We start from the raw sequence: 144,179 nt of genomic DNA on the forward strand, positions 1-144,179 counted from the left end.
GCAGCAGCCGGCCGCGATCACCGGCCCACCGCTTGGCACACCACTCAGTCTCGATTTTTTTCCCGACCAGAGTGGTCACCCACCGGACCGCGATCCACCGCGATAATCGAATTTTACCATTTAGAAAAGACCAACGATATGTTTTGTATGTATTCGGACATGTGTAATAATTATTACACTTTCTCAATAAACTTCTTAGTGATTTATACTATATAAAACTGTTTACCAAGAAAAGTTTTCTAGTGTTTTATCATAAAATTGTTTTTAACATTTATATTTATTTTATTTCAATGAAAATTTCTACGCATTTTAACACATATATACTGGTTTTTATGCAATCATTATAAAGGGATTAAAATAAACAAACGTCAATATAGTGAATAAGCGATTTGAAAACCGGGGATCCCCTTTTGACAACTTAACACTTGTACTTGTCACTACTGCACGTAGCTGTATATAAACACGTGACATGCCATGTTTACAAATTTTATTAGTAAAAAAAAATCAACGGTTATAATAGTTTAAGAAGGGTTGGATACTGAAAGAAACCGGCGGATGTTGTAAAGTTCTAGTTTATTTATCTTATTACAATGGAAGTTAATTGTTTCAAAACATTTTTTTATCCAACACTTTTATCATCCTTTATTTGGTTTAATCAAATTATAACATATTTTTTAAATTTAAACCAGCGTGATAGTTTTATCTTTGTTTTTTTTTATAAATTATAAATAAATAGTTTTTTTAGTGGTCTAATTTTAAGTACCTACTAACTTACCTAGTTGATGTCGGAAATGAAAATCTAATCTAACTGACATGATCAAAATCTGACACATCTATCTCCCGTTAGTAATCAGTAAAGGCAATCGACAACGTGGGGTCTAGTATAAGTCCATACGGGATTGGGAAGCCAATTCATTTGACAGTAAACCGCGTATGCGTTCGCACGCACCGTATAAACAATCCGCCTGGATCGATGCGTAAACTTTAAAGCAATAACAGTTAGCATGGGTATTCTCTCACGCGATATAATACACTCTGTTTACTACGCGGTGATAAATTAAGCTCTAGTTAAAAGCTTCTGGATTAGGCGCAGACACGAGTTTGAAAGCTCTTCATTGTTTTGCAGTCGCTTAAGTCCGCCGATAGACAACTTTGCTATCACTTCGTGGATTTCAAACTAAATTTGTGTGCTCTGACAGGATTTACACCGTCGATGTGATATTGGGGAATTGTGATGCACCTATAAGACGGGAGTCAGTCAGCTGTGTTGCGAGAGAGCTTTTAAGGATTACAGAACACGTATTTAAGATAAATACCGTGACTTTTCTGAAATTTTAGTGATATTGGAGCTTTCTTAAAATAATATACATAAATATTTCTTACTCTTTTCTTTGTTAAAAATACCCGTTTATCAATGTGACAATATTATATAATATGCCAAATAAGAGTAATTTATTATATTATGATGTTCCTTCAATGACGTGGTAATATTTTCATTAAATATTAATTTAAAATGTCTGTATTATCAACAAACATACTTAATCGGTATTATTTGAAAGTAGAACATTGTTATGCTATTATGTTTTCTTAAAGCTTTAATAACATTAACTCTATATTAATGATAAGAAAATAAATAAATAGCTTTAAGCTTATAGATATAAAAATGCAAATACATTAGTTAAGTGATGAACTATGGAAATAAGATATAATTGAACATTTAAAAAATTACATGTAGGTACATGATGAAATAGCTATTAGAAACGGATTTATCCACATAGGATGAATTGAAAACTTACTATATTAATATTATTCGTAGGTAGTACCTATTGTAGAAGCAAACCAACACACGCATAAAATCAACTATTACAAAAATGTGAGTTTAGTTTCTACAAAGGTAGTGAGTGTTTGTGTGTAGTAACTAATCTCAAACATTGCTCATTCAAAACGACACTAGAGTAATCAAATAATAAATCGAAAAGCTTTCCAATTTTTATTAAAAAAGGGGCGTTACAGGCCAAGGCAACCAGAAAACGCAAACTCAATTAAAAGTTATCGCGCCGTTTCCGGCAGGAAAATATTGCGAGGAAAAAACTGTCATCGAACTAGCGAAAAAGTTTCGCGTCAGTCGACGGGGGAAAGGGGGTGCTTCGTTTCCGCCGTCCCCCGCGTCGCTTTCCATTTAAAAATTGTATCCCCACCCCTTCGACGGGGAAAAAACTTTTCATTCACTGAAAAAAAGTGTGGCAAGGCCACGGGGTACATTTTTACGTGACGGCGTGTCAAGTGGCGGTCTCCTAGCAACGGACCGCCGCGCGTCGCGATGCCGCACCGAGAGGCGTCCATACGTGCGTGGACACTTTTCCGACGTGCTCGGACAATAATATTATTGCAGCGCGTGCACGGTTGACGGTCAGTCGTGCTTGCATTATTGCATTAAGGTGGTGGCTCGGGAAGAAGTCACGAACGCTTGACCTTCTCGTACAGTTAGGTACAATACTTAAGGAGATTATTTTGTAAACCAATAGTAAGTTGTTAAAAAACATTTTGAGATTTTAGGAGTGATTGTACAAAAAGAATTTTGTTATCCGTATAAATCTGATAAAAAAAACTTGTTTAAATACGTTCATCAGAATATAGTGTTAAATTTGAAAATATCTTAACATTAATCATTATGAATTCTTTTTTTTACAGTGAAATCAAAGTAATAAAAATATAATAAAGATATTTATTACACATAATAATTAATACCTAATTCAACCATAAAAATGACACTAATAGAACATATTATTCTTAAAAAATAATCAGTGAAGTAGATACGTTATGTCTTACAATGTGATGATTATTTTGTGAATAATTAATATACAAATTTTAATACCTACATAAAAAACAAAACAAAAATGATAGTTACAAATTTATTTTAAACGGATGTGATTAAACATATATTTTAAGACTTATAAGAAAACAAGTGACGGAGCAACATCCGCGAGATTTGTAATGATAATCAGGATATATTGGAAGACCGAAGAGTGAAGTAAAGGTTGCTTTATGTGCACCACGCAGAGGTCGAAGTCGGGTGGGAAGATGCATCTCACGACTAATAACAATTCGACGGGGAGCGGCGCCGCAGGAGCCGGCTCTCCCGACGGGGCCACAACCCTCCTTCAAGAAACCTACACTAAAATGACGTCAGATATACTGGCGGAAAGAACACTGGGGGACTTCCTATCCGAGCATCCCGGAGAACTTGTGAGGACGGGAAGTCCCCATTTCGTCTGCACAGTGCTTCCGCCGCATTGGCGGTCAAATAAGACGCTTCCGGTGGCGTTTAAAGTGGTCGCACTCGGTGACGTTGGTGATGGAACTGTTGTGACGGTACGAGCTGGTAATGATGAGAATTACTGTGCTGAGCTGAGAAATTCTACCGCCGTTATGAAGAATCAGGTCGCCAAGTTTAACGACTTGCGATTTGTGGGGAGGAGTGGAAGAGGTGAGTACCTACAGAATTCACCCTTTATTATAATATAGAGTATATTAATATTTTGAATACTGATTCACAAAAGCGTACTAAAATTTGAAGCAACAATTTAACAAAATATTGGGTATTTTAGTTTATGTAGGTATATATTATCGAATCACATACTAAAAGTAGGAAATAAAATATTTAAAAAAATATGGTTATTTTCTTAATTACTATATTTTTACTATTGGATTATATTCGTTATCAATTTTATAATTATTTAGTTAAGTATTATAAAATGAAACACTCAGTAATTTTAAGTACAAAATATACTCACACATATCCTACTAAGTAAAACAGTCTTTTAAATTAATTTAAAACATATTTTAAATATTTTTAAAAACTAATTCACGAAATACCTATTAAATATATATAATACTTGTATTGGTAATTCAATATTAGACCGGATAAAATTCAATAGATCCAAATTTAAAAAAAAAATGCCACTACCTATATTATAATGAATCAGGTTTGTATTTTTAATAAAAAATAATTACCTACTTAGTATTTATTCCATATTATAATTGAATCTACGGAAAGACTCGGATGTACTTATAATTAAGTTAGTAATGACACTTCGTAAAAAATTGTATATGAATAAAATTAAAAAAAAGGTTTCAAACAAAAATCATGCATAAAAGAGGTACCTACTTCACAATTTTTTTTTTTAATTAATGTTAATCACATAAGACAATTATATTTTTAACCGTAGTTTTATACCTATTAGGTCGATATCAGGATTATTTTGTAGTTATATAGGACACAAACTAAGTTCAATTTTATTATTGTTCCTTTTTTCAAAAATATTTACCTATTATCAGCTTAACACTTATGATATTGTATGTAGGTATATAAATTAAAATTAGGTATTAAATTAATTTCAATTATTACATTTTTCAGGTAAAATGAATATAGGTGTATTATCCTTTTTTTTGCGGAAATTAGGTGGTGTATGTAGCAAAAGATTTCGAATTAGACATTGAAGGAGATTAGCGGAAGTATAATGAGAATGACGTTGGTAACTAGAAATGATCAGGGTCCACTGAGGGCTATATAAATTATGCTATGAACGATAATGATGGTAAAAATGATACCATTCATTTGAGAATTATATTGTCAATAGAGTGATTTTAATAAGAACTGAATACAGAAGTAGGTATATATTATTATTAGGTAATACAACAATTAATTTCATTTCTTATAAACATATTGACAGATACATATAATAATATTATAAAGGTAAAGGAAAAAAATATATAGCATATACGGATATTAGATCACATTATTTAAAATATACCTAGCTACCAAAGCATAATATCAGTATGAAAAATATATGTATAATATTTATCAAATTTTGGTTGCGATATACTTATAAATTTTACCTGGTACTTACTACCACTAGGTTAAAACTAGGTGGAAAGCCTATTCCCTTGGATTTACGAAAAACATGTACCTATAGTATTGTTAATTATTAGAAATTTTATACGCTAACATCTACAATTCAGAAATATATGCCTCATATAAAAAAAAAAATGGCCTTAAGTCCTTCTATAATCATTTAATATTTACTACTGCCAAGCAAAATTTCTTGCATATGTGAAAGTATTATTTTCATAATTAATAATTAACAAAATCGTCCAAATGGTCTTGCGAAACATTTTAATACATTTTTTCTCGCTTTGCAAAACATTTGCTATTATTTTAAGCAACCACCATAAAATATAACATTCGCGTATAATTGAATTAATAAATAGTTTTTCAGTAAGTAAGTAAATGCGAATGATAGCAAATAAATTAATCTTTGTTTTGTTCATCTATAGTTTGACTTCAAAATATTATTTTTGAAATTGAAACTGCACAGACGATCTGTAGGTATGTATTAGGATTCAAAACTATTATTAATAATCTATGTAACGTAACTGCTCTATCAATTCGCTTTTGTCTAAAATAAAATGTTTTATATTAAGAGTTCAAAATAATGTAAATTCTTTTCTTTTTTCATTTGTATGAAAATTTGAACTCGTTATTACTATTTATAGAATAATATGTAAACAATATTGTAAATCCCTATAGGTAGGTATATGGTATTGGCTTAGTTTCAGAGTCGGGTGTCCTTATGACGTTTACTACAAGGTTATTTTAGAGCAAATCCAGAAGAAATTTCTTCGATGTCTGTTAATGCAAGATATGGTTTCCAATCCTAGTGTCTTAAAGAATTTGAATTTACATGCACCAGTCAATTACCTATGTGGTCGCAGCCATGATCTATTCTAGGTCAGAACCATTTCCTCGTGTCAAGCCTTCGGGCACCATTAGCGAGGGGTAAAGGACTAGTCAATACGCTCCCCAAAGACATTGACATTTTCAGTGACGTGCTATGTATTTTGTTTTCGAAATTTTATTTTTCTGTACTTATATTTTTTATATGTATTATGTATTTCTTCTTCTCTCTTGTGAGGGTAATATTTATTATAATGTAAATCTCATGTTGTGAACGCCTTGAATTTAGATTTACTATGTTCACAATGTTTTGTTTTCTTAAATAGATGATTAGATAAATATTATAGTTAAAGAGATATTCATTGTAGTAGGTATGGCATCATTTATGATTGACCTATCCAAAGTATGACATACATACTTACGCCAATGAGTTAACCATTATTGTATTAAAAGTTTAGTTTATTTCAATATCTCTATCACTAAAAATGTTTTAATTTTTAAATTATTTTCTACTTACAATTTCTTTTCAGAAAATTTAGAGACGATAAATTAATAGAATCAATAAATATTCAAAAGGTCATACAATCCTATACGCAGTAATTATGACAATAACGTTTTATTTTGGAATTGTGATTAAAACTTCAAATATTACATTGTAATGTGAAAATTATTTGTATTTGCCAATAATATTAATTTAGATAAATAATAGTAAATTTTATTAAAATCATAGATTGCATAGAGAATTACACGAGAAATTAATATATTTTTTAAACCATGTCCGATCTTAAGAAAATCATAATATGTACCTCCACTTAATTAATATATAGATACACAATAATAACAACAGCAGAGTAAAACAAAACAGTGAGAAAATGTGTAGAATTAAATGGTATAAGTACATGTACTTAAACAGATATTTATAAAACTTTTGATATCCTAGGTTTTCCCTAGTATTATTTAAGTTTATTAAAATATTTTCTTCAGTCCCCTGGATACCTCAAAAGTACCCAAAACAGCGACTACATTACCGCTTTGGATTTCTATGCTTATTCGCCATATCACTTAGTCAGTCAATGACACAGTCAAACAATAACCGATCCCAGCCACCGTCTTCATAGCAAAGAATCGTCAGGCTCCAAATATCTCGAAACCCAGGGAACACACAAAATAATTTGGTGAAAGACAGTCGGCCTTGTACTCAGCTAAAAGAGCTGCTGAACTTGGTGATTTAATTATTTTTTTCAGATGTGATGCCGCACGTGTATTCACCACAGTAGCATCCCAAACCATACATTTCCCTTCTCTCAATGGGACCATAGTAATACCATCAAGCCGCTTGCAATCTTGTCGACAGACACCAAGAGGCTCCTCATGGTGGAACGTCTGACGAAGCCAAAGATCGACAGATCATATCATTGATGCCAGAATGGCGACTAAGTCTCCCGCCACTTCTCTGGCATTAGATTGAAATAATTGTTTAAATGAAGCTATTTTTAATACTGGTGAGAATCTTGCACTTTGGATATATTTATTTTTTTAATGTATTTTCAGAGCCATTTGTATCAAAATGATTTCTACATGTTTAACCAAATTGTACATGAGTAGTTATATGGTTACTTTATATTGATAATGATATCGCATATTATATTAAACACAGTTTTACAGTAGCAGGTAAATTCCAGAGTATAGCCTCTTCCAGTCACCATTCCAGTATATTCTCTGCTAACCTCAAATCTGTAGTAGATAACATAATTTATTATAAAAGGTATATAAAGCTAAATGCATGATTTTTTAAGAACGAGAAAAAGGCAGTTATGTTTAATGATTAAAAAAATATCTATACGTGTATATCACAACTCAAATCAACACTAACTTTACATTAGGCGCTATTAATTCATGTTTGGAAAGTGTGCCCACATGATTTATTACGGAAATTGCAGGTTATGTTTTGACCTGCGTACAGGATATTATGTCGAATCGATATCATAATAATGACCCAAAAGACAAAACAGACGAAAGTAAACAAAACCCCCGGAAAATGTAACGCGGCCGGTTGCGGCAGGGGCAATTTCGGTTTTAGGGTCCCGAGGCGGTCCGCCGATAGTTAGAGGTTTCGGTCACCTCTCGGCCGCCAGACCCGGACTAGCATAGGTACAAGTCGGGTCAGTAGTTTCAGCCGGGTCGGTCATATCGCCGGGGCCATCTGCGGGCGGACAATGGGGCGGGGTAGGGACTCCAGCCGCACCGCCACGGTTAACCGAGCAAGCCGTCCGGCCGCATGCGGCTAGCGGCTGGACCTCGACGGTGTTTACCGCCGCCACTGAACTCGAGGGTTACCTGTGCCCTTCGCGTCTCAATAGCCTTCGCGGAGGTCTCTGCATGAGGAAAAACTTAAAGACTTTTCATCAAAAGCTGAATTGATTTTATAATTGTTTCTACTTATTAAGTGAGATGTAAACACAAATTTTAAATTTCTTCAACCGAGTTTATTTTTGACTACTGACTGAAAGATATATTGAAATAATTAATACATTTTTTTTACAGATAAATATGCATTTTATATTTTATTATATTAATGCATCAGTCCAGGCTGTATATATTTTAAAATTATTATGTATGTATCAAAGATTATTTAAAATCACATACCTATTTGGTACTTAAAATTATTGTGTCACTTAGCAAAATGTTATATAATTAATAATATAAACATTCTGTTCTCGATTGAAAATGCCTTAAGGTTGCTTCTCTGATTTTATATTTTTGCATAGCGTTATTATATTAAAATGTGTCATAAATCAATTTACTTCAAAGTTATATTAAAATGGTCTCTTTTATTTTCTTTCTTTAAAATTTCTTTTACAATATACTTATCTATATAATTATTGCCAATGGGATCTTCTAAACTTACCCATATCACTTTACTGCTGTTACTACAGTAAAAACAATTTTCCAGCGTTTTAATAATAATATGTGGACTCTTTTTATTCATCTATTTTACTAAATTGATTCCCCTAAGTTGTATCTTAGTCAGTTAGACAGCATTTAACACAGGTTGGCAACATTAGCACTTTGCTTCCCTTTTCAAGAAACTCAAAACTTTTTAGTGCCCTCCTTTCTTCCACTGTAAAACTTTTAGAAGTACGTAGTTGTCACTTTAAGTGCTCGTGTGAAATGACTATGACAACTTTCGGCAGAAGCACTTCATTTTTCTTTAATGAAGAGTATAGAGTTAATTATTTTTTTCCTTTTAAATTAATCACAATAAAAAATATACTATACTTAATTAAACTGTTTTTAGCATTCGTTATTGAATATGTATATTTAATTTTGAAAACCTCATTCTGCTTACATATTAGAGAAATAAAATAAGATGAAAAACAGAGCAGAATTTGAGTGCATCTATCAGATTACAGCCAATGTGATTTAACAATTAAGCAACAGCTATAATAATACTAATCATGCCAAAATAACAGCTATGCATCCCTGAAACATTGAATTTGGGATGGAATTAAATTAAGTGGAATATGTACTTTATTCCTAAACAATAATTGTGTTCCTTTCCATTTACGTAGTTAAGTTAAACGACAATAGTAATATAATGTCATATATAACTAGGAACGAATTAAAACTCTGTAGAATCCAGGGGTAATGAGAGTCTTTTTTCTAAATGGAAAGGGTTTTAAAAATAAATATTTTTTAATAAATAAATTCAGTGACGCTCCTAGGCAAAGTGCCGCCGTTAAGCAGGTTTAGAACTGCTACTGCTCTCAAAAGTTGTAATATTTATATTTGTTCTTTCATTCACCGCCCTTAATAATGTGCCGCCCATATGCAACAGATGATCTGTCTACCCCCACAGGACATCACTGAGTATATTGTATGTGAGTTCTTGATAATAAGTATCTGCTTAGATTTACACGGAACGGCGTCTGTTCAGTGATTCTTATGATACATCTTTATAAATTATTAACCGGTTCAAATTTGACAAATTTTTCTCTTTAGTCGGATTAATTATCACTGGACAAGTAAATCCGTAGTGCTACTTCCTTACCAAGAATTTTAAAATATTTAATTCTATGGAATTTATTAACTAATATGGCGTGAGAAATTGTTATTAAAAGCATCGTATACGTTGCTAAAATGAAATAAGTGCTGTCCAAAAACAATTTTATTTCCTGAGAAAAGGCATTAAAGGTTACTAACCGATACAAGTAGGAATTGCAATACCGGTATTCCAGTATTTATCAATACCGAAATATCGGTTTTAAAAATTTTAAATACCGGAATTTTCGGTATTAAGAAAGCACACTCGTTTACGTTTTTGAAAATGAATTATAAGTTATGTGCTGCTAAAATGCAAATATATTGAGTGAATCCAACAGAGGTGAAAAGATAATAAAACAAAATTCATCAAATATATTTATATAAGTAAGTAATAATTGTCGCGATGAATTATCATAATATTATTTCGAAATAGAAAATATCCGTGACAAAAATATCTATACATCTATAATAATAATTATTGAAGTCTACAAACGTTGAATTTAAGAAGCTTTTCCCCGCAGCCGGATTTATTTGCACTTGATGAACTTTTGCAGGCTTTAGTTAAAATTATCAATATATTCAAATTATTTGTAAAAAATTCACTAGTTCTACAATTATGATCAATACATATTTTTAAGTGTCAACATAATAAATGTAGGTATGTAGGTTTTTGCTACAAAATAATATTTTAATAGCTATATTTATTGATAAACACCAACTTCTGTTTTGTTAGTGTTTAAGAAATACCGGTATTAATACCGGTATCCAATAAGAAATACCGAACAACCGGTATTGGCATTTTCATTCGGTATTGTAATCCCTAGATACAAGGGTAGAATATATCATTACGAACAAGCATTAGCGTGCTGTATTATGATTGTTTGGAATTATTATATTTTCCAAAAAGCTTGTTGTACCCCTAGATCAGGGGAGGGCAAACTGCGGAAAAAAATTTTTTGCGGCCCGCCATCATTAATAAAATTGTACTTCTGATTACGAATAACTTTTTTTATATATTTTTTTAAAAAATATTGACACTGGATTAAAATTTGAAGAATTTGTTGTTTCGTTAATGTATTATCTCAGTACGTCTTCCTTGCGTCTCGTCTCACACTATGTAACCACTATTTTCTATGTTGAACATCGTGACACATTTAAATACTTTTAACTCTGCATTGCAAGGAAAAAAATATATGCCCACGATATGGTGAAGAGTTTGAATGGATTTCAATTAAAACTCAAGATGTTCCTTCGACAAATATCGAATAAGAACGTGGACCACTTTCCAACTTTGAAGTTGCTGAATATACCAGAATATAAATTTGAAGAATATGGTAAAATTATTAAAGCTCTGAATGACGATTTTTTACAAAGATTTGGTGACTTCCGAAAAATTGAGACAAGTTTAGCAACAGTACGCGATCCATTTTCAATAGATATTGATAGTGTACTGACAGAGCTACTACAACTTGAGATTATTGGTCTGCAGTGTGACACTGATTTAAGAGAATTGCATCGTCGTGAAGATATATCCAAATTTTACAATGCCCTTAATTCAGACAAATTCGAACAACTTAAAGATTATGCAAGAAAAATGTTCGTTGTCTTTGGATCAATCTATATATGTGAACAAACATTTTCGATCATGAACCTCAATAAAAATTCTTTACGATCAAATATCTCCGATGCCCATTTACAAGCAGTTTTGAAAATATCAACCACAAAATTAACATCTGAATTTGAAAAAATGTACAACACTTTCATTCTTCTCATAAATTTTTTTGTAATGTTTATTTTTCGTGATAATAAATAGTGTATATCTAAAAATGGTATTTTACTTGCGGCCCGCCGCTCATTTTGAATTCTTGAATTTGGCCCTCCATCCAAAAAGTTTGCCCGCCCCTGCCCTAGATCCTAGGACACTAAATACCACTACAATATTATATATTGAATTTCAGATATTTTAAGTATGAATATAAACCTACATTGAACATTATAGAATTTATTATATCACAATATTTAATTTTTGACTAATGTGAGTATATTTATTATTGGATGAAGTAAGTATCTACAAGATTACTATAATATCGTAGAGGCGTAGAGGTCAACTCGTAGGCAATCAGTGTCCTTTCGCCGTCGTAGGCCTGTCGTAGTAACACAGCGGGCGTGCATCTGACAGCTGTCAACATAATTATATACCACCGTACAGTTCACCTATCAAAGCCCAACTGATATCTGTGAGTAGGTACCTACTCAATTACTCCATCGATTACAACGTCGCCGTGCGGTCGCCAAGTCGAGATTTTGACAGGTGCTCGGATATTTCTGCAACTGGCGTATTATTAACCTGCAAGAAGGTGACAATGTCTTTGCCAAAAAGAAAATATCGACAAATTAAACTGAAATTGTTTGTCAACGATACAAGTATATTTTCATGCAACTCTGATTTTTAAAGCTTCGACAGAGCTAATATAAAAAAGATACACTGTTTATCTTAAGTAATAGTCATTACATAACCTCCAACTTATGAATATTCTTCTTTTTCGGTACTTCATGACTAAAGACCGTGACATGAATGATTTGGCCGTCTGATAGCCTACTCCACAGCTTGACTTCATCCCTCTCGGTATTTTCGGCACGCTAGTGCTGGGTTGGAGTTAACAGCATTCTTGATTTAATTATTATTCAAATTATATAATATGTAGTAGTCAAAAATATCGTAGACGCTCGCATATTTTAGTAGATATTGTCGTAGCAACCAAATTTCAATATACTGGAGTTGTTTTGTTTCTCTTTTATCCACATTTGTCTGATAAAGTCGATAACACAATTTAAAGCCAACTTATTTATCTGTTTTGTGCAGAAATGGTTTCAATGTATAACTCCTTTATAGTGTAGAAAAGTATTGGCCATGGTTGATAACCAACAAACAGTAAAGTTATATACTGGGCGGTTTAGTAACATCTGTAATGGGCAAATCTTGGTGATATCGATCAATAATTGCCACTCTACGATTTTCGATCCAAGTCTGACCATATTTAGATACCAAGGTAATGTAGAATATACATATATTTTGAAAACACTTTTGAGAAACTATATTAAAATTAATAGAAAAAATCTTTTTGAAAAAAGTTAGACAAAATAATAATCTTTAAATCGATAGCAGTTGTACATTACTATTATCTGTCATCACGTGTTTCTGAGGTTTTCCCAAGTTAGGTATGTTCAATGAAGAATATTAAATATAATGCGACACGACAGAATAGCTATGCACAAATAATATTATAAAATAAACTAAATTATTTCTTCAAATATATATTAGATGGATAGTTAATATTGCCAATATTAAGATACTAATTAGTGAGTTTTTGTAAGAATTTTAAACATCTCGTATTAGATAGTGAGAAGATTTATAATATATTAATTTTTATATTGTAATATATTTTTTAAATTATGTTTAGTTCGAACGTTATAGAGAACAAAAAAAAAATTGTAATAACTCAATATCATAAAATTTTGACATATCTTAGTTCACCTCTTAGTTACCTACTTATAAGAACCCGAATGACAATAAATGGCAAAAAAATTCCTATATAATTCATTTATTAAAGTGTCTTTATACTTGTAGACTTGTCAATAAAAAATCAATTTGAATATAACAAAGTTTATGTTAAGATTTAAAAAAAAAAATAAAGCTCTCCGTGTTTCGCGCTTCCTTGTGCGTAAAATTCCTTTCAAATGCCTACGCCTTCTCCTCAATAAATATAGAAGCATGTTTGTAGAATTCTTACGCAGAAGTACGCAGGCCCAAAGAAATTCTGAATACATTCTTCCATTTGAAGACAAAGCTTATACCAACCTAATATTAGTTATGTATATAGATGTAGACATTTAAACTATTTCGGTTCAGAATAAAAGTTTACATTTAAATCACGTAGGTTAGAAACTTACTATTTTCATGGCATACGAGATAACTATTGATATTTTAACATCATATTGTATCTTTTTCCTCGGTGTAGCATATGGGTAATCTGCGTTGTTTTTTTGTCTAAAAAATATCTGTATAATATAAACTATTAAGTAGATACATAATAATTAATTTATTATTCCTATCTAAGACGTAGTGCTACTAGCAACAGTTAGTAATGAAAATGATGAAACAAGTAATTAAAGAAAAAGGTACCCTAAAGAGTATTTTATTTAATCAATATCTAAAAACCACAGAGTTTCTTAATAATATAGAAATATGAAAGCTAGTCCCCATAGGGCATATACCAATACTTTGAAGTCATTTTTGCTCTAAGACTTAATGACAGTCAAATCATAAAACGCAACAAATACAAAGCCCGCCTGAATATTACCAATATTGAATGGGCGCTTTGTTTATGTGATAACTTTTAATGCACATTTTGATGCAGATGTAACTATTGAAAACAACATAATATAATATTAGGTACTCAACAGGTGTTTAAGTTTATCTCATATGTTTCCACACAAAAATTAAACTTCACTCAGAAGGCAACCCACTTCCCATTATTTTTGCGTTCCTTGCTAAAAACAAGAAAAATAAAAATAAAAATATGCTGCAGGTATTTAAAAAAAAATAACCTTTCAATAAAAAAAAACTTTTATAACGTGAGCATCCATTGAATGGTTTCAGTTAATTATTACTTATTTTTAATGGTTATTTTGTAGTGATGTACGTATGGAGGAATTTTGAGAAAATCATAGTATTTTTATTTGATTTAAAAATGTTGATTTTTCTATAAATTAAAAATGTGTTAAATTAAAAACAATTTTAGTTCCTAGCTTCACAAGTATATTAATAAACCAACCACGTATTACGATGTTTAAGGAAAATATTACCTACTTACTTATATTATTATATAACAATAATAAATTGTGCATTAATTCACTGCTCCTCTGAAAACTATCCTAATCTATTCAGGCGACTTGACTGAGAGAACAATAGAATCGCCTTTAACAGCAAATACCTTAGTCACCAGCGCATTTGCGACATTGTTGTCTTTGCGAATGATCCAGAACACCTGCTTACAGGAACTTACAAATGAAAGCCGCAAAGTAGGTTTAAAGATAAATGTCTCCAAGACAAAAATAATGATGAACTGCTTTGCAACTCTTTGCTCCTCATCAATGGCACTGAAATCAAGGACATCGAGTAAATAACTACGCCTATCTTGGACAACAAAGGTTAATTAGCGGTGAAACATATACGAGACGTGACGAGATTGCTTGAATAATTAAACTGGCATGCAGTGCATTTGGGCGTCTGAATATTATCTTCAAAATTGACCTTCCATTGTGTCTTAAGCGTACAGTGTTCAACCAATATGTGATGTGTGAAACATAGATTCTTAATGTAAAAGAAATTCAAAAATCGCGAGTAGAGCAACATGGCATAGAAAGCAGACAAGATTACGCGATGTGATAGAGGTCCATAAGCATATGACATGAAAATGATCTGGACAAATTTCGTTATAAAGTGGTAGGTACCCACGGTGCACTAAGCGATCACAAGGACGTATGTACTAAAACCCGTTGAATAAACGAAATTTCGGTGAATGTATCTGGCAGTGAAGAACTAGGAACCGAGAAGAATGGAAGGAGCTAAGTGAGGCCTCTAATCAGTATTAGATCGATCGATGATGATAATGCATTAAGTATTACACACAAATAACGTTATTTCTGAGTTCCCTGATTTAATAATACGGATATCAGTATATTTTTTACAATAATTACAACAATTAAATGAGTAATTTCAATGGGCTTTTTAAGTGGCAAAAAACATCGAGTACCAATAATATGAGTTTGGTTTTTATTGTCGGTCAATTATCCGCGGTAGTCAATTTACCATGAACCATATTATCTTTGGATCTTAGGTGTGGGTATTCACAACATTTTCTTACATCTTCCAAAATAATGTTTAAACAACTAGGGTTTAAAACTAATACTGTTTCTTGCTTGTTGAATTATGAAAATTTAAAAAGTATATTTTTATATAAAAATAAATTTCGCTTAATAATGTTTTTTTTAATAATTAAAAAATTATTATATAATTTTGCACTCGTTCATTAAGTATTCCGATATAAATTTATACGTTCAATGGTCTATCAGCAAACATTCCCTTCATTTGAATAATCCTTCCAAAAGCTCACCTTTTCTTTATTTGATAATCTCTCAAGGAAATAGTACTAGCTCGTTCAGTTTCAGTATAATTTATAGACGAGCTTAAGTGATCACTAGTTTAGCTGCTAATCGCATTGAGAAAGCATTAATAATATTAACTGGGTAGTCGTTATATTATATAAGAGTATCCAACAAATTAAACGTAAGTTTGTATAATCTGTATCGGTCTTAAGACTTTGTTAATATGAAGATACGTATTTATATTACACAATAATATAATATAATGCTCTATCAAACTGTATTTTCACTTGGTAATAAATAGTATTAATATTATCATTGCTCTTATTTACATACTTCATCTAATTATGCTCCAGCATCAGAGCATCTCATGCATCTTTCCATGTGATACATGCAGCGCGTATATTGTTTTTCAGCATCGTTGTAAGTTGAACTTGTTTGAAGGTAGTAGCGAAAGATAGAGGTAGGCTGTTAAGATCCACCATAAATAGTGAACATTAAACTTTGTTTGTCATAAGTATTTGTTTTACTGAACTAAGACTGCAATTTAGAGATGGTGTTGGTTAGTTTTTAAAAATTAATTTAACCCTGCCTAAACCAAACCATAATATTTTTGGTGTACTTTGGGCGATACGATAAAACAATGCAAATTTTTTCATTCATATCTAATTATTTGTTTTCCTTGGATTAAGAATATTTATTACACATATTGTTGGTTATTTTTTTTAATCCATTAAGCCCGGCCTAAACCAAACTATAATGGATAAAAAATATTCTATCTATAAAATATTCAAAGTTATGTACAATTTAATTGCATAATTTTAGATATTTTATAGATAGACGAGTATTTTTTTGACTATTCTTTATTATGGCATAGTTTTCGCAAGGTTTAATTGAATTAAAAAAAAACAAACCAACACCATCTGTAAATTGTAGTCGTATTTCAATGAAAATAAATACATATGACTGACAAATTTTAGTGTGTACCATTTATGGCGGATCTTCATAGCCTACCTCTACCCTTCGCTACTGATTGAAGGAGTAGGTATTGGTGATACATATTATGGTTATGTTGTGGTGCACAAAGATGCGGAGTGCCTTGAAAAAGTGATCTACTCACGCGAAAAGGTTCATTGAGGTCACATCTATCACCAAGGACTCACATGTCAGTTGACGACCTCTAGTGTTTGTTCGCAATCGTACTAGCGTATCTACTCTCAATATCCAGAGAGATGTCTATTTTCAAATTTTAAAATTCAACAACCCATGCCGTGTTAAAATGTCAGATCTCATAGTCACTCTATGCCATAAAAAAAATTGAAAGCAGTTTATACCTTAGTTTCCATGTCGTGACCTCAATACTACAACTAGATAAAATGATTTTCACTATTTTTGAGATAGCTTTTGAATATAATTCTACATTTCCTTCTCTACAAAATGATATACATAGGTAAGTCAAAAGTTAATGAGAACTGTATTAATTTTGTGTTAGATAATTTTAAAACCATAAATGAATTAAATAAATAAAATAATATATCTACACTATATTTTCATACAATTGAACATTATTTAATTGTTCCCAATTAATCCTTTCTATGCCGCAATTAGTTAATTGATAGTAATTAACATAAGAATTGATGTAATTAGGGCGTCCAAAGACGCTTTGGGCACTTAACTGGTTAAGCAAGCACAATTTTCCAATTTTATTTTAAATAATATATATGGCTTAGATTCATTTTAATCAAGTAAAGTTTAAATTTCAGTTTCCCAACAATGACCAAATCAGAGTTGTAGTATTGAGGTGACGATATATAAAGATTACTTTACGACACGTGTTTTGCTCACTTGGTGAACTTTACCAAGTATTTGTGATGTTATTTACGGTTGCGTTTACATAGTGATAATAATTGTTGTCTTCTGTATATGGTAAAAGTAGAAAAATACCTATATATGATATGTGGGAAATAGAGTACTTGACAATGTTTACTAAGTAAGCGAAACATGTGTGTATACCGAATGATAAACTCATTTTATAAATTATCCTGAATTACTACCAAGTAAACTTTGAATCTCTTGAAAAGATCGAATTTCCCATGTCACAAGTGTTACAGTGTTTTTAAGTCAATGTTTCTTGATATTTCGTCACTAAGAGCAGACATACGCCATAATGATTTTTTACATTTTAAATTTTCTATTATAAATCTAAAAAGTTCAATATATCAACCTCTATGGGAATATTGGCATCTTGTTTATTAAAAAGGGTATAATGTAATAACTAATTTCACTGAATGCTTTCTAAGTTCGCCAAATCATATTCAACTATGTACCTATTCATTTTTAAAAGTTTTTGATAAACTTAACATTGTTAAGGGGAAAGTCATTGGTATAAAAATGTAAATTTTCTTTTGACAGAGGTTCGATTCAATTGAATCAACGTGCAGTATGATGTCAGCAAATCTATTAAGAATTCACACACTCCTTTCTCATCTTATAATGAATTTAAATATGTAGGCTGTTTCCAATGGGTATTCGCCAGTAGTGGATAGAATCGTATGCCATGCATAATAATATTATCAGCTGGAGAAATGTTCCCAATTGAATACTACCTTTCGACACCCCTTTCTTCATCCAACTCTCACTATAAATTCCAACTGACATTTGTGCGTCGGCACATAAATGAAATATTTAACACTGAGCTTAACGGGAATATCGAAGTTTTGAGCTATGCGCCAATTTCATTGAACATTCATTTTCATTCAATTGACTTGTTTTGTAGGTAATTTATCAATGAACATATAGTTTTAAAAAAAATGATTTTACTGTATTTTATTTAATAACACAGACTATTAGTACAAGTAAATCGTAGATTTCTAAGTAAGTTACATGAGATATTATTTAGCAGTATTATTGGATAAAAATCTACTCACCATTTTGTTCAAATAGCGAACAGATATCAAGTTTTTTTAAAATACTTATGTACTCGTAAAATAAATTCGTTAATCATAATATTTTATTTTATCAAAAAGAAGCCAGCCACATTGATCAACGACAGTAGTTAGCTACAGTATCTACTATGCAAATGTGCACTATCGTGGTATAATTTGAAAAAAATTATCAACAATTTACATTTTAAAGTGTTTTAATAAATCAATACGTACCTACCTATCTAAAAAAATTATAAAGAAAAATATTTTTTTAAATTCAAAGTCAAAAGTATATTTACAATTATAAAAATTGTTTATGAATTTGTTAAAGACGCCTATTTTATTATTACATTTTTTATGGTTATATTGTGCATAATTATTTTTTTTTAATTTAGTATATTACGTTTTCTCTAATGTAGCGAAAACATTTTTGAATTATTTACAGTTATAATTTTTTTTTAAATTTGAACTGAAAAATAAGCATGTGTATAATTTGAAATCATCTTAACCTATATCGAATCTAATTTCGGTATGGTCACAATATTGAAGCTTGATTGGATGAAAATCAAAACATTGGTGATATCGTTTATTAAAAATGGTACAGTGGACATCATATCGTTGGATTAGATGTGACCAACTAAAATTAATTTTAAATATAATAAATAATGAAATCTTACTTGAATTAGTATGGTTTTCTTTTTCGTTTACCAACTCCACTTTACCCTAGTAATCTGGTAAAGTACACATTTACCACCAAAAACATAGCGCTGCAAAAAAAACACGAAAGTCACAAGCAATTTAATAGTCGTATATTATATTATGCAATTATTAATTTAATTTGATAAAACGCAAATTTGTATAGTAATTCTTCCACTTTTATTAATTGTGTCTGGACAGGTTTTCCACCGAAACCGGTAGCTGCTAACTAGTATAATTTAATGCACATAGAAGAGGGTATAATATATATTATTACTATGTTTTATCGATACCGAATACACACGAGATTTAAGAATGTTTCATTGTATAGGTATTGAAGATACACCATTTTCAAAAACATTATAAAACAGACCTATTAAAAATATTCTAGAATACGCGGTATTTTAATTACACCAGTATTCCGTGGAAACCCTGGCTAAGAGGATAATTAATAGTACTCACGTTTGACGTAAAAGATATAAAAGTTATGCCGTATTTTTCTAGAATTTTTTCAGGTATGTTTTCTAATATTTTAAAGATTTTATTTATATTTTAATATATTAATTAGAATCTGAAAGTTATTAGCTAATATAAACGTTTGAAAGTCTTCATATTATTCGACGCACATGCCATTCAAGAAGAGACACTTGGAGTTGATACATCCTTGTTTAGCGAGGAAATGCCTCGCACCGTTGCCGATTTCTCAATTGATACCCTTCCCCGCCCCCACATCGCAAACAGAATCCCTTCTTAGGAAGACATATCAACTGACTTGTATCTCAAGTAAAACAGGTCGCAGTGGGCTCAAGAACCTTTGTAGTGGGTCGAAGGGGTGGTTTAAGTAGGATATACTACAAGGAGGAGGATAGATTCGTCCAAAATGATCACTCGAGCAAGTACATGATAAATTAGCCCAAAGGCTTTACGTGTCTGACGGTACAGTAATTATTATAAGTTTTTAAAATTATAATTCATGTATTTGATTACAGAAATACTTGGTCATACACTATCTTTCTGATTATAACTTTAAGTTGAGTTCTTACCGTGAAGTTTTGTGTTTATTAAAAATTGTTTACTGCTCATAGAGTATAATATTATGCTTCATAATTTTGCACTCCAGCTTTAGGATGAAAATGATGTAATGTATTCTAAAAATTTTTTTTTTACATTTATTATTTATTTATTTTCTTAATTATTTGAATACAATTGAATATCATTTTATCCGAGAGAAAGAGGCGTATCAGTGTAGTAAAAATATGGGTAAATATAGTAGTTTACATATTATCACACCATGTCAAATAAATTTAATTATATTTAATTTAAAAATATGTTGAATTATAAAGGTTTATATAAAAAAATAAAAGTACGTTTAATTAAAAATGATGCTATATTGAATTTGTAGAAGAACCAATGGTGTAGTGCCGGCTCCCAATTTTTAAACATCTTAATCTCTCTCCTACTTCTACCGCCACTTTTTCTAAAGTACCTACATGTTTTATAAACATCAATTATAACAATTATTGATAGATGAAAAAATAGAAGTAACAGGATACATTTTCTTATAATCACTTGGAATTTGAACTGAATAATCACTTCCTTAGCATTTTTACGTCCAGTTTAGGTACTGGTTTTCGATAGTTTCCATGTTAAAAATGACAGTAAAATTATATTTTTCGTTCACATGATTCAAAACTATTGCGTGTAATATAATATTGATGACAACTGTCTAGCTAGATGCCAGAGTGCCGCCCCAATTAGCTCTGCTCCACTACACCATTTTTCAAAATACATATCTGTACACCAAGCAGAAGCGGAGCAATTGCTAATTCTGGAGAAGAAACTAATATTGTCAGTAGACGTGAAAAAAGAAATCTTGCCGTTATGTCGTCATTATTTTATTAGTAAATTTATACTTACTTCTATATTATAATAATGAATAACTCAATCACATTTTGAAGATATCAATATTGTCGATTTAGAAGAATTTTTATTTTATTTTTCGGGTGATAGTTTTAAGCAATTAAATTTTAAATAAAAACAACAATCGTTTATTTGGCTATAATTATTTATCAAGCCTACTTGATAATGCTAACGATTTGAGCAAAACACGTATGTATTACATATTAAGTGAAATATGAATTTTATTTTGTCTATGTAGGTACAGGAAATCAAAATATGCTGAATTTATTAGTTTTATTAATTTTCAATAATATAATATTTTTAATAGTAACTAAAAATTACAGAAAATTATTTAAATTTATTATTAATGGGAAACTAAAATAAAATCGTGATAAGGTAGTCTAATGGATCTGACACTGTGATTAAAAATGACACGAGTTTTGATAACCATGATTTTGTGGTCAATGTAAAAAATATTTTGTTTATTTTCGTGAAATAATAAAATAATAACAATAGTAGTTTTCAAGAATATAACATGCGTGGTTCGCTATTTTGGTTATATGCAATGTACCATGCAAATGACTGAAAACAAACAAATTTCGTTATTTCGTGCTGAATACATCATTAATTAAACATGAAATAAATATATGAATGACATATTTAATTAATGCAAAATGTTCGGAAAGCGAAGCAACTCCGCGAAACGATTGAGCGATTTTATTCAACAATAAAGTTGCTTTGACGATTTCTACCATGCGAATTGTGTATTTTAAAATCATTATCGAAATTGAAAATTCTATTCAAAAATAATTGAGGGCTAAAAACATGACGAGAATAACCACAGTGAAGTCCGTTATAAGTGTGCGAATTGACGTGAAAATATGTTTTTATAATTTAAAATTGCATGATCGTTTGAAAATAGGAAAACATTTTAGAGTTTTCGATTTTACAAAATATAAATAATTGGCATGAATAATAGTAATAATAGAACGGTTGCTTAAAAGTGAAAGGTGACAGTTCGAGTCCTACTTAGTTAATTAAAATAATCTATTTAAACCATTGGGAAGACGATTAAACAAATTTATTAATATAGTAATTGATATGAATCAGTGTTAGTGACACGGGTTTCATCTTTTGTCATTTTCAACCCCTAATATGATTCAATTGCAATAGTATAAAACTGTCAAAAAATAACGCCAACAGCATTAATTTTCTAACATTTTATGTATAAATGACAACATAAATCAACAAGTAAATCAATCGTCATTGCTCGATAAACCTCGCCAAGAGATGCAATTTTAGTACAGTCTTTATGGGGGCGGAAAGATCACGTGTTATATCAAAATCTAGAGGCTGCGTTGGATTGGACACGTGCATAGAATGCTGAAAGAGTTACCAGCAAAGCAGGCTATGTATGCATTCCTTGAAGTCAAGAGAAGACCTGGTGATACAGAAAATTTACGAATCCTCGGCGAAAGCAATTGGAGATTGTCGACACTGGATCGTACCGGAAGGAGAAATTGTTATAAAGAGGCCATGTCCGCCAAGGGTTATAGTGTCATATAATATGATGATAATATAAATTTCCTACTCAAAAAATCTAATAAAAATGTGTGGCTTTGTTTTATATTAAGACAATGTTTGATTATTTCCCATTTAGGTATTCTAAATTAGAAACTATATTACATATTAATACGTAAATTAAAATATTGTAAGTAAATTATGATATTGCTAATAATGATCCCATAAATAATAACTATAATATGTTATCAATTAATAGTTCGTTAGTCGCAACCCAGATTAAATTAAACATTTGAAATTCGAATGATTTGCGTTTGAATTTTGAAATAAGATTTTTATACGAGTTACCGAAACGGCCCGTCAAATTTTGATTGATGGAAAAGAGCGCGCAAAAACGTTGCGTATTTTTTTCCCGTTGATCGGAAGTGAGTTAGTTGAATAAAAGGGGGTTTCCCATTCCTCGTCCGCGTTTGTTCGCGCTGTTCGGGACTTTTTGGGGCAGCCACCGTTTTTCGGCTTTGGTGGGCTCTTTATTTTCATTTCTGGTTTTTTCGGTTAGCATTTTCATGCGGTGGCTGGCGGCGGTGTAATTATACCACCAGGGTTGTCAAAGGTGGCATAGATATCTCGTTTTTTTTCAATAAATAAAAACCTATTTTTAACATGTTTCACGTGTATAAATAATATGGAGATGTATACCAATAGTATGCTTTAATATGACCTCATCAATAAAATCTATCCGATTATTGAAAAAAAATCTTTTAAATTAAAATTTTTAAAAATTAGACCCGATTCTTCGGTATGAATTAGAAACGAATATTATTATTATATTACAATAATTAATGAGAATAAAATACAAGTTTATATACCACATAATTTAGTAACGATTATTACCAGTTTCATCCGCTTCAACAAGACATTCTCAGCTGAACGACTTCAGATGAAAGTATCGTATTGAAACGGGTGAAAGCGATTCTGATCGTTACAATATGATGTTGAATGATAAAGTATCATGAATTACTACTAAATAAACGTTGAATTTCTTAAAAAGACTGTAAATTATATTTATTTTAATTAATACAATTCACCAAGAATCAACTGCTAACACAATTATTGAAGTACTTACATTATTCATAACATTCAATAGTTAGAAACTCATCATTCATTTTGAATAACATATTTATATTTTAGTATATTATAAACTTTTTAAAATACAATATAAAAGCAATCTTGAAATTGATTTTCTTCTACATGTTATGTGCATAGAGCTTAAATTTTGAGACAATGCCAGGATTTGTAGTTAGAAATGTAGTTTTTAGGTAAATAATGTTGTAAAATAAATTATATACCAATTAAAACGAAGAATTATTGTTGAAATAAGTATAAAAATGGTCATATATTTATATTGCTACATTTTGAAATCCAGCTATGGGGTCGACCCCGGCTAATGATGATGGTATTTATATTGTTTTAATATCCATTTTATTCATTAATATTGAGTAATTGATTTTTTAAATAGTTGATTCGTTATAATATATACTTACAAAAATTTATATGTATATATACCTACATATTATATTGTTGGGTTTTTAAAAATGTTTCTAAAATCAGGATCTGTTGTTTAACCACCCATTTACGGTAGAGAGGGAATGAGTATTGGGACCCTGAATGGTAGATTTAATTGTGTTTGTGTACCCTTTTATGTCTCGTAAAGGTATGCTTATCAATATAAAATGGTGGGTTGTTTGGCGGCAAGTGGAACTGGGTTCGAATTCGGATTGTTTGAAATAGAAATGGTTCCCAGCGGGAATCGCTCGATGTTCATTTTTGCCATCAACCGATTTTCTGTGCATATATGATTATTAATAGTCACGCAAACGATTCATATATTAATAAAATATGGCATTAGGTGGATATATCTATATATATTTGGTTTTTTTTACATATTCGTTAGTAAAAGAGTTGTCTAATTATGTATTTGGTACTATAATAATTATTAGTTCAACGTAAAATAAATAAAAGTAACAACTGCCAAAATATATTTTATTGTATTGAGTATTGACTACTGTGTTTCACCTCAAATAACATCTAATACTCTAATAATACAGATTAGTGTATAAAATATAATGTAATTTTAAATAATACTTGTTTACAGCCAATTTAACGATTTAAACCTATGAATTTTTATTCTCATTCAAAAGAAACGGTAAAAATATAATGGAATTATAATACTATATTAATTATAGTTTGCAGTTAATTGTCAGAACGACTACTATGTTATTAAACCTTATGTGAATGTTTATACTTAAAGCAATGCGACTGCTTAATTTTCAAACCGGCTAACTCCACTTGAGCAAATAATTGTTCAGGAAGGAGAAAAAACTTAATAATTTAACTATCGAGCAGAATTTAACAATTCAAAAAATACACTAGGAAATATTTTTTTTTACAAATAAGCTTCATTATGAATTAATAAACCCTTTTAGCTTCCCTTTTATACATAAAGAAAAATAAAATAAAGAGCGGAGTTGTTCCATTTATGATATTGGAAATTTGGCACCTGCAGTTGGCTATTTTGTGTGAAGAACGATAACACTTTCATTTATAGGTTTAGTAATTTGAAATTTTTTATGAGCATAGAAAACATGATTTACAACAAAATGACATCAAAATCTCATTTTGGTCAAAAATGCAGTTGGCTGGTTTGCAGATCAATTAAGCAGTCGAATGGTAGGTACTTACCTAATTTCTTTTCGTTGGATTAAGAAAATACGTCACGTGTACGAAAATATTTTCACTAGTTTTTATAAGTAAAGTTAGCATAACTCACTATAATATAGTCATATAGTGTATGTATTTGAAATTAATGTAGAATTTATATTTAAATCGGGTTTTATTACTCGTACATTGTATGGAAATTTGTGGTAGTATGATGATATATAAATTTAAACCTAACCTTCCGTTAGGTACCTAGAAATAAATACAAACTAAATATGTTGGTGGATATTTATTTGTTTTTAAATGAAATGAAAATGATTGCATAAAGTAACAGAAAATTAGTTTAGGTGTCAGTATAATGTATAAGTCAGTTTCCTACTTTATATTATACAATAAAGTCTTTATATTATGTTTTATATTTTATTATAAAAAATTACATTTTCACAATTTATGCTTGGATGTGATAGTTAATGAATAAATCAATGGATAGTTCATGAATACACAGTCTGTAATGAAAATACCTGCCATCGTTCATCAACGGCACAAAACAATCAGATATCTCCGGCAGAGGCGGATGACTGATCCCCCGTGTAACTGGTCTTTTTAAAATTGAAAATAAAACCACTCGCCCAATGAAATGAAATGGACATGGAGATTTGTGGCGCTTTGTCCGTTTGCTAATTGAAATGTCTCCTGCTGTGGCATGTATTTTATACGCGAATGCATTTTCACAGATATCAAATATAAAACCGCTTTTTACATTTTTAATAGTGTCACTCGCAGATAACTGAAATCACGATACACTTTTTGCTATTACAACATAAATAGATAACGTGTCCGAATGATTATAATATTTTGAAATAACATACATATTGAATCAATATGTAATCAATATTATTGATATATTTAACTTATTAGATATCATAGTATATAATACCAGTGTAGTAGTAGGATAGTGTTATACACATTCATGAATATTGCGGTGTAGTAATTCCATAGGATTTTTACACACATCTAAAATATTTAGATCGGTGTGGACACCTGCTTTCGTTACATGGTTGCTGATAAAAATTTTCTATTATTGGACGTTAAAGACGCGCCCACCGCGTAAAGATTACGTGGCCATTCGATATAATTAGCATGCTATTTAAATATGGTAATTAAAAAGTAATTATCTAGTCAGCAGTCTATGTGTCATATGTCACATATCAATATTAGTATTATCTACTTATTATCATCAAACAATACATTGAGTATCAATTACTTTTTTATACTGTCAAATAATTATAATTGAGGTGGCGAAACAGTCTTGTCAACCGTATTGAAATTATAATATTGGAATGTAATTTTGTGGTTATATTTTTTAGGAATACTTTTTTTGATATATCGTAGCAATGTTAATATAAGAAATTAACATTCTGGCGGCAGTAATTCTTATCATCTACTAGCTGAAGTACCCGGCTTCGCACAGGGTCGCTTCGTGGTTATATTTATCTTAGATATTTAAAAAATAATAATAGGTAATTTTTTTTTAATATTAAAATATCTGTGTTATACAATATTGCAATATGAAAATAATTCTAATAGGAGTATAGGTCAAACAAAAGACCACTAAATTAAAATCGAATCCAAAGTATGCAAACCAAGGCCTGAACAAAAACAATGCATGAGTGCGAGTGAGAAAGTATTCGGCACCCTTATAATCTCTGCGACACGCGCTAGAGTAAGATAAAAGGTCTACATATGTTTTCGTTAGTTTCCAAAAGTATCGCCAACAAATCGTGGAGAATCGCTTCACGTAGCATCGTAGCTCGTGTTGCTAAATTGCTATTTTTTGTGTTAGACATAAAGTCAATGGTAAATATTTTTTGTTAATTAAGTAGGAAAGATGGTTCTGTGTGTTGTATTAAAATATGGTAGCCGTACTGATAAGCAAGAATATGGTATTACGTTTCATAGGTAAGTTGATACATGTTCATGATAATTTATTTGTATATTATTATATATATTATCAGTGACCTAGTGTTTCTTTAAACTTAAATTATGGATATCTTTACCTAATGGTTGCATTTTGACCGCTTAAAAATACTATATAACGTAAAAAAATTGAAAATTATATTTTAATTCTGAGCGTCTAGTGCGAGCACTTTGGGCGAGCACTACCGAAATGGTCTATGGTCTCGAACATTTGTAGACGAATGCGTTCGCTCGCTCACAAACCAAACGCATGGCACGCAGCTTCATTTAGCAATGCAACGGGTGGTGTCTAGATGTATCTATAGTCTATGATACAAACGATATTAATATGTAGTAAAAAAAAACCAAATTGCATGGAACAAACAAACAATAAACGTTGTATTTTATATAATACTAATTTAGAAACCTTCGCAGGTGTACGCACAACAACTCACAAAAGTTTCATCGCAATCGGTTGAATGTTATAGGAACGCATCCGAATAGAAGAAGTAGATGATTTTCTAATTCAGAAATCTTCGTGGGCATGCGCACGACAACTCACCAAAGTTTCATTGCGAATAGAAGAAGAAGGAGATGGTTATTCTAATTCAGAAACCTTTGCAGGTTTTGGCACAATAATTGACGAAAGTTTTATTGCAATCGGATGAATGGAAGAATATAAAATAAAAGAAGAAGATGGTTGTATTAATTCAGAAACCTTTGCAGGTGTTACCACAACAACTGACGAAGGTTTCATCGCAATTGGATGATTAGTGTAGGAACCATACGAATAAAAGAAGATATAATGAAGAAGAAGAAAAAGATGGTTGTACTAATTCAGAAACCTTTGCAGGTGTTGGCACAACCACTAACGAAAGTTTCATCGCAATCGAAAGAATGGTATAGGGAACATACAAATAAAAGAAGATAGAATGATGAAGAAGAAGAAGAAGAAGGAAATGGTTGTACTTATTCAGAAACCTTTGCGGGTGTTACCACAACAACTGACGAAGGTTTCATCGCAATCGGATGAATGGTATAGGAACCATACGAATAATGTATAAAGTATAAAGAATAATGTATAAAGTATAGGAACCATAAGATATAATGAAGAAGAAGAAGAAGATGTTTGTACTTATTCAGAAACCTTTGCGGATGTTACCACAACAACTGACGAAGGTTTCATTGCAATCGGATGAATGGTATAGGAACCATAAGATATAATGAAGAAGAAGAAGAAGATGGTTGTACTAATTCAGAAACCTTTGCAGGTGTTGGCACAACCACTAACGAAAGTTTCATCGCAATCGGATGAATGGTATAGGGACCATACAAATAAAAGAAGATAGAATGATGAAGAAGAAGAAGATAGTTGTACTTATTGAGAAACCTTTGCAGGCGTTACCACAACAACTGACGAAGGTTTCATCGCAATCAGATGAATGGTACAGGAACCATACGAATAAAAGAAGTTATAATGAAGAAGAAGTAGAAGAAGATGGTTTTTCTAATTTAGAAACCTTTGCGAGTGTGTGTACAATAACTGACGAAAGTTTCGTTGCAATCGGATGAATGGTATAGGAACCATACGAATAAAAAAAAATAGAATGATGAAGAAGAAGAAGATGATGATTTTTCTAATTCAGAAACCTTTGCGGGTGTACATAGAACCACTTATCAAAATTTCATCGTAATCCGATGAATGGTATAGGAACGCATACGGGACAGACAGAAAGACAGACAGACAAACAGGCATATAGACAGACAGACATTCATTTTTATATATAAGATATAGCCTATACTCTTCACGAAAGTGCAAGCAAAAAGTTAACAAAGTTTTATCGCAATCGGATGAACGGTATGGCAGTGCATTCAATACGAACAAACAAACAAACAAACAAACACACATACAAATATTATTTTTTATATATTAGATTATAATTATCATGAATTCGTAATAATATCAATATAGTCGATATATTTTTGGTTCTTTAGATATTTTTTTTTTATTTAATCTTATTCGTGTTAATAAAAATATTATATTTTCCTATAAGTATATATTTCTGCATCGTTAAAGACTGATAAACAATTAAAATTAAAGCATATAATCAATATAATAGCATCGTTCACAGGATTTTTTTTTATTTATTTGCTTTATATCTAATAAGAGTATTATGTAGTACCTATAACGTATTAAATTATTCCAATGCACAAACAGAAACTTTGAAAAATTTAAAGCATGAAACTTTTAGGTTTTTGAAACTTTATCAAAATATCCGAGAAAGTTTTTGAAACTATTTCTACTACCGTTAAATAGTTCTCATAAATTTCTGTTTAAAATATTGTTTTGCAATAATTCTCGGCGTTGCTAAATTTTTTTATAATATTTATTGAATACAAATATTTTTTTATATTCTTTAGGATTGTAATATTTTTCTATCGTTAAATAATTTAAATTTAATTATAGAATTAAAAAATTTGGATGCTGACGATTGAACTAATATCTACAAATGTATCAAAGACCAAGTTCAGTAAATCGATCTAGAGTCTAAGAAAATATGCGATTATACATTCTGTGAATAAGGCCTCGTTCTCAAATGATTTAACTTCTAACTGTATACTATTCCATTTAAAAAAAACGTTGATATATCCTAAAGTTTATCAATTTTTTAGTATTCAAATAAGGACAGGTTGATCGAAAACTTTCAAATTATATTTATGGTAGCTATAAAAATAATAATGAGATTTTATACACCATGCCCATGGGAATAACTCCAATGTTGAGAGTGATCGTTTATCTTTTTTAGACAAAGTAGATGTTTGAATCATGTTTCACGTGTATGTTGATGTGATGTTTATATATGATTTTTTAATTGTATGTCACTGGCGTTCGTTTAATCCCCATCGCTTCAATTATTTTCTGTTTATTGGATGGAATAATACTTTCGTGTAAAAGTTAAAGCAAATACTCACTATATTGTTGACGACATTATAATAAATTTCATATGTGAGTCGCCTAGAGTCATAGCTCACATTTTGCAATTTTGTCATTTTTGAGTCATCATCAGCCGGGGTCAATCCACTGCTGGATGAAGGCCTCCCCAAGATTTCTCCAACTCTCTCAGTCCTGTGTCGTTCGCTGCCACGTATTTCCGCCGAACTTTACCAGTTCGTCAATCCAGCGGCTTTTAGGGCGACCCTGTGGCCGTTTCGTACCCCTTGGGTACCACTGGATGACGGCATTTATCCAGCGGCCGTCCTTTCGGCGAGCAATGTGCCCCGCCCATCTCCATTTCAGCTGTTTGGCAACGTCTATTACATCGCGTACTCTTGTCTGCTTCCTAACCCATTCGTTCCTCACCTCTCCATGCCTCGCTGTGTGACTCTTAGCCTTTGGACATCACTCGTGTTGAGGGTCTACGTCTCACAGCCATACGTGAGCACGGGTAGCACACATTGGTTGAACACCCTACGCTTAAGACATAATGGTAGGTCACTCTTGAAGATAATATTCAGACGTCCGAAAGCACTCCATCCCAGCTTTGTTCTTCGAGCAATTTCATCGTGCATGCTTCCGTCTATGGACACCTGCTGTCCGAGATAGACGTAGCTGCTGACTTGCTCGAGTTGGGTGCCAGAAATACAGATAATCGCAGGGTCCGAAAAACAGTTTTGAGTAAATATACCAATTGATTCTAAAAGCATTAATCTATATAAATCAAAATAGTTGGGAATCAAAAGGCACTTTAAACTTTAAGCCATGTGAAAATTGTTGACAAAGTTGACTGTTGGTGTCATAGCTCACATTTTTCAATAAATAATGTAAGTTCTGTCACCAAGGGCTTTCCAACCAATCAGGGAATTCTATTTTTCGTAGAGTACTGCAAGTATGTCTGCAGCCTTAGGAGTATTATATATTTAAAAAAAAATGTAAATCCACTCACTCATTCATTAATCTTAAAGGGAGTTCAATACTTGTCTTATAATTACAAAAAACAGTACTCTGGTGATTTTTTGCGATTATCTCAAAACTCGATTTTATGAATATGTGAGTTATGACTCTAGGCAACTCATGTATATAATAAGATAAAATATATGTGTACCAATATTGTTATTGAATATTATATATTATATACTATGTTTAATAACTCATTAAGTGCTAACACTGCGACTGGCGCGTTTGGAGTACTTAGCCATTAGATATAATTAGCGTGTTATTTAAATGTGGCAAAAGGTCAACAGTGATTGTGATAACACAATCACTGCTGACCTTAATTATACTAATATGAATGAATGCAATAATTGCTATGCTATTTTTTAGCATTTTGTGACTTTGATTGAGGAATGAATGTATTTTTTACACGAAGCTAATACTACTCATTTAGTGCTAACACCGCGACTGGCGCGTTTGGAGTACTTGGTCATTAGATATAATTAACGTGTTATTTAAATGTGGTAATTAAAAGGTCATTAAAAGGTCAGCAGTGATTGTGTTGTATATAATGTTCATATTTACTGAAAATATGACATTGTTATTTTATTTTGTTAAACAAATAAAACATATATAAATATATACCTACCAATCGTTTGAGTTCATAAACGTAAGTAACATTTACCCAATTATGAAATCTCTAAACAATACAAGTCAACCGTAATATATAGTTGATTACATATAATGAGAAACACATCACTGGTTGAAGTTACCTTTGACTGGGATAGGTAGGTATCTAATCAATGATAGGGAGAGAAATTACATCGCGTAAACCTGTACCAGTTACAAACGAAGGGGGAAATATTCAGCTTCGAAATCTATAAGTACCTTCTATTTTTTGTTTTATTTGAATTAAACAAAACTTGTTTTCAGTAGTATTTATTATACATTGCAATAATAACTTAGGTAATTCTATAGCAACTAATAAATATTAAAAATAATAACAAAACATTAAAATAACAATACCAATTATTTTAATAAAATATGTACGTCGAGGAATGAGAGATTATTCTGGCATTGCGGTCACGACGAAATCACTTTGGAACGGTATTATTGTCATTTAAAAGTAATGATACCAACTCGCCTGCACTACCATAAGGATTTGATATAATGTACATAAAATGTGTTCTTTTTAGATTTGAAGATAATTCATACAATTAGGTGTAATGTACGATGAAATAAAAATCCCCTTTTAGCGGTCAATATGACGTATGTATTTCAAATAATTACTTTGTTGTATCAATTATTTGTGAATTAATGTGGATATTTTTTTTTATTAAAATTAAACGGACCCGGAAAATTGTAATTATCCACCATAAAACACAAATCTAATATGTTAGACATTTTGTTATATTCTGTGTAGGTAGTCGTTGTCCAGTACAATTATTAAAACAATTTTATAAAAGATAATACGCTTAATTATGCATTTGTACATGTCAAAATTTAACGATACTATTATAGAATAAAAGATTTAAATGAGACACATAATTAATTATTGAGAAGTTTTAAGCAATAAGCTATTCCTTTATAAACTAATAAATAATCATGAACGTCTTATAAAGAAGATATATTTTACTCATATAACTCATGACAGCTCACCGTTATCGTCTCAGATAATCTTTAAATAAATCGACAGGGTGTTTATGACATTAATTACTTACGTAGAACAATAACAATACGCGTAGTATACAAAACTTTTAATAATAATTACGTGCGAATGACACATTTTCCAGAATTATGAAGTTTTCATCGCAAATATCTTCTACGACACGCGTTTCGTCCCTTAAAATCCGACAGACACGAACCAACATTTTTATTGTCTTTCAAAATGATAGCACCTTGGAGCCTCCTCCCCTTGCGTGCTATCTCACCCTCGCGTTTACCGAAACACTTAAAAAATATAAGAGAAATCGCGGGAAAAACTTGGGCATTTCGTGTGAAAGTAGCTTGGGGTAAACTTTGGGTAGCCACATATTTAAGATGTACTTATTTTTACCTGGGGGCATAGAAAGCAATCCCGGATTATTTATTAGCTTATAAATAGATACAATTTAATAGTAGCAATGTTTTCAAATAGCTATCTACTAACAATATTTTTATAAAGTTTTTATTATATAACAAAATTCATTATTTATTATTATCATGTCAGAAGGAATTTCAATATTTCATTGTTTGGGAATTATTGTCAAATTTTTCTAAAGTTGGAAAGAATTGCAAACGATTTGACTGCTGACTAGATAATTTTTTTTGGCACAATTAAATAGCATGCTAATTAAATCGATTGGCCACCTGATCGTTACGCGCCAGGCGCGTCTTTAGCGTCCAATGTATTAAATAAACACATTTATAGCTGAATTATTGTTTTTGAAGTGATTTTTATATTAATATTAAAATTTATTTATGTTACATAAATAATGAACATGACACATTATAAATTCAAAGCGTTCACGAGATGACATAAAGTAGGTATTAACAATTTTCAAATAAAAATACAGGTTAATACGAGTAAATAATAAAATAATAAGAAGAAAAGTACACAGAATGAACTATGTTGATAGACCCTATCTTTAAAACTTATAAAACAACGTCCAACTAAATTCACCCTTGTAGTACCTATATATCAATATCCGAAGCGATTTGATTAGACATGGTTATTGCCCTCCCAATTGGCATTACGAATTGCAAGTTAGCTCTGCATTGTACCTACCTATATAGCAATTCAGTCTTGAACCACCAATATTTCGTCTGATACCTGTGTGTGGTACATACGAAATGCAGCTTTGAGGCTATGGTAAATGTTTAAAAAAATGATAACCTTTAGTAGGTAGATCCTTGACTAGGTAGAATATGTTAATTTTTAGCCGGTAGGCTAACCGCGTAAATTGTTCCAGTGTCAAGAAAATAATTTTTTCTACGTTTAAGTTATTTTTGCGTACACATGTAACATAAATTAAACGCAACATTGTATGATAATGTAGATTTCCCTAATGTTATTAATGTTTAAGTAAAATACCAATAAAGGTCAGAGAAATATCACTAATTATTCGTGCAAATAATATGACTACATGATATTTTCGTTCATTGTTTTCAGGAAAGTCATTCACGTTGACGATAACTGTTTCAACGACACCTCCGCAGGTCACCACTTATAATAAAGCAATCAAAGTAACCGTGGATGGCCCACGGGAACCGAGATCGAAAACAAGTAAGTGTATTAAATATTAACACTAGATTAATAATCAAAGATCTCCAACCTTTTGGATTCCCTAAGCCTCATTGAGTGAAAATGAAATGTCTTTGGCCGCACATATAATCTATAAAATAAGTAATAATACAATTTTGCTGAATTTATTTTATATATTTTTATAATAAAATTAAAAGAGGAGATGGAAACATAAAACTGGTTGAATGTTCAACGAAATGGTTGCATAACTTTGTTTTTACCAGAAACGCTTTTCGTGTATTTCATACTTGAAAATAGTTGTTCACAAATGTACGTGCTACCAAAAAGCAATTGAAAAAATGATTTTGAATATAATTTAAGTTTTGATCAAATTTTTCTTTGAGATGGATGTCTTATCGCAACCCTATGGATTCCATTTGAAAATTCGCAGCTGGTAAAATATTTATGTTCACTGAAAATATATTATAACACATTATTAGCTATCTAGGACCATATTATGCGGCTTGCAGGTCGCAAGTTGGATGTGCCTGATTTAGATAAAAATAATTAATCAAGTTTTCTTTAATTTATGTGAAGTAATCTTAAAAAAAAAAATAACAGTCTAAACCTAAACAAACAATTTACGAGACGATCGCTTAAAATTAAGACTCTTCGGACAATTTCCTTCCTTCCATTAGTACTATTAACCATTCATAGTCCTCAATATATTATTGAAGATTTCACTGTATTTGGAAGATACATGTCTTCTTGAACCCCTTCATTTGACGCCACCAATGATCACCCTCCCCTCCAAGTTGCCCGGATATCTTCTGACAATGTGACTGAGGAATTGAAGAACGTGTCCGTGCAAGAAGATATGAGATGTTTTTTGATTTGAAACTCTTCGAATATTGAGGTGTTAACATAAGTACACATGGATATCCATGGAAAGCGAAGTGTTCTTCGCTAACATCACATCCCAAATGCATCGATTGTCTTTTTGTTGGATTCATCAGTCTTTTATCATAACCTTTTTACACTAGGTATCTATTTGTGATCTAGTTTTAGATATATTATAGCTTCCTGATATGATAAATAAAAAAAACCTTAATTACAAGTTTATTTTAAATGATTTATAAGAGTGGTGTTGCTATCAGCTAGTAATTAAATAATTATACACAAACGTAGTTATATTTTAGTTCTGGTTCTATGATTTTATTATCATTCAAAAATATTTTTATAAATAACGAATACTTAAGTATTAATTTACTCGCCAGGTATATACCTTCGATAGCTCAGTTGGTAGAGCGGTGGACTGTAGTTGTTATCAAGTAGTGCTGTTATCCATAGGTCACTGGTTCAAATCCGGTTCGAAGGAATTTTTTGATTACATTTTAATCAATTTTATGCATGACCTTCTAATTACAAATTGATAAATAATCACTCTAAAATTAATGAATTCTTATAAAAGATAAGTTCTAACCTACAAAATCTAGAAAAAGAAAATAAAATATGGAAAAATACTTTTTCTTCCTGTCAGTTCCCAGGATGTTGTATTGCCACCACGTTTCAGGGATTGTAATATCAATGATATATATCATCATGATTGGTAATTAGCTATTTCGAGAAGGAAGGGGGTAAGGATTATATTCATAGAGAGGAGGAACAAAATTATAGAAACCGATTTCAAGGATTTACGAAGGTATACATGTCACCTGTTCATAAAAAAATTACGTAGTAATAAAAAATACGGGAAGTGGGTTGCCTTTTAGGTGTGACTGTAAGAAGGTACAATTATCGACTGTGGAGAAATCTACAATAAACTTAAACACGTATTAAAGCATTAGTATGTTACTTTCAATATGTATGCCAGTATCATAATATGCATTAAATTTTGTTGCGTAAATGCGCATTCAATTTTGGTCTTTTTTGAGGACATTCAGCGAGCTTTGTGTTTCTTATGTTTTCTGAAATGACCGTCATTAAGTCATAAATGATATCTGCCATCAGTTTTGGTCTATGATGATAGGGTTTTGCATTTCTATCTTATTTATAATAATTATGTTATGTGAGTAAACCACATAATATGAATATCTAGAATATTTGTAGATGTAATGCTTTATTGAACCCCCGTTAAAAATATATATATAACAATATTTATTGTAGCCACGGTGGTCTGGTTGATAAGTTCACTTCGTCGTAAAACTCCAGTTAATAATATAACCTCCATTATTTGCATCTCAAAATCTTCTGCTTAGGAACGATCGTGGTAATTTATGTTACTTAAATTATCATGTCTGATATGGTGATATTGTTCGACAAACAGCAATATGCCGTAACCCACCAATTTTGATAAATTGACATTTTTGTTGATTTGAGCAATGAGTTTTAGTATAAGTACACATGCCTGTAAAATATCAGAAAAATTTATTTTAAATAAAAAAACAGAATGTCATTTATTATTCTGTATAAGATGAAAAAATAATTGCAATATGTCGTATGTCTTCTAAGCAAGATATAGAACATTTTGGATGTTAGATTTTTACTTGGCCTGCGTCGTATGCTACAAAAATGTACAGAATAAACTATTTACAGCTGTTGAACGATATCACTCATATTATGATAGGAATAGGTAGATATTTCGCACCGTGAGTGTAAAACCAAAGCATCTGCAAAATACATATTTTGGATATATTAGGATTTAAAGTCTTCGTTTTGTTAGGAGAAATAGAGTTTCTAAAAAAAAAACCATCATATTTGGTTTATATCTACATTATATTGCATGTCTTTATTATCAAGTTCACGACTTTTGCAGTTGTTTTGCATTTAATCTCTAAAATGGAAAATTCGCAGATGCCTTGGTTTTACACTCATGGTACGAATATTAAGTTGACCTTTTTATATATCATAAAGTAAACGCAGACTCCATTGATATATAAATATATTTTGAATCGTTAGTAAGTAGTTTGAGTGGTTCGTCTTAAGTTTAAACATTATTATTTATTATACAAGTTTGGTACCTAGTATAACACAAAAATATATTCGTCTATTCAATTCATAATAATATTCAATGAATAATACACAAAGTTTACATATTTATAATATTATCATTATTTATAGAACAAACATACTTATAACGAAATTTGATAATTTACTGACCTGGTGTTATATCTAGGGAGCGGATTTATATGCAACTAAAACATGATTATCTGCATGCACATAATATGCACTAAAACTAAAGAAATGCGCAGTTAAAAATGTACATTGTTTTATGCAAAAAAATTGTAAATACCTACTTCACCTAATATTACTGATAAAATAATCTTAATCGATATATCTATTTAATAACAAAAAAACACAAATAATCATTATAAAGCTAATCAATTGCAGTAATTTTCAAAATAGTTTGTTTACAAGTAATAAATAATTGAATAAGAAATGCAATGTTAACTATACATAACTTAAAAAAACAAAAACGATACACTTAACTATTCCTAAATACTGTCGGTACCTACTGTATTTTTTGTCCGAAAAAAAAGTTACAATATTTTTTTTTCAATATTGTGCTCTGGCATTAATTTTTTCGGCATATCTGTCAGTATTTTGTTTATATGCGGAAAATTACCTCTCAACGTCCACACAGGTGATTGCGCAAAATTTAAATTAAGGTGCCCGAGTTGACTTCACTTTTTCTGATAAATCCACAGTTCGGGGATGCCATTAGAAAACGCAAGTGCATCTAAACTATCTACCTACCTAATTTAGTTATATTTCAATAAAATAACTATAATTATTAATGAAAAAGTCCTAAAATATGCATTTATTTATGAAATATTCGCTAATATCTCAAATATGCTCTAACGTCTCAAATATGCATTTATATGCACAATAAAATTTTATTTTTGGGTTCAGCGTCTTTCAAAACGGATGTTTGTGCAACTCTCATAGCTGTGCACACACCCTAACAAAACATGCACTAGCATATGAATCCGGTCCCTAGTTATAACTAGGTACATTTAAAAAAGTAATTTGGATTAATAATTAGATCAATTGCTTTGTTTAATAAACCACAATAAAACGATGGGTATGGTGTCAAATCCCACTTGGTAAAAAAAAGATGATATTAATATATTTATGTGGTAATTTAAATTATGTAAGTATACAAAAATAATTAAAATTAAACTACTATTTTGTTCTTAAACGAAACATTAGCCTACACATATAAGAGGTTATATTGAAAGACTTTTTTGACGAGAAATATTTTTATTAGACAATCGCCCAGCCGGCTCAACTATTGTGTAATTGTAATTACTTGCACTGCAGATGGGATTGAACCCACGACCCACAGCTCCGTATTTATACAAAGACTGCCAAAGCAAATGCGGGTGCAAACAGCAAAAATATTTTTTAACTCTATAACAATTCTATGATTTACTACTACATTAATTCAATACCCCAAATACTATCAACTATTTGTTTTTTTTCGTGTTGTGAATATTTTTTAAAGTTTAGTATAATATGTTGTTATATTTTGTAAAATAAATTATAATTGAAGATTGAAGAATGCGATGTATGATAAATCGATCATTTGAAATAATTATATACCTATGTCTAAATGTATTTTTTTACCATTCAATTAAAATGCCAACATATTGATTGAAATATCAACTTTATATTACATAATATGATTTAATTACCCATATTGAATATTTTAATTTAAAAATCACGTTGAAAGTTTTCGACTAGTTACGTATAATGCTGTTAAAATAAAATGTGTGTTAAAGGGCGCTGCACTTTGGGTGATTCTCTACGAGGCGTAAATTTATTGCATCAAAATAAACATTTCACTAATTTGATGACGTAGTCAGTCAGTGTTTGTCTTAATACCAAAATAAAATTACACGGCGACAGCTTGTTCCCCTGTCTAGTTACTAAACGGTTGTCTATCGTAACCCCAGTGCATAATCATAACAAATAACAGGAGAAAGACATCTTAAAATGTGTAGGGTTATTAAAAGGGAAACGTTTTTTAAACACCGACGGCTTCTTTGTCTGGCGCTTCCTCAAAGAACTCGAAAATAGCAAGCGGTATTGCTTGACAACGGAGGGTAACAGAATACATTTTAATTTCCATACGATATACATGACAATTAAATTTAATTGGTTGAATACATTAATAATTGTATTTAGGTATGACTTATGAAACAGCTTTGATGTTGATTAAATAGGTACAGAAGACTTTTCCATAAATGCATTAGAAACTTAATCGTGTAGATACTCATTATAAACTCGGTCGCACATAAAAAAATAGCCAGGTTGCACAAATAAACTCGTCTCAACTGCAACACGTCAAATATGTCGATATGATTTTGTTCACAAAAAACATGTAACCTAATGTACCTCCGCACACTGCTTGAATGTAACCTTTTAGTTTGAAAAAAACCGCTAGTGTCGCAAGCAATAAATTTCACCTGAAATGGGGTGCAGGTATAATAGCAAAATATCATACTTCATCATTAATTTTGGCTAGCTACATGACGTCACTGTCCCGGCGTGACCTTGCCTATGCGTATAGAAGAAAGTTACAACATTGTACATTGATGTCCCAGCCGAGACAATTTTCGCTGTGATTGACCTGACCGCTACACGGTTATACCTACTTCAAAACAATCGGCAATGTTGCAAACCTTTTCTACGCATATGGGTGGGACCGTGCCGGAACAGTGACGTCACGCGGCAAGCCGAAACAAGTGACTGGCCGTGAAAAGCAGCATCCATGCTTGCGCCGATGCAACATGCCTGCAGCCCATGTCGAGTGAAATTGGTTACATTCGACAAGCAGATTTTTTTTTCTAACAAAAATGTTACATTGAGTTGCATGTATTAATTGAGTTGCATGTATTTTGTGAATGACAAAAATAAACACATCGACAAATTCGACGTTTTCCGGTCGATACGAATTTGTATTTGCGACCGGGCTAAGAACAATAGAAATCAAAATGATATTGAAATACTAAAAGTTTTGTATAAATATCTAATCATAATTTAGAATAGTCTCACACACATATTAGAAAAATCCTTGAAAAACTGTTAGAACCAACTCTACCAAGAAAAAAAATTAGGTACCTACATATTATCTAACAACTGTTTTTTGTAATATCTATTTCTAAAGCTTTTCCAAATTATATGAAAAATATCATATTCGTAAATCTAGTGTATTCTTATCCATCGTCGGGGCCCCACGACTGAGGATTGTGACCCAGATGATTTGGTCATCTGACAACCTTCTTAACGGATTTACTCCATCCCGCTTTTCATTCAATGCTACGCAGAAAATTTGTCAATGTGAAACATGTAGCAATATCAATTTTGTTCTGTTTGTGTATGCAGTAGTATTGAATTAAGAACTAAAGAATTTAACTAAATAGGTGTATCTACCTATATAGAATTATCAATCTTTTAATACATCCAAGAGCCTTTGAGGACAGAAAATATATCGAATAAATATTATATAACACCTCTCCGCTACATGGTTTATTATATTTTATTCGATTTTTGTACAATATTTATGACACTAAGGCAATTTAATAAATAATTAGTAACTATTCTAATCATTTTTCAGTTATATAAAATTATAAAGAATTTCATATTTAAAATACTGCAGATAGTTTTCGGATTTGATAATGGCAACCAAATTGGTAATCTAGTGAACTGAGTTTAATTGCCGATTAAATGAATCTAAAGATGATTATTATTTCCCGGATTCGCCAGTACAAACAGACAATAACGAAAAGTCTAAATTAATAAATAAAATGACAATAAAAGACAGCTTTGGCAGGTGTGACATATTGTTTCCATTTATTATGCCATTGACAAACTGCCGCCATTTAAATTATATACTTTTCATAATTATAATAGTTTTGAATTTCAAAATATATTTTAAATTTCACTCCAATTAAATTAATACTAAACATCAAGCGACAAGACATTGGTATGATTTGTAATTATCTTCAGCCCTGTTGATAATATTTTCTATCGTATGGTGTCTGAGAACCGAATGTTTCCCCACGTGTGTATGTTTCTATCTCTCTTAGCGTGAGATTCTGACCATATGGCCCGAGCTAGGCGCCGACTTCGACGTCCTGTAAGTTGGCTAGCGCCTCCGACTAACAAGGCGCCGCGACGCTCGTTATAAAATTACAAAACAAAGTGACATTATTAAACTAAAATAACAAATCATGATATTGATACACAAATATTTCTACCTACTGCATCTAAAAATATTTTATGTGGGAAAACATAATATATTTAAAACACTGTGTAACTTAATAGTTATATTAGAAATATACCGATTATAATAATAATGGCCTTGACAGAGTGGTATTCGAACAAACATCGTTTCGTATTTTCCAATATGTACTTAGGTATCTACATATTATCATCTAATGATGATATAATTTTAGAAAACTGATGAACATCTTTTTAAATATAAGTCAAGGTTGAAAGTAAAATTTATTTCTTAAAACATTTTTTTTAAGATTTGATATGATTAAGAATACGTATTCCATTAAAAATATTTATATGTTAAATACAATTTAACAATGAACACATAAGTAGATGTTATGAATTGTTTACCTATGTCAAGGGAAAAAGGGTCCTCTCTCCATCACTTACACATTGAGATATGCGTATAAAAATAATTGCACAGTTGTGAGGGGTTTTATGTAGATACTTTAGGTAAGTCTTACTGTATAGATTTTACTGAGCTATTTTGATCATTGTTTAAAATAAAAATAATACGGTTATTATTTGGTCTACTTTGATTATTTCAAAGGGTAACTTACCTATTAAATTATTATATTTAAAGTTATGGCAGAAAATGAAATTGATATTAATTTTACGTTTTTTAAAACCTTATGAATGAGCTAAACGAACAACAAGAATTAAATTGTGAAGAAATATTTTTTAACTATTCACAACAAAGTTGGTGTATTGTAATATAATAATATCAACCTATAAATAATTAAGTAGGTATATTTGAACATTTTTTTAATGTTTTAAAATAAAACGTGTCTTCTCTTATATTCACACTAGGTTCTTTTGCATATAGGAGCTTAAACAAAATTGATTCATTAAAAGTTCTAGAATTAATAGGGGCGATGCAGCTGCCCTGCGTCGCGTCCCTTGAGAAATTGGGTACCTTACTTCCACGTCCTGCCTCCATTACACGTGGACATTGAAAAAGCACTCCTATACAATGGTATATGCCTACAGAGTACAGACGTTATGTGAAACACAGCAATTACCAATACACTTTCGTGCCAAGTTGGAATTAGAAACTGTCATTTGCAGGGTGTGGAGCTCGTAGGGTGTGAGGATGGTGGCGGCACCGTTTGGGATTTAGGGATAAGTGTATAATGCTCCCAGCTACGTTATTAGATAAAATATACTTACTGTAGAACTTTTTCTCAGTAGCAGTTAAGTCAAGTGTAAAAAAGTGGACAGCTAACACTTTTACTATTCGCCTTTTTATAGTAGTGCATTTAAAACTTATGTTGGATACCATAATAATTATATTATGCATTTACTTTATGGTTATTCCAGATTACTGACAAATCAAATAATATTTTAAAATCAATTTTATTTTTATCATTAATGAATAAATTTATTTTTAATATAAACGACAGGGGACATGTTTACATAGCAGACGTAGTATTTTTTTAGTCAACCATAATAATGAATTGTTTGATGACATTGGCGACAAATGTATCTTGATTTTTTAATAAGAACATGGGTTTAAAAACAAGTAGGTACATAACTTAAAGAATATTATTCAATACAAATATAACTTTTACATTAAGGAAAACTAATTTTTAAGATAGCTGTAAATTACAATTCAGATTAATTGTTACCAACATTTCCATGTGTGTTATAAATTTACTTGCCAGAACTTAGTGAGATAAAATTATTGTCTTGTATTCGTTTACAAGCTTATAAATATATGTAAATTTTTAATAATGAATCGATAGTTAACCTAACCTAACCTAACTTAATCAAAGAAAAATATCAACAGCATATCACTATTTTATTTTTTACGTAAAAACAATGCTTGTAGAGACTATTTTTTACTACAAATACGAATATATATAACTATAGTTAAAACATCTTGTAATCACTATAAAGTATTGTTATATATTTGTATTTATTACTTCTTCTATGTAAGTAGATATATACAATATTATCTTTGTTTTGAGGAGTTTTTAACCACAGTGTAGTCTGATGTACGCATTATTCTGACATCTATTAGTCAATCTTTGATTGCATTGGGAATTATTTTGAATTTATTATGTTTAATGGCATTCCTTAATTAGTATACCATTTTCATATATTATGTAGGTCTTTAAATTAAAGCGTATTTTTAATACTTTTATATAAATCGTTGCTAGGTATATGACGTAGCATCTCGATATGACCACCGCCTTTTCGCCGCTTCCTAGTCGTTCAATTCTTTTAAGACAGCTTTAAAAATCTTAACAGCATTGTATTGTGTTATTACCTCATATTATTTTTTCAATCACACAGTCCGTAATGATTATAATTAGTGTTGTATATTACGTACATGTTTCATGTCAATAATATGTAACACCGACAAAATATAATTAATTTCATCTTACTAATGAAACAAATGAAGCAGGCCATTTCCACGTGGGTGAGAACTAAACGAGAAGCCTGTGTGGAATAGTAGTTGTGCACTGGATGGATATATTTTTTACTTGTATATGTGGTTAAATACAAAAAGAGCTTGGGTGAAGACTAGATTTTACGTTTACAGTTACAACGTATATATTAGACATAATTTCAATTAATATATATGTGTCGCTACATTTCAAAATCAGCCAAGTCCACCTTTAGGTATTTTTGACTTTTTTTGTGAATTGCTAAAGAACTACTGCTTTCTAACATTTCTGCATTATCAAAATGTGGAATTTATTAGTTTAAAATATTCTATACTCGAAATAATATAAACTTTCACCCTTGTGACTGTGTATTTGAGAAAACAAAAAGCTGTTTTTCTCCTATTCATCTATTATGGAGTTGGTTGATTTTGAAATCTAGCGACACATATACGGAAAACCAAGTCGATTCTCTGGATCCAAACACACACGAATTTGCCAGATGCGGGATATGAATCTGCGACTTACGGTTACATAAGTCATCCTGCCAAGCAACCACCGTATGGGCTTAAAACCTACCTAATATTTCACAGTAAACACAGTTTTGATAACTTACACAGTGTTTAAAATGGACAGTTGCCACATAGTCAAACCTATTATTTAATAATCAGTGGGTCTATTCTATACACAAGGCGACTATCGACCGTTTAAGTGATAAATTAATACTATTTATTACGTATTATTATGTATTGAGGTATTATAATTGTTACAATAAGTTAGCCGTCTAAACAGTCAAAACTGTCTATCTCGCTCTAAATTTTATCACAGCCAAGAGAGGTGCTGTTAAAATATAGCACTTGTTGCAACACTTACAAATTATTGTAATTGTTACAATAAGTGATAATACTCGGATACAAACCTACCCTAGTTAGCCGTTATAGCGACCGAAAGCAGCCTTGTGTATAGAATAGACCCGCAAACACGACAAAAAATACAGTACTGATAAATCTTTTATGTTAATTAATACTTTGTTTCCAACCAGTGAGCTGATTTTTTTAAAAAGAAAGATGTTTTCGTTATTACTAAGATTAGGTAGTTAGCTATTTCTATATAGTATAACAATTGATTCTCCTCGTTTTGTCGCCCTTCGAGTAACTGCCGCCCCCCAGCGACGCTCAACCTGCCTACCCCCACGGGACGTCACTGAATACATGCAATAATAATACAATTATACACATTATGATAATAGTCATTATTTAATATTTTTTTTATTCAACAAAAATAATTCACAATATTTGAAAATGTATTATTATTTATTTAACATACATAAAACACAGAAACATACCTATTAGAGAAATTGAAAAAGGCAAGATAAAAATCGGAGTATCGACTTCTGTGCTGCGTCATATTTTTTTCAATATTTTTCTGATTGGTATATTTCCGATGTATTTTAAAATTACATAATAATATATTCATTAAATTGTTCACAATTGTTATAAGTTACTAAATTTTTTTTTTCAGATTGGAAGTATGTATCAAGAAAAGTAAATATTTCAAAGAAAAAAAGTATTAAATAAAGGAAACTTAAAAGAAAATAGTGATATGGTTCCGCATTAATAAAATCCTAGAGTAAACAATGTAAATATATCGAGGATATTCTTTCTAATTAAATTTGTATGCAAGTATTTCAATTTAATCGATTTGTAATTAGTTTTAATTGCAACGCCATTCAAAACATAGGGGGCATGCGCGATATTAATATATTTGTTCAAGAGGCATTTAACCCTTTCAACCATTATTGGGGGTGGGTGATGAGGCGATGGGCCCCAATCAGTGGCGGGCTATATCACAGTTTATTATATACAAATACAACATTAACCCCTCTATACCTATCTAACATTACTTAAAGATTGTTATTAGAAACGACCAAGACAGATACGTGAATATAATATTTTTAGAATTGTATAAAATAGTTTTAATTGATTTTGGTTTCGTACAGTTTTTCTATTTAAGTTATTTATTGCAACCCGGGATTCGCCTTTCATCGTTTTTAGGTACCATGTACATTCTGCAATAGCGAATTCATATTGACACATAATATAGATAATAAATTAAACAATCAACATGCTTCTTACATAAAGAAGTAAGTGTTGAAATATTGTAGATAAATAGTGATAAAAGGTCAAAAATTACTAGTATCTTACTAAATTAAGTTTCCATATATATTTTATAACTATCTAAACTTAACATTGGTAATTTTTTTCTTAATATCAGTGCTGAGTCAAACTGACCTAATGCCGCTTAGGTTCTTAAAAATACTTAATGTAGTCAAACGTGGTTTTTTGAAATAATCGTGTTGGAAAATTCACATTGACCATCATTATAAATGTACCATACACAGAACTATGCATAGTTAATTAATGCTGTATTATTTGTTGTTTATCTGATATGGTATTCTTCACTGTAATTATTTTGATGTCAAAATTATTGTGTTTTTTCATTATTTAGAAGAGCTAAATTGCCATTTTACCCATAGCATCATGATGTACCTAAAGTAAAATGTTCGTTTTAAGACTATTACAGGACAAAAACCTCCCAGAAACTAAACCCGAGTGAATATAACATTCTGGACACTAAAATTCCCTATAAAAATAAAAACTCTTTAAATAAAAAAATATTGACAACAAAATAATGGATAGAAAAAAATATTTTACAAAATAAATCTTTTAAAATGATTTTGACAAAAATATTTTACACAAGAAAACGTGGATACAAATTTAAACACATTTAAGACACAGAGAGAGGAAGAAAAAATAATTAAAATTAACAACTTAAAAAAAAACAGAAAATGCAGCTTAATATAATAAAATCTCTGACATAGTGCTAATAAAAGATAAAATGTCATTCATTTAAAATATTGTTATGCGAGTATATTGAGAATTATTTTCAAATTTTAGAATTCATGTTTGTATCCATAGTTTGTTATGTCAATGATTTTTTTTATATAAAGAGTTATATTTATCATCATCATCAGCCTGAAACTATCCACTACTGGATGAAGGCCTCTTCAAGCTGCTACCACTTCTTTCGGTCCTGTGCATTGCGTTGCCACGTACTTCCGCAGAACTTTATCATTTCATCGACCCAGCGGCCTCTAGGTCTACCTTGTGGACGTTTTGTACTTCTTGAATACCACTGGATGACTAAATTTGTCCAACGATTGTCTCTTCTTTGAGCTATGTATCCAGCCCATCTCCATTTAAAGCTTTTAATAGACTCTATTGCATCGCAAACCCAAAAGTTATATTTATAAGGGTGGTTAATGTCTAGGGCGTTTTTTTTCCACTAGGCCTTTGTCTTTTTAGTAAAATGTCATACATATTATAATATTCACTATAATACCTACCTACTTATTAGTCATACAATATTTTTCGTACTGCTTCTTGCTCTAGCTATTTTGCTATAACCAATAAAATAATACTGAAAGTTAACTTTAAACCAATTTTGATGCACACATAATATATGCATGTTCCAATATTGTTTACGATGTAAACTAATACTAGAGGATTAATAAGGGTAGGTACGGTAGTCTTATATTCCTGACTGTTGTATAAAAACGTCTTCCATTTTTCTTAAATATTTTATTTCTGTCTTTAATTATTGGCATGGCTATTGCTGGGTATTTTTTATTACGATAATAATTGGATATTTCTTTAAAAGTTAAAGCAGGGTGACCACACCACTGCTGCCAAACGGGTGGACGAGTCTCCCATAAGCTGCGCAGCGCACGTTTGATGAGGGTAGCCCTTTTAGAATAGATATTTCAAACAAACCGGACCGTTAATATTGAATAGTTTCTAGGAGCATATTTGCATACCTTGCACTGGGCGATAAAGTGCTTTGTTGCCAAGTTTATACATCATTCTATTTGCATTTTCACGAGAGAAAGTAGTGGAACTACTGAGACTGCATATTGATTGGATTTTTATAGTTAACAATGTTTTGCATTGTTAAGTTGTTAATTTTTGTTAGCGATTGTTGGCTCACTGTTGTAATCAAGTGTATGTATGTATGTATGTATGTATGTATGTATGTATGTTAAAATATAACGTACTTAATGTAACAATAATTTAATTTGCTACAACAAATCATGTAAATACTATAATTATATGTTTGAAAAAGATTTTGAATGACGAATAAAATTCATAGATGGCATTTATATTAGTTTTCTGAGAATATTTGTAGGTACCTATATGTAATTCTTTCTCCCAGCCAATCCAGTCCTCATCTCTGTTTTCTGATTTGGCTTTAAGGTGAAGTCTTTACTAAGCCTTTTTTAAAGAGGCACTTAGCGGAAAAATACGAAGCTTGCAATTTGAGACATTTTTTGATAATTTACAATTTCAACTATATTAATGAATAAATATGTATCTGAAGACATTAAAAAGAAAAATATTTTTTATTTTAAGTCAAAGATAAACTTACAATTGTAAAAAATGTAATAAAATGTGAATTTGTTGAATCGGACCTCACCCTATTATTACATATATTGTATGGTCATATTTTTTATTAAAATTTAGTTTATTAAGTTTTCTAAGCATCACCTAAGCGATTTTTGACTAATTCATAGTTTTAATATTTTTTATAAGTATCTATTTTAAAAAACATCGATTTTTATAAAAAATACAAATGCGTATAACTTGAAATCCTTTTTATTTATATCAAATCAAGCTTCAATATTGGGACCATACATAAATAATATTTGAAATGAATAAAAAGGATTTCAAGTTATACACATTTATATTTTTTATAAAAATCGATGTTTTTTAAAATAGATATAAAAAATAATAAAACTATGAATTAGTCAAAAATCGCTTAAGGGATGCTTAGAAAACTTAATAAACTAAATTTTAATAATAAATATGGTCATAAAATATATGTAATAATAGGGTGCGGTCCGTTTCAACAAATTCACATTTTATTACATTTTTTACAATTGTAAGTTTATCTTTGACTTAAAATAAAAAATATTTTACTTTTTAATGTTTTCAAATATATATTTATTAATTAATACAGTTGAAATTGTAAATTATCAAAAAAAATCTCAAATTGCAAGCTTCGTATTTTCCGCTAGGTGCCTCTTTAAAAACGGCTCAGTAAAGGCTTCACCTTAAGCGGGATCCTTCAATCTCCCTTGATATTGTTTCTTCAGCGTTATTGTGGTTTTATGACTTATGTATTTCGCTGTATACCCTGTACACGTAAAAATAATATGTCATACAATTTAAATTTTTGGTACAAGAAACTTAGTATTATACTTTATTTTTAAGACTCTAACTTCATTCACAGGCTTGTACATACACAGTATTTTATTCTATAATTAAAGTTCCTATTTACATATTTTTTATTTCACTAAATATTAAGCAAAATTTCTCTCATTAGATATTTCGTGAACTATTTAATTAGTAACTCTACTCATTACAATATTGTGATAAATACGTCATTTATAACATCAATTTTATTATATTTTCTATTATAATTACCACGTTAAAATAGTTGTTAGCATTAACGTATTATTATAATACATTATGGACGAATTGTATGAAAAATCATATCACTGCATCACTCAGTCAGACCTGATATTTAGTCTGCCTAAAAGAATATAAGTACCTTCGTAATAAATAGATAAATACAGATAAAGTGACAAAAAAATGAACTCTACCTGCATTGTAATAAAAACTAATTTCCAAACTGAATATAATAATAAACAAATATTAAATGTATGTACTTCAAATTGAACTCCAAAAATACTCGTACATTCCAATAATGACAATTCACATAGATTTTAGTTAGATATAACCTTTTCTGGAAAGGGTACCAAATTTTCCAGCAGCGGTTTTTTTGGACGCAAATGACGCAAACGATTCGACAGAAAAAAATGAAGGAGGCTTCCAAAAGAGTTCAAAACATTCATTAAATTATACAAAAATATAAAAAATAGGTAATTATTAACAATATAAACATATAATAAATTGTTAAAATTAAAATAAGATTTCTATTTTTTTATCGTAGGGTTTCAAAATCAGCCGGAGCGTCGGGTCTCTATGTCACTAAGCGCGTCATTGCATTTTTCTGTTATAATAATAATATAGTACAGAATGGTGTATCGGGTAGTTCAGTATCTGTCAAACTGTTTGGCGCGGCACTCTAGTGTCCCGCGTGAGGTTTCAGGTGTGCCGCGAAAAAAAAGTAAATGCTTAGTAATTTTCAATACTTGGTTATGAAATGTACGAGTGGGTCATTAATTCCTTTGTGATATACGATGGTACGTACCTGGCATTAACCGTGGGAGACAGTTAAATATACTTGAAAAACAATCCTGTATACAAAGCCTTATTTTCTGAGCTAGGGTTGTCATCATTTTGGATTCCAGTTTGGAGTTAATCACCTCGATTAGATATTTCATCCATTAAATCTATGTTGCCACTTAGTTCGTAGTATCCTTGCGAATTAGGTAAGTATATCAGATCTCATGGAAATTAAATTTAAAAAAAAACAGAAACGTATAGTTACATATAGTAATTGAGGAGTTGAGTGTGTGATATAATTTTTTATCAAAATTATAATATATTATATAATATAACATTTTTTTTATTCAAATTAATACAGGTCGAGTACCTATTTTTTGGGGATTAATATTTAGTGTGCCGCGAAACAAATTCCTCTTTCCCAGTGAGCCGTCAAGTAAAGAAGTTTGACAGACACTGAGTAGACACAGTGTAGGTATATCAATGTACGCAAATTATTTAATGAACAATACATTAAATGTCATTAAATGTTATTAAAAATTTTACCACGATTTTGATAGATTTTTGGTCCGATTTATTACCAACTTAAAAAAAGAAGATGAATGCGCATACCTAGTCTATTTTTTATTAAAATATTTTGGTAGACATGCAGTTTTACGCATAAACTTGGCCGTGCATATAATATTTTCCTTCTTGTTTGATTTTATTTAATGGCTGTAATGTTATTATAATATACTCGTCATCATCATACGCCTGAATTTTATGGCCTGTACGCTCGCAAGATATTAAACTATTTTGGACGCCATCATTCAGTTGGAAGAGAAGACCACCCGGTAGCGAGACCATCGCCGGCCCTCATAAACAGCTATCAATCGGACCACTCGTAACTGATCTATTAATTGTTATTTTTCACCCATTCTCCTCAATAAAAACACACGGAGCAGTTGAAAACGAATTAAAAAGTAATTCGCCATAATATATTATAGTTTAGCATCTGTATTTATTTGGGCCACTCAGTGGAATGTGACTTTTTAGATTGTATTTTCCTATCAAATGTGAAGTATTTTATGATAATTTAATAAATTACTAACCACAGAACAGATAATAAATAGAATTCCGATATTCAATACGCTACATTTTGATTCAGTGTTTTGAATGTGTGAGTGTCCTACGAAAATGAAATACGCATTGTGCACGTGCAATAGTGTGTGTAATACACCACTATTAAATGAGCGTCAATGCATAAATCGAGAGCAGTTGTCAGTATTCGACGTATGACGTATTCTTGACACGTGTTAAAGTTTATCCCGGATTCTTGCTTATTCGAGAGCGGTTACCTGCTACTCTTTACCCGTTAGGTACTTCAGTTCCTATTATTTCCGAGTTCGCTGTTATCAACTTTTAGATACCGACAATTATTAACTTTAGACGTGGCCTTAGTGCTAGCATTGCGATGTGTATAATCCCGTTATAGGTATTGTGAGTTATTTTTGTTCTCCAAACAACCGCAATTTAAGTTAAAAGAGTTATCAGGATCTATTAGATTTTCTTTTTATTATACGCGATGGTGATTTTGCTAAGTTTTTAGTATGTTTGAATTGGTAGCTATAACGTAATGTGTTAATTTTAATTAATTAATACAATATATATAATTTAGAAAAACACTTTCTGAGACATACGTTAAAGTGCCCACCACCACCCGTCATAATATATGCACAGCCGTGGATATGCACGGCCGCGTTCTATAACCAATAGAAAAAATCTTTTTCGAAAAAAGTAAGCCACCCCGGCCGGGAATCGAACCCTGCATGCCCCATCCGTCGCATTAAACCAATATGCTACGGCGTGACATACTAATTGCGACAAATTTTAACTATTGGTCATTTTTAATACCTACTCATCAGCGCTCTTCCAAATTCCGACTCCCGGCCGGGGTTGGCTTACTTTTTTCAAAAAAGATTTTTTCCATTGGTTATAATATGCTGTCTCAGAAAGTGTTTTTCTAAATTATATATGTTCAATAATCAGAATGATATATTCTTAAATCTTGTGAATTATTCGTTTGAATGAAAGAAATAGTTAATTATAATAAAATATTTTTAGTTTGTAGCCTTCATTAGTAACTTATTTTTGTGGTACTTAGTTGCTTTATCAAATACGATAATATAAATTAAAATATTTTCCACTTATTTTCATTTATTTAAAAAAAAGTATCCAGTCTTAACCTTCTTTATCTACACGTATCTTAAATAGTAGACATCTAATACGCTTGTTTGTTTAAAAAAGAATATTAAATAAGCAAATCGAGTAGTCTTTTTCAATTAAAACTAACGAAGCTACACACTATTTTTTACAGCTGTAAACATTTATCAATACCTATTTGATGTGATCGCATTATGTTGGTAAATGAAAAAATCCAGACATGTATGTTGATGTTATCAGACACTTCTCCAGATGAAATATTCATATTTTATAGCACAGATTTTTCTCCAAGCACAACGGAAGATACTAAAAATATTTTCATAAGCAAATAAAATATTAATCGCTCACATTCATTGTTGAGATTGCACAAAATATTATTATTAGACAGATTGAAAATTTTAATACTAAAAAATATATTGATTGGTCACCGGAGTATCGGATTAAAAATCTAGCATCATAAAAATAAAAATGAATATGAAAAAATAATATTTTGCCAGATTGTTGAAAGTCCATATAACGAGATATCCAACATGGTTTATAATGTGGCTTGTAGCAATTATATTTGGGTAGGTACCTGATGTCTTTGTACTCTCTTTTGATTGATGTATTTTACAAACACCATGCAATCTATATTATAGATCTTAACCTAAGTTAAGAGTCAGTTGGTTTCTAAAGAGAGGGTATAGTAAATACTATGGCGACAATTTTTAAATAAATGCTACAAAAACAGATGAAACGGCTGTTTTAATTGAAATAGCATTACAAATCAGTTATAATTTATATGCAAGCAAACTTTCTAATGCACTTAGTGTAAATTGTGCGTGTGTAAACAGTAAATTGTTTTAAATAAGTTATTCTTAAGATATTGTTTTTGATTGGCTGCAATATCGTGTTTATTTAATATATATATGTATCACTAATAATTGTGTGTCATTATATTAATATTATACTCGTGTATATTAATCATATTATGTCCTATGTTTTGGCAGTGACAGCTATTTATTCGAATGCAATGCGGTAACTTGTAAGCAGTAAATTAATATTTTCGATTGAATATTTCGTTCAAATTAATAAATAACGTATTACTATTTATAGCAATATGAAACAATCATCATTTTCTACAGCATTCAAAGTATGAGCAATAACTAATACTACGATCGAAATTTACAGTTTCGTGCCGCGGCCTGACTATAAAATAGTGGGTCTTGGTCATGGCTCCCACATCCTAAAGCGGGCCCCCAGTCTAGGATCTTTGGTGGGCCCCCCTACCTATCGCTAAATATAAAGGCAGTGTGACGCTCTACAGTAGCGTTTTCCAAATTGTGTAGGTACGCGGTAAAATTAATGTGTATAATAAGTGTATTTTTGTATATTTTAATACATCCATTTGAATTATGGAGTTGTCGAGTATTGATACACAATTAAAAATTGTATCGTACAATCACATAATTTTGAATTAAAATAGTACTGAAGGAAAATAGCGCCGCAGGTGACTTTTTTACTATTCAAGCAAATTTTTGATGTGTGTTTATCTCACTTATATGGTCGACTCGCCTCGCCAGGCTCCTCCTGAGCCGGGGCCTCCAGGCTAGAGCCCTGTCAGTCACGGTCTTGGTAGTGACGGTTATATGGGAAAAGATCAGTTACTATTGCATCGTATCTAACATATTTATTTATGGCTGTCACTTTACTTGTTGCAAAATTTATTCTACGAGCAACAATGGTAAATGAAATTTATTAAAATAATGTTTTCATATTTCTTACATACATTACCATATACCTAATAGACGTTGTGAAAACTTAGTGAATTATAATTTTATTTTTAGTTGTACCTATAGGTAATATGTTATATTATATTTTCATTTCCTCGATCTAATATTTACATAAATATTAGTAATGTTTTAGTAAATACGTTGCTTAACCTAACCTGCCGATGTAACCATAATATATTATTAAACTAAAACAATTATTATCAGAGAATTTCACGATATATGCAGTGTAGTGCCTAAGTAATATATTTCTTCTGATTTATCTCCATTCAGTAAGAGATGTTCGCTGCAACCCTTTCTTGGGTAATTAATTAAATAACCAATTCATTATGGAGGTAACATGGACAGACAAAGGACACATTTCATTATTTAAATCGAGAAGCCGCCTAGCCCTTGCAAAGTTTTCGAAAACTATCACATTCACTGCAGATTGAATATGTCGATAAAATAAATAGCTTTCGCTTAAACAAAAACCTCTTTTGAATGCATTTATTCAAAAGGCTAGGTATATATTTTAATTTAATTATTTTCATTGTAGGTAGGTACTTACTTTATTTTTCAATCCTTTATAGTATTGCTATCATGAATTATTGTAATAGTATTATTATAAACAATATCGCAAGGTACGCAAACGAAACCATTTTGATTAGGTATATGAAAAATATTGTAGGTATGCCTAAACCAATCCGATCTTTTTGATAACATATTTAATTAAAACAAAACTTAACATATGTTTCTTACTACAAAAATGTTTTTTCGCGATATCAAATAATCGTTAGACATATAAAACATTGAAGATAATCAATTTGAAGACACCTCAGATATATAACTACCAGAAAAATCATTTTTTTCTTAAATACGACTGACATACAATATATATATACAAGATTTGGACCCGTATCCACTAGATTCGCTTCAATGTGCTTTAGTAATTAAGCTACGGGCGTCCTTATGATGAATTTAAAAAGATTTAACATGACATGTTTATCAAATTGCGTTAATTTTTGGCTATCGATTTTTTGTTTTCAATCAAGGTATCAATTAACTGCCCTGGTTACTAACCAACGCCTGGATCACTCCAAATTTTAGTTATAACGTTCTTGCACTTAATAATAATTTAATAAATTAATTATTTTATTCAACGAATATTTCAAAACATTTGAGAATGTAACATTATATATATTGAACATACATAATTCTGAAAACACTCATGAGAAAATATAGCCATTGATAAGACACCTCAGATATATACCTACTAGAATTATTCGTTGAATAAAAGAATTAGTTTATTAAATATAAACATTATTAAACAATATGTAGATATTGTCTTTGTTATGAATGGATAGTATTGTTTAATTAAATAGCTTAACTATATAATATGAACGTTGGCTATTTCGTATATGAAATTTGTTTAAAAAATAATTATTTATAACATAATATCCGTTATACTATCTATATATAACTATAACTACATAATATAATATATTAATAACTACCGTAAATTATAAGCAAACTAAACATCACAACAAGCAGTCACTTCTCTATGGCTGACAATTCACATTAGCATCGCCATAAAGTGTAGTAATACAAAACATATAATATAATAATTTTCTGTCTTTTAGGTAGGTATAGTCTAAATTATATTGAATATGTATTAGTTGAATAATATGCGACAACGCATTAAAAATGATCGTCAATATCGATTATCGACTCATTTAACGAGCCCATTCCAGGCAAACAGATTTAATTAAGTGCAGGCTTCAGTTTATTATCCAAATCGGACACTTTCGCCGGTCGCTTAATACCGGCGGCTCATCCTTGTGTTGTCTCGTTAGCCGTTAATTGCGCCCACTGCCATTGCTATTGCTGGGGCGCCGCGAGCTTTGCGGCGTCGCCACCGAGCGCCGGAGGTTGGGATTCGCGGCCGAGCCTGAGCTTTAACCTCTCAAGTGCGCAATAATAAAATTCGAATTAGCCACTTTTGAAAAAGGAACGCATGAAAAATCCCGCGATTCCATTTTCAAATATTTGCTCATTTTATCACATCAGAGCAAGATTTTTGTGTAATGTTCACACACCCATTGAAAATAGATAATTTCCAGTTCATGACGAATTATAAATATTTACAATATCGTAAATAAGAAGCTACTATCCTAACCTACTTTTACAGGAATAAGCTGTCAACATTGTATTATATTGAGCTAATACCTACCGTGTATATTTTTTTCTGCTTCTTTTTAATACTAATTGACCACATAATCTCCTGAGAATTACCTTTGTCAGAGTTACAAAATGCCGAAGAAACAAAGAGAAGGAAGTAAACACACACGGTGACAATACAAAAATTGAATTTGATAACAATAAATAAACTGGAAGTAATATACAATTTTCTAAGCTATATAATTCAAGGTAACTGAGCCCATAAACCATAAGCATATCTAAACATACCTATATATTGATTTTTTTTAACCCAGCTTATGAACTCAAAGCTAATAATTTAAGTACATATTTTTTTTAAATCATATATTATTAAAGCACATTGGCGCTAATCCAGTGGATACGCAAATACAAGTTCAAGTCCCGTTAGGCAATGTATACTTAATAGATTTTTGCCAATAGATATTAGACCCACAATGGCTTAAGCGCCGGTCAATAGTGTCGAGGGTCCCAAGTTCGAATCCTGGGTCTGGCAAGTACACATATTGTTTTTCAATTTTTTATGAGTCAGAGTATGGACCTAATAGGTTGAGCAAGTGGCTGACATCCATTTCTCGTAAAAATAAAATCTGTTAATACAAACCTCCACTCTGTGGAGGCCCATAATGATTCTATTAGGATCGGACATGGTCGAAAAGAAAAAAAGTAGATATAATATCTGAGGTATTTTCAAATTATGTATGTTCATTATAAAGAATGTTACATTCATAAATCGTATAAATTATTCGTTGAATTTTTCGTTGAATCGTTTATTAAATTATTGTTTAGTTTAAGTTTAAACCTTTACCTTTAAAAACTTCACCATATTTGGCAATCGTCAGGGTGAATATTATTATTTTTATAATACACAAATCTATCATCCCCGCATACATTGTTAGGTAGGTACATACACAGTTACATAAATTAAAATACACGTTATGTGACTAGTGATTTTATTAGAAGATAAGTACTGCGCCGGAGGGTTTTAATGTCCCTTAGCGGTGGTACTAATCAATGTTTCTCGCGCGTACTTTATCGTGACGAATAGCTACATAGGCGGTTTTACGCCTAATAGCTATCGAATGCTCCTGACTGACATAGCAACACTGTTGCACCGTTATTTACTTATCAGCGATAAAAGGGATTAACAAAAAAATATAGTAAATTTAATAATTATACTCACGTGTTAATATCTGGATAAAGTTTCATTTCTCTCAAATTTGGCCTTTGAAATTTTATGTAGTTTGGCATCACGTTTTCTAGTTCCACTGAATGGTATATAACGTTAAAGTGCCCACCACCACCCATCATATATGCACAACCGTGGATATGCACGGCCGCTTTCTATGACGCTTTAAACGTGTCTGAAAGAAGTGATTTTATGTGCTCATTCCGTCCCGAGACGGAGCCGCACGGGACTGATGCTGCAACCATGCACCGTAGTGCTTAAAGAAGAAAGTTAAGAAAGAAAATGTTTGCTTTTGGACTGGCTCTGCTGTCCACTGACGTTAAGCGCTTTGTGTACCCGCATACTGAGTGTCACGAATTGAAATGGATGAGTCTACAGAAGAGTCGGGACTATCCCGCTCCCCATATGACGCTGCAAATTTCTCAAATGCCGCAAAGTTGGCCTCGGTTGCTACCAGATCTCCATGACCAATTGGGCCCGTGTGAGGACGGACCCTGGCAAACAGCTCCGCTCGTTCGAATTCCATAAGCGGGCAATCCCAGAGGATGTGTTCAACATCTTGGTGGTCATGCCCGCAGGTACAACCCGGCCCATCTACTATCAAGCCAAACTCGTGGAGTCTGGCGGCGAAGTTGCCATGGCCGGTGAGGAACTGGCTAATCCAGTGCGAAGGTTGGAGTCTTCTAGTTTGGTGCCTGCAGAATACGTCTGGAAAAAAACGGTAAGTGTGCCGCCCCTTGGGGGAGGCGGTCCACCTCGCCTGCCATGCCGCAAATGCGGTCTTGTACACAATGTCACTTACAGTATTCCTGTAAGGAACGTCGTCGGATCTCTGCGGTGGTGTCAGATGGACACCGGCGAGTATTGTGCTGATCCCCCTCAAGAGAAGGGTGATCGATCCTCTGACTTGGACGTGCAGATCGAGGGGTAGCACCCCCGCGAGTACGGCAAGCGCGTCAGTAGAAGTTGTGCGGTAGGCTTTGGTAAGCGAGATCAGCGCAAGTCGCTGCCCGCTTAGTAGTGCGCGTCTCACGAGAGTTAAGGAGTTTACTCGGGAATGCCAAATGCTGGAGGCTTAACCGGCAATTCCCATGAAAATTGCGCCGTATGCAACCTTAAGGGCTCTAGGCTTAAGTCTCCAATTGCTGCCCGCCATTCGGGCCATTCTCTGATAGGCCGAATTGGCCTTAGAGACGGCCGTCTTGGCGTGGTGAACGAAAGACAGCTTGTCATCAAGAATTACTCCCAGATACGTAACCCTTTCGGAGAAACGCACTGAGGTCTGGCCAAAACGAACCGTAGGCGGCCGTCGAGTTATGTTGACCCGAGAACTACCCCTGAGGAGGACAGCTTCCGTCTTGCTCGGGGCAAAAGTCAGCTTGTTCAGCAACCCCCAATTAAGAATTCTGCCCAAGGCGTCCGTGGCTGCACGCTCAAGTGCCGGTCGGCTCGTCGCCCCAACAAGCAGGAGCAAGTCGTCGGCGTACGCAACGAGCGTGCAGCCCGGAGGCAGTGGCAGGGACAGAACGTCGTCAAACAGTATGTTCCACAGAAGGGGTCCCAGGACGGAGCCCTGGGGACACCCCATGGTGGTCCTCCTGTGAATCAGGCTGGGGCCGGAGTCGTAGGTTATCTCCCTATTGCTGAAGTAGCTTTGAACTAAGGCAAAGAGGTCCCCGGGGATCTGTTTCAGCCTAAGCTTTGCCAGAACCAAGGGCCACCATACAGTATCAAACGCGCCCGCGATGTCGAGAAAAATCCCGGCAACGAGGTCCTTGCCAGAGCTCTCCACAGAATCGATCACAAAGCGAATCGCATCCTCGGTGGACTTTCCGGGTCTAAACCCAAATTGTCTTTGCGAGATTGGACAGTTTTCCGACAGGTGGGACTCAATCCTGCTGTTTATCAATCTTTCCAATATCTTCCCGAAGACGGGAAGGAGCGTAATCGGTCTATACGCTTTCGGGTATATAGTAAAATTACATTTTTTTTTAATAATATACGTTTATTGCATACCGAGACTTTTTAGAAAAAAGTTGCTGGACCTCTGCGTCGGCAGGGTGTGATACAGCCAAAATTGTCGTTTAATTTTTAAAGTTTAATTTTCTATCGTATATAGTATAATGTGTAGGTACTTAAAATAAATAACAAGTGTGAAAGAATAATTATAAAATATGTGAATTTAATACGGTGGACTAACAATTACAGTGATTTAAAGTGACCGAAGGGTAGAGATTTAAACTGCCTCAGTCTCATTAACTTAAAGTAGTGGTAACAGATTCTCAAATGTTTGCCAAAAATAATCATGAAGTTTATTCAAATGTATCTATTATTTTTATATTAAATATTATTATATTCCCTCGCGGGATATAAAATTAAAAATAACCACGGGATTCTAGTATAATTGCAGCCTCTCTCTGAAAATATGTGATAATGAATCACCCCATAGCTTATTTCTTTTGGTAATTTGTTGACTTCGATGAAAAAGCAATTAGCCCCATGCATTAATATGAATTTATGATTTACTTACATCAAAATGTAAATCATTTTTTTTTTAAATCAGATTATTATTCGTATTAATTCAAAGAGCGAAAAAATGATTCAACAATTTTCAGTGTATTTTTGCACACTTATTTTTAATGTAAATTCGGGTATTAAAAAATACGCTATAGTAATTTAATATACATACATGACATTAAATAGAAAAATATTGTATAAGTATTTCAAAATAGCCCTAATACAAAGGGTACTGAGTTTTGATATCATGCCGTGTTTGATTTCGTGACCGAAGAATGCAATCGCGAACCAGTCACTGCACTTTGCGGAACTTTAATGCATTTATGCATGCAGCGAAGAAATGCAGTTTGCCCAAGAACTTCAGAGAAAGTTTGAAGATTTCATAGCTTCCAGGGAAATAATGCGGCATCGTTTTGTATTTTGCCAAGTATAATAGTAATTCTAAAGCAATTTTGGTTTATATTATGGCATTTTTAATTGCCTTGAGTCAGAACTGTTGTTTAGTTTCAGCATTATAAACTCAAATAATCCATTTAACTAGGTACCTATGTAATAATTAAAAGATATGTGTTGTAACAGTTTGTACATAAATGCTTATGTTATTAGTACATCTTAGTCTACCTAATGTAATCTTAAAGATCTAATAATATGATTTATAAATGTATTTTTTAAAAGTTCTAATCTGTAAATATGAGTTCGGGGCTGTCACTGATTATCATTGTTAAATTTAAATGTTATTACAGACCTACAAACGTATCTGTAGAATGGCCAAAAATGGAACTACAAACTACTATAGGACGCCATTTTGAAGACTTAATTCGAATGTCAGATTTTGTCCAGTTACAAGTCTTGATTGGGTAGTTTTCAACAGTGGCTCCCCATCCCATTCTTCAGATAAGTTTGTAGGTCTGTACGACCATTTCGTGTTTATTTCCATAGCAACGCGTTTTCATAACAAACTGAAATTCCCTTAAACGTTTTTAATTGGGAAATCTCTAAAGCTTCTATTTGGTATTATTTATGCAATATCGTTAATCCTACTCTATGGTAGCCTTATATCCGTTTCAATACGAAATTGTAAAATATAAATATATTTGATATACAAACAAAATATTAGACAATATTGTATTTATAGTAATTGGATCTAACAATTTCTTTAAGTGTTGTAATAGTTTGTATTTCATAAATATATTTGTCAGCCAATAACTATTTCGACTTTTATATCAATATTATGTACCATAAATGACTAAGTCTAAAACTCAAAAATGTTTTAATCTAGATAATGCTATGAATTTTGAATTATTATGGTGATCTCAATCAAGGAAAAAGGGTTATCGATTGTCGTAAAAGGAAATTCTAAAAAATAAATGTATCAATTAATCGTATAATATTGTTAGGGTATCAGCCAAATATGAGAGCAGTTGGTATTGGACTAATTTTCAGTGTTATCACTTCTAGGGCAGCAGCAGCAATTCCATTTCGCCTTCGGACAGCGGCCTTTTCACTTTCCACCAGACCCTCTCTCTGGATTTAGGATGCCGCCAATCACAAACTGTCAAAGTAAGTAAAACCTATTTTTTTTAATAAACTATGTTTAGACTAGTTACTCATTTCCAATGAGTCATTTAAATTTTAAAATAAGTCTTTGGGCCAATCACATTTCATGTCTCACTGAATATAAGTCATTCGAGTCACGATGAACAAAAAATTCTAATAGAACGCATTCATGGAGAATGCACTGACTCGCTCCTGCTTTCATAGCGTTCACGAACTACATACTCTATGATGTGAGCGTGCTGAAAACAAAAACGAATCAGACAGACGCGATCGTGGATCAGATGGTAAAGAAGTAATTTATAATATGAAGGTCCAGAAGACATTTTGTTGTTCATGACGCAAATGACATACTCAATCAGAACGAGTCAAGGAATGTAAATTAACACAAAGACTCTATTTATGTTCACATTAAAGTGACTCCTGTCGTCTACTATTCACCTATGATGATTGTATTTACTAGCAGATAAAGACATGGCATCTTGAATATATCTATAACATATTTATTTTACTTATTTACTCTACAGTGGTCAAAGTTCATGAATGGGGAGATTAATTTCGAAATATATATCTTGCTCCATATTTTTTATGGAGCAAATGCTATGTTGGCATCTTCCAATGATTATATTAGTAATAAATTAATACTATCGACTGAGTGTACTTAATGGAATTTGAATTTAAATTCTAATGAATTTAAGTTTTGTATTATTCCATTTGAGTAGTTTTTATGCAACCCGGGTTTCGCTTTTCGGCATCTTAAGGCACTATGCGCACTCACCATTAGTAAATGCATACTGACAACTAATATACTTAGTTAATTGTCGCTTGTAATATAATAAATGAATACAATAAAAGTAAAACAAAAACCTTATTACATACCTACTAAGTTTAGGATCAAGTATAAAAAAAAAAACAAAAAAATTATGAACAGTTGAAATGGTTATAAAAACCCGTACCTAATAGATAATTAGATACTACTTACTAATGATAGGTACATTCAATAAACGCTTGAATCGTTATTACTGGGAAACGATGGCACTAGGAATTTAATTAAGTTAACCAGTGGTGAGTGCACATCGTGCCTGAAGATGCCGAAAGCCGAAACCCGGGTCGTAAAAAAACGATTCAAATGGAATAGTACAAAACTTAATCCATTAGAATAATATATACCTATCGAGAGCGCACACGTTTTTCTTAGCTCGTATTCTTATTTTGTCCGGTGGTTCTTTGTCCGGTACAGATCTTGCAATCGATTTGTAACTAACTTCCCGACTAGCTAGACGTTTGAAACTTTTAGAATATACCAGAACACGATGCCAATGCATTTTTTTAAAATACTTTTAGCCATCTTTAAGTAGAATTGAATTCATTTTCAGTTAATTCTGTTTTGTATAAAAAGTTATTTCGACACCATTATTGGTTTCTAGGTGATCTGGGGTCCTAGCAACTAAATTATTATTAATATCATATAGTAATTTATTACGTGCATTACTATGGAAATCAATGACATGTCAAAATGCCATTTCAGTATTATTTCTATCAAGTACAAATTTTTTTGATCGTTTAAGTCAATTTTATATGATTCAACAGAAAATTTAAAAACGTATATAAAAAGTTCTTTTTATCTAGTAATTATTTACAATATGTATGCTTGAGTCCAGGGAACTCAGATATAATTTTCTGAGCTTGAGTCTAATCGATGATAAACTCTCTAATAATATTAATATTTTTTATATGATAAATGAAAATATAACTAAATTGAATTATACATTAAAGTACTTATGTACATACCTACAACATATGTATTTATTTCTAGTTATATACCTACTTACATTATGTGTAGTTGAGAAAAATACGAGCATATTATATTCACGATGTGGAAGGAAGGAAAAGGATTTAGTCTGAAAATTCCGTCAGTCATATATACCTACAAAGAAGAAAGTTTCTCTTCCAGCGGCAGTGCTTTGTATTGAAATTTAATTAATAATTAAGGAAGAAAGGGGCTGTGGGGAGTGCCATGAGTATGTTGTTTCGCCAATAATGAGATCGCAGGGGGAACTTCATATTATAATAAAAGGGGACTTTACTCAGATATTTTGCAGTACTCTTTTGTAAATATGATGCCTAGACAGTTTAATCATAAAACTATACTTACAATATGCACCATACACTTTGATAAGGTTTATTATATATTATAAGTACCTACAAGGTATAGTTCCAGTAATAAAATGCACAGTTTTCCATAATACTAACACGAAACTATTTCATTATCAATAATTTTTAGTAATTTTTTTGAAACAGAGATGTCATTATTATATGCAACATTGTATGCACTTAAAATCAATAAAATATGCACTAAAACCGAAGAAATATGCAGTTAAATATTGACATTTTTTGTGGGAAAAAATTGTAAATACCCACATTACCCAATATTACTGACAAAAAATCGAATAACTAGTTAATAATTTTTCAACATACGAGGGTGGGTCAATAAGTCCTTAGAAAAGCCGACAGGTGGCGCGACTAGTACTGTAAGCGGTTTGTTTTCATGCAGCGGCACTACTGATTCAGTATGCTGCGAAGTTTCAATCAGATTGGTCGGGTTGTTGTGTGTTTCTCGTACATTTAAAAAAAAAATTTGCTTGTGGAAAATGGAAAAATGGAAAATGGAGAAAATTGAGTTTAGAGCTGTTATTAAACATTTTAATATAAAAGGGTTAACAGCAAAGGAAATAAAAAATGAGTTGGATTTAGTTTACGGCATATCTGCTCCTTCACTTGCAACTCTTTATAACTGGTTAAATGAATTTAAACGTGGTCATACATCAACAAAGGATGAACCACGCTCAGGACGTCCTGTAGAGGTGACTACACCAGAAATGATCAATAAAATCCACGATATGGTGTTAAGTGACCGAAGATTAAAGTTGAGTGAGATAATTGAGGTTACAGGGATCTCAAAAGGTAGTGTCATTTCTATTTTACATGACAAATTGGGCATGAAAAAAATTTCTGCAAGATGGGTGCCGCGTTTGCTCACAGTCGACAATAAACGCAATAGAGTGGTGGCCTCTAAAGCCCTGTTGTCGCTCATGCAACGCAGTCCGGATGAATTTTTTCGTCGCTTTGTGACTGTAGATGAAACATGGATACACCACTATACTCCCGAGACGAAAGAACAGTCAAAGCAGTGGATTGCGAAAGGCGAACCATGTCCAAAGAAGGCGAAAACCGTAAAATCAGCTGGTAAGGTTATGGCTACTGTATTTTGGGATGCACGTGGAATTATTTTCGTTGACTATTTGGAAAAAGGAAAAACAATAACAGGGGATTATTATGCATCTTTATTGGACCAGCTAAAAAACAAAATTGAAGAAAAACGGCCTCATTTAAACAGGAAAAAAATCCTCTTTCATCAGGACAATGCCCGTGTTCACACATGTTTACGATCAATGGCTAAAATTGAAGAATTGAAGTTCGAATTGGTCGACCACCCACCGTATTCGCCAGATTTAGCCGCCAGTGACTTTTTCCTTTTCCCAAACTTAAAAAAATGGCTAAGTGGACAACGTTTTTTTTCAAATGAAGAAGTCATCGATCGGACAAATGCTTATTTTGAGGACCTTCCGAAAACTTATTTTTCTGACGGTTTAAAAAAAATTGAGAAACGTCTAACCAAGTGTATTGAGCTCCAAGGAGATTATGTTGAGAAATAAAAAAAAAATACAAAAATAAAAACTGTTTTAATGCTTTTTTCTAAGGAATTATTGACCCACCCTCGTAATACGATATCAGAACAAAAACACAGACAAAGAATATAAAGTTAATCAATTACAATTTTCAAAATAGTTTTTTCACAAGTACCTACAAATAATTGAATAATCAATGCAATGTAAACCAAACATAACTTAAAAAACAAAAACGACACACTTAACTATTCCTAAATACTGTTTTGTGTTTTTTGCCCGAAAAAATATTACATTATTTTTTTCAATATTATGCTCCGGCACTAAATTTTTCCGCATAGGTATCTGTCAGTATTTTGTTTATATGCGGAAAACTACCTCTCAACGTCCACTTGAGCAAACTTTAAATAATAGTGCCCGAGTTGATTTCACTTTTTTCACTGATAAATCCACAGCTCGGAGATGGCATTAAAAATGCAAGTGCATCTAAACTATATTCCTTCCTAACTTAGTTATATTTCGATAAAATAATTTAAAAAAACTAAAATTATAAATTCAAAAGCTCTAAAATATGCATTTACTTATGAAATATGCACTAATGTCTCAAATATGCTCTAACGTCTAAAATATGCATTTATATGCACAATAAATTTTTATTTTTGGATTATGTGTCTTTCAAAACAGATTTCTGTGCAACTCTCATAGCTGTGCATACACCCTAACAAAACATGCACTAGCATATAAATCCGGACCCTAGTCATTATTTAAATACTCATATACGTATGTACTTAGTTAAATAATATGTATTAGTGAAATTATGATATTTTGTTATTATTTTAAAATAATATTGTATTCAATGGCCGATAACTAAATTAAATATTGATTATTCTTCATATGTGACTAATTTTCGTGCAAACTCTGAAATAAGAAATGTGCGCTTAATTATTTTGAATACAAAAACTTACGTCAAACTGAAATTGCCTTCAATGAGTTTATAGGTAGGTAAATCACAGTAGGCTCTATCTGGAAAAAAAATCAACACAATTGAATGAAATATATTGATAGATATTCTATGTTGGTCTTTGATCTAAATTGAGTTAATATATATTAAACTAATTAAACCGTAGTTTCTGTCATAATTGTATGCTGAAAAATACTGTAGGCACCTACTCCAAAATTGTATTTGAGTAGATATTGTCTCATTAAAATATTATACTTACAATGTGTGATAAATAAATTCGAATCCTTCATATGCGATTTTGTTGAATTGTACAAAATTATACCTGTGCAGTAGCCAATAATCTAATAATATATATACCTGTTCAGGCATGTCCAGCACGGCAATCGCACAATATGCCCATATGAATTAAGTCGGGAGCATTCAGTTGTTATATAAGTAATATAATTTCATTGAGATTTTGAAGGGGAAGCATTAACTACCTATTCTTATTTGTAGTTCCTAAACTAGCTGACGTATAAGTCGATTTCATATTAACCATGAGGAAGCCCGTCATATCACCTGATTCGTATTGCATCACTAACAGCCTACCGCAGTGAATAGAAAGTGAAGATGTGATTTCCCGCGTTTTAAACTGAGGTATAGTTGTTTCTTATCTTTACGCATTCGACTCTGGATAGTAGGAGAATAGTTTGACAGTGAGTTGTATGAGTACACAAAAGAAAACAAAAACTTATCACTTTTACGACGAATGTAAATTGAGTGATTGTGATAGATAAGTAGATATATTTGTTTAATTTCTACCGCTTCGGTGTCCCAAAATAAATATATTGTGTGAGTGGCAGAGTGTAATAGATCACAACCAGTTTTGATATTTGATAGTAGATCACAGCTTACTTGAAGTTGTACATGCCTGCGGGTCTATTCTATACAAAAGGCTGCTTTCGGTCCGCTACAGCAATAAATAGGGTAGGAAAGTATCGAATTATTGACACTTATTGTAACAATTAGGTACTATAAGTAAGCCGTCTGAACTGTCAAAACTGTCTATCTTGGTCTAAAATGTATCACAGCAAAGAGAGATGCTGTTAAAACGTAGCACTTATTGTAACAATTATAACTAAATTATTGTAATTGTTACAACAAGTGTTAATAATTTGATACTTTCCTACACTATTTAGCTGCCGTAGTGGACCGAAAGTAGTTTTGTGTATAGAATAGACCCGCTGATATAGCTGATCATATGTAGGTAACAAAAATTTGTCAGTCAAAACCGATGTAAACGAGAAAGTTGATCAATGTTATCAAAACAAAACAAAACAACAATGTTTATTTATTTCATCGATACCCACCCGTCACGTGGAAAATTGTGAAATGCCAAAATGAGCGCGTCGTTAAAAAGATCGAAACGTTATGAAAAAAAAGAGAAATATCTATAAAATATCGCAACGTAAGCACTCCACGCTCGTAGTGGGCGGGCAATATAAATAGGCAATAAAAAAGCTGGCAGCGGGCGGTCGTACAAAGCCAAAATATCCACGAAAAAGCCCCAAAATAACTTAACTGCATCACCGGCGAAACAAAAACAGCGGGAAAATAAAAAAAGCTCGCATCGCCCGGAAGCAGTAGTGCGGGAATGGCGGCCGATACCGAAAAATAAAACTGCCGTCGGCCCGGCCCGCGCGAATTGAGTGCAACTAGAGTGCACAATAGCGTTTAATATGGTGACTTCGCGGGTACACTTTTATACACGTCATGATACTTTAAAGTAAATCGGGAAGATTTACACATTTTTTTGACTTGGTAACATTTCAATAAAATAATTACGTGTTGATATTTATCATACCTATATTGTAAGCTGATAATCGATGTGTATCTACCAGTGGCGTGCGGTCCATAAATTAGAGGCACCACCAAAACAAATCGAGAAAGTATTATTTACTAATATTATGTAGGTACCTATTTATTGTTGAACCCATCGGGCCATCCGCCACAAAGGCCAATTTTCTTCCATTTAGATAATTTGCGGTGTCATACTGCGAACGTAAAGATATCTTTACTCAGATTGTTCGGCAGTTTTATATCAGCATTTGTTTTATGTTTTGTTATTTTAGCATGGATACATGCATGCATTTGTCTTGACCTCCCAGGCGGATTCGTTACGAAAATCTCACAGGCGTAAAGAAAAATCATGTCACAAAAGTTGCCCGGCCGCTAGAGACTCCAGACAGCCGCGAGCGGCGCTTCGGGGATGACGTGTAAACCGGCGCCCAGCAATTTATTTTGATAATTCTATGTATTAACAAATTTCAAGCTGTTCTATATTTTTTTCTTTAATACTTAAGCAGAGACAAGTCGTTTATTTTTGTAGTCTTTATAATGTGCATGACCAGTTTTTATTAGGTATGTAAAGTAAGTTCTCTTCGTCAAGATAGTTTTCCGATATTCCTTCTGAGAATAATGTATTCTTATAATTGTTAATAATTTAAAAATATATTTCCACCTTCAACACCGCTTTAGAACATTTTTTATGATAAATGTAGAGTTGTCACTTCATAAAAAGTTATGCAAAGGCACTCCGTAATATATTTTATTAAATATATTAGGTACCTATTTATTTATTACTACATAAATTAATACAAGTGAATATCATTTGATCTAATTTAATGCGAGGTAATCAGTCGAATTGGCGTATCAGTGCAGTAAAAAAGTGCAAAAATAAAACCAACATTTCGTCACTTTCATGGAGGAAACGTTCGGACTTCTCAACTAACAACGAATCCAGCTATCTCAACTACTCGTGGTGGGTCGTGCATCAATTTGATCTTCACTCGCCACATCGACAAAGTTCATTCTAAAAATGACATAACTTATTTCAGCGATCATAAACCCATACCCATATTGACCATTACTTCTAACGTTTATGTGTAGCAAATACTTATGCACCAATCAATACGTTCATAAATTTTAATTTTCAGAAAAGTGCAATCGTTTGAATCCTTTCCTCGGTTAGGTACTTTGACGAATAAATTTTCTTTCGAATTTTGACAACCAGCATTCAGAGAATCAGTAGGCAAGACATGTACATATCCATGTTTAATAAGTCTTTAAATGTCATGTTGTGAACGTCTTAAATTTATAATGTGTAATGTTCATGGTATGTAAAAATAAATAAATTTGAATTTGAACTACAGCAACTGAAAAATACTTTTAAAAGGAAGAGTATCACATTCATACATCTCCATATGGAATCTCGACGACATCTGCTCGAAGACTTTTTTTTTAATCTTCATAAATTTACTCAAAATAAATGTCTAAATTAATTAACCTTAAATTAACAAAGAGCTGGGATGACAAAGTGATGATGGTCGTATTACTAAATGGAAGAAGTGTTTGAAAGATAAAAATTGATAGGTACTTACAAAAATTTCTATCTGCCAGAATCATTTCATATTTTTTTGATTCCTTCGTAACAAACAGATAAAAGTAACTGAACGAACTGTATCTAGTATAATATTACTATAATAGTATAATATTATATTAATAGATAAAAATTATAATATTATTATGGATGCCAGCAGTATATTAGTATGCAACAACATCGTGCTACGCCGTGTACTTACGGTTGATAGTGACAATAAAACCGCTAGATGGAGTTCGCAATTGGCATAGAAGTCACCAGCGCAGTTGAGACGCAGAGCAATAAAATCCTTTGATAGTCAACCAGTCGGCATACTTACCTGGCGTAGGGGACACCGTGATCACTAAGGCGGTTCCCTCAGGGCGAGGCTCTTCCATTGCACTTCGGTTGGGCTGACCCTTGCGATTATCCCTAATGCGGATAACTCGGGCGCGTAATTTTTGGTAGTCGGGACTGCGTACGCGCTGTCCCGGATTAACACATATTTTAACTCGAATATTGATGATTTGACTTGATTTAAATTAACTCGATCAATTCGAGATTAATCACATACACACGCATAATAATAATTTACACTAGAGGGTTTAGTAAGTTTAGTTAAAAATAGGTAAGTATTTGGACAGTAGAATAGTTTCTTTTCTTAGACATATTAATATTTAAAATAAAAAAAATCGCATTTGCTTAGTTGTACCTAATAACGACACGATTAAAATTAAAATATTTAGAATATTTAGATGAACAATCAGAAAGTATGTAGGTACCTACTACCTACCTAATATCTAATATATAAAAATTAATATTTGTGTGTTTGTTTGTTCGTATTTAATGCGCAGCCATACCGTTCATCCGATTGCAATAAAACTTTGTAAACTTATTGCTTGCACTTGCGGGAAGAGTATAGGCTATACTAATATATAAAAATGAATGTCTGTCTGTCTGTGTGTCTGTCCCGTATGCGTTCCTATACCATTCATCCGATTGCAATGAAATTTTGGTAAGTGGTTGCATGCACACCCATGAAGGTTTCTGAATTAGAAAAATCATCATCTTCTTCTTCTTCTTCATTATATTTTCTTTTATTCGTATGGTTCCTATACCATTCATCCGATTGCAATGAAATTTTGGTAAGTGGTTGTATGTACACCCATAAAGGTTTCTAAATTAGAAAAATCATCATCTTCTTCTTCTTCTTCATTCTATCTTCTTTTATTCGTATGGTCCCTATACCATTCATCCGATTGCAATGAAACCTTCGTCAGTTGTTGTGGTAACACCCTCAATGGTTTTTGAATTAGTACAACCATCTTCTTCTTCTTCTTCTATTCTATATTCTTCTATTCGTATGCGTTCCTATTCCATTCATCCGATTGCAATAAAATTTTCGTCAGTAATTGTGCCAACACCCGCGAAGGTTTCTGAATTAGTACAACCATCTTCTTCTTCTTCTTTTTCTTCTTCTTCATTCTATCTTCTTTTATTCGTATGGTCCCTATACCATTCATCCGATTGCGATGAAACCTTCGTCAGTTGTTGTGGTAACACCCGCAATGGTTTTTGAATTAGTACAATTATCTTCTTCTTCTTCTTCTTCTATTCGTATGCGTTTCTATTCCATTCATCCGATTGCAATAAAATTTTCGTCAGTAATTGTGTCAACACCCGCGAAGGTTTCTGAATTAGTACAACCATCTTCTTCTTCTATTCTATCTTCTATTCGTATGCGTTCCTATACCATTCATCCGATTGCAATGAAATTTTGATCAAGTGTTGTGCTCACGCCGCAAAGGTTTCTGAATTGTTACAACTATTTTCTTTTTCTTCTATTCTATCTTCTTCTATTTGTATGCGTTCTTATATCATTCATCCAATTGCGATGAAATTTTGACCAGTTGTTGTGAGTACGCCCGCAAAGAGTTCTGAATTAGTACAACCATCTTCTTCTTCTTCTATTCGTATGCGTTCCTATACCATTCATCCGATTGCAATGAAAATTTGACTAAGTGTTGTGTTCACGCCCGCAAAGGTTTCTGAATTGATACAACCATTTTCTTCTTCTTTTTCTTCTATTCGTATGCGTTCTTATACCATTCATCTAATTGCGATTAAATTTTGACCAGTTGTTGTGCGCAAGCCCGCAAAGGTTTTTGAATTAGTACAACTGCCTTCTTCTTCTTCTTCTATTCGTATGCGTTCCTATACCATTCATCCGTTTTTTTGGATCCATCCGGAACTTTGGTGAGTTGTCGTGCGCACGCCTGCAAAGGTTTCTGAATTAGTACAACCAGCATCTTCTTCTTCTATTCGAATGCCTACCTACACCATTCATCCGATTTCAATGAAACTTTGGTGAGTTGTTGTGCGCATGCCCACGAAGATTTCTGAATTAGAAAATCATCTTCTACTTCTATTCGTATGCGTTCCTATACCATTCATCCGATTGCAATGACATTTTGATCAAGTGTTGTGCCCTTGCCCGCGAAGGTTTTTGAATTAGTACAACCATCTTCTTCTTCTTCTATTCGTATGCGTTCCTATACCATTAATCCGAATGCAATGAAACTTTGGTGAGTTGTCATGCGCGTGCCCACGAAGATTTCTGATTTAGAAAATCATCTTCTTCTACTATTCGTATGCGTTCCTATACCATTCATCCGATTGCGATGAAACTTTTGTCAGTTGTTGTGCGCACACCTGCAAAGGTGTCTAAATTATTATTATATAAAATACAAAGTTTGTTGTTTGTTTGTTCCATCCAATTTTGATTTTTTTTTTACTACATATTAATAACATTAATAACGTTTTCATATTTTGGATTCGATTTTAATTTAGTGTTCTTATGTTTGACCTTTACTCCTATTAGATTTATTTTCATATTGCCATATTGTATTACAAAGATATTTTAATATTAAAAAAATAATTACCTATTATTATTTTTCAAATATCTAAGATAAATATAACCACGAAGCGACCCTGTGCGAAGCCGGGTACTTCAGCTAGTAATATATAAAATTGAACGTAGTTATGCAGAATGTAGCCAGTCTACAAAAATTTCGAGCTAAGATAACGGCACTTTAGCAACAACATGATGATATTAAAAATGTATGTAAAATTGTAAATAGTACCTATTTTATTTCAAGAATAATTCATTTTTTATTTTTTGTAGACTGGCTACTTTCTGCATAACTATGTCCAATTATAGTCAAACGTCAAAACAGGCAGTCATTTTCAAGGTGCTACCTGCCGTATAGAAAAGTGATTTTTCTATAACCTAGTTGATAATTCAATTACATTAACATTGCCGTCAACTGTTCTGATACAAAAATACTGTAGGAATCTCTTCCCTTAGATTATTCGAAAGTTTTATATAAGCTTTCAGTTTATATTTAATTGTTTAATTTCTGTCTCCTCTCCGTGTGACTCTCTCCCACTAAGTTAAAAAAATATTTCAAAATATCAGTTAGAACACATTTGAGTGCGCGGGGACATCAATTTTGGGTAACTACTCCTGAGACATCTCCAGTCATGAAAAAATTCTATTGATTCACAATAAAACATATGATCCCATGAATCGCCCCATTGAGGCTGGGTGTAGTTGTACATTATAATATACCTATAAATGATAATTTTAACAGAACTATACTTCTTCTAAATGTTAATGTTATAAAATAAACATGTACTGCGTAAATATTTTCAGAATATCACAAAGCTACTAATCCGCAATACCACAAATTTAGTTACAAAATCCAAAGATATTATGTATTTACCTAAATGGGGAACTAACTAACTATTAGCTGTTCTGTGTGTACAGCCAATAAGTAGGTAGTATGTATGTAAAATTTAACAACGTCCTTACCAATATAATATGTTAGTGCATCCCTTTATCTTTTATCAATTACATTGCAGAAAATCTTATTCTATTGGGGCGGAGACTATTTATATGAAAATGAGACTTAGAAAACTTTACTAAGGCTAATGTTTAAATTATTTAGATATATCGACTACCTCACGGAATAACACACTAACTCTAAATTATCAACTTTTCAGGAGAGCAAAAAAACCATTCAAAAAAATTTGTAGCAAAAGCCGTTTATTGTGTGCAAATATTATTTAAATTTTAATTTATATCTTTAAATAGCGTATCATTTAAGCAGACAATCAACTTTCGTATGACATTAATTTAGGAAATAACACCCTAAATGTGTTTTTCCACGTTAAATTTGACAACTAAAATATTACATCTAGATTTGGTGTGATTTTTCCCGTTTATATTATTTAGAGGGCGTATATATCTATACTTGGTGTGTTTTTCCAGGTAATTATTTTATTTTCGGTAAAAAAGGTACCACGTAACTTGAGATAATGTTTTTTCCATGCTAATTCTGAACGATAATCTTAAATATCTCGACTTAGAGAGATTTTTGTTTTGAATTTTACGAGGAATGACATACTATGTGCTCTTAGTGTTTTTTTTCTCGATGATATTTGATTAAACCAAAAATATTTTTAGATATTCTGATGGAATATGAGGAGATTTTTTAATTAAAAAATATTTTATCGCAATAAACTGTATTTTAACCAATCAGTCAGTTTCAGGTAATTGTTTTACAGAAAATAATATTATAGTAAGATAATTGCAAAAGGTACTAAATGAATACTTCACTCAACATAATAATGATTGATAGTAGTTACCTATATATTTCACGTAAATTACGTTTGCATTGCAGCATTGTCAAGAAAATATGTACCTACATGGATAATTATAAACGTTTTGTAAATAAAACTTCTTTTATATTAAGTGTGGGAAAACTTTCAACTAACATACAACTGTATTCTTAAAATTAGATTTAAAATAAATGTAAAAATATTAGTTATAAGACTTATACTTCTATGCAGCTACTTATTTCTATCGCACCTCGCTTAGATGTTTGTAGATGGCAAAGATAACAATAGCCATCCTTGCTAACAATATCATAGACAGTGAGATTATAGATGGCATATTATTTTCTCTTATAGCTTAAGACTCATACTTCACTTTGTGACAAAGTTAAAACTTTTTGTAAATCAAAGCATGCTGTAACAGTTGTAATGCGACTTTCTTTTGCACGATTTATATCGCCCTGTTTCATCTCTCTCGAACGTTCTGTAAATAATAAATGTTACAGGCCGCCATTGATTCCACTAAATCGATGAATTGATTCAATTCAGCGGAAGAGAAGACCTTTGTCTGGAGGTCGGCTATCTTGCCGCGTCTCGTTGTTCCTCATACCCAGACATTTCGCGTGATGAATACCTGACCTGCAACCTGTCGCACCTATAGGTGGCTGTCATGTGCTTGCAGTATAATATAACGATATTACAATTAGTTTACCTACTCTAGGCCTAGATACAGCTGCCCACGAACAAATTATACAACTGTCTATTGACATATTATTTCGCAATACAAATAAATGTCTGTGCACAGTTATTATTGTTTGAAATTAATGCTCGAGCATAAGTACTTGAAAATAATGTTATGAAATTAAATACAGTCTGGAAAGTCTATTTATCTAAATAAGACTACATGCGTCGCTACTTCCGATGAAATACTCGAAAAAAATCAGCGAACATGGCTTAATTTTCTTGTTTGCTAATATTTTTTGCACATGTTTTCTATCTGCAGCAGAATAAAAAATATATACATTTGTATCAAAACATTTTTAATGTTCTTTTACAATTAATGTTCGTAAACAGGTCTCATGCAATGTTCATTTATTATTTGTTCACGAACTTATTATGCATCTTGGCTTGAAGTAGGCATTGAAATGAAAAGGACTAACGAAAAAAAATATTGTATTACTACATAATACGTACTTACTGTTCCTATGCAGACTCGTGTATAATCAAAATGACCTCTATACAACAAGGTGACTGAATAAATTTATCTAATGACTTTCACTTACGCGCATAGCTTAAATACATAATATTATATTTCACGACTATCTTGTAGATAGTATGTTTATGATAACTGAATAAAATCACAATTATCGATTTTAGTTATGAAACTAAGTTTAATATCATCGTCATAAAAATTTAGTAACACAGTTTATTAATATAAATTGAAAAATATATTACAAAATACTGTGTCAAAATAATTCCTTTGACCCCGACGTGATTTGAACACGCAACCTTCTGATCTGGAGTCAGACGCGCTACCGTTGCGCCACGGAGTCATATCCGAAGTTGATATTCTAAAACACCTGTTCACAAGTAGGTACTTGTTGCATTTGATCTAATTTAAAACAATAAACACACGCATGACTTATCTTATCTTTAAAACTAATACATAAATAATATGTAGAATCTTTTTTTAATCTTTACAATTTATAAGAAAATCGTTAGGTATTTTTTATAAATTTTTCTTCCAAATCTCAATTGTTATTAATTATTTAAGTATCTTTGCTATTCTTCCTATACTATCATATTATTACGGACGACAGCTGAAAAATGCTTTCTATTACAAAAAATTAGGTATCTATAGATATACCTAACTTTTAGTTAGGAAAACTTACACATATTTTAATCAATCCTGGGATGCAGGGATTGATAATATTGTCGTATCCGGTAATTTGTACTTACGCAGTTCGCAGTATCACACTTCATCGTGAAAGGTTGTATCGGAAGTATATTGCCGTATATTAAAGACCGTCCAACCTCTTTGGGTCGTATAGTACTGACATAAAATTCATGTCTAAATAAATCACGGTCCATGTCGGCTTACTCTTTACAGGAAGCCAGCAGCAAAAAAATATGAAAATAGCCGATATACTGGATTATTTGTTAGATTAGGTTAGGTTAGGTTTTCATTTTTGAATTCATGACTTTTGCCAAAATCAGCTATGAAAATTGAATCTAATATTGAATCTAATAAAATATTGAATCTAAATATTGAATCTAATAAAATTAGAGACTGTATAGTATACGGTCATCTCTTTCCGATAGAAAGCTTACGGCGAACTGTGCTACGGTGAAATGTTTTACGTACAATTTACATGTAACCTAATATTATTCCCTCAATCGGAATTTGAATCTTTCTAGGAAGACAATCCCTAGTTAGTACTTTAATGTATCATTTCGTTCTCGTTTATGTCAATGTTCACCAGCTGTCCGGAGTAATATGACTGTCAACGCACCTTCGCTCCTCGTCCGTTCTTGCCCGTCCTTGCAGTAGCGCAGCTAGTAATATTGTCCCTAGTGGAAAAATCACGCAAGACCCTCTTCCGTTTTACCAAATATGAGACGCTATATATACCGTGACCATTTATTTTTTCCCCCAAACCGGGACACCTAAAAAAGGTAGGTAATTATTCATTTTAGGCGCCTGACACTTACATACAATACAATAATTGACAAGATAGTAATGTTTTTTTCATGTCATATTAGGTGACCTGTTTGATTTATTTATTTGAAGTTTTGTTTGAGTAGGCGCATACAACGCTCGAGTTCCTACAATTTAATGGTACATATTATTTTATGTATTAATGAAAAGTATACACAGGTACACACATGAAAATTTATCTGATGTTATATTTTTCCGAAGAAAAAATTTAGTATATCTGATGTTGATTTCAAAAACGAATGAAATTCTTGGCAGGATTTTTTTTGAATTTACTTTTATAATTAACATTGCTTTAAAGACATCCACTTTCAATTGTATTTTTTCACTCGTCTACAACTTACTCATAAGTCCCAAAGACTACGATGGGCGGGACATGTGGAGAGAATGCCTGATGTTAGAGCGCCAAGGATCATGACGAAGTGGCTACCCCAACGGAAGAGACCCAGAGGCCGTCCAAGAAGGAGATGGGCTGACCCCGTAGAAGTGGACTGGCTTCATATAGGAAGACCCGGTAACTGGAGAAGTGTGGCGAGAGACCGGAGTGAGTGGAGAGCGGTTGTGGAGCAGGCCAAATCCCACCCCGGGATGTAGCGCCGTGAAAGAAGAATAAGAACAACTTATTCATAAGAGAGAAGACCCTTTCTACTAGTGCATTAGTGCCGGGCAGACATAAAATATATTCAATAATTATACGAAAATTTTTATGATCTAAATTATTGGCGCGAAAGTGTTTGAAAAACTCCACCCAACGACTTTCAGTTGAAACTTGAAACATTCCCAATTTTCCATTCAGACACTTTTTGCGATGTAATGTAATTAGAAAAAAGTGAATACCCATCAAATATTTCTGTATTTTGGTCACAAGTCTCTTTCTATTCGAAAACGGGACATTTTGTCGTCCCGAAGCTGTGTTTGGGGACACCGGGACACGCCACCTGAAAACGGGACGTCTGGTCATATTATAACAAATATACCAAGACATATAATTAATATTAATTATTATAGATGAATTATTTATCTTATCGATTATATACGAGAAAATAAATCAACTCACTGATTATTAATTTTCGTAAAATCTTTGTCAATCCTGGTTTGATACTAAATTTAATCATGGTTATTTAAAAATAAATAGTTCAGATTTACAAATATTGAATTCTTGAATTCTGAACACTCGAGTCCATCACTCGGCTCACTACTCATCTCGAGTCCGGTCACTCGACACAGTCAACTGTCATTCCACTCGAGTCCAGTATCTCGGTTATATTAACATATCAGTACATCGCCAGTCAATTCAATAATATAATCAATCTCACTGTACATCCGTAACCGGGAGTATAATAAACGTATCGATAAAATAAACTCTCTTCTCAAAACCTCAAAGCAACGACGACTATTTTCTCTACACACTACTTCGTGACTACTTCATTCGTGGTATTAAAATTATTGTATTAAAATAGCAAAGCATTATTATATTAGCATTATTGATGTTCTCGTTGACTTCTGTTTAATGTTACATAATAATATATGATAATTAATTACCACTAAGTATCCAATGTAGTTGTAACTGTAACTGATAAATTAACGCTCGTGTCTGATTATCCATTACAGAGTAGTTGTGCAGGTAGTTCAGGTTGACCAACAGTACGGATTAAGAGTAACAATTTGAAACGCGCTCGCTCTCATCCACCCTGAGGTACGGTGCCCGCATCGTGCAGTTGGCAGCACCTACCTACGGCAGGCGGTGGAGTTAATCTGGCAAGCGTCGGTCGTAGCGGCGTCGCGGTGGGCCGCATAATCCCGCGGGGTGCGTCGCCAGTCGTCGCCGCCGGTCAGAAACTTTCCAGCGCGAGAGCCTACAGAACGGACATCGCGCTGCATTCCTTCGTATTTTAACGCTGGACGACAGCCAAAATGTTTTGAACTTTTCACACTAGATTATCTAGTAAACAGATTAACATTGCTATGTTACATAAATGCCGGCACATATATCTACTATTCATTTTATAATAAATAACCTCAACTTACAGGTGATTGAATAAAACTAGTTATATGATGTATCTAAGTTTTCGACAAAAAAAAAATTTATACGTCCGATACCAAAATAATAAGATTGATAAATATAATATGTTATAATATAGTACTTCTTAATGAAAGGTACAGGTGCCGTGTGAAAGTCAATAATGGATAATTTGGGAGCTAAGCCTAAATAATCTGTAAACTTTGTAGAAATTATTGTAAACGTCTTAGGATATATTATTTTTCTGGCGTTGCGGTCACGACTAAATCACTCTGGAACGGTGTTAATGTCATTGTTTGAAAGTAACGATATCAACACCTAAATGAGTCGCCTGCACTGTCACAAGAATCTGATATCATTCTAAACTAGATGTCCGTGGTTATAAATAAATTATTGATTAATAAAAATAATGATTATATTTTTAAAAATGCTAAGTGGCGTATTTAAGTGGTTGTATTATCTTTCAATTGATAATGTTCGTTCAATCAAGTCTATATACCTATCTAACTTAAATATAATACATATTTTTAAAACACCTTTTTATTTACTATCGAGATAATATGTTTTCGTATATGTATATTTAGTGATTATTTATTTAATCACGTGTACCCGTTTTGTTATTTTCCATATTCCAAAAAGTATTCGATTTACCACTACTTATACTTACTAAGTGTATTATATTATCATTAGCCATATAGGTATCAAATTATACAAAACACAGTGACAATTATTTATTTGTGACAAAAAGACCAATATTTGACCCCGACGTGATTTGAACACGCAACCTTCTGATCTGGAGTCAGACGCGCTACCGTTGCGCCACGGAGTCCATATGACAAGCAGATTTTTAGCAATTAAAATACTGTAGTTACTTTAGAAGATCGAATATTGTAAAAAAAAATATATTATTTCAAACAATTAAAAAAATCTCCCCGGCGGGGAATCGAACCCCGGTCTCCCGCGTGACAGGCGGGGATACTTACCACTATACTACCGAGGACATGTGTGGAGTTGCCGATCATACTATGTGAGAGAAATAAATTATAAATAGACAAATAGATTTTGAGGTTTTTTTTTATTTAATTATAAATAAATAATTATTACAGTTCTATATGCAGGTACCTATAATAATTTCTAATATTAACAATATGCTTTGAAGTATTTTAATCTAATTTTTATCGGTTAATTGCTAGAAGAACTAAGATACTAAATCTATCGCAAATAATCGTATGGTCGACTTAGATTAACATTTTATATGAAAGCAAGTATATTATATATTAAAATCATACATATTTAATGTTAAATAAAAATTGTGTTCTATTTTTAGAAATTATTACTTTTTAATTTGACCAATAATTAAACCGTTTTACCGTTTACTGGGTATACGTACCGTTTGGTATTTACCACGTATACAAAATATATGACTTGTGTTCTTCTAACATGAGATGAGCTTTTTAAGGTATCAGTACTGAGTACAGGATGATCCGTTTGGATTAATGTAATTGATAATTTACCAGTGGCGTGCGATCCATAGATGCTGTATAGATGCTCCGCATCCCAAGAAATAATTATTATCGATATGGTACCGAGTACCGACTATGTAATAATCTCAGATTAAAGAATAGGTAATAATATTGCAATGTGAAATAGTATGGTAAATTATTTTTTGTTGTACTTGTAAAGATTTTAAATAATTAATATTACGTAATTATCTTTAAAATACTTCGTAGCCACACAGTCAGTAATCATTTACTTACGAATTTTTTTTATTATACTCTTTGGTAACTACCTACTATTTAATAGGTATATACGTAGTTTTCCCTACAAGAAAAAGTCACAGCACGCCACTGAACATTACATACACTCAAACGTAAATTTTTATACTCGTAGAAACTTGATAACGCTGACCATGTGAGCGAAACACGTATTATAAAACATTTTATATGTGTTGTTAAAAACATACATAATATATGATCTAATATATAAAAATTAATATTTGTTTGTTTGTTTGTTCGTATTGAAAGCACTGCCATAGCGTTCATCCGATTGTGATAAAACTTTGTTAACTTATTGCTTGCACTTCCGTGAAGAGTATAGGCTATATCTTATATATAAAATGAATGTCTGTCTGTCTGTATGCCTGTTTGTCTGTCTGTCTTTCTGTCTGTCCCGTATGCGTTCCTATACCATTCATCCGATTGCGATGAAGTTTTGGTTAGTGGTTGTATGCACACCCGCAAAGGTTTATGAATTAGAAAAATCATCATCTTCTTCTTCTTCATCATTCTATTTTCTTTTATTCGTATGGTTCCTATACCATTCATCCGATTGCAACGAAACATTCGTCAGTTATTGTACACACACCCGCAAAGGTTTCTGAATTAGAATAACCATCTCCTTCTTCTTCTATTTTATCTTCTTCTATTCGCTATGAAAATTTGGTGAGTTATTGTGCGCATGCCCACGAAGATTTCTGAATTAGAAAATCATCTTCTTCTTCTATTCGTATGCGTTCCTATAACATTCATCCGATTGCGATGAAACTTTTGTCAGTTGTTGTGCGCACACCTGCGAAGGTTTCTAAATTAGTATTATATAAAATACAACGTTTATTGTTTGTTTGATCCATGCAATTTTGATTTTTTTTTTTACTACATATTAATACTTTGGACGCTGATGACGCACATGCGCGTAATGACCACGCGGCCGATCGATGTAATTAACGTGCATTTTAAAGGTGCTAATTAAAAAATCATTATCTATCTTATAACATTAATAACGTTTGCATATTTTGGATTCGATTTTAATTTAGTGGTCTTTTGTTTGACCTTTACTCCTATTAGAATTATTTTCATATTGCCATATTGTATAACACAGATATTTTAATATTAAAATAATAATTACCTCTTATTATTTTTTTAAATATCTAAGATAAATATAACCACGAAGCGACCCTGTGCGAAGCCAGGTACTTCAGCTAGTAAATAAATAAAAATAAATTTATTATTTTCACGATCAATAAAAGCATCGCCGACATAATCAAAGCAGGCTACAGCCAGCAATTAATCAAACTGGAAATTGGCTAGGCGCAGTTGTACTGTATTTTACTATCATGGGAATTATACTGGCAACCCAGAATCGATTTAAGTCTCGTTAACATAATGTAGAATTCAGACCATGATTTTAATATCAATATGATATTCGCTGTAATAAAATCATTCGTTAAAATTGTATATCATTACAACTAGGGATTCCAATCCCGGGAACCCGAACTATTTTCGATACATATGAATCCCGAGATTGATAAACATAATCACGAAACTTTCGGGATTGATTTTTTTATCAATTTTTATGGAAAATATAATAAAAACGAAAATATAACAGAAAAAATACTTTTAATAACAAATAACTACATTAAAAATAAACTGAGTTTGAATGACGTTTGATTTACCCATGTGTAAGATTCCGATTCATTTTATTTTTTCACATCTTCTATATATTATAATATTTTTTTTTTTTTTCTTTATTTGGAAGCAATTGAGCTCTTCTCTGAATGGAAGGCTATTCTGCTTTACAATGGTTTACAAAAGTATACATACATTTTTTTTTTTTTTAACGACAGGCATAAATAGTTACATTGTTAATGATACAGAATTACATTTTTGTTACACTATACACTAGACATTTACGTTACATTTTTGGAGAAATTCATGTACAATTTTCATAACTGAAATATTTGGTTTTGCCAGGAACGAATTAATCGTAAAAGGAGGGTATAACCTGCATTTCCCCAACTTATTCAATAACACTTCTCTCTCCTGGTCATAGGCATCACATTGCCAGACAATGTGGTTAAGATCTTGAGTGGGATGTCCACACTGACACTGAGGGCTATCTACCACTTTAATTTTGTACAATGATTCGTTGAGACTGTAATGCCCTGACCTGCTTCTAGCTATTGTCACTATTACATCTCGCTTTATTTTACAATGTTTACTAAACCAAGTTTTAGGAGATCTACTATAAAAGTTTTGATAGTAGTGTGTTCCCTTTTCTTTCCCAAGATTTTCTAAATATTTACCGTTATTTTCGCTCATTGTTTGTTTAAACTGGGCTTTAAAATCTGTGTATGGAATTCTTATATTTTCTGATGGGTATTTTACAGATTTTTTTGCCAATTGATCCGCAATTTCATTGCCATTAATTCCTTTATGTGCTGGAATCCAGTATATCTGTATATTTGTACCGTGTTCGTTACTATTGCTAAATTTGGAAATGTTGGTTCTAATATTAAGAATGTAGTCATTAGTTTTGATGCTGAAATTTGGATTTTCGAGCGAGTGAATCAGACTTAAGGAGTCAGTGAAAATGTTGATATTTTTATTTTTGTAATTAAGTGCAATTTTAGTGGCTTCGTATAAGGCTAAGCACTCTGCTGTATAGATGGAAGTGAATCTGTGGACACTTTTGGCAACCGACGTGTTGGATTGGGGGAAGAACACTGCTACCCCTACTGAAGGTGAATCGGGAATTTTGCTTCCATCCGTAAAAATTTGGACTACATTTTGATTGCTAAATTTGGACTTGAATAATAAGTCGGGAGAGTCGGAGTGCGATAGCTCCATTCCTATTTTTGTATTAGTTAAAACGTTATATATAATATCCTCATATGTATAATTAAAAAAGTTGTAGAAGTCTCTTTTTAAAATCAGATGATCAATACAATTTACAGCTTGGATACTTTCTTTTAAAATTTGAAATCTCTTCGGAGTACGATCTCGCGTTATAGTTGTTTGTAGAAATCTGTTGACATTGTATCTCGTATTAGAAGTACGGTTTGACATACATTTTACCAAGAAGTTTTTACATAGAAATTTAGATCTTTCTTCTAGTAATGTTATCTTGGCTTCGGCAAGTAGTATGTTAGTAGGTGTACTTTTTCTTAGGCCAAGAGCCAATCTGATAGCTTGGTTCTGTAGTCGTTCTAACTGTAGCTTTGCTCCTTTATTTTTTGGGAAGTAAATATAGCTTCCATAGTCCATTATGGATCTGATGTAGCTTTTATAGAAAGTTATTAGAGTGGAAGGGTGTGATCCCCACCAAGTACCTCTGAGGAACTTTATAATGTTGGTGGCTCTATTGACTTTCTGGGCAATGTAATTGACATGTTTATCAAAAGAAAGCTTGAAGTCAAAATAGATACCTAGAAATTTGGCTGATTCAGTTGATTTAATCATCATATCATTCAATTTAATTTGAAATTCTCCCGGCAGTATTTTGTTTTTGTTGAAATGTACGAATACCGTTTTCTCCGGAGATAGATCCAAGCCCAGTTTGAATAGATTATTTCTAATTGTTTCTAGTGCACATTCCATTATATTTTTATCCTGATTGGGGTCTTTAGTTTTAAGGAACAAAGATATATCGTCTGCAAATTGGGAGACTGTTATAGCTTTCGGTATATTGCGAACAATGTGGCTAACGTATATAATGTAAAACAGCGGACTTAAAATTCCTCCTTGAGGAACGCCTTTATACAGTGTTCTCGGGAGATCTATGTTTGAATTAGTATAGATTAATCTCTCGTAGACAAGAAAAAAACAGAATTTAACGAGTTTAAAGGGGCACCCTATTTGTGCCAATATTTCAACGAGAATATCTGATTGAACGTTATTGAAGGCTCCAATCACGTCCAAAAAAATACCTAGCGTATGTTTTTTTTCATTAAAAGATTCTTCAATATACATTGCAACATTTGTTAGGTTATCCGCACAGGAAAAACCTTTCCTGAATCCGGTTTGTGTATCTGGGATAATTTTTTCTCTTTCCAGCCACCAGCGAAATCTATTTGCGACCATGATTTCTAAGATTTTGCAGACACATGAGGTCAGTGCAATAGGTCTTAAGCTATCCGAATTAGGTTTATTAATAAAATGTATAAATATGCTTTTCCATTCGTCAGGGAATTCCATGCTATGAAACATGAGGTTAAAAATGTCAAGGAATATATGTTTTATTGGAGTGGGAAGCATATTAATGACTTCATACGTTATCCCGTCCGTTCCAGGTGCGGAATTATGTTGACGAGAATTTAATGCTATGCTGAATTCTATGAAACTAAAGTGAGTGTCGAATAGCGTGTTATTTTTGGTAACAGGGAAAATGTTAGGGTTACTTGGAACCCACGGTGGGCATAGTCTTTCAAGAGCAGCTTCAATTTTCTCTTTATTTTGCATATTTTGTTCAATACTATCGGGTCTAATTTTTATCCATTTGTTTTTAAAAATTTTTGCTTTTTCCCATGTATACTTAAGGTCTGTGCTAAAATTGATGGTCTCTGCAAATTTTCGAAAGCAGTCACTCTTTTTCTTTTTAAAAGTTTTTTTAGCTATGGCAGCATTCTTTTTGTATTCAATTAAGTCTTTAAAATCTAAGGTAAATTCCCATTTTTTTAAGGCAGCTTTTCTTTTTCTCTTTACCTTATCACACTCTGAATCCCACCATTATACTGGATTGCTATGGCGAAATTGGGGATTATTCCCTTTTTTTGGGGTGCAATCTATGATTGCTTGTGTGATTTTTTTAATGAGGAATTTATACTGCGAGACTGAACTTAAACTGAGAAAAGAATCTGTTTTGAATTCATTAATATTTTCAGCCATTGTATTTTTAAATTTAACCCAATTGGTTTTTTTGGTCTGCAACTTGAAAGTCTTTTTGAAATAAATTGCTTTTTGTACAGATAAATTAATACGCACTGGATAGTGATCCGATCCCCGGGGGTCTTCATCTATATTTAATACAATCTGTTGTAGAAGATTAGGAGAAGAAAAAACTAAATCAATATTTGATTTTGTACCTCGTCGCAGATCAATACGGGTTTTAGTATTATTGTTTATTAAAATTAAGTCGTAATCAGCTAAAGTATAGATGATTCTAGAACCATTTATATCATTTCTATTGCAATTCCACGCGACATTGTGGGCATTGAAGTCTCCCACCAATATGGTTTTATCATCTAATAGAGTATTACTAAAAACTTGGTCCCATTCCTGAAGCGACAGATTTGTATTATTTCCGCTATTGCTCGGGGGCCTATAAACTGCAATGATATTAATTTTATCTTTAAGGTTAGTCAGTGTAATGCCCAAAACTTCAGTGGATATGTTCGGAATGATGAGGTTGTTAATAGCTTTGTAAGCTATAGTATTTCTAATAATGAAAATTATACCTCCTCCTCTGGCGTACGTCCTGTCTCGCCGAAGCACCATAAAACCTGGGAAGCTAATAACTATGTGAGAAATTGTGTCGTTTAACCATGTTTCCACGCCTATAAAAATATCAATTTCATCTAGCATCACTCTAAGCTCCTCTAGTCTATTAAGAATGCTTCTTGTATTCCAGAAAACAATACGTATATCAGATTGAATAAATTGGTTAACTTTGTTGCTGGAATTATGCATTATGTTATTGTTCCTCTTGTCCTTCCAACGAACTAATATCTTCACTGGAAACTTTTAATTGTGGATTACTGAGTCTTTTCTTGATCTTTGTTATGCGACTTTTAATGCTGCGTTCTTTTAAATGACTATAGATTTCTGTTAGCATGTTATTAAGAGCTTCTATATCAGTAGTAAATTCATTAGCAATCATTTCGGTATTGGGATTTCCATGTGTTTTCACAAGGAAACTGAGCAATGTTTCATAATCGATTGGAAATCTATGACGATTACTTTCAACATGTTCCTTGGCAGGTAACAAAAGTTCATTTGTATCTTCAGTGGATACTTTTTTTCTTTCTTTTTTTGATTTTTTTGGTGTCTGTTGGAGTGCAGGAATGCGTGAGATTGCATTATTTTTCACTGTATCTTCAAATTCAAATTCTACGCTGCTGATATCAGTTGGACTGGTCAACGGCCTTTTTGAACCGATTGGCGTATCCTTGTTGATAATAGAGTTGTCCGACTCTATATCTGCGGCTAGTTCATCCTCCTGGAGTGTATTTTTTCTCTCTAACGAAAGAGAGGTTAACACTTTTGGTACATTGAGAGAGTCAGGCAATTGTACAGTGTGAGGTTCATTATTTCCAGTTGTTTTACAATATTTGGCCAGATGGCCCTCTTCTTTGCATATAAAGCATGTCAATTTTTCGGTGGAGAAGTAAATCCAGTACAGGGTATTATCAAAATTTATTTGCATTGACTCTGGCAGTTTAATAGTGTCTTCTGGGTTTACATAAACCTGTCTCCGGAAACTTAAAATATGTGCATAGCCCGGTTCGTTAATACCAGCTCTGATGCTTGTAATACGTGAAGTAGTTTTTATGTTTAATTCGTTGAGTTTTGATTCCAGAACGCTGTGTGGGATTATAGGACACACGTTTGATATTATTATCCTCTTTGATTTGGTGATCAGCGGCCTGATTTCTAGTACGTGGTTTCCAATTTTAACTGTTTCTTTATTTACTGTTAATTTATCTGCTTGTTCTTCACTACTCAAGTATATACATATTCTTCCCTGGGAAATCCTAGATACATATCTTATATGACATGGACCTACCTTATTCCCGATTGACAGTGTATATTCTCGTATAGAGATGCCCTCGATAGCATCTAAAACGATGGCTTGCTCCTTCTTCGGAAATTGCATTTTTTGGGCAACTGATGCATAAGACATTGTTTGTTGGGTTTCTTTTTGGTGATCCATTGCTGGCAACGTTGTATTTTTGATTTTTAATAAGCGCCCCTGTAGTCAGAGACACTTAAATGTAAACAACTTTGTAACAATAATTTATTGTTACGCCGCGCGCACAACTGGTTATTATTAATTTGTAAACACTCGCTATCTCGTTTGGTGACGTGCGACGGTCGCCGAGCACACGGAACAACTGTATATTATAATATATAAAAATTAATATTTGTTTGTTTGTTTGTTTGTTCGTATTTTATGCGCTGCCATACCGTTCGCGAGCGATAAAACTGTATCAACTTATTGCTTGCACTTGTGCAAAGAGTATAGGCTATTATTATTAATAACATTAATAACGTTTGCATATTTTGGATTCGATTTTAATTTAGTGTTCTTTTGTTTGACCTTTACTCCTATTAGAATTATTTTCATATTGCCATATTGTATTACACAGATATTTTAATATTAAAAAAATAATTACCTCTTATTATTTTTTAAATATCTAAGATAAATATAACCACGAAGCGACCCTGTGCGAAGCCGGGTACTTCAGCGAGTAAATTAATAAAAATGAGAATGATTGGAAAAAACAATGCTTCGTACCACCATGCACCATGATCTTATACGTTTTACGGCAGATTCATATTTGGCTGACTAATTAGATTTATGAAGCGGAAAGGCCATAAGTACACCATAATTTGCTTTACTATATTAAATCTCGCTAACCCATTCATTAAGTCTTTACTATCAGAAAAAGCAATCTCATATTAAATTCACATTATTATTTATATTACAATATTATTTACTCCATTAAATTTATGTATTTCCAAGATTGAATGTATCCAATATTAACAATAAATAATGTCTTAAATAGTATAAATTATACTAGATTTATTTTTGACCGATTTTATCAATGTTATTTGTAAATCCAGTCCCGGGATCCCGGGATTGTCAAATTGTAATCCCGAAATCCCGGGATCAGAATTTTGGCTCGGGAATGAATTCTCTAATTATAATGTATTTGATAATATCATAATGATTTGTCTTATTCTTGTTGTTATAATATCTCGAGGAATGAATAATAACTTTTGAATTTTGCAATGTTCTCATCCCTCCGTATAATTAATTACCAGTTGTCATTTTATTGTTTAACTTCAGCAATGTCACTCAGATACTCACTTTAGTATAATTGATAATTTATGCAATATATAAATAAAACGTCTTGTAAAATAAATTTATAAGTGGTAAATGCAAGATTAAAAAAAATGTCATGAATTCATTGAAATAATTAAAAAACTATTTTAAGGAAAGCCGTGAGTATGTTTTTAATATTATGTAAGAATTCGAATTTATTAAAATTATTGTAATAGACTTCAATGCTAACGAGAATCTATGTAAAATGCATTGACAAAATAATAATGGATTACATGCGTTCATTAGGATGTGTTTGGATGAGTGTGGAATAAAAAGCTTCTGTGAATCGATACAAAAACTTTAGTCTGCACTTAGCCTAAAACTCCACGGAAGGATTCAATATTCTATAAAAGCTTTCGAAATAAACGAAGGACTATTTGGTAGTATACGAGATACACTGAGGGGTTTTTGTAAACTATGTAGGTAGGTATTAGTAAGATAACTGTTTGGCAGGATTAAAAGTTACATTACAAATTACGAATACCTACAATCAATGTACTATGTCTACAATACATACAATTGCCTACAATAGATACATTTTCCTGGTGAACGGATCATATTTTTATAGACGTATAATTATTTTTAATTACCTATATCAAATTTTAATCGAGCATTATGTATGATTCTATGTTATTATTTGCATTTGCTTAAATGTATATGATAATATCATATTAGTATGTAATAATATATTGGCATATTTTTCTAAATTCAATAATAGGTAGGTATGTAGCGTCCCGGCTTAAGTCAGTCTATTGCAGGTAGGGATGTCATATTGAAAGAAAAGTATCTATTCCAAAGTATAGAAGTGTTGATAGTTTTTTGACGTCCCTAATTATTGCAAAAGATGCACGCATGTTCACACGACCATGCTAAGTTGTCATGTCGTTGCAAAAAAAACCAATCCAAATAAATATTTTATTATCAGATCTAATAAACAGATATGAGAAGTGTTTCACCCGTCACTCACCAAAACCAATCCTATAAATACATTAAACAAATAATTTGGATAGAAATTGAATTTCAATACGAATTTATAAGAACTTTATACTGAATAGATATCAATTTTAGTGACCTGTTTCATTATTCGGCATCTATAGAGTATTAATTGTAGAATTGTGTCAGGTTCCTGTGGCAGTGCAAGCGACTTATTTAGGTGTTAGCCCTCTTTCAGACGGGATTCCGGTGTCGAGCCACCGGCGTGGCTCGATTCCGCATTTACACATAACTAAATGGGAGCGTTCAGACGGAAGACACCCGTATCGCACTTTTTTTAAGCCACCTGTGTGGCGGAGATTCCGCATTTACACATAACTAAATGGGAGCGTTCAGACGGAAGATACTCGTGTTTACGAGAATCGCACACTTTTCCTTTGCCCGCCACAATGTCAAGCCGCTCGATCTCATTATTATTTGCGAGCGCGGTTTTTATTACATTTTTTCATTCATGGCCTCGGCCGAAACTCCGGCGATCTTAATATAATAATAATAATTAATACAAAGACCGCTTTGATTCGGCGACACGTGTGCTATTATTATTTTTGAAATTGAATTTATCATTGACACATAATTAATATTAATAGGCATGTTTTTTAGCTAAATAGAAATTTCTTCAAAATAAAATACATAAATGAAAACAGTGTTTCATACTGATCCAGATTCTGAAAAAAAAATTTAATATTATTCTGTTTTCAATAAAAAAGACAATTTACAGATGATTGGTTTCTTACTAAATTTCTTACGATCGATTTGATGAAATTCATTATTGACAATAGTTTATAATCAAATAGATCAGTTTGGCCGAGTATCTTCAAAATACCTACTTAAGTAGGTAAAAGGTTTTTAAATTCGATGAAACCTGCGAAAACCATAGCTAATAGTAAAAAATACTCTAAAATTATGCGATTAAATTATAGGTACACAACTTTGGATATTTTATAGATAGGAAATATATTTTTTTATTATTTGGTTAGGATGGGAATAATGAAGTTTGTATTTATCGAGCGTTCATAACTACAAAGTACAATACAAAATTTGTCATTGATAGGGAACCTTTTTTTTAACATACGGTAGGTGAATTTTAAACACAGCAAATTTTTTTATGATAAAATTAGGCAATCTCATAATGTATATAAATCATTAATTTAATAAATAAGTACAAATATCACCAACAAGTTAGTATTAATTTAAGTAAACAATCGAAACCGACGTTCTCTATAATTTTTTTTTATTCAATAATATGTACCTATATTTGTTACTGTTATTCAATTGAAAATTTACGCTAGGATAAAAGCGCTTGTATATCAAAATTATCAAATAAAATGTGGAAAAAGTAAAAAAAATAAAAAACCTTTTATTTTCTAAAAGTGTTTTTTGAATGAAATATGTAGCAAGGTACCTGCCGTTGCATGTCATGAATCATGTGTCTTTCCACGTTATATATGTTTAAATCAAATAATAATACCTCAGTAGCGAAGGGTGGAGGTAGGCTGTTAAGATCCACTATATATAGTGCACACTAAACTTTATCAGGTATTAGTATTTTTTTCATTGAAATAACACCACAATTTACAGAAGCTGTTGTTACGTTTTTTTAATTCAATTAAACCATGCGAAACCAAGCCATAATAGATAATAGTAAAAAAATACCTATCTATAAAATATCTAAAATTATGCAATTAAACCATACATAACTTTGAATATTTTATAGATAGAATAATATTTTTTTATCTATTAGACAGGGCTTAATGAATTAAAAAAAACAACCAACAAAATGTGTAATGATATTTATTCTTAATCCAACGAAAACAAATAAGTATGAATGAAAAGGTATGCACAATTTTGTCGTATCACCCAAAATATACCAAAATTAGTATGGTTTGGTTTAGGCAGGGTTTAATTGATTTTAAAAATCTAACCAATAATATCTGTAAATTGTTCAATAAAAACAAATACGTATGACTAAAAAAGTTTAATGTGCACTAATTATGGCGGATCTTAACAGCCTACCTTCACCCTTCGCTCCTCTAATACCTAAATACATGATTGAATAGAACGGGCGTGTGTTCTTTTAGAAATGAACGTTAGCCTGCATTTTATCTACTTAAGGTCTTATAACTAATTTAATCACGGTAAGTGGTATAGTGGCATTTCGGATTAGTAGATATAAAATATTCTAAATCTAAATAAATTAACGTTTAGTATATTTTAGTTAGTTATAGTATTACTTTAGGTATATATTAATTGGTATTTGTATGTATCTATATTAGTTATAGGTACCTGCGAAAAAGCTATTAGATATAATATAATTATTAAACAACGTATTCTATACGCATTGTATAAAATAAATGGTTTGTTATTGCTGCATCGACCAAAGAACATTTTTATTGCGGCTAGTAATTCCTTTATGATTCACCGTCATAATAATAATACGTAATAATAATAATAGTATTGTATTCGTCGACCGACATGTGATTATTATTATATTATTATTAATTAGACGACCGTAATGAACCGCACTATTTAAATTAAACCGCCTAACGCAAAATAGGTTTTACCTTTCACATTTTTGTACTGTGTTTTCGAAATATATTTAGAAATTGAACGATCTTTTGACTTATAGGTATGAAATTTTCGGTACATGTAGGAGAAGGGTGTACAAAATGGCATAGTGTTTAGTTTAATGAAAAAAAGAATACCAAAACGTATAATTTATTATAAAAACGGAGCATGAATAAAGTAAAACTACTTTTAAAAAAAGAAGTAAAAACGTGTAGTTAAAAATAATTTCACCCCTCCGGTTGTACAAAATGGCAAACGACATAAATATTTGTCAAAAATAGAAACAAAAATATTTTATAAAATAAAAATTTCATATTTTGACATTCAATTTCCACTGGAAAAGTAATCATAAATCTTCCAAGATGTTTATCTCCGTTTTTATTGTTTTATTTCTATTTAAAAAAATGCCTTTTTTAAGTTCTTCCATTCATTTTCACAGCTAAAATTGCCTGATTTATTTTCATTGTATCCCATGTCTCTTACAGAGTTTTACGTAGGTAATTTCGGAACATAATCTTTCAGAAACAATAAAATCATAAATCACATAATATGCCGTTTTAGCCTACCATAATGTATGCCATTTTATCCCAATCAAATGAATTTGGCAAATTCGTTAAAAAAATGCAGTTTACACTTCAGTAATTATGATAAATTTACATCGTACATGAACACTAATAACGGCTACTTAAGCTGGTTTATATATATATATATATATAGATTTAATAATATAAAATACATGTAATATTACCTTTTGTCGACAAGCTGCAAAAATATTCGTTTGGTTCACAAATCTTTCCACTGTATCTTCTTGTACGACTGTTTTGAGTAAACTCAATATGGCTGAATATTTAAAAAAAGGGTCATGCATTGTTCCTGAGCTAGTTGCATCATGTTAGACTGCATTTCGCCAGTAGAGCAAAAGTTTATTTTTCCCCACTGTGCCATTTTGAACGCATTTCCCCTACTATGAATGATAGACTATTAATCCTTACAGCGCTGACAGCACAGCTGTTGTATCCTCATTTGGTGGCCATTATATATAATTAGCATGTTATTTAAACGTGGTATTTAAATAGTAATTAAATGTTCCGCGGTGAAGCGATTAAACGTAATAATTAACTCAAATCATATAATTTTGCACTTGTGGCGGTTTAGTTGTGATGGTGCGATATGAATTCAGTGGCTGCCATAGCCACTGCAGTGTAGAGTGGCTGGATTCTTCGGTGGCTCGACACCGGAATCCCGTCTGTGAGAGCTCTTATAGTATCGTTACGTTCAAATTATACTACCACTGTTCCAAAGTGATTTCGTCATTGCCGCAATGCCAGAAAACCTGTTTTTATTTTACCTATACCAACCTAATGAATCTATATAATTCTACCTATACAAATTTTTAACATGTCACTAACACCGATATTTTATTTATGTATCGAATTTATTAATGTATATGTTCCTACGGTGCATTAACTCATCTTAATACATTGAAAAAGTTAGTGTATCTTTAGTATTTATTATAGTGTAGGTATGACGGGTACCAATATTTTTTTTTCAATTTAAAAGAATGAACACAAATACTAATAATGCGATTTTTTTTGTTTCAGATATGCCCCAATTCGGCTTAAGTTCCGGTAATTCTCATTGGGGATACGGTGGAACGGGAGCTTATTCACCTTACCTTGCCGGAGGAGGTCTGTCGTCATGCGCCGCACCTTCAGCACCTCAGTTCAACACACCATCACTTGCCTTCGCTGGAGTCCCAACCGAGCAACCTTCGAATACTGGACAAGACTTCACAGGGAATACTAGTGAGTATGAAATATATTCCACGAACAATTTGATTACTTAAATAAATAAATAAATTTGAAGGGTTTCATTCTTTCTGTTCGTTACCTTAACAATCAAACACATTTAAAATGATTACAATGACTACTTTTTAAAAGATATTTGGAAGATAAAGTTACCCGCTTATAGGTATTAAGATATTTTGATTATGTATGAAAAATACACGTTGTCATTAAGATAGAAAACAAAATCCTTAAATAACTAATAATAATACAAATAAGAAACACACATTATATTAAATTGGGCTGTATTAGATAGCTGGGCCTCATAGGATAGACAAGTCATGTATGTCAAAAAATGAGACTTGTGAAGGCGGAAGGTAAACAGAGACTCGTGCAAAATTCAATGATAGTGCCAAATTGTATTTAGAGACATTAGGAGTTCAAAATTACATAAAAAAGACGTTGGACAAAATGTATACTGAATGAGGACAATACTCATATAGCGTTAGGACCAGGGCGAAGAAAAAATATACCCACTAAAATAATGTCATTAAATATATAATAAAACTGGCGTGGAAAAATATATAATTGTATAATCAATAAAAAACAGATATTTGCTATTTATCGGGACCGACTCAAATTATAATATCGAAAAATATTGATAAAATTATATAAAACGTGGAAAATTGTCAAGCCATAATAATATGAACAGTGTCTATAGTATGACAAAAACCGCAGTCAAAAACATCCACCAGAGTCGGGCGCAGAATATTTTGCCGAAAACGATTTTATAATATAAATGTGCGCCGTATAAATTTGTTCGCTGATCACACATCCTGCGCATCAAACACGCCACCGCCGCTCATAGTTACTATCCCATGGCCGCTTCCTCTCATATCCCTAACCAAATATGGACAAACATAAATGCAGTTACTGAAATGTACAGCGTGGTTTCATAAAATGAGATAACATAAAATGTATTTTCTTTCTTCTTTCTGTAGCTTATCCAAGCAAGCGTTAGATTCTTGACTTCTGAATTATTTCCTGAAAGTTATCTTTGTTATGAACTACATCGATAGGAATTATAATAATATCTATCAATAATTATATATTATTATTATGAAATACGTTAATTATTAAAATTGATTTTTTTTCCACCCAGATTAGAAACTGTTTGAAGCTCGGAACACAAAAATGTGGGAGGGGGGTTTATATAATCTATAGCCAAAATCCTATTATGTATTGTATTACCGCCCCTAAAATATGTTCAAAGGGTGTGTAGATATTGTTGAAAAACCAAATCCCACTCCCGATCTCATGCACCAACACAATTTATCCAATAGTGTCAAAATACTCAAACCGATTTAATCTCTTTGAACAAAACAGCAAAACATTATGCGACGATGATGTACTTAGTTATTTTACCAAATATCTAACAAGCGAAGATATTGGGTACATCCTTGAATTATAAATATAATTTCGATGCAAAATTCATTTATTTTTATGTATTTCTCAATTTGTTGTACAGAAAAACCTATAGCTTCTTGGCTAGACGACATGGAAGATTGATATAGTTACAATGCAATATATTGAGAATATTTATATCAAGGGATAACTTGGCGTCAATGATACACATCTTCGAATAATATAAGAAGGACCAAAAACGTGACGAGCTAGGATGCTTTGTTGAAGAAATTCGTGCCCTAATCTTATTATCATTATTGATGAAAAAATAAAGTACTTTCATGCCAACATACGACTAAAAATGATACTATTATTCGTTTTTGTGTTCCACGCTTTGTTGAATTGTGAGTCCTTTAAAATGTCTTAAGTAGTTAAATCTTTCCGTCGAACCCTGCATTTCGTTCCTCTTCCTCTTCTGACTCGGCCATCGATATTTCCGCTCACGATAAACCTTTATAAAATATCGTTTTCCCTTCTGGCAATGTGATCAAAGAACTGCAGGACTCTCTGAATATATTATAGTATATAGAGAGATATAATAATATTTTAAAAATATGAACACAAATGTTATTGGCCACGGTGTTCAATACACATACAATTGACAGTTACTGGAGTTGTATTTGCTTCGGAAAATATGATGCCATATTCACATAGAAATGCAACATGCAATGGATTGGAGTGGCGAGTCCAGCAGATTTATCTATTTGCCATACCTCGATCGACCCATCAATCAATTTGATAGGCAATATTTTATCGCAGCGACCATCATCGCGGAAAAACGGAAAACTCAACGGGATATTAAAGACGTACAGGTTGCTCCATGATGCCAAATTTAATAAATAATATAATATTGTTTCTTTAGAAGGCATTTTTAACAATTCTTTCAAATTTTAAACAGGTAACATTATTGTATGTAACCAAAATCAATTATTATAATGCAGATAAGTAATAATTGTATAGAATGACCCGAAAGAAGCTTTAAATGTTGTTTCTATTTTTAATTTTTTTTTAAATATGTATAGTTAAAAGAAAATTGATACTAGCTACGAGTATCTTTCAATAGAATATTTTAACAAAAAGACAACTTCCTGGTCCTAGCGCCGTAAAATGCTATACTTACCTCAGTTGAGGCATGGTCTAAATAGATCGTGGCTAGGCGATGCGCGGATTGCGGGTCGCGGGTGCAAATGACGCATGCCGAACAAAATATAATTTGTCATATAAATCCAACATGCGTCCAATTAATGTACTGTTTATTATTCTAATAGTAACAATAATAATATATTCATTGACATGTTTTCTTTTTCAAGTAAATGGGTAACATTTTTAGTCATCTTTACACGATTTAAGAATTAATACCCCCGTCGCCATCACGAAACAAATTGACGTATTGACGCCTCGACGTTCGCTCTTCGAATGCCAGCGAGTCCAAAATTTCGTCGCGCCTATAGCTGAAAATTATTTGCCGTTTCACTGATGTATCGTCTTAATATGCAAGGCGAAAGATTCTTGCTGTGTCTAGATTTCAAAATGTCTACTTTGAAATTATTATCTATATGTAGATTCACATAAAGGTGCTTGTGATAATCATCTACTCATCTTTCATACATACCTAAATGCCATTCACAGAGTTGTTCTGCATGACCCTGAAAATCGAAATAAAAAATTGGAGCATCCGTTATTATGTTTTTCTCATAAAATGCAGGACTAATCTGCCATTATAGTAACCACAACATAGCTTGTAACTTCGCGAACACGAATATCATTGTCGCTTTCTATATATTATATTAAGCACAGTATTTTATTATTTAAAGCTATACTTCAGCTGAGGCATGGTCTAAAAAGATCGTGACTAGGCGATGCGCGGATTGTGCAAATGACGCGAGCCGAACGAAATATAATTTATCATAAAAATTCAAAATGCGTCCTTTTAATGTTATGTTTATTATTATATTCGTAATAATAATAGTATATTCATTGACATGTTTTCTTTTTCAAGTACATGCGGAACGTTTTTTAGTCATCTTTACACGATTTAAGAAAATATTCCTCCGACGCCATCACAAAACAAATTGACGTGCTCACACCTCGACTGTCAATCTCCGATTGTGCGATCACTGCAAAATTTCATTCCACCTACTGTTTTATTTATTTATTAATTATTTGCCGTTTCGCTTATGTATGATCTTAATTAATATTTTCTCATTATGAACGAGCAAGAGATCATTTGTTTCAACTAGTTACATGCTATAAAAATGTGACTATAGTGATTTTCAATGGCATTATAATAGATGTAGGTATTCAATAAATTCTTTGAATTTCAATGTATTCCAGTTACTTTACGGATGGTCCATTTAGTGTACATTATCATTCTGTAGTTATTTTTTATCACAATGTTTTTTTATAACATTTATACGTTCTCACTATTTTTGTTGTGATACCTACTTCTTTTTATAATTCCACGGCACGTATTATTTATTTAAATTTTTATATGAACATTCAAAATTTAAATATTGAAATAAATTACGTACCTACTGTCGAACAATAATTTCTTGTCCACGTGTTAAAACTGTGAACTAACAACTCCCTCCAGTGCAGCTAAGCGCACTTCCGTTTTCAAATGAGGATCGCCCCCAAGTTTATCATTTAATTTTAGGCTCCCGTGGTATACGGTTTTATTTACGTAATTGGAAGCTTTTTATAATAAAAATATGTCTAAAACTATCAGGAGTGATGTTAAAATTATTATTAGTAAACCTTTGGTTTTTTTGCAAAGAAGAAAAGGAATCGCATCTAAAAGAAGACCCGTCACATTATTTAAATCCGCCTCTAGCACGCGTTGCCGCCATGACAGATACGTCAGTAAAATTCTTCTACGTGCGACTACAACGACTTTCTTGTTGCCTGATAATACTTAAAAGTAAAGTTGTCACTATAATAATTTTATTGTAGCCCAGAAATAGTGAAACACGAAGAACACTACTAATGAACCCTCTTAAATTGAGAAAATCTAGAGATAATCAATCATCTATTCTTATCGGAATCAGGTTCTTGCGCGCATGTTTTATGGAATAAAACCAAACGAAACAGCCTGTACTGACGAGTCATCGAGAGTATGCGTCAAAATTATGTGGGTCGATCAGGGTGCATTTTTATGGCACTCGTTATTTTTTGTTCGACGTTGCGACTAATCATTGTTCAGCGAGAACGTGTTTATTTTTCATCAAATGGGCGCGTTTTGGTATTTGATTGCGGCTTTTATGATTAAACAGCTGTATGGGTTTAATTATTGTTATAAACGCGGTTAAATATGGACCAAAATATTTTTTTTAAAACTACTAGTGATGTCCGGGATATTTAATTAACAGATTGTTATATTTAACTACTACATACATATAGTTGATTTCACAGACAATAATAATATTATTATCTCCTATACTCATAGTTTTTGGTTACAATTCGCAACGACGGTAATAGGCGATGATGGAAGGAAGGTTTTAGGGTTAGTGTATTTATTGAAAATACAATCTTCCATGTGGACGGTTTATTAAAGATTATACAATAATACATTACTAAAGAATATAATTATTAAAATCTTATGACGTTGGTTATCAAGCGTAAATTATCCGGTAGAAACACACGGTCGCTAGGAAAAAAAGGATATCATCATAAATCCTGAAGCAACAGCCATTTTTTTTTTTTTAATTTTTTCCAAGTATTTGCAACAATGATTATTAAAATAAAACAGGATTGTAAGTCAGTTCCTCTGCATAATCCATTATGTTGGTCATATATATAAGATATATATATATATATATATATATATATATTAAAGGTTTATTTTCGGTGCTAAACTACATGTCTTTTGAACATACACCCGATCCTCTTTTTGCACGGTTTCGAAATAACACGGTTTATATAAATTAATAATTAAGTAAATTTTTTTGCTTTAAGACGGTTTAAAAAAACTAAAAAGACTAAAAATACGTATGTATGTACATATTTTTTCAAAATATTGCGTTGCAATAGACCGCACGCCACTGGTGCACATATATCGTCGCTATAGGATTTGTTTCCCGAATAGACGAAATGTCAATTTTACAGGAGACGAAAAACAAATTTCACTGTCGTATATTTTAATATCAGTAGATGTATCAATCATTCTTTCTATACTGTATGATTGCAACATTATCTAAGAATAGATTCCAAGAATAATATACTGGTATAAATCATTAAATGCACAGAAAATGCGTTTTATTTACAAGTAATCACTGTGGATATTCGGGAATTTTTTAGCGCTCTCTCAGAATAATGGATATTCGGGACAAACATGGACGTTCGGGATTTAAGACCGTAGCGTATTGCTGCACGGCCCACAGATTACTGAGTGGTCAAAAAGTACGCGCCTCAAATGTTATATTTATTTACACGATAATTGTTAATAATTACCTCTACTATTTAAATACTTAATGATCGTAATTACCCAAGTTCGTATGTAATAATAACATGCGGCAATCGCTTTTTCGGGTTTTTTTTCGGATAGTTAATATGATAGAAATAGTTTTTAAATAATTAACTATTTTTTTATTGATCGAATAATTCACAAGATTTAAGAATGTACCATTCTAATAATTGAACATACTTATATAATTTTTTTAAATCACTTCTGAGAAAATATATTATAAGGTATCTACTACTTCAATTACTAACCGACGTCACGGTCATTTCTCCAATATTTTATGATGGTACTTACTCGTACTTGCTAACAATTTTATATTAATACTTTTTCCAAAAAAAAAAATCTATTTATATATCTCTGTATATTATCATATCTATATATTTCTATAATTGACAATTAAACTTATTACAAACCACCAAATAAATATTATATATTTTTAATATTGTAAGGAATAACAACACAAAATAATAGCATGTATAAATTAATTACCATTGGCTGCTAATATTAGGTAGGTACCAATATCCTAAGTATATAATATCCACCAAATAAATGGTTACTAACATACATATTAAATTAAAATAACTATCAGCGCATTCAAAAATAAATAATAGCATCGCCTTTATTTTCATAGAAATACCTAGATTAAAAGTAAAATAAAGACAAACAATGTTTGATTAATAATAATTATTTTTTACGTCATAGTAGTTGCCGGGTCATACTGTAGAATTCATATAACCGTTGGGATTTTGTGTCATTTATCAAAACAAAATGCAGTTATTTAGGTTAAAATATTCACTTCCACAACTTTACTGTAAGTTCAGGGCAAACTGGTGATGTATCAGCTATGAATGATCTCTTCAAATTTGATGAATTCACTATTAAAACCATAGTAACGTTAAAAACAATATCAATAAGACGAAATTTGAAAGAAGTCACCGGACGGCCGAAAAATATGAAAATGGGCGTGATTGTTTTAGAGCTAGACAGCGTGAATGTGGGAGCGAGATGCACGTTGTGAGCGCGGTTTGATTGACTAAAGTCATATTCGGGAAATAAACACTCAGCCAGAGATATATTTCGACCGAAATTAACTTGGATATTCAGGTACGAATAGTTGGACATTCGGGAGAACACCACGGAGTAATTGTAACTTAACATGGCGTATTCGGGTTTTTTAAAAAAATATCTCTGTTCCTAGATAAAAATATATTGTTTTTATTAATGATTTCGGTAGAGTTCGATAAAAGAAATTGAACCGCATTAAAATGTCGATTTCGACAAAAATGGATATTCGGGAAACAAATCCTATAGCGACGATATGTTGTCACCGGATGCCGCCTAGACATATATACGTACATACATGGCGCCACTAGTCAGTCGCTTCGGGTTTGATACGAGAGACACGACGCGTGGTTCAGCGTCAGCGTCATGAAATATTTTAAGCAATGAATAATTTTATTTTTCTCCAGCGAAAAACAGCAGTAAACGGGCACGTTTTTTGTCAAGTAGCGACACTGAATAAATATATTTCTCTGTGCTAAATTTAAAGTAAATCGAAAAATATGTACATATTTTTACGTATAGATATTTTTGTGTATAAATAATAAATAAATTCGATTTATTTTTGAGTTCAAGAATTTCGTATTCTGAGTTGATTTTAAGTAAAGGAACTTATCTTTTTTAAACGGTTTTATTTTGCACAGTAGTCTTTGGAACGTATCCCCCATGCAAAAAGAGGATCGGGTGTACATAATTTGAAAACACTTCTGAGAAAATAATTTATAACCTATAGAAAAAAACCTTTTTTTGAAAAAAAAATAAAAATACGACATCCAGCAGGAATTAAACCTGCGTCTCGCAGGATTTGCGCCCACGCACATTTACCACCATTCTATAGGCACCTTATCTAATTACGACAAATAATGGACCTTACAATACTCTCTGAATTGAATAAAATAAAAATTGAAAAATTAAAACACTAGCAAGTTCAAGTTACAACAAAAAATCTTGGAGTGATCCATGATGTCGGATAGTAATTAAGGTAATTAATACCTACTTTGATTTGAAATACAAAAATCGATTGCCAATATTAATTCAATGTAGAAAGCGCTTCAGAGAGTATTGTAAGAGCCATTAGCTGTTAAAATTTGTCGCAATTATATAATATACCTATTGAATTGTGGTCAATGTGCATGGGCGCGGATCCCGAGAGACGAAGGTTTGATTCCTGCTGGGTGTCGTATTTTTTTCCCCCTTTGATTATATATTTTCTCAGATTATTATTTTTATTTAAAATATAAGTTTTTTTGACTTCGTGAAGGAATCTGTGTATGTATAATAATGCAATGTGTTTTATTTTCAACAGTTTTACCGGATACTACCGCATCAGAGCTCGATCAGCATCTATCCGGTCTAGTGAGTACGCCACCTTCTCACAACCACTCCTCAACTACCTCCAGCCTCTTGGTACCTCGGTATCCTAACAACAACGCGGGAGACTTTAGTTTATCAGCTGGTCCCAGATCGCTGAGTGATAACAGCTCCCAGGCCGAGTCCCCAGTTCAAGACGACCTCCTTACCTCGAATACATCATCAAATTTAGGAATCACTCACCTTGGCAATACCAACGCTGCAAATTTCCCTTCCCTGATGAGCGGCCACCAGAACTCCGGATCGGGATATTCAACGGGAAATTGTAATAACTCTCTGTATCCCGTTCTACCCGCTAGCTTATTGTACAGTCAGTTATATACTGCAGCGAACCAGACGCACAATTTTCACCCCTTGCATTCAAATTCAATACACTCTACACAGAATCATCACAATGATTTGCAATCTATGATGGACCAGATTACCTCGACGACTAATAACCATAGACAGCAGCATATGGGTTTGAGTCAAAATAGTATTGGGACTGATCTGTTGGGAGGAAGCTCTTGTGCGGCTGCTGTAGCGAGAGTTGGTGAAGATGTAAGAGGAGGTGGACTTGGAGGTCCTAGAGGTCAACCGCAAAACGATGGAAACGCGGTAGTATGGAGACCCTATTAAGTGCATAAAAATAGTTAAAAACATTCTATGATTAAGCTATCAATATTGAATATATTCTGAACTGTTAGAAAACCTCCGATGTGACAATTCTATCAAAATGTTTTGTTAAATATAATTTCTATTCGTGTACTTAAACCAACTAGTTTGGTTAACTCCATAACGTTGTATATGTCACCAAAAATGTAGTACAACTAATTATATAAACGTTTAAAGTAACATGTCATTTTAATTCAAACAGATCGGAGCTTTTACAAATACATGATTATGACAATCCTCTTATTACTTGTTAGTTATATTTTTGTGCTTACAAAACAGTTTTCGTCTCCCCTATAAAATGTAAAATTTGTCACATCGAAGGTTTTAACAGCTCAACTACGATATCTGATAATGTTTGTACGATTGATATAACAAAATAATTCTGTTATTGGGTGCAACTTAACGTATCGTAGGTAGTGCCATACGATTGAAGTTTAAAAACCCCATATTAAGCACGTACATAAATTTGATTTGGTATTATATTATTGAACAATATGTGTATAAAGTTATTACTGTACAGTTGATTGTTTATTTTTTAATCTTTGTCTGCACAACGATTATTAATTTATGTCACGAAAAGTTTGTAATAATAATTAATTATATACGTAATAATAAAGTATTAGATGTATTATAAAAAAAGTCCATAGGTTTGTATCGCATCGTTAAACCCAAAGAGTATAGTGGTTTAAGCATATTATATTGTTAAGTGCTGTTGTAATTATATAGTTTCAAGAGCAGAAACATATATAAATGAATCTTGCCCCTTTTAAGTATTGGGAAACACATTGATATTTTTGTTAATCAATTATTTTAACACAGCTGATGGATATCTTAAATCATGTAATATATTAGTTCGATAATTTTGTGATTGATGTAAATCAACTGATAGAAACTAAGTATTATTAAGCAGTGAACGAAACTAGGTAAATTTATGTGTATACTGTAAATTAAATATGACGAAAATGTTGTAGATAAGTGAGAAAATATATCGTAAAGTAATATTATGATTTTTTTAAAACTTAAAACACTTTGTTACTCACTGAAGTTTTGTCTCTATGCTGCTTGTATTAATGTAAGTGAGTAGTTACTTACTGCTATTTTAAACATTATTGTAATATAAAAAAACGTTGAAGTCAACTAATCCGTTCATAATTTAGACACATACCTTAATTTTCATAGTTATTTTCTTTCTGATACTAACAAATTATCAGTTCATTTACGAATACAGTTAGTAGAACCCCTATTGTATATGACCGGAATTCCCGTTTTCCCACTACGTGTGTGTAATCTCTGAGTTCTTGTTTTATTTTAGGGCATTTAATTCCCGATTTTACGTTTTTATTTATCGCAATTTATAATACTTTGTTAATAATATTAAACACATTCAATTCAATGCATGGTGACTATTAAATTAATTCCAGATACGTGTGTGCGTGTTCTGTTTATAGTCATGTCAGCAGTGCCCAAGCCAAGGTATAACAACTTGATTGAATAAGTTTTTTGTTGTTTATCGTTTACATCCATTAAAATAGTACCTCAGCAAACAACAACATATTTTAATATATTGTAATTCTAAAAATAACACATTCGGGTAAACGCACTCTTAAATTTTGTAGAAATTTCGTGTTCTTGTTATGCACAGACTCAAGGCAAACTGATTCTAAAATATTATGATTACATAGACAATCTGAACTAAAATACATGTTCTTAAAAATCGAACGTAAGACTGGGTCTGAGTTACAGAAATAAGATACTCGTAGTTACAAAATAAAATAAAAAACCAAACGGTGAATAAAATATCAAGCGAATGAAATTATAAATTACGTTCATTAATATGAAAGTAAAGATAGTAATACATATTAGTAAAAGCAGCGTAGATACAATATTGGGTGTGAGATTCATCATAAAATAATATCATTTTTGTTAATTTCGAATAATTAATAATGAAATTACGAGTCCATTGTATTTTTAAAATTCGGCACTTCTTAGAAGGTGCATAGAATAATTCTTGTAATAATTTATTAGGAAAGTCAACTAGTACCTAGTAACAGAAACCAAAGTATGACCTCAAATTTGTAGATTTACGTTTGATTTTAAAATAACTTAGTAATATGTAAAGAATTTTGGTTCCAATGAAGGCATTTATTTCAATATTAAGTTTGTGCTCAAACGAAAGTAATTTTTAATTTTTTGTAAGTGTTAGTAAAAGAAATTGATTAGATGATTATTTGTTTATTTAGATATTTTCTCTTGTGAAAAGTTGAATAATGTGCAATATTTATTATGTAATTATGATTATTAAATAGGTAAAAGTGCAATAAATTTGTTTTAAATTATTGTTATTTGAATGCACTGTTTTATTATTATTGAAGTACTTACGTTGAATTTCTTCATTACAAATAATTAATTTTTATTTAAAAAATAAAATATTTATAAAACAACTGTTTGTTTGCTTACTGAATAATTCCAAACCTTTTTATTACAGAATATTAAGATAATTATGATTTATAAAGTATATGCTTATATCCAAAATACGTAGGTAAGTAATACGTGGGTGATAAGTCATAACTATCTACTACAATACAATCGTTATTTATTAATACTTAGAATTTTAATATATAACAGTATTTAATTAAATTATATCTATAGAGCGGTTTTATTTTATATAATATGTGAGTGTTGGCACACCCAAAATCCCGAATCCCGGAATCTCGTTCGATTTGTTGATCCGAAAATTCCAGCAATGAAAAGATAAAATCTGAAAAAATCGAGAATGATGAATTTCATATGAAATATTTAATATTAAAAAAAAATCAGTGAATCAGTCTAAAGAAGTGTAACTTTTTATACATTTCCTTTAAAGGTATAGTCATACTAAGTATTAGTAGCTTCAAATAAAAGAAACGCACGGTTAAATGCACAGATGTTGTATATCCAATGTTTTGAAAAAAATCAATGTCGATATTATAGATTATTATGTAGGTATTTGAATAAAACTGTGTCTTCTAAATTATCCTATTTCGATAAACATTTTTTTTACATCATAAAGATAATATGATGCAGATGTGCGTTTTGCGGTTTAATTTCAAACTCAAATACAAAACGACGCAAACAAATTTGGATGTAAATTAGCTTTCTACTAATGCATCGACAAATTATAAATACCTCATAATTTAGTGTTTAATGAATAACAGTCAAAACTAACGATGTATTTAAAATAGTAAAGAATCATCAATCGAAATTTAGCAGTAGACGAATTTATAAAAATCATTCAAACGTTAAATTATTTCGGATTACAAACTGCACCAGCAAAATGTATTGACATTAATTTTCTCGTCTGGTCCATCAGTAAACCCCCACTTTTATCAGTAGCGTGCATTTATAATCATAAAATGAACAGAACACAGTGTTTATAAATATAAGTATCTTCAAATATGCAGTATGTATATTTCAGTTTGCATATCTTCTAACATAACAGATATTGAATTTTGACATTTTTTTTAGTGATGAGTATCGACTATTTAGTTGTTTCCGAAGCATGACACCCGCATTTCTCTACATCCATTATTTATTGCGTGAACTTTCTACGTAATAAATCTAATGTTATTATGAACGATCAGCCTTATAATGTAAGTATACCTTCCTTTAGTTCGAGCATATTGAGTATTTTTTACTATAATGTCGAACGGCGTAGGTAGATAGTATGAATATTGAATACCTCAAAAATACGATAATTTTGCAAGTCTGAACTATAATTTTATCTTAAAAATCATTATTTGAAAAAATATGAAATAATAAGAAATAAAAAAAAATGTTATTACGTAGGCCTAGACCGCCTAGGTATCATGGACAGGATAAAAAAAAACTTATGAAAACTAATGAAACTAACTAACTAATAACTTTATAATTTTAAGATTAAAAATGATAATGTGTGTGAATTCACCTCCAAAGGAAAACCATCTATTAAACACAAAAAAATAGAGTATGCTGGTCAAAAAAAGTATTTGGCAGGTTCATGTTTGTAAAATACTGATTTAATTCAATTGTAATACTATATTATATAGATCCAGGGGAAAATATTATATACTTATCTACATTTATTATTCATAATAAGAAGAAGAAGTATGTTATCTTGTATAATAGACGTCATACCATTGCGTTATCAAAAGCAACACAAATATGGTCATGCACGAATTCCAAAAAATAAAGAATTATCACATATAAACAACATTTAAAAAAAAGGTAACGAGCAACTAAAATAGACTGTACTAAACTGTACTAAAATAATGTTTAGAATCATGTCGTGAACCAATATAGAGATCAGTTTACATTCCAATTGTGTGACAAAAATAATTATATTCCATCGGTGTCATAAATTATACAATATTTATTTAATATATCATTGATTTTAGGTATGTATGCAGGCAGGTTCGAAGGCCCCATAACGAAGAGTTTGACTAAGTGATAGACTGTTATTAGATATTCAAAATATACATATATACATAGATACATAGATACATAGTTAAGTTACTAGGATTTAAAAAAATGTAATTTTGATCATATTGTGACTGCCTTATTCGGTTCATAAAAAACCACCACTGTCTATAGATTGAAACGAAGTATTGATGTATCGTAATACTGATGCCCTATTATTTTGCACGTGGTTACTTTTTGCTATTGTAAACTTTACCGATGCAACAGATTTTTTTCGGTTTTTCTTTTTTTCAACTTTCATTTTTCCCCTTTTCATTCTCCCCCCATTATTGTATCACGCAAATGACGTGTTGTGGAGACAAGTCATTGGCGTACTTTCAAACGACAAATAAATTTATATTACCAGCTAGGATAATAATAAATTAATGCATATATTTATATCGCAAGCGCGCACACAAGATTCGGGTCCGAACTTCCCCCCAGAAACGGAAAAAATACATATCATTTAGATTAATATAATATTACTTTTTATTTTTCATCAGGATTTCATGACTGACGATCGTGATGCGGATGATTTTCATTTTGAACGGGTTTTTCCACTCCTTCAACATTATACGATACGCAAGGCCTGTGATCACTGGAATACGCGTGGCACTTATAAATATATTGACAACTATCTGGGGCATTCAATGTTTGCTTTAGTATTCCGAAGCAGCATTTTTTAAAGACAAGACACAAATCGACACTAAGGATCATAATAAGTATAACTGTTACCACGCGCATTCGGTAACCACTTGTGGTTGCGACAACTCGAAATAACGCGTAGGTGAACACCCTTAGCTGTCCCGACAGGCCAGATGTTTATAAGTAGACTCAACGTACAAAGTGTCTGGTTATGGGGATTATACCTGGAAAATGAGAGAGTCGATGAGAAACTGTGAGTATCTAGTAGGCGGCGTAAATGTGAAATTCTTCCCACTGCCTTTTAAATCTATAAAAAACTATTATGACTATTTTTTAAAAACAGAAACCCCCCCGAACCATTTTTTCTGTGTGCGCGCTAGTTACTATGATATATATATATACCTACATAATTATCATAAATTGATGAAACCAGTTCAGTATTGGGTAAAGGCCTTGCGTTGCTACTTTTTCCTAAGACCTTTGCTGCCATTTATCTCAACGTGGTCAGTCTGATTCTATGCACTACAGTACTTTGAGTCTATTAAACGATACGTTTCAACGTTCTCTACTAAAAACTCGACTTTTACTTTTTACTTTACTGATGTTTCGTACGTAGGAGATGTTATTACGGGAAGTACATAACTACTGGTTCAAGGCTCACTATATTCAGGCTGCGGCAAGAAATTATTAATTTCGGTCGTGGGTCTAGTTATTGCTTATATTTCAGATGCAATATGGTAAACTGTTTGTAGAATATTTTTTTAATAAAAATGGCAATACGTTACATTAATGTGAATGAAATATGGAATCTAAAATCTTCATATAGGTACTGCAAACATGATATCGAAGTTAACGTTAAGTTAAAGAGCACTATCATCGACAATGGAAATGTATTGCCACGACCTGACTATATACGGTCTTGATACTGGTTTAACACTATGTTTTAGATAGTGAGAAGATTTTTTGAAGACATTATTGAGACGATCACCAAAAGTGACAGGTTTTGTTCTGCGAAAATTTTCATTAAATATACCTACATCCATTAGGTACTTAAGGGGGGACATGCTCGTTGAAGGTCAAAATTGATTGAACGTGTTTGAACATGTACCGTTTAAAAAAAAATAAAAAAAAATTCGGATAGGTACATGTTCAAACACGCGCGTTAACATAATTTTACTCCCTACTTTAATTATAGTTCGTCAATTTATGGCTACGGCCGTATGTTGTAGCTTAACCACTAGGGAATGACAAAAGAAATGGCGTATTTCAAAAAAACACTACCTTATTCTTAGGTCAATAATTATTATAAAGCAATCATTATTCATAAAATGTTTATCACACTTGAATGGTCAAAGACATAGCTTATGATAAGTATCTTTAGAATTATCTCCAAATGTGGTAATCTTGCCGATTTTTTTAATAATAAAATGCCTAATTCTTGTCAAATTTGGGATCACAGAGATTATCAATATAATTTTTTATCGTGAATATTTTACAAAAATTATCTCATAATAAATTATACTAATGGTTTTATAAATGCGTTTAAAAATTAATAAATGTAAAAAATCTTAACACCACTGCACAGTTATGTACCGAAATATGACTATATTCTAAAACATTAGAGCGAGAGGTTTAAAAGAATACTATTTTATGTGACAAAAATACTTTATGCAGTCATCAAATGTTTAAAATAACTATAAAGGATAATAAGGCTTCAAAATTATATAAATAGATTATCTACAACGTTTAAGGAGTGTGCAGGATCATGGTTTGAAAATACAATTAAACCTTCGACGAGCATGTCTCCCCCCAAATAGATGGAACTCATTGCCTGATTACCATTGATAAGTTCTATTTATTTTTGGTCAGAAAATCAGTTAAACGTGATTTTCATATATGTGACACTTTTATTTTTAAACCTACTTTGCTACTTACCTTAGTTAGATTTTCCAATTACCATATTCTGATTCCAGTGGCGAAGGGTGGAGGTAGGCTGTTAGGATGCGATATAAATGGTGTACATTAAACTTTGTCAGTAATTTGTATTTGTTTTTATTTAACTAAAGCTAAAATTTACAGATAGTGCTGGTTAGTTTCTGAAAATCAATTAAACCTTGCCTAAACCAACCCATAGTTTTGGTACCTATATAATGGGTGATTCGACAAAATTGTGCACACCTTTTCATTAATACTTATTTGTTTTCAATGAATTAATTAATACATATTAAACATGTTGTTGGTTAGTTTTTTTAAAATTCGTTTTAAAGAGTATTTTTTGACTATTATCTATTATGGCTTGGTATTCGTTGTGTTTAATTACATTTTACAAAACGACCAAACACCGTCTGTAACTTGTAGACTTAGTTCAATGAAAATAATTACTTATGACTGACAAAGTTTATTGTAGACTATTTATGTAGGATCTTAACAGCCTACCTCCACCCTTCGCTACTGTCTGATTTTGAGTTCTTAACAGTGTTCCTAGAAAACTATTATATCATCAGCAAAGCATAAATAATTCAGGTACTTACAATTTATGGAAAGTCATTTGTCATTACAGTAAAGATTTTTAAATAATAATAATTCTTCAAGGGTAACTGTAAATAGCATAATTAATTACTAAAATACTAAAAAATATGTAAATTTAGTCCTGCCTATGTAAAATCGAATACAAAATGCATTGAGTTGCAACGTATGCGTTTTGCCGGACAGTGCGTGCACACTTTTCTATGGAGATAGGTATTTCTGGTATATACCGTACTAACCCATCCACATATACACATGACTGGTACAAGGTACCCGCTATGTGCACTTTCCCCCTAATGCTTCCGTTAATTATTTACCCACTGAAAATCATTGTTTAGTCTTGCTGCACTTGATTGTATTTTTTTCATTACAGAACCCATTCACTGAAAGAGTACAGCGTTTTACAAATGATCGTGAAAAGACTATTTAACAGATATCTTTATAATGTGTAGTTTTAATCTAAATTCAAATATTATATTCCACGTAATCAGATTTATGCGTCTTCTCAAATTAATATAATTTAATTATTTTTATATACATTTTTTCACAAGCCCTCAGCGATATCGGTTAGTGCTTACTCAGTAAGAAAACAAGAATGGCGAAAAAATGATTCGTTTAGTACAGGGGTAGTCAACTTGGTCCCTACCGCCCACTAGTGGGCGTTCCAGCTTTCATGATGGGCGGTAGGGGTTTCGTTTCTTTCTCACTAAAATTGAGCCAGATATCCAATATTTAGATCAGCCTCAGGGATCTCATTAATAATTAAATTAATTAAATGTAATTTCATCAGACTTCATGCTTCTATATATACATATGCAAAGTTTCAATAAAAAGATAGATTTAACTACACTAAGTTGTTTTATAAAAAAATATTCTGCCAAACTTAGCAAAAGTCTGACGTATAGTATTTGGTAAAAAATTACAAATTTCACATGAATCTAATTACCAATTTAAAATAGGAACTTTTAATATTATTAATATTTATTATGTTAAAATGCATATCTCACTGAAAGCGTGTGATACTCAGTGTTAGAATTATTCTATCGTTCAATAAAAAGGCTATCATTATTGATCGAATATCAAACTCTGCATTTTATCTTGATAGAGAACTGTCACTTTGTATCATCGTGCCTCGGGAAAAAATATTTACCTCGCTGTTATCTTTTATCATTTCAACAATCATACTTCAGTTCTTCACTCATCTTCTCATCACACCATCATCCACCTAAAACTAAAATTATTAATGTAAATCAACTTATCGTAATAATTGTTTATTTAGAAGAACAGTTATTTCCAAAAACAAATGTATAACGTAATCATTATCTGAAGAGAGTCGAATACGAAAGTTAACCATAACTGTCAACTCCCGTCCCACATTGATATTATGATATCGACGACAATATACTAAAAAAAAACCTCTATGAATGGTAGTAGTATAGCTAGTTCAGACTAACGATGATCCTGAAGAAGTCTGGTGACGTGGAGCGCAACTCATACACAAAATATCGTAGGCCTACGCCGGATACGGTGCGGACATACTTGGTGTGCGTATAAAATGTACAGGTATAGATAAAATACACCACCTTTATGTTGAAATGAAAAATGTTGTTAAGCCTTCGTTTTGTATACCTTACCTGTGAAACTCGATGCAATCGACCAAACTAACGAAAACTTGATTCGAATCCCTGCGCATCTATTCTATACAAAATACTGCTATCGGGAGCTATCGAGGGTAATTTTTTATCGAAGTATTAGCACATATTGTAATAATTACAATACTTTAGTTGTAATTATTGTAACAATAAGTGCTATGTTTTAACAGCACCTCTCTTAGGTGTGCTAAATTTTAGAGCGAGATAGACAGTTATGACTGTTTAGACGGCTAACTTATTGTAAAATTTATAATACTTCGATAAAAACTACCCTCGATAGCTGCCAATAGCAGTGTTGTGTATAGAATAGATGCGCTGGAATGAATCGAAGCTTTACCGGTACGCGAACTAGCGATGTTGTCTTGACAATATGATATGCTTTTGTGCTCGTGACAGTGATAATGTGCTATGCTGTCGTCTATAACCTGCCGCCATAAGAGTGAATGAAAAAAAAATAATTAAATAAAAAATATTTTTAATACAGATAACAGAATTAAGTTTATGTTTTAAGTACATACAACTAAATAACACCGAAAAGGACAACATATTATGAAACTGTGAAGGCAATTTTCATTCAATAATTTTCAAATATCTAACAAAATTCGTCGACAAATTTATGAAAATAGTAATTTACCTACAAATTATTTTGTATTAAATTCGTAGTGTATAATATGTACCTACTATACTGTCTAGTATTCTAAATATTTATTCCTGTCACATTGTGAACGCGTTCCATCCAAAGCTGTGCATAGATTCCATATAAAATTATAAATGAATGGAGGTGAGTAACAAAATTATTAGTATTTTTAGCTACCTATTTATGAAAATTCATTGATGATTTAGAGGCAATAAAAAGCATACAGATATTATAATATGAATATGTTTAACGATTCTGCTTACCCATCAATTACTACCTGTTTAATATTTATCTTTATAATTGATTTATTTTATTATGTCCGGGTTATAACAAACTGATAATAAACTATATTACAAACTATGACATTATCGTTCTAAAATATTTTATTCTTAATTGCTTTCATATTTATCAATACAAGAATATACACAATTTTGAAAAATTTCATAAAAATACCTATTAAAAATATCACATAAAACAGTTAGACTGAGTATCATTCAAACTCACATCGTTCACTTGCCGGATGAGTGCTCTAACCTTTAAGCTATCGATCCGTCTATGTCTATGATTTGTTCGATATTGTACACATACAAGATGAATGTTAGATATTTTATTAATTTTGAATTTGTGCTAGGTACATCGAACACAGAATAAGAGGAAACTGAAATACTTAACGGGTGTGGAGTAACAGGCAACTGATCTTAAGTGTGGAAGAATATGGGATAAATAGAAACACGTATCAAGAATACGCTTGTACTTCGTTCTGACAACTGCTCTCGGCTTATTCAATATTGGTGTCTTTGAAGGTTGCAACATGCACTATTTCACGTCTATAGTGTGTGTTAATTTTCGTAGGACACTCACACATTCAAAACCCTTCTTCAAAATGTAGTGTATTGGCGTATAGCCGGCCTATTTAAAATCTATTTATTTTGTCAGTAGGTAGGTACTTCTGATAAAACGTGATTATAAAAAAATATTTATATATTCATTATTATTAAATACTTAATACTTTGGACGCTGAAGACGCACCCTGCGAGTAATGACCAGGCGGCCAATCGATGTAATTAACGTGCAATTTAAAGGTGGTAATCCTAATAAAAAAAATCCTTATCTAGTCAGAAACGAATGAGTTAACCGTGTTAAAACGCCAGTTGATAAAAATTGTAGGTAACCTTAAAAAGGAATTAGAAGCTTAGTACATCAAGTTTTCTGCTTTTCACATGTCGACAAAAAACACAAATTACCAACTGTAGGTTCCAGTAGATAAATGACTCACCTTACAGTCCTGATTTGGTATCTTTACATTTTTTCGTGTTCCTAGTAACGTTTTTTTTCAATAACAACATTTTTCAAGCGAATGAAAAGTAAAAAAAAATCGAATGACTAAATTGTAATAAATAAATAGTAATAAACGATAATTTAAAGAACCCCTCTCGTAAGTATGAAGATAGACACATTAAAATAATTAATGAGCTGTCTTTCCGCTCTCGCAAATTTCCGTTCATATTATATTGCTAGTGATTATAACTGCACATCGAGTTTGCAGGTAGTGCTTCCACCCCAATGCAAATATGCAATAATCCATTTTATGTTACAGTTCGCACCCCGCGAATGTGTTATAAAATATTTTGTATGCTAAAGGGTGAATTGTCGATGGCTGCCTAGAGTACAAATACGCACCAGCCTACCGACTAGATTATTTGAAAGTGTATGTCAAAAATACAATTCAATCAATAATATTGATGAACGCAATGAATTAACTGAACGCATTTTACGTTATGATAGAGTTGCATATAATACATATTATTATACTTACTACTTTTAAGTCATTGAATTTTTATAGAATAATATTATTGTAATTATGACTAAGTATGCATAATTAGATAAAACTGTGTTTTAAAATACCAGGAAGGTAAAAAAAATGTTTATTAAGGACGGACGTGCTCAGCGTGGGCCAAAATTGTGCTTTTAAAAAAAAGACCATGAAAAAAACCGTTCGTAGGATGTTTATCGCACTTGAATGGTCAACGACATAGCTTATAATTAGTATCTTTAGAATTATCTTCAAATGTGTTAATCTTGCACATTTTTTGATTAATAAAATGCCTAATTCTTGTCAAATTTGGGATCACAGAGAATATCAATATAATTTTATATCGTAAATATTTCACTATAATAATGTCGATATAAATTATACTGATGGTTTTATAAATGCGTTTAAAAATTAATAAATGTAAAAAATCTTAACACCACTGCACATTTATGTACTGAAATATGACTATATTCTAAAACATTAGAGCGAGTGGTTTAAAAGAATACTATTTTATGTAATAAAAATACTTTATGCAGTCATCAAATTTTAAAAATAAATATAAAGGATAATAAGGCTTCAAAATTATATAAATAGATTATCTACAACGTTTAAAGTATGTCCAGGATTATGCTTTTAAAATAAAACAAAAGCTCCATTTTGACCTACGCTGAGCATGTCCCCCCTTAATAACAACTGTAATAATTATGTAAGGTAATATAATCAAAATAAATAATGAAAATATTACCCGTCATAAAGATACAAGATTTTTTTAGCATCATTGCGCTAACCTACATTAATGCTTATACTTTTAAATAAAATGCTTAATGCCACTGACAATGTACAATTGGATGAAAGTTTCCTAAACTTACGCGACATTTTATGACTCATTTATTATCTTCTATCCTCTGAATATGAACTTAATTATTTCGTCAACACAACGACTTTTACGATAAACCTTTGCCTTACATAAACCCGTTCACTGCGTCCAACGCAACTGGTGTGTTGCCTATCAGGTGACCATTAGATATAATTATCATGTTATTTAAATGTGGTAATTCAATATCAATTAAAAGGTCCGCAGTGAATGGGAATATTTAAAATACATATGTTCTAAAAACGTATTTTATTTACATAATAAAAATATAAATGTAAAAGTGTGTCATATGTAATACAACATTGCTACAGAGATAAGAATGGTAAGAAATAAATAGAATAATAGGTATACGATAAAGTATCCAATCCGATGTGGATTTTTATTGCCTTTTGATTGCCTCCCTAAAAAGTCTCTTAATGGTATTTGTATGAAAGATGGGTTTTAACCTTTCACTCAACCCACAAGGTCCATGCTTTGGAACTAAATAAACACTGAACAAAAAAAAAACTAAATTTTATAACAGCGGGATTTGAACCCACAGTTCACGACTTCAGAAGAAAACACTTAGCCAAACGTCCGCGTTTGGATAAAGAAATAACTCTAAATTACGGTACAATGGAGGGGGCGGAATTAAAAACAAAACATGATATTTTTAACTAATTATAACTAAGATATTAAATTCAAATTTCCTCCTAAATCTTTGTATTTGAATCATATTAAAATCTTGTTAATTTAATAAATAGTGCTTTGTTTATTGTTTACATAATGATATTTATATAAAAAAAATTCTAGCTATTTTATAGCATCGCGAACGACAGCATAAGTGTATGCAGGATAGCCATTTATAGTAGGTGGTAGTTCTTTGAATTGTTTTATTTTTATTTAAAGTAGGTAGGTATATCGAATTTTTAAGTTTTTAATTTTTGTTAAATAATCACGTATTGAACAACGATATGACAAAAATATGTACTATATTACTATTCACGAGGCTTACATTTATTTAAACTTTGAATGTCATTGATTATGTTGACATTGTTATACGAATCCTGTATTGTTAGATCATAAATTAGGCTTAGACGTATGGCAGTGATTATAAATTCTTGCGAAGTATTTATCTTTGATGTCAAAAGTCTGGAGGAAAATAATTCAACAAAAGTCCTATTATTATAAACGAAAGCTTCCAATTATGTATCCACACATGAATCACATAATTAAAAACGTCATCAGTCTTTGAACTTCCACCCTCCTTGATAGGCAGTTAAATATCTCTGAGCTAATGAACTACGTTACATTTATTGTGCGCGCCTAGAGGTTTCATACACAGCAAGCATGCCATAAAACAATAGGCAGGGCTACGATAAACTCTACTGATTTCATTCTTGCGATTATTGAAAGATTTTTATAAATAAATAATTTAGATTTGATTTCAATTAATAACCGTATATTTGAGTGAATTATATAAAAATATTCATTGCGACCGATTTTCCTTTCAAAATTTTGGTAGGTACTTACATACTCTCAAAAATTACTTTATTTATCTACCCTAAATATTTTTCAACGCTTCATTAATTAATTAGACATAATTTTCTATCTATAGAAAATCTAAATCCAAAATTATAATTCTGCATAAAACAATCTTGATTGCATAATATTTTTTTGTGTTGAAGAAAACACATTACGTATAATCCGATAGGATGAGTTGGAAGGGCGAAGAGGTGACCGGACATGGAGTGGCAGAAGCATTTGCTGATCATTTCAAGTCTGTCTACGCAAGTAGTATTCCAAATCTGGATGTTGCCTCAACGTCAGGAAAACTGTCATGTGGTGCCCAATCCGTCGATATTTTTTCAATTAATGGAGGCGATGTACTTCAGTTTATTAAAAAACTAAAGAATACTCGCTCTTTGGGACCTGATTATGTTCCTACATTTTTTTTAAAGGGACTTTGTCAAAGGCCCGCTTTCATATATATTTAATCTCGCAATGGAGACAGGTATGTTTCTGGAAACGTAGAAGATGTCGAAGGTTACTCCAATCCATAAGAGTGGTACAGAGTTATCAGTGGAGAATTACAGGCCGGTAGCTGTTCTCTCTGCACCAGCAAAAGTTCTTGAGATGATCATGCACAACATGATTTCTCCAAAAATTGAGTCATTTATAATAAATGAACAGCATGGATTTAGAGCAAGCCGATCAACGGAAACTAACCTGATGGTATTTACTGATTATGTGTCATCGGTACTGGATAGAGGCCACCAGGTTGACTGTTCTTAGAATGACTTCTCGAAAGCATTTGACAAAGTCGATCATGGCTTCCTGATGGAAAAACTCCAACTTATTGGATTGTCGGATCGATTTTTGAAGCTATTTGGGAGTTATTTTAGGAACCGTCAACAATACGTATCGTACGGCTTTTATCAGTCACAGACCTTTTACACATTTTCTGGTGTCCCCCAGGGCTCAAACTTAGGGCCGTCGCTGTTCACGATTTTTATAAATGACATAGCATTGGTAATAAAAAATGCTATGTTTTTGTTGTTCTGCTGTTGTTGTTGTGCTGATGACTTGAAACTCTTTTTGGAAGTTGTCACCTTGGACAATTGTCGTCAGCTCCAACTTGATATAGATAATATATTAAATTGGGGCAGGCGTAACAAACTAGAATTTAATATTGATAAATGCAATCTTTTATCGTTTACCAGAGCCTCAAAAGTGTTGTTTTTCCAATACTCGATGCATGACAGAGTTCTGTCACGAATATCATCTGTAAAGGATCTTGAAATTACGTTTGAGAGTAAACTGACATTTATTAGCCATATAGTTACCATTTGTAACAAAGCGCTTAAAATGTTGGGCTTCGTCATGCGTACTTCCCGGGTCTTTTCAGATGTTAAGGTATTAAAACTTTTATTTAATTCTTTAGTTTGAAGCAGACTTGAGAGTGGGTTTATTGTTTGGGCACCGCATCAGTTGAAGTATGGCCTTATGGTGGAGAGGGTATAATATAAATTATTGAGACTCCTTTACTTGAGGTTGTATGGATACTATCCGTGGCTTTATCCAACTGACTTTCTCTTAGGCATGCTTACATACTGCAGTCTGCAATTTAGAAGAAATCTTTATTTAGCTACATATTTTTTTCGACTTATACGAGGTATAAATGAGAACTCTGCCATTCTGGGCAGTGTTGACCTGTGTGTCCCTGGTAACTATCTTAGAAATAGAGACCATCAGTTGTTTATTCTCCCAAGGTGCAGAACCAACCTGCCACTGGTAATGCCAATTGGGAGGGCGATAACTATGTTCAACGAAATTGCTTTGGATGTCGATATATTCCACCTACGTGAGAATGAGTTTAGGTGGATGTTGTTTTATAAATTCTTAAAATAGGGTCTGCTTAACTCATCCGGTGTACTTCCTTGTACCTATCGAATTTATCTACTGATATATCTCTTTTTTATGTAATGCTGTTATATTTATATATCTTTGTTTCTAAATGTCATGTTGTGAACGTCTTAAACTTATAATTTGTAATGTCCACAATATGTTAAAAAAAAAAAATGAAATTGAAATAATGAGAGCTTTTCATCACAATATTGCATCTAGTAAAGTCTCCATCAATAAATGATAATAATATAATAAAACCTATCACGATAGTTAAGGTATTATGAAAACGATAACGTACTCGTAACATAGGTATAAAGAAATCCGGAAAGAAAGAATATTAATAATAAACGAATAATTAGTTTAAACGTTTAATAATAAACGAATAATTAGTATTTATTATTTTCATCATAATAGAGATATTATATCGGTGACATTATTTAAATTAAATGTAAGTAAGTACAAATATTAGTGTAAGAAAAAGAGAATAACAAAGAATAATAAATCTGGGTTGATTTTACAATATGTTGGAAATTGCGCGTTTAAAGAAAGGAATTGTGTTATGAAATAACTATCATATCGCTGTCACGCCTAATTAAAAAAAAATATATCATACGAAGTGACATTTTGGAATTCTTAAAACATAAATTTACAATGGCGTATTTAGAAACTATCAGTCGCAGATGTAGGTATTGTGTAGATAAACGTAGTTATATATAACCGCGTATATACAGAAAAAATTGACAATGTCGTAATAGTATTCATTACAATTATTATAAATAATTTTAATGAATGTTGACTTAATAAAAATTAAAACAATTTTTTAGCGTTTTTTTCTTCATACAGAGCACTAATTGCCACGACTGACGACGAATCGATAAATTTGGATCTTCTTCCACACTTTGTTTACTGTGGCAACATTAACTTCAGTATGCACATTCTTTCGACGTGTTGGTGTTATTGCATCATTTAAAGAGTATGTGGTACGAAATCTATCCTAAAGTTTGACGGATGGCTTGCTCAGATAGACGATTATGCGTGCCATAGAAATCAAGTCGTTCAAAAGTTGCGCGAATCGACAACTGATTTTCAAAGTAAATTTGAATAATTTTGTAGCGTTGTTCAAGCGTGATTCTGTTCATGGTGATTTACTAGATTGTAGGTACTGATTATAAATGTGAAAAAGTGAGTGCAGTATCACGGTGCAGTTTAACAGTTAACATTTTCGTAACTGCTATCTAAACAAACAAAAAAATACCGGTTATATACTCATCATTGGTTCGAACGTATAATTGGCAATCTGCGGTACCAAAAATCCTCCACTCTTTAACGTACATATTTTAACCTCAACATACGTTTCCGTTCTCTACGTCATGAAAATCACAGACATAATATTTTGGTAGTAGAATAGTTTAATTTAAAAAATAAACAGAATTGTGGGCACCTTGAAATTATGGATAGTGAAGCACCAGCATTATTTCATTGATATATATGTAAGGTCAAGAACTATTTTAATCGATATTAATTAAATTATAACCATACAATTATTTTTCTGCAACCCTAGAAACAATGGTCCGAGAAGCAATACACATAATACACGCGTGAGTCGAACAAAACAATTCATAAAGTAGTCTTGAGAGTGTCTACCTACAAGATAGAGACTCCGCACACAGACGAAACGAGGACCTAATGTCAGCTAAATGAATATAAACAAATTTAGTCACAGAATTCGTTCGACATGTTTCTTTGAATTGTCAATTAGTCAGAGACAAAGGACACCAGTGCCACCTCGCCGCCTAGCGACTTGCCGCCTACCGACTTGCCGCCCAAACTCTCGCCCACCTGCTTTAGCTCCAGCCCACCCCACATGCCGAGGAGACGGAACCGCCGTAATGATAGACTTGCATGGGCGGAGAAGTGTTACATATTGGTTACAATATCGTTTCTTTTTTCACAAATTAAAAGCAAGATCACTAAGTATAATTTAAAAGTGGGATATAGTTTTTAGTATATGTAGTAAATACGCGTTATGGATTTGTATACCAAACGACGCTCTCACAAAACTAATAAAATTGGCTTAAATCATTGTTTATTAAAACCGTTCCTCAAAGCCGGTATATTTTATTCTGAAAGTACACATTTTGTACTTAAGTATCAAATTACTTAACAGAAACGTCTTGACATATTTTAAATTGCATTATTTTGTGACATTAACAGATAAGATCTGTTAATACAAACCTCCACTCTATAGAGGCCCGTATGATCTTATTAAGATCGGCCATGGTCAAAAAAATAAATAATTTATGACATACAAAACACTGGATTTCATATAAAGAAATATGTACCTACCTAAGTAGCTGCAAAGAAGATGATCGAATCGACTGGACTATATTAATATTATGTAAGTGGGGTTTTCTTTGTGTATACAATGAAAGGTTGGGAATGGGAGAGGGGAACTTTTATCTACAATATAGGTTGATATTATGTATGATTTTGAAGTTTTTCAAAATTATTTATTTAAATTAAACTAATAAAAAATCTAACATATATTATGTCCATTCAGTATTAAATAACAAAATAATCAACTATTATTCGTATAATAAAAAAATAAGTGGCGAACTACATACGTATCTATTAATTTATTATATTCAATAGGTAAATATGTTAGTTCAAAAATGTTACGTTCATTTTAGAATTAGATACATTTGAAAGACTCATAATCATCTGTTTCAACCTCAGAATAAGTAACTCACTAACCTAAACTAACTATAATTTTATTACGGACCTATGTTTATTATATTATAGCAAAAAATAATTTAATTGATAATGTCAAAATAAAACTAGTTTTATGAAAATGGTGGGTTTATAGAAGTTTAAAGTATGTAAAGCAAGTATGATTTAATTTTTATTTTACCTTGATTTCGCAGGTGCATTCCCGAGTCGTCCCTGTTAACAAGTTAAAGGGATGGATGGAAACGAATGTAGAGGGATAGAGGTGACACTGTACAAATGAAGCTTTACAATTACATACAACCTCCTCTGCCTTGCGTAACCATTCGTAACTTGAAACGGGTGGGTACATAGTTACTTACCTGCACTTACATACCTGGAAACAAAATAAAGTTCAGCTAGGTATATAATAATATGTACAAAATAGTATTATCTCCGCAGTGTAAACGTTTTGAGCTTAAATTTAAAAAAAGTTTATTAATTACTGTCACAAACCTGTGAGGAAATAAAGAAGGCAATAAGTCATTCAAATTTAAAAATTAATTAAATATGCCTAATGATAAAAGAGATGAGTCGAATCAATGCTTGTGAATTACTCAGTTCCATACAGCAACATTGGAGTTCCCATACAAAATGATCGAAAATCCTTTGGATCTACTGAATAGTAGCGATTTCAGACATCTAGCCCTACAGTTGCGAAATCACAAATTATTATTTTTTTAAATTACTACGTTGAATTGCGTATCTATTAATTACCTGATTTTAAAGAACAGCTGACCTTTTATAAACATAAAAATAAGTTTTTGCAAAAATCGATTATTTAGAAAGTAATTTTTAGTTATCTAGTACCTATGTGAAAAATATATTATGAAGAAACCAGAGAAATACTGGTTTCAAATTACTCTCTATAAAGTCAACCCTATTGAGCAATCTCGAAACAAAACTATTATAAAAATATTTTTAAAAGTTTTCCACCACCGATTGTTAAAAGCAAACACGTTGAAGAAAACCATTACTATACAGAAAGACGGAGCCAAATATATTTAAGTGGAGCCGAAATAATGTTTCTTTCTAATACGAACGATTAAATGTTCTGCACTTCATACAATACTTCATCAACCGCATCAGCTGTCAAAAGTTGGAAAATTTTAATCAAAATTTGTCAATTTGATAAATAATTATTGAAGGTGTAGATATTTTCAAGATAATCACTGAAGTTTTTTGTTATGCATGGGTGGTAATGCTTTATTATTTACTGCATACGTTGACCACGTTGAAAAGGAAATATAGTAAATTTACACAATTTTCCATGCGCCAACGAATATAATATATTTTTTCACCAATTAAACCATACTAAAATCAATTTTCAGTATTATAGTAGTTACTATAAATTCATGTGATTCTCTCTAATAATTATGGTCTAATTTATAGATTAATAAAACAACAACCTGACTATAGCATCAATCGCATTGATTTTACAATATTTTTTTCGCTCAATTGACTTTATTATATATTTTTTTAAGAATAACTTTAATTCATGATCATAATCCTCAATTAAAATGTGAAAATTATATTCATCTCTAAAATATTACAGTAAGTTTAAAGTAAAACGCAGTAGCTTAGCAAAACTACCTTATTCTACCATATTAAAGTTTAGTCATTAAAGAAACAATTCGCATGCGTTATTGTCATAAGAGATGACAATTGAACGCATGTTTTCTTACTACAGTCATAACCTGAGATGAGTTTCCTGCTATCATATTATGACCCTACTTGCTCTTGATTAACTAACTTTATATCCAAGCCACAAATTATGCATATAATCGTATTTACCTTGACTCGAGTTAAGTAATGCCTACAAGATGTTGATGAAAGTGGATGAATATTTTAATAGAGAGAGGAGTTCACTCATAATAAAATTCCACACTTACTTACACATGCCAGTCTACCTTTAGAAATATTTTATGGGATAATTTCAAATTTTAACACAGGCTTGCTAAGACTTCAAATAATTTGTTCCATTCGAACAAGCAATAAAGTAGGAACATAATCGTTCAAACAATATTTTTCTTCATAAAGCGACAAAAAAAAATAAGATTTATTATACTTAGATGTCAACATGATAAAACTATAATAAATTATATGACAATTCAATTCAATCAGATCAGTGGTTTTCAACCTTTTCTGGTTGGTGGAAAAACCTTGGACCACTTTATAATTTCCCAGTCTGCCTGGATGACATATATTTAGATTCTGAAGAGTTTCTGAAGAGTAGGATATTACGAAAAGATGTGTCAATCAGTAAGCAGTGATATATATAGACAGATTCAAATTGCCACTTCTTAGTACCTTTATTGAAATTGTATGTAACATTTTATGTAATTTTAGTAGACAGACGAACAAATTCATAAAACATCATACTTTTTGTGACCATGTCTGATTCTAAGAGTACAGAGTAGAGGTGTGTATTAACAGATTTTTGTTTTTACGAGAAATATGTGTTAGCCATTTGATCGACCTATAAGATCCATACTCTGACTCCAACCACACACAAAAAAAACAATATGTGTATATATGTATATATATGACATTATAAGCCGATGCGTTGGCCACTCAGCCATTGCAGGCGTAAATATCATATACACATCCGCAATTAATATTTTTGTAAACAATGTCGGCGCCGCAGGCGGAAATTTTGTCACCACCACGGAATCTATTCTCTTAAGTTGTAGGTATTATCAGCATTCCTTCTCTAATTTGATTCCCATTATTTATAACCTGCTTCCCAAAATATTGCATGATCTATTTGGTCGTTCTGTACCTCATTGGCGATAGTCGGTAAATGATGATGAATTAGGTAGATACTAAGACATTCGAAAAAAAAAATTCTACAGTTTTGATATACGAGTTTTAATGAATATGAATCAAGTATGAAATGTTACCGCACATATACACCATTTATTACTAATATTAACATTAACTAACATTCCTTCATTATTTTTTGCTACAAATTTCCTCTCATAAGTAAAACTCTTGTTAGGTCGGGACGTCTTTGACACGATATCTCTAGTCAGAATAATTAAAAAGCATACCTTGTAACACAATCACTGCTAACCTTTTAATTAACATATTTAAATAACATGTTATTATATCTAATGGCCACCGATCCCAAACGCGCCAGTCGCGGTGTTAGCACTAACGCAACGTCTTATGTGGGCGCGGTATTAGCACTAAATGAGTTAAAAATATGTCATAATAGACTCAAAAACTAAAAGGTTCATGCAAATTCTTGCAGAACACGGTTCGGAATCATTTATGTTGAACAAATCACTTTCAAAAAAATAATAAATAATGCTTCAAATAATGGATTCTCTGCTATCTGCCAGTACTTCACCACGAGCACAAAACTATTTGTATAAAATATAATTCAAACTTTATATATTAATTAAAAGTTTCTAAAGTTCTATTGACAATAAAAATAATTACTTATATGTATATCGATTGTCCATAGTGAAAACAAATAACTGTCATGATGTAAAAAAGCAATCATTTTGATGAAATTCTCCCGCAAAGACTATAAACTAAATCCCCAAGTCGGCTTAGTCTATGTTAACAACATACGTAACCAGTGATATAAAATGATAAAGCCTCTCCAATGTATGTCCATATAAAAATGCACTCGAAAAATACGTTTGTGAAATCTGCTCCGGGGGTCGCAAGTGTTTGTAATAGCGGTCATTCCAGCAATAACAATTGCCGTAAATCTAGGACCACTCCACGGTTGGTATACTGGGAACCAAGCATAAAATGTACACGTATTCAAGAGATATGAAGTATAATTATTATATTTATTGAAGTTATACTTCTTTAGGAACGTTTGGAAAATCAGATCTGAGTGTATTTTTGGCGTGTGACGTAACACGTCATAATTTATTTTTTCACACATAAATAAAGGCACTCAATTGGATTTGAACCACCGATTGTTCGGTTATCAGCCGAACGCACTACCTTTACGCCACAGTATGATACTGCAATAGTGACGATTATACAGTATAATATTATAGTTTTGAATCGTTCCGTTGCCTAGGCAGCGAATTTATTATTGTCGGCCATTTTCAATTCCTTACGTAAACAAATTATTAAACGTCATAGTGGCAGTTGTTACTTTAAAAATAAAAACAACGATAAATAATTATATAATTTTGTAATATAAGTTAAAATGTATAGAAATAAACCAACGGCATTCCGATAAGCGGTCTTTTTTCTTGAGTGTGTAATTTAACAAGATAATTAAGATTCGAGAATCTAGGTTATCACAAGTTTTGTTTTTATTTTATTACGCCAAAGAAGTATAACTTCTAACGCGCGTACATAAGTATACACACCGATTTTTTCTCTTTATCTGTTTTATATGGATAATATATATGCAGCAATTGTATTTATTTCGCCATTTTGTTAACGAGAATGTATTACTAGCTATTTGCGCACTGAATATTGTAACGAAAAAGAGCTTAAAACACAAGACAAGAATATTTGTTAATTGTGAACCATATTTATTTATTCATATGGCCTTCTATAAGTCTTCAAAAAAATATTTTCGGTACAAGTCGGTTATGGGGAAGCCAGACGGGGCCGCGCTAATTGCTATAGCCGATTTTGGCAAAATTCATGATTTCAAGAATGAAAACCTAACCTAACCTAATCTAACTTCACTTAACCTTAACCTAAACTGACCCTACTTAACAAATAATCCAGTATATCGGCTATTTTCAAAATGTGTTTGCCGCTGGTTTCATTTGCACGTTTCCAGGAGACGTCATCGTCACGAACATATCCCATTTTTAATATGTCGTGCCGTGCTATAACTTAGCATGTCGCACATAAAAACTCGTCTTGACTGCAACATGTCAAATTTGTCGATGCAATTTTATTCTCATTTATAAACACATGTGGTTTAATGTACTGCCTGTACATATCATCGGTGCGATATTTTTGGTAGAAAAAATATCCGCTTGTCACACGATACAAATTTCACTTAACATGGAGCGCAGGTAGAATACCAAAATTTTGGATTGGCGCATGTACAGGAGCTGCTTCTACATTCGTTTCGGTTAGTTGTGTGACGTCACTGTTACTGGTCTCGCCTGTGAGGACGAAAGAGAGTTGCAACATTGACAGCGGTATTAACTTATGACCATATCCCAGTCGAGACGATTATTTATGTATGACCGGGCGAACTATCAACCTCAAATCAATGAATGTCATGTTCAGCTTATCTTGAAAAGGTTACATTATATTATGAAAAGTAAAATTTGATAATTAATTATTATATGTTTGAACATTGTCGTTAAAAAAATAATGAAAGTATCTAAGCTATTTAATAACATAGCTCACCTTTATGGAATATGACTTCTTCCGTATATTTGTGTATATTTTCTGCACCGCCATTACTTATTCAAATTAATGGGCTCGAAAATCAGAACAAGGCTTTGAAGTTATTATTTTTTTTAATTTAAAAATATTCTCACATGTACAACACTCGGAAAATTAAATTAATTTTTCAAGGGAACCAATTTTATCTGGACGCGTCTCTAAAAATATTAAGTAATCAAGTAATTGCTAAATGTAGGTAGGTACATAATATTATTATTGCTATGTCTAATAATGAATAAATTAATGCGTAGTTTACATTATTTTAATGATTCATATTGTTTCGGTTCAAAAATAAAGTTTCATACAATTGTTGATCATATAAATGGACATTGAGTGGATATGAAAAAGTATTTAAGGCTATACCTCAGTTGAGGCATGGTCTAAAAATATTGTGGCTAGGCGATGCGCGGATTGCGGGTCGCGGGTGGAAATGACGCATGCCGAACGAAATATAATTTGTCATATAAATCCAACATGCGTCCATTTAATATTCTGTTTATTATTTTATTAGTAACAATAATAATATATTCATTGACATGTTTTCTTTTTAAAGTAAATGGGTAACGATTTTAGTAATCTTTACACGATTTAAGAATTAATACCCCCGTCACCATCACGAAACAAATTGACGTATTCACACCTCGACGTTTGGTTTCCGAGTGCCAGCGAGTGCAAAATTTCGTCGCGCCTATAGTTGAAAATTATTTGCCGTTTCACTGAAGTATCGCCTTAATATTATACACTTTCTCTAACTAAATCGGGGAGGGATATGGTTAATTTTTCCTCGAAGTGATCGCGTGGAAACAGTGAGAAAATCTTACATAGCCTAATCATGCATATTATGAGTATGCTCGAGTGAAGCACCTCTTTCACGCTGTCGCATATTGCTTCATAATTATTTATAAGGCATCTTTCATTAGTTGTTGTGATATATTTTATTGGCTGCACACGTAGCTATGAGAAATCATAACAAGTTAGACAACATTTAAACTTTATTATTGATAAAAAAATATGTTGAATTAACTGCAAAATACCTAGGCAGCACATACATATAGTCATAAAGACACGTGTAATATTTGAAGTCCACAATAGATACAATCGATATGCAATGAAAATATATTAAACAAAATAATTTGTATTTGGGACTGGTCGGCTAACTGGAATTTCTTCCTTTCTGCAGCCAGATCTGTAGATACTTTTGATCTGTCTTATATAAAAATATGAGCACATATATTTCGACTTCAAAATTATTGAATTGTACGATAGAACATGAGCTGGTATGGTTTATGTAAAAAATACTAAATTATTTTGATCGCTTAAAATATTATGGGTTTATTTTGTTTAGTATGTCTGGAAACATGATTTTCCTAAATTAGTTATTAGGGTGGATGTTTATATAAAACGTTATTAGGCCGTGCATCAGGCTAATTAATTTGATTTTAATTTTGTAAATGGACAATAATGCAGTGCAGTAGACTGGGGGGAGGGGAGAACGGCGGCTAGTTAGGGAGCTAAACATAAACCCATGCAGGTAATGTGAGTGCAACTTAAAATGGATGCATAAATTTAATTGCCTGGAAAATTGCTTCGGATTTTGAACACGGGGAAAATGACAAAACACGTTTAAATATTCTGCAGGACAAACATTTTTGACTGCTAAAAACTGCTTTGAAATTTAATGCTTCGTCGTTAATCTGGGAATAATGAATGGGCTATTTTAACATTTTTATTGTCGTATCTAAAAAATACGGAATTTTTATAATAAGAAATATATATACTCAAATGCTAAAAGATTTAACTTGTATTAAATATGTAATAATGCTAAGCAACAAGGACGTTATTGTCAATCTGAAAATTTAGAGAAGATACATTTAAAAAATCAAAAGTCAAAAAATAGTTAATAGGATTAATGCAATTTGATACGGTCAAGATGACGAGCTCCCTTTTGGCTTAGCAACATTGATATACATAATTGATAGTTAAAATATTAATATTTAAAAAGTCAGTGAAACAAATATATTTTTTTGTTATTTTCTATATGTAAAAGAGTTAAGTAATTTACCGTTTTTAACTCATAAATGGAGTATATGGACCTACAGAGAGTTAAAGTTGCATTAGCAGACTTTTACGGGGTATGTTTATTGGATTAGTTACTGTGCGGAACTCATAGTATCTAAAAAAATATCTACGGCAAATCGTCGTCAAAGCGTCTGGCCGGACGGAGTAAAAAAGACCCCCAAATTCTCGTTACTTCTAGCTAATATTCCAAGGCACGGAACAAGAAACAGTGAATTAAAGACATATTGGAAAAAATAATATATTATAAACTATTCAAATCAGCAGACGTGGTTTCAAAGACGAGGCACTCTACACCTATTTAACCCATTTATTTTTACATATTGTATACCTACTACCTAGCTATAATGTAATTATTTGTAAATATATACTTAATAGTATATGAAGTATTTCATTTACTATTCTATAATATATCATACTTAGATTACTATTTATTAAATAGCAATTTTATATAAGTTTATATATCTCTATCTGAAAGCAATATTAATAATAATTGAATATATTTGTTAATACGACGTAAGTACTATGTTTTTAAAGAGGTTATAAAATTTATTATTCCATAATTTTTATACAAGTGTGAAAAAAGTAATTCAAAAGATTCCTTAGGGACTACTAAGCCTAAAAATATTTTAACCAAATTCATTCAGGCGTACACTTTGATAATAACACTACCCCATTTGATAACGCATCTCCAACACCTAAACCCCCCACCGCCCATAGAAACAGTTAACTTAAAACAAGAATAACAATTAAACAGAGGATGGAAATCAGCATGAAGCAATAAGCCTGCCAAGTCATTTATCTCCTTCAGGGCCGGGCGATACCCTGGCCTTCTCCGCGAGGAGTCAGACCTCCCATCTTCTTCGCCAGAACTAAGACAAAGGGAATAGCTCCCAAGAGAGGCATACTTTCCTGAGTACTTTGGCAGTCTAATGTATTACTTACCGTAGAGCTTGTATTTATTCAGCGCCTCACACGTCGAACTCGTATTTACAAGTTGGAGAATTCGTTTTGAATTATATTGCCTTGTAGGAGTTTGTAGGTACTCAAGACGCATAAATTTGGCAAACAGTACGCATAATTTAATATTTTAGTTAAAACGGCAGAGTTATAATATATCAGTTAAAGCACACTGTCTAGATTGCGATGGTTCAACTCATATTTGGAACAAATATTTTCTGAGCTATTCCAAGTGATGTAGTTTGCCTTTATTACAACGTTTTCTTAGGTCGTATTCTTATTTTTCCGGTGGTTGTTTGTCCGGTACAAATCTTTCAATAGATTTTTAACTAACTTCCCGACTAGCTAGACATTTGAAACTTTTAGAATATATCAGAACACGAATCCAATGCATTTTTTAAGACTTTTAGCCATCTTTAAGTATAATTGAATTCATTTTTAGTTAATTCCGTTTTGTATGAAAAGTTATTTCGATACCATTATTGGTTGCTAGGGGGTCCTAGCAACTAAATTATTAAATTACATATAAATCAATATGAAATGACGTTTCATTATTCAGTATTTCTATCAAGTACAAATTTTTTTGATCGTTTAAGCTAGTCAAATCAAGTTTATATGATTCAACAGAAAATATAAAAACGTTGTTTATAAAACGTTCTTTTTATATTGTAATTATTTTTAATATAAAAATATCTGTGGAAAGCGACCAAAACTCACAGCGGATTAAATCGCCATACAAAATTATTACAGTGAATATTTTTATATCAATAATATATATACCAGGACCCCAGGATACTGTCACATACAACAATCCAACATTAAAATGACCTATTAATTAATTAAATCACTGTTATTTCGGTGTAGATAGACAATGTTTTTTAAAGTATTGTAGAATACAATATGCAGGCAGCCGTAGACGTGTTTGCAGGATAAGACAAAAATACTGTATCCAAGCAGCGCTCGAAATGAAAAAGTTTACGAACCGGAGCGCTCGATAATTTTATGAAGATATTAACATAGTTATTAAATTATGTGTGCATTTTATAAAAATAAGTGTGTTAGATTTTTTGTTATAATATAGTCTCTTAGACGGTCAAATTATTTTTTCTACGAGACGGAGCGATATTTTTATGATTTCACGAACCGGAACGGCGCTCCGGTCATTTCGAGCCCTGTCCAAGAGCATGAATGCAAATTTACATTATGACCTCTTATTATTATATAGTACGAAAGCAGTTTTAACCACATTCATATATTTAATTTTTTTGGTGAAAATTTAATGACATTTTGTATGAGCAGAGTGATTCACGAGTGTCATTTTATTCTTTAGATGCATTATGCAGTGTTATATTGTTTAAAATTAATAAATTATGGTTATTTAAATTTAATATTTTAGTTAAACATGATAATGTGTACATTTTATAATATGTTTCCTTTTAGTAAACAATTAAAAAATCAAATTTAAAAAAAATGTAATTTGTATGAAGACTTGGTGGGACATGCTCAGCGTAAGTCAAAATGAAGGTTTTATTCTATTTTCAAAGCATGATCCTGGACATTCCTTAAACGTTGTAAATAATCTATTTATATAATTTTGAAGCCTTATTATCCTTTATATTTATTTTAAACATTTGATGATTGCATAAAGTATTTTTATTACATAAAATAGTATTCTTTTAAACCTCTCGCTCTAATGTTTTAGAATATAGTCATATGTCAGTACATAAATGTGCAGTGGTGTTAAGATTTTTACATTTATTAATTTTTAAACGCATTTATAAAACCATCAGTATAATTTTTTTTTTTTTTAGAATTATTAATAACCATGTCCTTGCTTTTTCGTACAAGGTGGTTGTTAGTAATTTTGAACAATCACAAACAGTGGTGCAGTGGGTAAGGCGCTCGCCTTCCACCCGAGAGTTCCTGGGTTCGATTCCCGGTCATGACAAAAACATTTATCAGTATAATTTATGTCGACATTATTATAGTGAAATATTTACGATAAAAAATTATATCGATAATCTCTGTGATCCCAAATTTGACAAGAATTAGGCATTTTATTATTCAAAAAATGGGCAAGATTTACACATTTGAAGATAATTCTAAAGATATATATTATAAGCTATGTCTTTGACCATTCAAGTGTGATAAACATCCTACGAATAATGATTTCTTTATAATAATTATTGACCTAAGAATAAGGTAGTGTTATTTTGAAATATGCCATTTCATTTGGCAATCCCCAGTGGTTAAGCTACAACATACGGCCGTAGCCATAAATTGACAAACTAAAACTGAAGTAGGGAGTAAGAACATGTTAACGCGCGTGTTTGAACATGTACCTAACCGAAAAAGAAATCTTTTTTTTAAACGGTAGATGTTCAAACACACGTGTATTCAGTTGAAAATGTTCCTCTGAGGCGGACAAAACCGGTCCAAATTTAATTATTAAAGTGGAATAAGTACCACAAAAAAAAAATCGTTTTATTAAATCAAACAACAATGATACAACATTTTGACCATTTTTCATAAATTCTTTATTGAATATAAAGCCACCATGCGACGTCTACAAGAATACCTGTCGCTCCCCAATCTTTCTTGTCTTCTTGGCTATTTTTAAAAAATCTCGTTTTTTATAAATTCATCCTTGTTTTATAATGTATTTAACTTATTTTGTGATAAACCATGTGTTTTTAAATTTACATGCAATATTATTGTGAAATCCTAAATTCTTAATTTGCTATGTACCATTACCATGTTATTTAAAAAAAATATAAACTTATGGACGGATATTAAAACCATGCCAAAGTAAATCGCTAAAACCTAATAAACGTTGAAGTTTATGTACTGAGTGAATTAATATTAAACGTAGGTTAAATGTTAATGCAGTTGGAAGAATGACATATTCAAGTTCATCTATAATTTTCATATATATTTTTTTTAGAATTATAAATAACCATGTCCTTGCTTTTTCATACAAGTATTGTCCTTAAATAAAACTAATATGCTACTACAGAAACATTTTTTGTAGTGACGTAACAACACACTTATACAATCACCATATGGGTGCCATATATATGCCATATTTTGTAAAACAGATGATTTATTGATATTCAGAAACGTCGACTTACACACAAAAATAATAATTGTTTATGTTCAGTATACGAATTCAATTATATTAAAGCAAGTATATTCAAGGGTATCTTAAGAATTAACCTTTCAAATTGTACTGCGAAACACCTACCAACTGTATCAATTTAAAATTCTTTATCCTCTCTTAGTGCCCCATTCTAAATCTGTGAGCGTTCGGGATTAATTTAGGGCAAAATCGTGAAAAGTGACTGCGACTAGGAACGGATGAAATATTCTTATCAACGAAGAGTACCCAACCTTCCTCTTGTTGGTAAAAATACAGTGACGTGCAGAAAATTAGCAACAACTAGTGCAATATGATATCTTTAAATACGACTCGACATATTCTAATAGTATGAATGGATATTTTACTAACACATTTCAATACTTTGTAAAGATTAAATTAATGCTTCTGGTAGTAGTTGAACGCAGCATCTAAAGCAGCGGTTCCCAACCTGTGGTACGCGAGTGGATAGTTGGTGGTACACGAAAAATAATCAGTAATGGCGGACATAAAAAGTAAAAAAAATCACTCATAAAAATAACATTTAAATTAATAATAATTTAATTAATAATATACAGTACAGTTGTTAATATGTACAGTCGATGATCGTAAATCCAACAATCAATATCGTATTTTTGGAGTGCACTTTTAAATTTGGCGCGTTAGCTATCCAGTAACTTGAGATGTCGCTGTCACTGTTATGATGGCGCTGTACTCCATTCACTTGAGCGCGCGGCTTACGAGTGACAGGTGCGTTGTTGTTTGTGATTGTATCATCTTTGTTTATTAAACTTCATTAATCCCGTGTGTTAATTAACTTTTTTCTTTTTTAATAAGACATGGATCAGTGGTTAAAAAACGGTACGTGCCAAAATCTCAAACAAAACACGGACAGTGATGTATTGCCAAGTTTTCCAAATGACAGTTCTGAAAATTCGGTGCTAAACGTTGAAATTTTGCAGTCTTCAGTTATTCAAAAACAAAAATTTCGCCTGCGGCGTTGCTGTAAATTTGTAAAAATGAAAGTGTGAATTGTCTCGTTTTCATCAGGAGAATTTTTACATTTACCGTGTTTAATTAATTTTATATACATATATTTTCTATTAATATCGGTAATTTTCATTTTTTTTATACAAATAATTAAATTTAATTCTATGTATTTTTTTTTAAATTAAAATTAGTTAAAAAAAACTTCTTTAAATGTCCTGGTTTTGAATTTCGACAAGAAATGAGCTTCGGCACCTTCTATTAAAAAAAAAACATTGTGATATGTAATGTTTAAATGTCTCATTTTTATCAGAAAAAATAAAACCTTTGGTATTTTTTTTAAACTTAAATAAATTGAGTTCTGGGAAATATAGTCACCCTATAAAGTTTATAATGCAAATAGAATAACAAATTTCTCGAAATACAATCATTTTTACGAAGTGGTACAATTAAGCGTGATGTACTACCAAGTGGTACGCGAGCCAAAAAAGGTTGAGAAACGCTGAATTCTAAAGAATAAAGGGGCTCTCGTAAACTACCCTAGTCATAAACACCTAGGTATACTAAAACTAATTACATTATTTCGTAAATATTGCAATAAGAATGCATATTGAAAATGCGTGTCCATGTATTTTTAGTAGTTTTGTCCAATTTTCACCACGTTTTTCTTAGCTCGTATTCTTGTTTGTCCGGTGGTTGTTTATCCAGTATAAATCTTGCAATTGATTTTTAACTAACTTCCCGACCAGCTAGACCTTTGAAACTTTTAGAATATATTAGAACACGATGCCAATGCATTCTTTTAATACTTTTAGCCATCTTTAAGTATAATTGAATTCCTTTTCAGTTAATTCTGTTTTGTATGAAAAGTTATTTCGGAAGAAATCCGTAATCCAATCTACTATTATTGGTTGCTAAGGGGGTGATCCTAGCAACTAAATTATTAATATATACGTGCGTTACTATGAAAATCAAAATGATATTTCAGTATTCTATATTTGTTTGTTTGTTGCAAAATAGTGGGCGTTCCAGCTTTCATGGTGGGCGGTAAGGGTTTTAAAAACATTTTGAAAAAAATTGAGTCAGATATCCAGTATTTAGAATCGCAGCATCAGCCTCATGGATCTTATTAATAACTGAATTCAATAAATGTAATTTAATCAGACCTCATTTATGGGGGGACATGCTCGTCGAAGGTCAAAATTGAGTTTTTATTGTATATTCAAACTATGATCCTGGACACTCCTTAAACGTTGTAGATGATCTATTTATATACTTTTGAAGCCTTATTATCCTTTATAGTTATTTTAAACATTTGATGACTGCATGACGTATTTTTATTACATAAAATAGTATTCTTTTAAACCTCTCGCTCTAATGTTTTAGAATATAGTCATATTTCGGTACATAACTGTGCAGTGGTGTTAAGATTTTTTACATTTATTAATTTTTAAACGCATTTATAAAACCATTAGCATAATTTATTACGAGATAATTTTTGTAAAATATTCATGATAAAAAATTATATTGATAATCTCTGTGATCCCAAATTTGACAAGAATTAGGCATTTTATTATTCAAAAAATCGGCAAGATTAACACATTTGAAGATGATTCTAAAGATATTTATTATAAGCTATGTCTTTGACCATTCAAGTGTGATAAACATCTTATGAATAATGATTGTTTTATAATAATTATTGACCTAAGAATAAGGTAGTGTTTTTTTGAAATACGCCATTTCTTTTGTCATTCCCCAGTGGTTAAGCTACAACATACGGCCGTAGCCATAAATTGACAAACTATAATTGAAGTAAAGAGTAAAATGATATTGACGCGCGTGTTTGAACATGTACCGTTTAAAAAAAAATTTAAAAAAAATCGGTTAGGTACATGTTCAAACACGCGCGTTAACATAATTTTACTCCCTACTTTAATTATAGTTTGTCATTTTATGGCTACGGCCGTATGTTGTAGCTTAACTACTAGGGAATGACAAAAGAAATGGCGTATTTCAAAAAAACACTACCTTATTCTTAGGTCAATAATTATTATAAAGCAATCATTATTCATAAGATTTTTATCACACTTGAATGGTCAAAGACATAGCTTATAATAAATATCTTTAGAATCATCTTCAAATGTGTTAATCTTGCCGATTTTTTGAATAATAAAATGCCTAATTCTTGTCAAATTTGGGATCACAGAGATTATCAAAATAATTTTTTATCGTGAATATTTTACAAAAATTATCTCGTAATAAATTATACTAATGGTTTTATAAATGCGTTTAAAAATTAATAAATGTAAAAAATCTTAACACCACTGCACAGTTCTGTACCGAAATATGACTATATTCTAAAACATTAGAGCGAGAGGTTTAAAAGAATACTATTTTATGTAACAAAAATACTTCATGCAGTCATCAAATGTTACGAATAACTATAAAGGATAATAAGGCTTCAAATTATATAAATAGATTATCTACAACGTTTAAGGAGTGTCCAGGATCATGGTTTGAAAATACAATAAAAACTCAATTTTGACCTTCGACGAGCATGTCCCCCCTTATATGTAGGTATCCAAAGTATAAATAAAAAGATCCATTTAACTATAGTAAGTTGTTTTAAGTCTGACATAAAGTATTTGGTAAGTAATTATTATTATATGCTTTGACTTGCTGTAACTCTGCTTTATAAATTTTATAAAGTAAAGTTACTTCCCTACTTTACTGTGGAACCCATTATTGGTATTGAATTAGTTATTAGTATTATTGGTAGTAATTGGAACCGGTGGACGGTTAGAAAGTTTTACTACTAACAGAGATATAAAAGTGGGCAGTAGGTATACAAAGGTTGACTACCCCTGCTGTATACTCTTAATATACTGCTTCCATTTTTTTTTAATTTTTAATAATATTTTAACACTATTTCTTTGTTTTTTCGTCATGTTGTGGACGTTTTCAATTTGTAATTTGTTAAGTTTGTAAAGATATGTAAATTAATAAATTTGAACACTCTTCAGTGTGCTAAGATAATGACTACTATAATACCATTGGTTCCAAAATGTAACGCCACTGTTAGGGGACGTGGGGTTAATCATGCCCAACGACCGCAGAACGGCCCCCGAGGGTGTTAAAAGTCTTAGCGCTGCCGGGTATTAATTACCCTCCTTGCCAGAATAAGAGAACATTCCCAAGGAGTGCTGGGAAACTTGTAAAGTAAACTAACAGGATTTGGCTGTTTGCTAAATTTTTCGGCGAGTGAGCGCCGAGTCGGTCATTGCAGGGTTACCGTTGAATGAACTATAAAGGGTTAATCATCGTAAGTACTCCTTACTAACCACGTTATAAATGTATTTATTTGTAGATAGTAGTTATATTTCTGTAACTGCTCTTTAAAGGTCAAGGCGTATTACATATGAAATAGAACAAGCTATCAAAAGGATTTCATATGACAAAATTATTACCTATAGTGCGACTTTTATACCAAGTCTTCTACGTTATAGAGTTGCATGCGCTGATACTGTTACGTCACGTGCTCTTTGCGTATTGATGTGCCACAGCAAATACTCTATGGAATCTTTAGCACTATTGAGAGGAATTAAAACTTTTCTTTTCTGTTTCTGCTCCTCACAATACATTCGAAAAAATGCTCTTTGTTTGCGTCCGCAAAGGTTTAGACAAGTTAATATAAATAAAACTTCACGCGATATCTAACACAGACTGAATTATTGACACGGGTAATGTAATTAACGGGTTTTAGTTTCAGAAACGACCGTGGTGACGTAGAAGACTTGATATAAAAGTCACACTGCACCAATTTATTTATCTTTTAATTTAAACGCATTCAAATCATCTTCTTCAGCGCAATAATTATGTCGTTCAAGTTGATCATACAAATTTCTTCCTTGTATTATAATATATTATAGTTTTTTTCTTATGTATAGTCCTTTCATCGGCTCTTTGTTTCGAGTAGTTTCATCGTATTAACTTCGAAAATTAACTAACATGATACTAATAATAATATCTCACTTGTAAAAAACAGGTTATTAATAATTATTTAGTGTGTGTTATTTATTAAGTTGTATATGCTAGTGGAGGCCTTCATTCACCAGTCGGTCAACCCTAGTTGATGATGATATGAATGTCTGCCGTCTAGGTTCTTGGGTCACGGGATTAAATCCCATAGCATAGTCGCATTAATCTACAAGAAATTATCACCGTATTATTAAAATCTACATTAGGTATGGTTAGTCTTGAATCTGAAATGTGTTTTACATTGTTCATACTTCAAACCTATGTAGGAGCATGCAAGAAAAAATAAAAATCAAAATATCCTTTTAACTGTGGTTTTTATGACCTGTTAAAAATTCGAATTAATTACTATACCTAAATATGTATTATTGGGTATTATTGAAGACCGATGATAGTTTTGTACAAAATATTTCATATAAATCATACTTCATTGTAGTTGCTTACTTTGTCATAATGATCAATTAATAAAATATGTGAAGTTCAATATGAAGTCACTCCCAATCACTTCAGTGTGTCTGACTTCTAAAAGGCTCATATTTATAGATTAAATAGTATTAAGTAGGTACCCATATATTATTATATCTTCAATGCATTCTACATACATTTATGTAATCATCAATTTATCAATATTTATTGAAACTCGTAGGTACTATAGATTTTTAAAACGTCATGGCAGCCATATTTTCTGATTCCCACCAAAATTGACATTTGTGTTCAGTATTGTTTGGAAAATCATCATGGAAAGATAGACAGCGTATGCAAGTTGTTAAAATGTATTACAATATTAATAAATCCATCTACGTTTCGGACATCTACACATCTACGCAAGCTACGTTTCAGACATTATATGAAATTGATGGTCAAAATAATCGACATATTGTACGACAACATCTTCTTGGCTAAGCTTCTAGGCGCTGCTGTCTACTAAATAGGAGGAGCTTCTTAGTTTATAATGGGATTTCGGGTAAAAATGGGTGGGGCATGTTAGTTCACAGTATTAACACGTAGCCAAAAAGATGTTGTCATACAATAGAGAGGCTATTAGTAATTTAATTGGAATTAAAAACGAAAATGTTCTGCTGAAAATATGGATGTTTTGAATCAAAGAATCGTTTAAAATCCATAACAATCAATTAATCGTCATTCTCAACTTTTTCAACAACTTGAAACAGACCCATTTGTTCATGAAAAAATCATCTTCAGCGATGAAACTCAGTTTTGGTTAAATGGCTGTGAATGATCGTAAAGATTTCTATCGATAAAACGTAATATTTAGATTAGTACCTACCTACTATGAGATTATAACATTTTTTAATATGTGTTAATCAACGAGTCCTGTGAGAACGAACTGTGTCAGCACAAATCCGTGACATAAGTGACTTCTCAAATTAATATCATTTAATTATTTTTATATACATTTTATTACAGGCCGTCAGTCGAGTAATATTTACTTAACGAGAAACATCGACGGTGAAAAATAAGATCCGTTTGTTTAGTAAATACATTTTTAGGATACAAATTTCACACGAATCTCATTACCATTACAGATAAGAACTTTTACTTCAGTAATATTAATAATATTTATTTTGTTAAAATGTATTCATCACCGAAGGCATGGGATACTCAGTGTAAGCATTATTCAATTATGAGTAATTCAATAAATAGGCTATCACGATTGAATGAACATTTTACTCCGCATTTTATCTTGGTAGAGAACTGTCACTCTATATCATCGTGCCTCGGGCTGCAATATCTACCTCGCTGTTATCTTTTATCATTGTACCTATGTAAACTGTGCATGCAAATTTGTAAATAAACTCGCCATCTCCTCCAGCAACAACAAGTCATCACTCCTCCATTATCAACATCAAAATCTCAACTCACACACTTACAACCATAAATATGTTCAATTCCCATTATAATTAATATGTTAGATCTTATTAACGTATATTTATGTTTAACGATAATAACGTACTGTCAATTCTTGGAGAAAGGTATTGTACTAATTAAAATAAAACACAATCCATTGTAAGTACTTATTCCAATTAGATTAATAATAATCAAGACCGATTTCGTCCGTTTCAATATTTATTTATGGCTAAAATTTAGTATTTTTTTAATATTTGACAGCGCATAGAACCGGTCCTGAATATTATTAAACTATACGGAGTAAATACTATAAGTACATAATTATTTTATTTTAATTAACTTATAGGCATTTATATATTATATTATGATAATAGAAGCTTATTTTTATTACAAAAACTAACTTAGACAGACAGACTTAAACAGAATATGGTTTTTGAAAAATCAAGGGTGCTTTTTGTTTTATAGAGTTTTTTCTTTTTCATTCGCATGTCACTGATTTCCAATGAGTGATTCTTCGTAGTAGTTAGAATGGCATTAAAAAATATTCCATTATATGCACAATATAGAAAAAGCATAATTAGTCGGCAATTATTGTCGTCATGATTTGAAAATTATGTAAGTTTAATCATTAAAAATAATGTAAATATTGGTTGCTTAATAATTTAAGTTAAAATTATTTCATTTCGTAGCGAGAATCGTACACATTGTACATCATGTAAGTAGTAAATGAATATTCATTTTCGTAAGGGAAATTCAATATTTGGTAGACAAATAATTAAATTGCTTCTCATACAAAACCGCAGCAACCACAAACAAAAAAAGTAAACCTGCAATGCCATCTTTTGCTGGAAGACAAATTTATTTTTCCAAGACGTTGATAACTTAGCGCCGGCGTCTTACTTGCGGAAGCCAGAAGAAGCTTCAACATTTTTCCTGCAGTTGTTTGTTGAGAAAGAAACCCTCTTCTTAGAATACTTAAATGTGTGTATACTGGGGGTGACTTTTGCACTTGCGCGAAGGGGAAACTCAAACTAGAACCAGATAGACATAACACTCTTTAGTCTTTCAAACAATTTTAATTTGTAAACAACAGTGGTTTAAAATACATATTCGCGTGCGCTGATAAGTTTTTTAAGCTATTTTGGTTTTAAAATAAGTTTTTACCCCTATTCAAAAGTTTAAATGAAAATATCACCTATCTACAAGTAGACTATCTTGTCTGTTGAGAGGTATTCTTTTTGTGACGATTCTCAATTTGTTTGTGTGGGGCAACGACGTTGAATGTATGAGGTGTTCCTTATATTAGTGAGGGTGTGAGAAGAAATGGTAAGAGTTTTCTTCGGCGACGTTCGCATTTCTTAAAGACGTAAGAAAACGGTGACCTTTTCTTATTAAAAACAAGAAGGAAGTTTGCGCCTTGTCACCAAGAGTGCGCTAGTCGTCGTAAAAAACAGAAAATAATTTAAAAAAATATATATATTATTTAAATTATTTACATTATAAATAGATTCTTAGTAGAAACGCGTTTTGGGTATTTTGATTTTTTCATAAAAAAATTAATTATTTTTCTAGTCTAGTATTTAGAAGGATTTATATTATTTAATTCAGTAATACTACACAATGATTTTTATGGTATTATCTCCAGCTATTTCCTAATTAGATACCTACGTAGTTATATTATTAACGAAATATATCATTAATGTGTATACAATGTGTATTTAAGTGTATTCAAATTTTGTATTGGATACAAATTCATTGGTCATAATATTTGCTGCACATATTCAAATGACTTCAATGTACACATACCTTACCAAACGGTTTTTCATTTAGACCAATCGAAAATCTTCAGTTTGCATAATTGCAGTATATTCTCATACAAGTGGGGTGACTTACATAGTATATAATATATTTGTGATACATAATCTAATGAAAGTGTATTCGAACAAACCACAAGAGATTATTTCAAGCTAACCGCAATAAAATTCAATATAGATAATATGTGGGGTAAAAGTGACCAATGAAAATCAGTTTGACGAAAATATAACCAAACGCCTTCAATTACAACCAAACAAAACGTACTAACCCTCTGTATATTATATTCTAACGCGTGACCTATATACACGAAAATTCTTACCAACCACAAAACGCTAATATTCGGTTAACCGCAAAGCCGCAGAGAGTGATAATACATATTAACTCATCAAATGACCAATAAGAATCATTCCCTCTGAACGACGCCCGCCAATAGCGTCCGCAGGAAAAAATCGGGCGTCTAAAATAAGGCATACATCATTATACGTCGGCGTCTATATGCGTCGATCTTATAAACCGCAAATGGTGATGTTCGGTTAACCACAAGGGCAGGTGATCGACCAATAGCAGGGCTGCTTTCCGACCGCGGTCCCGCCTTTTTTGACCGCAAACCAACCGCGAGGCAAGACGCCGCTTGTGCGCCGCGACGCGACATTTTAACGATCACCACCCTGAGCCTCACCCCAAAAACTCAGTGACAAAAACGCGACGGTTTCTCAATTCAACATTATTTTCGTATCAAAAATATCCTGAATTCACTTCTCCATTTCATAATATATGAATAATTTATTAACATACCTAAGCACCGTACTTATTTATAGTGAGTTTAATAAAATTTACACTTGACCACATAATATAATATACGGGTTATTAAAATAGACTTTAAATAATATACACTGGAAACATCATTGCGAGTGTTTCATGCATCATGGGCAATTTATAAAAACACGTATCAAACTGGTACTCGATAACATTAGCCAATAGTGAGCGATTCTATATTTAACTACTATCTATTATTAGTAAAACCGTGAGTGTACTAAGAGTATAGTAGTTTACTAATAGGATCGTGACCCCTCATGTAGTGGTGGTTTTAGATACCTACATACGTCAAAACCGGATGCACTGACAGGTTTGAAAGCTCCCTTGTTAAAACAAACCATTATTGAGAGTTTAAAAATGATAATAGTTGTACGGTGGCCGGATTGTTAATATTATTTGATTGATTT

At 31.7% G+C, this 144,179-nt stretch overlaps 1 protein-coding gene and 5 non-coding genes across 6 annotated transcripts; 3 read left to right on the forward strand and 3 right to left on the reverse strand.

The window, feature by feature from the left end:
• Positions 1–3,045: 3,045 nt before the first annotated feature.
• LOC147068015 (uncharacterized) lies at positions 3,046–103,875 on the forward strand. Its single transcript, XM_085952677.1, has 5 exons — positions 3,046–3,487; positions 34,743–34,856; positions 62,113–62,229; positions 94,722–94,925; positions 103,193–103,875. The coding sequence occupies exons 1-5, from the start codon at positions 3,046–3,048 to the stop codon at positions 103,873–103,875; spliced, it is 1,560 nt and encodes a 519-aa protein (XP_085808803.1).
• Positions 36,099–36,192, forward strand: TRNAY-GUA (transfer RNA tyrosine (anticodon GUA)). Its single transcript has 2 exons — positions 36,099–36,135; positions 36,157–36,192. It is a non-coding gene; the product is annotated as a tRNA-Tyr (tRNA).
• Positions 70,600–70,761, forward strand: LOC147068017 (U1 spliceosomal RNA). Its single transcript, XR_015071409.1, has one exon. It is a non-coding gene; the product is annotated as a U1 spliceosomal RNA (small nuclear RNA).
• On the reverse strand, positions 76,426–76,497 carry TRNAW-CCA (transfer RNA tryptophan (anticodon CCA)). The gene has a single exon. It is a non-coding gene; the product is annotated as a tRNA-Trp (tRNA).
• On the reverse strand, positions 80,438–80,509 carry TRNAW-CCA (transfer RNA tryptophan (anticodon CCA)). The gene has a single exon. It is a non-coding gene; the product is annotated as a tRNA-Trp (tRNA).
• Positions 80,609–80,680, reverse strand: TRNAD-GUC (transfer RNA aspartic acid (anticodon GUC)). Its single transcript has one exon. It is a non-coding gene; the product is annotated as a tRNA-Asp (tRNA).
• Positions 103,876–144,179: the final 40,304 nt, after the last annotated feature.

This window comes from Rhyacophila brunnea, unplaced genomic scaffold, assembly GCF_057557595.1.
Source record: "Rhyacophila brunnea isolate RB1 unplaced genomic scaffold, BYU_Rbru_1.0 scaffold_3, whole genome shotgun sequence".
Taxonomy (NCBI): domain Eukaryota; kingdom Metazoa; phylum Arthropoda; class Insecta; order Trichoptera; family Rhyacophilidae; genus Rhyacophila; species Rhyacophila brunnea.

What these genes read in the sequence shown, in the direction of transcription:
- LOC147068015 (XM_085952677.1), top strand. Translation starts at nt 3,046, where the DNA reads ATGTGCACCACGCAGAGGTCGAAGTCGGGTGGGAAGATGCATCTCACG. An exon ending in GCCAATCACAAACTGTCAAA is followed by an intron (nt 62,230 to 94,721) that starts GTAAGTAAAACC and finishes TTTTTGTTTCAG; the next exon opens with ATATGCCCCAATTCGGCTTA. An exon ending in AGACTTCACAGGGAATACTA is followed by an intron (nt 94,926 to 103,192) that starts GTGAGTATGAAA and finishes TATTTTCAACAG; the next exon opens with TTTTACCGGATACTACCGCA.